Raw genomic sequence first — 135,316 nt, forward strand, 5'->3', positions numbered from 1 at the left:
CACATGCACGCAAAGTACATCAAAAGGTTCGAACTGTGGGGACTCAGGATGAAATCATTTCCAGACTTAATAGCAGAGGAGAGGTGGGGACTCCACTGCTGTTCGCAAAGAAGTCTCAGGCAGCATTTGCTGGGCAGGCCCTGAGCAGATTTCTCTGCTGGTCAGGAAACCATCACCTCCATCCTCCCACCTGAGGTCGCTGGATTTTCGGTAGGTGATATCTACCCTAGCGCCACCAACTTTTCCTCCCTCGAGAGCAGCTGTAGTGCAGGCACATGTTTGTAGTTGTTGTCCAGGACCAGACCGGCTGGTCCACCAGCTGAGGAATTAATCATTAATTGAAGAAAAATATACTGTTTACCCATTATTAAGCTTTACTTTTTCTCCAGTTCTGCCCTCCTTTTCCTTCTTAAAGGCCAAAGAGATGCAGATTGAGATAAAGTAAAAGACACTTAAAAATAGAATGCTTTTTCAGACTTCCTAGTTTATTGTATTCTAGAAAAATGATTTTCAAAACACACAACTAATTTACTGTAGTCTTCCCTTAAGTTAGAATTATGTGTGAATTCACTGAAAAGGATTTGAGTAAATAACTGCAAACCGTTTTTTATTTAGACCTCAGGAATGAGTTCTTAAAAGATTTCTAGAAAGAAAATTTTTTAAAAAGTTGAGGGCGGGGACACAACCTGAAGCTGCCTCCAGTACTAGTGCTGAGAAGATTCCCATCCTGGTACCTGATAGATTTTTTTTTAAACAGTGTGAAGATATTGACCATGGCTAGGGCCACCTACCTGTACAGAACTTTAAAAATACAGCAGGCGCTGAAATGTGACACCAGAAATCATGATGTGTACATAGCTAGTCACCTTCCTTTGCCACCGACACTGCAGAGCGGACCAGCAGCCTCTCAAGGGTAGTGTATGTAAATACAGCTTCAATATGCAAATACTCCTAATGATTTCCGATTAATAGCTTTATTATAATAGCCCTTCCCAGTGCTAGAGAAGGAACCCAGGAAGGGTCCCGCACGTCTCGGAGCTCCTTAGCGATCAGCACGGTTATCCAGTAAGTACTCATTTCACAGAGTTTACAATACTGCCTTCTACGTTGCTCCGGGTTGCACGATCCCACACTTAAACCTGTCGTTGAAATGCGCGCGCGTGGGTGTTTTGGGGTTTGTTTTTACAAAGCTTTTCCTGATCTTAAGAGGCCGATCTCAATCTACAAACATCAGTTGTCGATGGCAAACTTATTTGCGTTTTCCCTTTTTTCGGAAATGCTTTCTATAACGTCTTGATAACTTTCCGGGAGGCGCGGGGAACCGTGGTGGCTTTCCCCCTCTGCCGTGCAGATCCCGTCGCGGGTGCTGTGATCTTAGTGATGCTGAAAGCCTAGAGGTGTAGCAGCCTCCGTCGGGGGGCACCTTTAGGGGGAGGGTCCCGCCTAGTGATCGGGATTGGAATTGGGGTGCACGCTTACGTTCCCGGGGTGTCCCCGCCCCCACCGCGTCCGCGCCCCCCTGCTCCCGGTGTTCGGCCCTCTCCCGGCCCCTGCCCACCCCCAGGTCCCCCTGGGCCCGGCGCTCACTGTACTCTATTTACCACCTCAGCTGGGCTGGCGCCCGTTCCGCCCACCCCCACGGCGATTGGCTGCGAACGCGGAAGGACGGAGCTCTCCCCTCGCGCCCGCGCCTGCCAATGGGCGCGCCCGCCCGGCCTGATGGACGCACCGCCTTCCACCAATGAGGGCGCGGGGAAGCCGGGTCGTGTGGCCCCGGCGAGCGCGTATAAAAGCCGCCGGGCCGGGCTCCCCGCTTCATTCTGAGCCGAGCGCGGTGCCGAGCGTAGCGAGCTTCGCAGGAGGCGGCGGCAGCGACGGCGGCGGCCTGAGCTTCGGGGCAGCCCGCTTCCCTCCTCCCAATCGCTTCGCTTCCCTTCCCCGCGGTCAGCATGAAAGCCTTCAGTCCAGTGAGGTCCGTTAGGAAAAACAGCCTTTCGGACCACGGCCTGGGCATCTCCCGGAGCAAAACCCCGGTGGACGACCCGATGAGCCTGCTGTACAACATGAACGACTGCTACTCCAAGCTCAAGGAGCTGGTGCCCAGCATCCCGCAAAACAAGAAGGTGAGCAAGATGGAAATCCTGCAGCACGTCATCGACTACATCTTGGACTTGCAGATCGCGCTGGACTCGCACCCCACCATCGTTAGCCTGCACCACCAGCGACCCGGACAGAGCCAGGCGTCCAGGACGCCGCTCACCACCCTCAACACCGACATCAGCATCCTGTCCTTGCAGGTAAGACCCGCTCCCCCCAGCGATGCTCGGGTAGAGCCGTTGTCAGGCGGCGGGCCCTAGTCGCTCACTTACAGATAGGCTAATAACTTTATCATCACTATCCCTGTTACTGTCATTTAAAACAAAAACAAATCTGCTGTGCAAAGAGTCGTGTGCGTGAAATTGTTAAGTTATGACATATTAATGCCTCCGAGTCTGAATTCAGTATAAACGTGGGTTATTGGAACTTGCTGTTCAAAATAAAACTATTTTTTTTTTAAGGTTCTTTCTCCTTAAGGTTGTCTAACGTCTTGTGCCTTCCCCCCCCCTTTCTCTCGCAGGCTTCTGAATTCCCTTCTGAGTTAATGTCAAATGACAGCAAAGCTCTCTGTGGCTGAATAAATGGTGAGTGTCTGCTTGTGTCCCCCGTTGGTTAACTGGCGCTTGGAGAGTGTGTGTGCGCGCGTGGGTACTTGCGTATCTGTAAAATTTGGGGGTTTGGTAAATGAACGTGTACTGCGTTGGGTTGCACGTAGTACATTGTTTACGCGTCCTAGACATGAAGAGTCATCTAGCTCCTGTTACTCAAAATCCCAGAACGTTTTCCTTAAAAAAAAAAAAAAGAAAGAAAAAGAAAAAAATCAATGCCTGTAACTCACTCCCAAGGTGGTGAAGGAGAATACCTACTGGCTTCTCGTGCGCCTGTAACATGCCCCGGCTGTTTTCTGCTATTGCTCTGGTACTATGAGGTACTAACCTCCATATAATTAATCTTATCACCGCAAATTCCATAGGGATCCTCCTTCCCCAAAACTCCAGCCCCTTCGGATCGGCCAGCTGAGCATTGCTACCCTGTGTCTCAGACCCTGTGATGTGGGATTCCGACTTCCCTATCTGTTAACTAAAGGGCTGTTTTCAATCAAATAATTGTTACAAGAAGCAGACTGGCGCCTGTGAGCACTGCCGTTGGAGATCCAAATAGGAGATTGCGTTGGGAAGTTTTCCCCGGAGCCTCTGCTATTTTAATGTTTAATTTGCGCTGTCCAGGCCGAGTGTGTGCGCTGCATCTGGACGCCAGGGTTTGCCCAATGTTTGAGTGTTTGGTTAAATGTTCAAACTGCGGCTTCCTCCTGGCGCCAGTCTGCCTGACTCTGCCCTTAGGGTAAAACCTCCTAAACAGTCCTTTCTCTCTCGATCTCTTGCAGGTGTTCATGACTTTTTTTTTCCCTTTGCACAACAACAACAACAAATCCACAGGCTCTTTTAAGGCGCTGAACTTATTTTTCAACCATTTCACAAGGAGGACAACAAGTCAAATGGACCTTTTAAAAAAAAAAAATGGAAGGAAAACTTAAGAATGATCAACTTCCCCAGGGTGTTTTCTGACCTGGACTGTGATATTAGTTATTTATGAAAAAGACTTTTAAATGCCCTTTCTGCAGTTGGAAGGTTTTCTTTATATACTATTCCCACCATGGGGAGCGAAAACGTTAAAATCACAAGGAATTGCCCAATTTAAGCAGACTTTGCCTTTTTTCAAAGGTGGAGCGTGAATACCAGAAGGATCAGTATTCAGTTACTTAAATGAAGTCTTTTGGTCAGAAATTACCTTTTTTGACACAAGCCTACTGAATGCTGTGTATATATTTATATATAAATATATATATATATTGAGTGAAACCTTGTGAACTCTTTAATTAGAGTTTTCTTGTATAGTGGCAGAAATGTACATTTCTGCATACAAAGTGTAATGTACTTATTCATGCTAAACTTTTTATAAAAGTTTAGTTGTAAACTTAACCCTTTTATACAAAATAAATCAAGTGTGTTTATTGAATGGTGATTGCCTGCTTTATTTCAGAGGACCAGTGCTTTGATTTTTATTATGCTATGTTATAACTGAACCCAAATAAATACAAGTTCAAATTTATGTAGACTGTATAAGATTATAATAAAACATGTCTGAAGTCAATGCCTGAATTCTGAATGATTTTTAAGATTCTGTCTCTGTCTCGCCATTTTATTTAATCCCTCCTCCTTCATCACTTCTACCACCCCTAAGTCTTGGAATCTGCAGTTCAGAGAAGGCCCTTATCAGATAGATGTGTGGTCAGGGCTAGCACTCTGGGGCAAAGGGCTGCTGCTGCTTTTTAGGGAAGCTGACTGTGCTGGGGAGTCTATAGACCCAGAAGTTTCTCTTAGTCTGTCAAGAAAAAAGTAGTTCTGTGCCTTGGGGTGGGGTTTCCAACCCAAGAGTTACTGTGGTGAGGACTCCTAGCACTTTAGATGTGGAATCTGGATGACGACCTGTCGAGTGGATAAGACACTTCTGCAGCAAATGAAACTGCTGTTAATCAGGAAAGAACAGAATCCACAGAATTTCTGAACCTGATTTTAAGATTTAGAGGTGGGGCAAAAAAAAAAAAAAAAACAACCCTCCATGCTACTCCTAAGGCCACTTCGCCCTGGGGATGAAGCTGTAATATGGCCGCGAGCTTCCTCCTGCACCTGTAGCTCACCCAGCCTGGGGAGGAGGCTTGGGCCCTGCCCGGGCTCCGAGACAGGTTTCTGTTTAAATCTTTAAATCGCCCTTCACCCTGGACTGCGCAGGGAAGGAGAGAGAGGGAACCACAGGGAAGGATCCAAGTGCTGTGTCCACCGCATCCCTCACGTGGCAACGTTGGGACTTGGCTTTAAAATGCAGAGCTAGTGTAGGTACGTGTTTACAAATCATCTGTATCCCCGTATATTGATACTACCTTCTCACGTTGGAAGACACTTCCGCCAGGGCATGTGGCTTGAGGGTGGGGGTGGGATGCTCGTAAGGCCGATCCAGGGTGGACGGGACCTGGAGAAGGAGCGGGGAGGACGGGCCGGTGAGGATAGGGGGTGAGGTTGGGGGGGGGGGAGGGTCTCACCTGGGGCTACCGTCTCAGGCCCAGCCGAGCAGGTGTAAGGGTGGCGCCGGCGAGTCTGTCCCGGGTGGCTGCGGCGTTTCCGGGCCCGACACGGAATCCATCGCGCCCGAGCGCGGGGCGGGGGCGGGGGCGGGGGCACCGGTGGTCCCAGCCTAGCCGGGCTCCTGCACCCTTCCAGGGCGCGGGGCCGTGCAGCCGGCCAGGCCAGCTTTGCGCATCACCCGCGCGCTGCGCATCGTCCCCGCCCCCGGACCGCATCTTCGCCCACAGGTGGGCCTGTCCTTGGATCCAGGGGCCGTCGCCGTTGTCGGGGATCATCATACCCCCGGGGAGGCGGGCTCCGGCGGCGGCCCCCGTGCGGAGCCGGTCATTCCGACCGTGGCCGCCCTTCAGGACTGGCCTAGGCCGTCGGTCCACTCGTCCTCTGCCCCTCCAGCGCCCGGCACGACCGGCCACCCCGCGTGGGGCTGCACCCGGGAGCGGCGAGGGCGGGAAGCGCCAGGCCAGGTCTCTACCCACCTGCGGCCTTTCTCTCCGGGGGGAGGGGAGCACAGACCCCAGGCTCGGTGCCCCGCCCGCGGTCGGCTCGGACCGAGACAGTGTCTTGGACGGAGGGGACCTCGCGCGAGGGCTCCCTGGCTTTGCGAGGGAAGCGTGGGGCAAGCCGGGCCCACACCGTCGCTGGGAGCCGCGGGCCGTTCGCGCCTTTCGATCGAAGACCTAAGGGAGCAGCCGCGTCCGGGAAACGGGCGCCCTTCCGAGGGGACTTGGGACGTCGGAGCCCAGTGGGCCTTTCCGGGTCCTGCCGGTGGAGGCCGGGCGCCACCTGCTGGCCGCCTCGAGGAGGGCAGTTCGCGGGCGCGGGGGCTCTGAGGCTTAGAAGTGGAAGGGAGATGCAGCCTTTTGAAAACGAAGGATGATGTCCTGCAAGCTTACTTCTCTAGCACATGTACAGTGGTTTCCACATGCGACTCATTTCATCTTTACTACTTCATAACTTGGATAAGATCCCTTTTGCAAACTAGTATCTACCACCAACTCGACACCAGGTGGGGTCCTGGATTTTTTTAAAAAGTATCAGGTGTGATCCTTGGCCTCAAATAGATGATAAGGCGATTGTGGAGAAAAATGGATTGTCAAGTCCAACGAAAGCCTGAACGTTCTCCCTTCTCTTACCTTAAGCTTCTGTTTAACTGAATGTTACTTATTTATTTATTTTTCTGAATTATTTAAGCACTTTAGCCAGAATCTTCAATGCTGTGTTAAAGGAATAGGGGTGAGTGAGAGTGGGTATTCGTGTCCTATCCTGGCGCTTGGAGCACAGGTCACCCTCCATCCCTTATGGATGACCTGACTCTAGGATTTTGTTGTAATATATAGTCTTTATCCATTTGAGGAAGAACCCTTCCATTGTTAGGGATTTCTTGAGAATTCTAAATCATAATTTGGGGGGTGAATTTGGTAAAATACTTTTACCATATTTATTGAAATTATTTCTCTAGTATATGATACCGATTTTTCTGATGTGAACTACCCTTTCATTTCTGCAATTAATCCTACCTGATGGCAAAACCAATACAATATTGTAAAGTAAAATAAATAAATAAACAAAACTGAGATTAAAAAAAAAATCCTACCTGAACACGATGTATTGTTACTTTTTATAGACACTGTCGCGTTCTGTCAGCCAATATTTTGCTTGGAATTTTTGAGAATGAAATAGAGCTGTGGTATCTTGTGCAGACCTTATCTAATTTTGGAATCAAGGTCACACTAACCTCAAACAATAAATGTCAGTTTACATTTACTCTTAGTCCTCAAAGTCATGGATAAATCCTCTTAGGTAAGCAGACGTAAATCTTCCATCCTGTGGAAACTGGGTTCAGAGATGTGACTTGAGTGAGGAAAGATGCACAGCCGTTCACAGACAGAGCAACTCGGCCCAGTGTTCTACTGAAATGGAGAAGGGGCTTTTGAATTTAAAAGGAAATAGCATTCTTGTCCATAAAAAGAATGCTTGTACTGTGGAGCTTTTCTTAAAAAAAAAAAAAAATTTCAGTGTTAATTATTTATGGGGCTCGCTCTCCACAGTGTGGGCATGCGGCTCCAGGACCACGCGGAGAGTCAGTAGCCTGACTTGCCACCCACCCTCCCTTTTTGTGCTGATGGGAAGGCGCCTCCAGGCTCTGAGTGTCTTTGTTCTGGTTGATGACGCTGCCAAGACTTCGGATGTCTTTCTGGTTCATCATAAAGATCATCTGGGACAGGGGCCATGAGATGGGTTGAGAAGCTCAGCGCAGATACTGTGTTCAGTGCCAACCACGGACACAGGCACTCTGAGTGGCACCAGCCCAAGGTCACAAGAATGCCAGGGCAGGCTGCAGAGGACACGTGTAGACAGAGCTGAAGCAGAGTAGAGGGAGGAGGGGAGTGCCCAGCGCTGTGGCCGTCCTGGCTGGGGGCGCCAGGCTCGGCAATGTAGGGGCACTGGCCCAACGGGGATGGGGATCAAGGTTTGGAAACCATGTGGAAGCAGGACGCTGCGGCTGTGACCACCATGCAGAACCCTTGAAGGCCCCCTCAGCTGAAGTATAGACTAAAAAAATACATTGCTCACTAGATCCTGAGAAAGTCTATTTGTCAGCCTGAGCTCAGGCTGGGAAAGAAATAGCTCCCTTGAAAATTCATGTAGGTAGATCTGCCCTCAGGTTCAAATATATACTACCCAGTTAGTTTCAGAAATTCTACTGCCAGTGTGTGTGTGCTCAGACACTCAGTCGTGTCTTACTCTTGGCGACCCCGTGGACCGTAGCCCTCCAAGCTCCTCTGTCCATGGGGTTCTCCAAGTAAGACTACTGGAGCGAGTTGCCCTCCTCTGGAGGATCTTTCCAACCCAGGGATCAAACCTGTGTCTCTTGCACCTCCTGTGTTGGCAGGCAGTTTCTTTCCCACTGTGCTAATGCCAATAAATTAATATAAAGTGGGGTCCCATCTAGTGATGCTTCTAGGGTGTTTGGCAGTAGCAAGTGCAAAACTTCTCTGGATGGAAAAGCCCTCCATATAGACCGCATACAATTCTCATATTTAATGGCTCGCTGAAAGTTTAAAGTAAATTTTTTTTAAACCACTGGAAAACAATTTACTATGAGCAAAAGAGTCAATAGATACAATGAAGAGAAAGATTAGGAACCAAAGAACTATAAAGAATGAGAATGACTGAAATGATTAAAGAAATCAAAGAACTAATTGAAAACATAAGACAATCCCAAGATATTGAAATTGAAAACGATGCAAAAGTTAAAACCCAGATGAAAAACCACTGGAGCATTTCTACACACTAACAACAAACAATCTGAAAAGGAAATTAAGAAAACAATTCAATTTACAATAACATCAAAAAAGAATAAAATACTTAGGAATTAACCAAAGAGGCAAAAGGCACGCACAATTAAAAGTATAAAACATTGCTGAAAAAATTAAAGAAGACATTTAGAAATGGAAAGATTTCCCATACTCATGAATTAGAGAACGTAATATTGTTAAAATGACAATGCCATCTAAAGCAGTCTATTAGATTCGAGACCAATCCATGTCAAATCAAAATGATGTTTTTTGCAGAAATAGAAAAATCCATCCTAAAGTTCATATGGAATCTCAAGGGATCCTTAAGCTAAAACAGTCTAGAAAAAGAACAAAATTGGAGAGCTAATGTTTCCTGATTTCAAAACTTACTATAAAGCTCTAGTCATCCAAGCAGTGTGGTGTTGGCATGACCACAAACAGAGTGATCAATGGAGCAGACTAGAGAATCCAGAAACAGACCCTCACATATGTGGTCAAATGATCAACAAGAATACCAAGACCATTCAATAGGAAAGGCCAGGCTTTACAACAAAAGGTACTAGAAAAATTGGATAGTCACGTGCAAAAGAATGAAGTTGGACCCTTACCTAATACCATATACAAATATATTAACTCAAACTGCACTAAAGGCAACAACATATAAGACCTAAAACTATAAGACTCTTACATGGCACAAGCCTCACAACACAGGATGTAGCGATGGCTTCTCAGACATGACACCAAAGGCACAGGCAAAACAGATAAATAAAAACAGACAAATTGGACTTCATGAAAACTTAAAACTTTGTGCATCCATTTACGCATTATCAACAGAGTGAAAATGCAACCTATGGAATGGGAGAAAATATTTATTTGCAAGTCATATAACTGATATAGGATTAATATCCAAAATATGTAAAGGACTTTTAAAACTCAACAACCACCACCAAAAAAGTAAAAAACCAGCCCAATTCAAAAATGGGCAAAGGCAGATTTTCTTCAGACTTAGATAATGAACTTAGGGCCACGAGGGAAGGCAAAGGGGGAGAGTGGGCTAGATTGGAAATTTAGGATTGACATGTACACACTGCTGTGTTTAAAATTAGATGACCAACAAGGACCTCCTGTATAGTACTGGGAATAGTGCTTAATATTCTGTAATAACCTAAGTGGGAAAAGAGTTTGAAAAAGGATACCTGCCTGTATACGTAGAACTGAATCATTTTGCTCTACACCTGAAATTAACTCAACAGGATTAATCAGCTATATTCCAATATAAAATAAAACTAAATAAATAGCAAAACAACAAAATAGAATTTTACTGCTACACTGATCCGATATTGCTGGGTGAGTAAGCTTTCTAAAACCTAGCAGCTTGGACTTCCCTGGTGGTCCAGTGGTTAAGAATCCACCTGCCAATGCAGGGGACATGCATCCAGTCCCTGGTCAGGGAAGAGTCCTCATGTCAAGGGGCAACTAAGCCTGTGCCCCACAACTCCTGAGACTGGGCTCTACAGCCAGTGCTCTGCAACAAGAGAAGCCACCGAAGTGAGACCCCGCCCACCACACCCAGAGAAAGCCGAAATGAAGACCCAGTGCAGCCAAAAATTAATAAATAAAACTTAGCAGTTTGAAAACCATAGCTTTGACTAGATGGACCTTTGTTGGCAAAGTAATGCCTGTGTTTTTTAATATGCTGTCTAGGTTGGTCAGAGCTTTTCTTCCTAGGAGCAAGCATCTTTTAATTTCATGGCAGCAGTCACCATCTGCAGTGATGTGTATGGATGTGAGAGTTGGACTATAGAGAAAGCTGAGCACTAAAGAATTGGTGCTTTTGAACTGTGGTGTTGGAGAAGACTCTTGAGAGTCCTTTGGACAGCAAGGAGATCCAACCAGTCCATCCTACAGGAAATCAGTCCTGAATATTCATTTCAAGGACTGATGCTGAAGCTGAAGTTCCAATCCTTTGGCCACCGATGCAAAGAGCTGACTCATTGGAAAAGACCCTGATGCTGGGAAAGACTGACGGAGGGAGGAGAAGGGGATGACAGAGGATGAGATGGTTGGATGGCATCACCAACTCAATGGACATGAGTTTGAGCAAACTCCAGGAGTTGGTGGAGGACACAGAGGCCTGGCATGCTGCAGTCCATGGGGTTGGATACCACTGAGCGACTGAACTGAACTAGCAGCTTAAGGCAGTGAATGTTTCTCACTTTCTCAGTTTCTGAGGGTTGGGAAGCGAGAGTGGCTTTGTTGGGTCTCTGGATCAAGTGTCTGTTCTCTCACCTCGAGGCTGATGACTCTGGAGAATCAGCTTCCAGATTCCATCTTGTGGTCACCTCTGTTCATCCCCAGCTGTTGGCCAGAGACCCCGGGGCCTCTCTTATGGGCCAATCACAGCAGAGCAGGGCAGCTGGTGTCCCCCGGAGCAAGGCAGGGAGAGAACGTACAGAAGCTGCAACCTCGACTCACCAGATCTCGGGGATGACAGATCTCCACTATCGTTCATACAGACAACCTGGGCACAAGGTGGGGGGCACCCAGGCTGCAGGTGCACACAGCAGGCACAGGTCTCTGGGGCCATCTTGGAGGGTGGCTACACAGTGTTTTTATTAAGAACCTTGGCTGAGGGGGTGCAGTGGGATCAGGGCCTGCCTGGGGGTCTTGATGCCTTTGCTGCTGGTGACAGTGGAGGGACCCCACGGTCTGAGCAGGGAGCCAGGGGGCCCGCAAGGAGCAAAGGGCCAACTTTCTACCACAGGCACCATTTTAGAAGCTCCTTGGAAACATTTGGTGGAAATGGCAGCGATAATTTTGGCTGTGTGACTCCTCCAGGCGTGTCTTGCTGTATCACTAAACTCTCAGTTTAGGAGTTCTGCCGGCATTTCCTCCAGCTGATACGATGTCTAGATGTCTACGATGTCTAGATGTCACCGGTTTACATGTGTCTTTTTTTAGTCGTAGCCAGTGCATTTTAAACTTATTAATAAGACCACAATTAACTTAGCTTTTTGAACTCAAGAAAAAGTACCATACTAAGTAACCTCAGATCATAGAACATCATCACTCATTCAACCATTTTACCTTTACTTTTTACATTTTACTTTTCCCAAATATTACTTTCACCTAATTCAATACCTAATTCTGGCTCTACGCAGAACCTCAAACTGGAGTAAATAATATTGTCACTTCCACAATGGGAGGGGTAATTTTGGCATATCTCAAAGACTAGATAGATAGAAGATAGATAGATATGAAATCATACTATTAAATATTTTGGACTTGAAATGATCATTCTATTAAAGAATGAAATGGCAAGGTATAATAGCCAAGGATAAAATTCATTTCTTTTTCCTTACCCAGCTTTCATATGTATGCAGCTTGTCTGGGGGGAAATATTTTGATTACTGGAAACATACTATACAGCATTAATAATGTTCCTTAATCTCACCATTGAAAAAGACAACCTTCAAGTTCAAGTGATCCACTGAAGTAGATAAAAGGACCAAAGTTCTGGAAATGTTGGGCTATTTCTACACCTTTACTCACAAGAAAGGGATCGCTTTTGTGTAGCATCTGCTAATAGATAAAGACAAGGGACTTGAATTCTAAGTCTTATGTTGATATGCAATCTAAAAATAGTAAGTATCGATTTTTATACACTTCAACATTTTCTGTATCAGGACTTTGCATTCTTAGTTATAGGCGAGAGCCCAAGTTTTCTGAGATTCCATAGCCAAACCATCAGTGAAGTAGAAGAAGAAGGGAAAAAAAAAAAAAAAAAACTCTTACTGGAAGCCATATGCAAGAGAGAGAGTGACAGTGTCTGAAAAGAAAGCCATTTCTATTTTTTACATCTTTTTCACTACAGTAAGGGTGTAAATTTTAACTGACATTTCCCAACGAAGAAAATCATCCTGCAGGGGAAAAAAATGGAGGCAATCACATACCAGAAGTATGTGGAAGGCTTCAGCATTGAGGGAAAAGATCTGCTTGATTTCAAATATTTTCAGCCAAGACAGAGCTTATGTGCAGCCCCTGGAAGGAGGGAGGTCGCAAGCATTTGACCCTCGGGAGGTGTGGACAAGCACGTGCCCCAGCCAGCTCTCAGTCTCACGAGAAACTCAGCAAGAGATCCTTTGAGCTCCATCATGCTGTCTATAATTCTGCCCTGGAGATGAACAGCTCTCTGAAATCAGTCTGGGTGCATCTAGCATGTAGCAGAGCTATGTGTTCATCCATTTTTCTGCCATGATAGCATCCTAGCAGACTCTTTGTCTTCCTCATCCCTGTAGTCCCTAAAGGAAATCAACCCTGAATATTCATTGGAAGGACTGAGGCTGAAGCTGAAGCTCCAATATTTGGCCACCTGATGCAAAGAGCCGACTCAATGGAAAAGACCCTAATGCTGGGAAAGATTGAGGGCAGGAGGAGAAGGGGACGACAGAGGATGAGGTGGTTGGATGGCATCGCCGACTCAGTGAACACCAGCTTGAGCAAACTCCGGGAGGTGGTAAAGGACAGGGAAGCCTGGCGTGCTGCAGTCCATGGGGTCCCGAAGGGTCAGGCATAACTCAGTCACTGAACAACAGCAATCCCTGTAGTGATCTGTGACAGTTTGTATGTTCCAAAAATAACTGCAAAAATATTTCTACATGGTCAGCAACAAGAGCTGAAGCCTGTCTCCTGCCCTTGAAACAGGGTTGAACCTTGTGAATGTGACGGAGAGGGTGCTTTGTGAATTCCAGGGCTGGGTCATAAGAGGCGATTTAACTGCTGCCTGGTTCTCGCTCTCTCAATCTCAGGACATTCACCCTGGGAACGTAACTGCCATTTTGTGAGGAAGCCCAAGCTGCAGAGAGAGAACGTGTGTGGGGGTTGACACCTATAGCTGCCACCACGTCACACATCAGACATGTGAGTGAGAACGCCTCTGAGAGGCCTCCAGCCCTGCCACCATCTGACCGACCACTACGGCATGGAGACCCTAAGTGGGAACACCTGGCTGAGCTAGGTCAACCCTAGGACAGTTGGAATAATACTTACAACCCAGGACTATAAGATAAATATAAAAATATTTATAAAATATTTAATATAATATTTTAAAAATCTTTATAAATAACAGCTTATAAAATTGTTCTGCCAATCAGTTTTGGGGGACTCCTTACACAGTATTTGATACCCTGAACATCATCAGAAAAGCTAAGACGTCACATCGTTTAAGAGTTATATAACCTTTTACTTGGCTCATGCCATGTTATGATCATGTACCTTTGAAATAAGGGGAAATAGGATCTTTAAAATTAATGTCTAGCCAAAAGTTTAGTTAACAAAGAATTAAACTGTACTGTTGATTGGTTCTTTGTGTAAATACATCTTAATGTTTGGGTTGAGAGGGGCCTTATGAAGGACAGTTTGTTGTAGGAAAGCAATTCTGTACATGAGTTTAAGCATACTTGTTGCATTGTCTCTGCAGATTCTATTTTTGTTTACAATCTTAAAATGTCTGTTAGCAAAAATGGATGGATTTTCAAATAAAATGCAGCTTCCACAGAAAAAAAGAATTATAATCTCCAAATACTTTTTTGGTATAACTTCCTTAAAGGATTTTGAAAAACCATCTATCTACTCACATAGTTTTAAGTTGCCATCTAAAATTTTTGTTACAAGTTTAAGTGTCTGCAAAATACATTTGCACACAAACTCATTACATTATTCTCTTAAGTGTATCAGCACAATTTGATAGCAGTGATCACCCGTATTTAAAGTACAAGAGCCATTTCTTCTTTAGAAGTCAAGAATTTCATATGGTTTCTTTTTCTCCCTGAACTACTGTTACTATCCCACTTCACCCACAAAATTTTATTCTATATAATGTGTGTTTGCATTTGAAAATCATTTACTTAGTATCCTACTGTGCCTTTCTCCATCTCTGGCTGCAAAAATATAATCAATCTGATTTCGGTGTTGACCATCTGGTGATGTCCATGTGTAGATGGGAATACCAGACCACGTGACCTGCCTCTTGAGAAACCTGTATGCAGGTCAGGAAGCAACAGTTAGAACTGGACATGGAACAACAGACTGGTTCCAAATAGGAAAAGGAGTACGTCAAGGCTGTATATTGTCACCCTGCTTATTTAACTTACATGCAGAGTACATCATGAGAAACGCTGGGCTGGAAGAAGCACAAGCTGGAATCAAGATTGCTGGGAGAAATATCAATCACCTCAGATATGCAGATGACACCACCCTTATGGCAGAAAGCGAAGAAGAACTAAAAAGCCTCTTAATGAAAGTGTAAGAGGAGACTGAAAAAGTTGGCTTAAAGCTCAACATTCAGAAAACGAAGATCATGGCATCTGGTCCCATCACTTCATGGGAAATAGATGGGGAAACAGTGGAAACAGTGTCAGACTTTATTTTTCTGGGCTCCCAAATCACTGCAGATGGTGACTGCAGCCATGAAATTAAAAGATGCTTACTCCTTGGAAGGAAAGTTATGGCCAACCTAGATAGCATATTGAAAAGAAGAGACATTACTTTGCCAACAAAAGTCCATCTAGTCAAGGCTATGGTTTTTCCAGTGGTCATGTATGGATGTGAGAGTTGGACTGTGAAGAAAGCTGAGCGCCGAAGAATTGATGCTTTTGAACTGTGATGTTGGAGAAGACTCTTGAGCATCCCTTGGACTGCAAGGAGATCCAACCAGTCCATTCTAAAGGAGATCAGCCCTGGGATTTCTTTGGAAGGACTGATGCTGAAGCTGAAGCTCCAATACTTCGGCCACCTCATGCGAAGAGTTGACTCGTTGGAAAAAACTCTGATGCTGGGAGGGATTGGGGGCAGGAGGAGAAGGGGACGACAGAGGATGAGATGGCTGGATGGCATCACCGACTCGATGGATGTGAGTTTGAGTGAACTCTGGGAGTTGGTGATGGACAGGGAGGCCTGGCATGCTGCAATTCATGGGTCTCAAAGAGTCAGACATGACTGAGCAACTGAACTGAACTGAACTGAACTGATGCCTTTCTGCAAAATAACATATATATATATATGTATATGCACATATGTATATTGAAGTTATAAATATTTTTATTTCCAGTTATCACAAATCACTCAACATTTAAACATTTTTATAAACATTAAGATAATATTTTATAGGAAAAACATTTTTTAATGATATTGGTAAGACTGTTTTTCAGTTATTTTAAGAATCCAGGGATGAAGGTTACTTTTGTATAGAATGAGCCAGAGTTCAGCATGAATTTTAATACTGGTGTTTTTACTGGAATAGATTTAAGTGCCAAGAAACCTCATATTAAAGAAGTAGATGGAATTGGGTGCTCTTTTGATAGAACATAAACTTCTTCTAAGTTATATGCTAGAAATTATGTAGCAATTCACTCTCAAACCTTATTTTTAGTGTTCTATCCCATGACAACTTGATTACATCTAGCTTCCTTTTTATTGGTAGCGAAGAACTGGAACTCACCAACTACAAACAGTTCTAGGGAGCAAAAGGAGGAGGGGACTTTAAACCGCCCATTTAAGCTCGCCCTCTAGGGGGCGCCCCTATGCCCCCAGAGCCTTCGAGGGCCTTTGAGAGCCCTGCACAAGTCTCTTCTCTTTAGGGGCCTGTTGGTAGGTAGCCGGGATGTAGCTCACTCCTCTAAATCACTTCACACCTCCCCAGGCTTTCTAAATAACTGTCTCCTTTCCTGAGCTCTCTGACCTTGCAGGTTGATTCATCAGGACGGAGAAGAGAGATGCATGTATTCATTCTTTCTGCCCTGATGGGTATGAAGTCAGTAACTAGTTAACAGAAAGCCTGAGGACTTAGATTTGGCCACATGAGCGTCCTATACTCTGAGGACCAGCCTCAGATGGCTCTCCTCCTGGGATCATTTAAACAGGAACATCATTGCTTTTTGAGTGTGCTCAATGGCCGATTTGCTTTACTGATATTTCCAGAAGTCCTTTGGAGGAAAGGCTTTAATGAAGCAAGGCCCTACAGGCTGTTGCATGGAATAGTGTCCTACACATTGCTCAGGGGTACAAGAAGCCGGGTGGGATATATTCAGAAGGGTCTTCCCCGGTGGCTCAGCGGCAAAGAATCCGCCTGTCAACAAAGGAGACACAAGAGACGTGGGTTTGATCCCTGGATTGGAAAGATCCCCTGGAGGAGGAAATGGCAACTCACTCCAGTATTCTAGCCTGGAGAATCCCATGGACAGAAGAGCCTGGCAGGCTAGAGTCCGTGGGGTAGTGAAGAGTAAGACACGACTGAGCAACTAAACGACAACAGTATTTGGAAGCGACTGCACCTCATTTTCTCTTCTTGAAGTTTCAAAGCACACATTGAAAGGTCTAAGAAATTATGTAACAAAAACCTGTTTGACTGGACTTTCAAGACTAATGAGACCACAAATCCAGTTTTTCGTGTAACACCCGCTAAGGCCCTCACCTAAAGAGACTTCCACAGAACCTCCTCAGAAAGGCTGAACTGATAAATCTCGTAATAGCTTTTGGGGAGAAGCTGTTTCTCCGAAAGCCCCTTTCAACTGGTCCTGATGTGGTGAGGCCTCAGACTGTGCGGCTCTGCTGAGCATCCTGTGGGGCGTCAGCACGCGTGTGTGTGAGATGAGCTGAATGGACTCAACTGTGAAACTCTGAGCATCCTGTGGGCCATCAGCACGTGTGTGTGTGTGTGTGTGTGCGCGTGAGATAAGTTGGATGGACTCTTGACTGTGCAGTCAGCACATGTGCACGTGCGTGTGTGTGTGTGTGTGTGTGTGAGAAAGATGAGCTGGATGGACTCTTGACTGTGCAACTCTGAACATCCTGTGGGCCATCAGCACGTGTGTGTGTGTGAGAGAGATAAGCTGGATGGACTCTTGACTGTGCAACTCTGCTGAGCATCCTGCACGTGTGTGTGTGTGTGTGTGTGTGTGTGTGTGCTGAGCTGGATGGACTCGACTGTGCAATTCTGCTGAGCATCCTGTGGGCCATCAGCACATGTGTGTGTATGTGAGAGATAGAGATAAGCTGGATGGACTCTTGACTGTGCAACTCTGCTAAGCATCCTGCACGTGTGTGCATGTGTGTGTGTGTGCTGAGCTGGATGGACTCGACTGTGCATCTCTGCTGAGCATCCTATGGGCTGTCAGCATGTGTGCATGTGTGTGTGTGTGTGTGTGTGCTGAGCTGGATGGACTCAACTGTGCATCTCTGCTGAGCATCCTATGGGCTGTCAGCATGTGTGCATGTGTGTGTGTGTGTGTGTGATGAACTGGATGGACTCTTGACTGTGCAACTCTGCTGTGCATCTCGTGGGCCATCAGCACGTGTGTGTGTGTGTGTGTGTGTGTGTGTGTGTGTGTGTGTGTGTGAGCTGGATGGACTCGACTGTGCAATCTCTGCTGAGCATCCTGTGGGCTGTCAGCATGTGTGCATGTGTGTGTGTGTGTTTGTGTGTGCTGAGCTGGATGGACTCGACTGTGCATCTCTGCTGAGCATCCTATGGGCTGTCAGCATGTGTGCATGTGTGTGTGTGATGAACTGGATGGACTCTTGACTGTGCAACTCTGCTGTGCATCTCGTGGGCCATCAGCACGTGTGTGTGTGTGTGTGTGTGTGTGTGTGCATGTGTATGTGTGTGTGTGATGAGCTGGATGGACTCTTGACCTCCACGTCTGAACGTCCTGCAGATGGCAGACAGGCAAAGCAACAGGCCTGCTATTTGAGATTTTGACATGTGTACTTTTGGGGATGTTGGGAATGTTATAATTTTCCAGTGCAAACTTTGACGCTTTGTTTCTGGGTCACAGAGAAAACACCACCTTTCATCTCCAATTACTGTTTTCCTCAAATCCACGCTATTTTCGTCCAGTTTCCTTTGAAAGACCAGAACAAACGCTAAGCCTTTGATTTCTCCATTTGTCATTCAGAGTCATGGTACAGATTTTAAAGTCTTACCTTATGTTCAGTTTGTCCTTCAGGACACGAGACTTGCTCCCAATGTTACCTCTTTTCCCAGCCCTTGTCACAATGTTGGAGTCACAGCACTCACCTTTATCATGATCATGTAAATGACCAACACGCTGATCATCAATATCATCTGTATCTTGTTTAATTTTCAAGGCCACACGCTCACTTTTGATGTCACTTCATTCCAATCAAATCACTCTTTATATATTTCACATAAAAAATTGACTTCACATAACCTTTTCTATTCTTTGCTCCGAGTAATGATAATTCCTTTTAAGTCAATGCATAATAATACATTCTTCTATTTTTCAAGGCTGCTAGAACAAGATTAATTTAGACAATGTTGAGATTAATGCTGCTGCAAGTCAAAACAAGTTGCGACATGTTGGAAAACATTCGGAATCTCATTTTTAATTTACAAATTAAGGGCACTTGAATCTTTCAAGGTCTCTTTGGAGACCTTTATGCTCTGAATGTTGTTAAGTACCAGACTCTTGTGCTTCCATAAGTTATACAATAACCCTCTTAATCACTTATCACTCATTAAATTTTTCTAAAATATTTGAGAGCCAGTTATTTTTCAACTTATGGCAACTCTTACAGTCATAAATTCCATTAACTTGCTGCACACCAAGTTCAAGTTTGACCCTTGGCCCAGTACCTTGCATATGGCAGTGACAAATGGGCACTCCCTTGGGTTGTGATAAGCTTTAATGGATACCCCAGACAATTACATTTCAGGAGAAGATGTTGTGCCAAGAAGGAACAGCATGTGAGGAAGAAAAGAGCATGCACCTGGGCATGGGAGGAAATAAGAACAAACTCACAAAAATAAGGACCATCTGTGAATTTAGTTTCCTGAAGACATTTGTTAATATTCAGGAAAAACTAGGGAAATTAAAAACTTTAGCTTAGAAATCAATTTGCACAGGAATAAACTCCAAATGACTCAAATTGGGAACGTTGAGTGACAGGGGACTCATCACCACCAATGAGCAGGAAATGAACTCTGTGTTTTAGGAGGCTCCATCAGCATCGTGTGCAGTCTGGAATGAAGCGGGGAGAGGGAGAGGCAGGTGGGAGGTGGCTGGATTCAAGGTGGAGGGACCCTAGTGGGGTGGTCTGGAGAGACACTGCAGAGACCTGAGAGCCTGGTGATGGATGCAATGAGGGGGTGGCAGAGAGTGGAGGCAAAGACATCTCCAGTTCTGAGCCTGAGTAACAGAGATAATTATGGCACCCATGACAAGGAGGAAAACCCAGTGGGGAGAGTTGGTCTGACGGGATGGTCTTGAGCTTTGTTTTAGACAAGCGGCACGTGAAGTGACAGCTGACATCTGAGGGGATACATTCAGCTAGTGACAGAGGAACGGGAGGTTGGAATTCTAGGGCGTGCTGGGCACACGTACGTTCTCCCCATCACATCCACAGTGTCAGGGCCTCCATCATAGCTGTCTTCTTGCATCGTCTCAAAATACAAGGCCCCTTGTATTCATTATCAATCTCTTGTGTTCACTCACTCCCAGCCCCTGAGACCTCAGTAAAGACTTCATGATTGTCATAGCAATCCAATTAGACCTGTCCCTGGGGAGGTTTAGTGATTCAGTAAACCAAGAGAGTCTTTTCTTCCTGTGATTTTCTTGTGATCACAAAAGTACAAGTTTTAAAAAATAACTCAAATCCAGAAATTTGTCAGAAAAAGTCCCAACTCTTGCACAAGTTCAACAGGAGACATATAATGCATAGTCATACAAACTTTGCAATGAAAATTGGCAACAACCCAATATCCAATGAGGTAAACAGATAAGTTATATATATTCATATAATAGAATACTATTCTGCCGTGAAAAGTAATGACTTACAGCTGTGTACATCACCAGGGTCAGACCTCACATACTGTGTTTCCATCAGCTGTCAGTGTCTCATTGCTTTTAGGAAACACTGAAGGAAAAATACTTCCGTTGATGCTATGGGGTTTCAGTGACGGGCTTAATCAAGTTAGTTGTCTGGCAAGGTCACATTTAAATACACAGTTGCACAGGCATACTCTGACACACTCCCCACCCTGCCCCCCAGCACCAGTTCAGGAGCTCCAGTCAATGAGGACAGTGGAACCAGACAAGAGGGTTCATTTTGAGATACACAAGGATTTAAAGGCCCAGGTAGCCTATAAAGCTGGGCTCCTTTACTGCTGGCTTTGAGGCTACCAAGCTCAGGCAGAGAGGACCAAGAAAGGAGAAGAGCTTCCTGGGAAAACCAGGACTTGTCCTGCAGAGCGTGAAGACGGGCATGTTTAATACTCTCCACTAACATTTTCTACAGCAATGGAATATGGGAAACAGAAGCACTGCAGACCCATGAGGACAGAGTGATGGGTAACTGGCAGAAATGGAGTGGGCTGGAAGAATCATTAGATTTGGAGCCAAAAAACCAGGGCTGGGGTCTTGGTCCTGTTTACTAGCTGACTGACCTTGGGGGCAGGGGAATGGAGCGGTCTCAAACTGCCAAGGCTTTGGTTTTCTCACAGTTAAGATAACGATGTCAGGAGTTTAGGAAACAGCCATAAAAATCTAATGCATTGTTGTCATGTAGAAGTTATACATCTGTGTTTCAGACTCCTTATCTCTATGCTGGGGGCAATGACAGCATATACTTACTAGGACTTAATATGTTAATCCATGTGAAATGCCTATAACAGTATCTGGCTTGAATAAGCACTCAAATTATTAAGCAGGTAATTATATAAAACTAAATTGTCACCCACCACCACCTCAATCCACTGTCAACCCACTAATATTGATGTGTCTATTGGTTTCTTGCATTTAGTGACTAGCTGACATTAAGAAAGACAGAAAGTCTCATTTTGCCTATTTTCTTCTTAGGAGACAGTGACCAGAATCATTAAATTAAAAAAAAAAAAAAACTGCTGCAGTAATGATTTTTTAGATAGGCAATATATATATTACTTATCTATTAACATTTATTAAGTATTAGTACTTTTAATAATAGAATATAAAGAAAAATACATATAGTGGTATTTAAGATTGCAATCTAACACAGAATACTGACAATAGGCACATAGAAGGGCAACTATTTGAAAACCATATAACAAGACTGCAAATAAAATTAATATATCCAGCACTATGTACAACTTTAATGTGATGGTCTAATCCATGAATGATAATGGGGTAAAGAATGTTAAAAAAAAATAAAGATTTTTAAACTAAAAATTAAACATTTTCCAAAATAACTAGTAGGAATAAAGATGTTTGATGTTTAAAAAAAAAACACAGAATTTTCCCTATATATGTAATTCACACAGCTATAGATTTTTTAAAGACATTTTCTTAAACCCCAAACCCTTTTTAAAACAAGTAGACAATGGTAATGGTACAGCAAATTAAGCTATAGTTGAAGTGTATCTTGAAAGATGTGTAAAAATTGACTCATCCCCAATTAGCTAAAGAACAATGCAGATATGTGTAATATAAGAGTGGGCCTTCTGAAGTCCACTGCCTGGGCTTGAACTCTAGCTCTGCCACTTAGAAGCTGTATGACCTTGGGAAATTACTCAGTTTTTCATTTGTCAATTGAGGATAATAGTAATTAATTCATGAGGTTGTGAAGTAGTTACATATAGAAATTATAGAGCAATATGAGGCATATGTGTTCAATAAATGTGAACTTTTAAATTATAATAAATGTATAACATTATCCAAAATGAATACAGAATAACTGATATTCAACATCAAATGTTAAATGTGGGGGATCAGTTGACTATAAACCATCACTAGTCCATTACTATTGCTAAAGATACAACTCAATGTGACCACGGCATAAAATAATGTCTCATCAATCCAAACAAGACGACATCAACTGTGGGATGTGTCATTAGTTTAGGAAACATTGAAGGAAAAATGGGAATATCAATGTTCCTATTGATGTTATGGAAGATATTTCAGAAAAGTCAAGGTGTGAAAAACTGCACCTTGAAATTGATGAAATACCAATAGGAAAAAAAAAACTGCAAAGTAGTCAACAGAGTTAGATTGCAGATGAATTTGTTTAAAAACAAAATAGTAGACATAAAGTCTTATTTTTGCACTGCTTTCTAAGTGTGGGAGCTGCATTTCCCAGATGGGAGTGCCCACTAACAGGAATTTAGCTTCTGTTTAACTCCCAGTCCCTGTGCCGGGAGGAGGGGCCTCCCAGGACCACGTCCTGCCACGTCTTCCTGGTACAAGGAGAAGCAACCAGTTCCTGTTGCCACTCTTCTAGGAGGAAGCACGTTGAAAGGATAGATTCTTGCAACAGTCAGTCTTGCTCTATAATCAAATTTTAAGAATCAGGAAGATTATGGATGGTCTGAGTCTTTGGATAAAAAAGGATTCTAGAGAAATTGTGAAACATAATTCTTTTCGTTCTTAACCTTAATTTTCCCTGCAGCCTTCTTGATATTAGAAACTTGTGAAGTTCCTCAGATGTATGGAAATAACTAGTTGAAAATTACTTTCCCTTAAAATCCTAAAATCTTCCAGGTTCGGTGTTACGATTTTAATAGAAATCGTACCAGCATGAAAACTGCATACAAAGCAAAAATTAAGAGATGCCTTAAAAAAAAAAATACTGCGATTAAAGTTGAAAACAAGATGAGTCACAGTGTTGAATCTGGAACATTCATGTCAGGTATCTACGTGGGAAGATGCCCATGAGCTACCAAAACACTCACTCCTTCTCCAGGGCATACAGTTCACCTAATTCCGCAGCCACCCTTGCAGCTCAGCATGACCAGGGGCCTTAGGAAGGCCAGTGGAATGGGCAAATGCCACTTCCATACCTGGACGATATAAACTTCCCATGTGTGGGCCTCACCCCTCTCTCCTCCCCTTCTATCAACAGAATGCAGAAGATGAGACAAAGGACCCTGGATTCAGCTTTGGGAGCTGGTGGAACCAAAAAGTGAAGAAGCCTGGGCTCCTGAATCTTTGTCAACTTAGGCAACACTGAACTGTTACAGGAACAATCAACAAACCTCAAATGTATTAAGTCCATGAGATTTTGAGGTGGTTGGAACAGTGGTTAGCCTACCTTAATAAAGAAATTTTCAATCCACACATAATGGCCCACTCAAATATAAAACATTCAGCACAGAATCCCAGTATAATTTATGTATTCTAATTCAAATTTATCAGAGTGGTGAGCCTGAGATAAGGAATGAGAGACAGCAATGAGCAGTGGTCAATGAAAGTAACTGTCCCTACTGGGGGGAAAAAAGAACGTTGAAAATTGGAGCTGAAGAAAAGGTAAACCTACGTATCAGATTTGGGGGGATGGTCTTGACGTTATCTACCCCCACTGTAATGACGTGGGCAACTTGGGCTCAGGGAAAACATGCTCATTGTTGCCAAGTTATACGTAAAAATATCTTCAGTATCCTGAAGTAAAATGTCGAACTGAACCATTTTAAGTTGATTCTGTAATTAATTTATAAGACGGGCATCTCCACAAAGGACTAGACAAAAGGCTAAGGCACACGGGGACTGTAAAATACACCCACGTAGGGCAGACAGCCGGCACTTTACCGTGACAGCATTCATCAACATGGGCCATGGGTCTTCCTCCCTGAGAGTTTTTAGCAATGCGTGATATCATGTCCTGAAAGATTCCCAGAGTCATAAACAGAAACGTTTATATGGTCAGACAGGTAGCAGATGGGTATAAGGTGACAGGGAAGTGGGGGGGGGAACTTAATATTGTTAAAATGACAACACCATTCATTGTATTGAATGGAGGGGAGGGCAAGGTCTGTAAGAACTACAGCATAAACATACTGTCTGAAGGCATTCAAATTCAGTATTTTTAGGATTTGTGGGCAAACTCTCCTAGTTCAGGTATTCCTTATTCACTCCCTTATCAAGTGCTGACTGTGTGTCCCCTGGCCATCTGAAATCAGGCATTCTTGAGGTTCTTTCCCATTCTAATACTCTAAGGAGTGTTTTATGGTAAAATGGATGAACACATGACAACCAAAAAAAAAAAAAACTTAAGACACAAAAAGAGTGAACTCAGGTAAAACATGGAGGGGAAAAACTCAAAGAACTAAAAAAGAAAATAAATTCTTTGAAAATAAAGAGAGTTTAATTTGCATTAAGTATAACAATATACAGTCTATAAATTCTCTGAAACACAACTAAAAAGTGCAAGTTTGGTAATTTTGAAAATAACAATCTAACTTTTTACTAGACACTTGACCAAGAAGATGATATAAGAAATGTCAAGTTATATAGGAGTTTATTTACATGCATTTTGCTATACATTCAGGCTTTTACCTAAAATTTTCTAAAAGAAACACTTCATCAAATTCAAATTTTACAACTATGTGGAACAAAGAAAACTGGCAGAAGTAACAAATCTCTCTTCTTCAACCAACCGGAAGCAGGGTCACTGAGTAGTAGGTGGTCTCTTCTTTACCCCCTTGTATTTGGTGAGGAGCCAACAACTGTGAGAAGGTAACCGAATTGTCAGAAGGAATGGTCTATGAGCAGGGTACTAAGACTTAGAGCCCTGTCGCCTTGAAAGAAAATGAGGTAAATAAGTACAAAACACGTTAAAATTTAGAGAATGATGGTGGGTAATCGAGATCATCTTATTTCAAGCAACTCAATTTGAGTAACAGGGAGCATGGAGTTCAATGTTTTTTTAAAGTAAAATTTTATTCAAGTTCTAATAATCATTTGATAGATTGTGTTTTGTTAAATCCGGGCAAAACTAAAAAAGGCTCATATTATACATCACTGGTGTAAAGAACACTGTACGTGCTTAGCAGCTTCAGTCGTGTCCAACTCTTTGCAACCCCATGGACTGCAGCTGCCAGGCTCCTCTGTCCATGGGATTCTCCAAGCAAGAATACTGGAGTGGTTGCCATGCCCTTCTCCAGAGGATCTTTCCAGGGATCAAACCTGGATCTCTTACATCTCCCGCGTAGGCAGGCGGGATGTAACATTACACAAAGCATATTAACCTCAGGAAACTAAGGACCTAACTGTAGTCTCTATAAACGAGCTGATCACCCTGTATAGACATTGTCAGAACATTCTGTGGACCTCAAGACAGTCCCACTGCCTTTCTTGTAGAGTATTATTGTAATTCACAGTTCTGGCCAGTTTTGGTTGGTTCTCACTTCGGTGAGGTCAAACCATGTGCTGTTTTACTGACTTTGAGGAGTCATTCTACTAATAGTCTGGAAATCACTGTTTGCCTTTCTTGATGGATCCATTTATTCCTATTAATTCCTTATTTTTTAATGTGTCACTGTAACTGGAGATTCAGAGCTCACCACAGAGCCAGCCAGACCTGTTCAAAGAACTCTTGCCCTTTTAAGAAAGCTCTCATCCCCAGACCAGGGCACAGCAGCATGGCGTTAACCAAGGCCGTGCTTTACCATTCTACTTGAAAGGCTTTCACCATGTCGGTGACAGTGGTGGTTGATTTCTACCAACTGTTTTAGCCATTTCTTACTTTTAACCGTAATTCTTTTTAAAGTGGTGAGAATATTAATTCTCTTCTTGATAAGAACTGTTTCAGTGATGGCTTAAGACTAATGACTTTGGTAACTAATTTTTTACATACCTTAGCTTAAACTGGATCCCTCGGAAGATCTATCTATCTCAAAGGCAGCATTTTCTTCCTAGGCATGAAAGGGTTTGAGATATGTAAGATTTTAAATTTGCCTTCTAGTTAATCAGTCTCAACCAAGGATTCTCAACCTCTCTGAAGTGATGAGCCATTAAAAGACCATCCAAAGGGAGGCTCTCAGTTATAGATTAATTTATGTTTCCCAATTCATTTGCGAAATTATGGCCTATGCTTAGAATTCTGAGTTAGGGAAGGGTTAAGGGCACCAGAACCTGGAAATCAAAAATGCAATCATTTCAGGTAGCCCACCCAGGCTGGTCACCCCCCAACCCCTACCCCAAGCAAAAAAGTCCCATCGGCTGTTCCTTCCCTTCTGCCAAGTGTCAGCATAATTCCAGAAGGGCAAGCAGTGAGGGAGCCTAGATATATATATGTTCAGTCTCAAGTGTAAAGAAGTTAATTTCACGGCTCCTTTCTTTTACCAGCTTATTCCCTCAATATCACTCCATAAAGTTGAGGGGACAGTGCCCTCTGGTTCTCCTTTCCTGGTAGCTGTATTGATTTTACTCAAGAGTTAACCAGGAATTCAGGGATTTTTAACCTAGGATACTTCTAAACAGGCTGAGAATTCCTGGTATAGCCAAAACTTATATAATCTTAAAACCTTTTAAATTTAGTATTTTAGCCAGAAGGATAAGGGATTTAATTTCATTCACAAATATTCTCTAATACTTAGTATTTATAAGGAAAAAAGTCATGATTACAAATATATTTCACTCAGAACTATAGCATGCAGGTAATCTAAAGAGTTCTCAATTTAAGAATTTTAGCAAATAAGTTTCTTAAATTATTTGGCTAGGCAATTAAACTTATTCTGACTGCTGTGTAAAACTCACATAAATAAAATATAAGACAAAAACAAGTTTTCATGTTAATATTGAAAATGGTTGTTAGGAATTTTTAGTTTCCCCAAATTTGAGAGCTGATCCTTAAACACTTAGCATCATGAAAACTGTATCAACTGAGAGAGCATCAGTTCTTTTCCAGTCTCTTCTACAGAAAGGCCATTTTCACAGGTACCACCCCACACGTCTGTGGTCAATGAATCTGCCTTAACATTAGCTATGTGGACAGAATTATCTGTGGCTTAAAGTAAAGGTGAAACAGTTTACAAAACTCGGCAAGATGCTAACTGAGGCAGACTCTTAATGGACTGGCAAATTTAGAGCACTGATTCTTTTCTGTCATTTTTCACCCAGTTTACAGCAAAGTTTTGCATATGTGAGAGTCAGGCTGGGCTACAGGTTACAAATAGATACAGATACACACACACGGACACATAGACTCGAAGGGATGATAGTGCGACTCAATAACCCATTTGGTTTGTCAATTTCTAAAGCACTGTGAAAAAGCAAACTTCTCCAGGATGCTCATGCAACAAATTAAACTGACATCCTCCCAGGATCTGGAAAACCCACTTCTTGTGGTTACAGAAACGCACGGTACTGAGCTGCGCTTGGACACTATGCTTCACAAAAGCACCATTCAGACGCTGGACCTAATAGCCATGCACTCCAAAAGACCAGGGAGAGTCACTCAGGACACTCCTGCCAGCTGTGTGACTGCTACGTGAACCTGAACGTCTTCAACGAACTTTAGACCTCTGACAAAACAAACACACAAATTACTTTTTTATTTTTAATCAAAATGTGAATCATCACTGCAGTGAATAAAAATTCATGACTCAGAATAGCATGCAATTCTTTTATTGTGTTCTAAATCTATTCGTACACTTAATACTCTGGTATTAACTTCACAAACAGAATAAAGAATACACTACAATGATATTAAGCTGCATCTACTCACCTGAAAAGGAACAAAACATTGCCCCTGAAATAACTGCTGATTACACAATACTGCAAACTAATAAACACTATAAATACTAAAATGTTAACATTTCAACATATAACGTCAACATTCTGCCTTCTTTTTTAATTGATTAAAACATTTGTTAAGGTCATGCAAAATAAACGCTTCATGGAAATGTTAGATTACACTCAAACAGCAAGGCAATGAAACCCACAAGAGGCAACTTTTTAATGCGACTGGTCAAATAAACAAACTATTCAGCATGTCAGTAAAAATCCGGTTAAGTGGAAAATGTCAAAAATGTAACCCCGCATTTAGGTAACTGCTCATCTAGGATCTCAACATCTACAATCCTATTTGTGACTGAAGATTATTGTGCTACATGGATACGTTATGTTAAAAAGGCCAAAAAGATGTCAACACATGATGGCAGGGGGTATCTCCAGTCCACACCACATTTCAATGGGACCGTTCGCTTAACTCTGCTGTCAGTAAATGAAGTCACACAAGATTCATCTTTTACCCTTGCTTTGTTACATGTCTTTAAACTTTTCTTCTAGAAGTGTTTCATATGATCCTCCCCCAGAATTCACATGCTGATATAGGGACAGGTCTCTTGATTTAGAAAGAAGAGTGTCTAGGTCATAGGGAGGTGATGCCCCTCACCCCATGGGCCAACCTACTAGCCACTCACAAAGGCCCAGTTTCTGGGGCTCTACTCTGGACACTGTTGACTCACTCTTTTATCAACTTTTAAAGCCCTCTTTATATTTTCTACTTACAATTTTAAAACTCTTTGATAAGCAATCTGTTATATAGCACACAGTCTCAACTTACAGAGCATTAACCTTTAGTCTCTAAAGGCTATTCCATGACTTTTCACCCCTTAAGAGCAAAATGTGCTTCTGGTTCACTCAGCATCATGTCTTCCCTCAAATATTTAGTGAATGAATGTTCCTCAAAAGGAGTCTCTAGCTTGTTACTTTTGTTGGCAAATTCAGTTTATAGTTAATAAATTTTCTGACCTATCTGTATACTCAGATCTTGTCTTGCAGCTGTATGCCAATGAAAGGTGTCATAACAATAGTGGGATTTTATGCTTCTAAGTACAAAGACAATGGGGCTGATGGATGAGCCAGGCTTTCTCACACTTCCCTCTGCTGTACAGTATGTGTCTCTTTTACCCAAGATCTTCTCATCCGTGAAGGCTTTGTGAATGAAATGGACAAAGATAACATGCACAGATGGAGTCACTAAAAACTCAGGTCAGTCCTGTCACAGGGGCACAGTAATGCTATTCTACTTGTGCTTGTTCTTCTTAAAGAATGCTCTCCCTTTCTTCTCCAAAACCTGTACTATCGGAGGAGGCTACTGCGTGGAGCTCTGAGGAGTCCTTTGAGAGCCTCGTGTAGCTGGAACGCTGGCCTCGCTTGTGTGCCATGCTCTTCAGGTTCTCATTCTGCAGAGCGGTGGAGTGGGAACTGGAGCCTGACCTCAGGAGGACTTGAGGCGTCTCCCTCAGCCCCTCCGTCTCATCGGAATTCTGGTTGGCTCTGTTAGCCGGGGCACTGTTGTTGTTCAGGGTCACGGTGCTGGGGGTGCGATTCAGGTTGTAGGATTTGTGGCATGCTGGCCAGTTTTCCTCGGGGCTGCTGGCTATCAAGCTGCATTCGGAAGGGCTCTTCTTGTCCTCGGAGCAAATGGACATCCGGGCTACGAGGGGGTCTGGCAAGCCACTCAGGCTGTGCGGGACTCCCCGTCTTCCACTGTGGGGGTCATCTTCGAGCTCTATGAGGTTGGCCTTTTCAAGCTGGGAGTCATCTGCTGCCTCGTTGTGAAGGGAGTGGTTGGGCGAGCTCTCATTGGACCTCACTCCTGAGTCAGAGGAGTCCTTTTTGTCAAGGAGGGCATCTGACAAGTACTCTTTGGCCTTGATGAAGGTTCGAATGGGCTCTGCACTGTGCTCTGGAGACTTCAATGCTCTCTCTGCTTTCCCTTCAGCTTTCTTGTCTTTGTCGTCTTTGAGCAGTGGAGTGTTGTCTGACTCTTCTGTCCCAGACTCGTCTTCGTCACTCGGGAGTTTCTGATAACGCAGTCCACCTCCCTTCAGCTTCAGGTCTGTCTGGAAGAGACTTGACCTTTCTGAGGACTTCTTGCCTGGGAGAAGCTTACTGCCTGACTGATCAGATTTTTCATCTTCCTCGGTAATAGGATCCAGGGGTGAGGCATCATTGGTGGAAACTCCTGATGAGGAATAATCTATAACATCTCCCCTCTTCATCAGAAATGACTTCCGTGTATCATCTTGCTTTGGTTCACTATCCTTCCCTTTCTCGGGTTCTAGACTAGAGTGAATGGAGCCCCCGGATGAACTCTGACCCATATAATACGTGCTGTGTGGAGAAGACCTGCCACTCATGGTTGTGGAACCTGTGCCCCCTTCTAACTGAGACATCTGAGCAATGTACTCTCTATAAGCGTCTCGATACTCAGCCTGCACCTTATCAGTAAGCTTTGAAATTTCAATACTGGAGTCCTGGGAAGTGAGACTGGAAAGACTTGGGGTTCTGCGAGTTTGTGACTGTGAAGACAAAAAAAAAAAAGAAACAATAATAATTTAAGAATTCAAACAAACCAAAAAAAGGCAAAATAAACATGAGCTTAGGAAATATATATATATATATGGACAATAAGAATTGTTAAAGTTATTAAAAATACCAAATTCTTTTAAAAGAATTCTGTATAACACAGTTTAACAAAAGCTGTGAACTTATGAGTAATTTTAGTGTTATTAGAAAGCTTTATATAAATTTTAATAAAATTAGTTTACTGTTAATATTTAAAAGTATAATTTAAGGTTATATTAACAACCTTAGGACTTGCTTTTATAATTTCAAACTTTTAAATTTATTTAAGGCAAAAGTCACCTTCATTGATAAAATATAAAAGTGCCTCTTAGAAAAGAGAAAGAAAATGAGAGTTAAGATAGGATCTCAAGAACAAAATACTCACATCTTCAACGTATGTTAAAAAGAACCTTTTTCAACTTGCACAACATGAAGTTTCTGTCAAATTTCAATTCAGAGAGAGTAAATGTACTCAAAATGCAAAACAAAAACAAAAACAAAAAATTTTAGAGCAAAAGTATAGAGTGAAATGGAGAAGATGAATATTGGATCCAAATGAATAGAAATGGAAGCCACGAGGTCAACAGTCAGGTCCAAGTAAACAAAGAAATAAAATATTTTTAGACGTTTGATCTCCAATGCGAAGTTTTAAGATGAGAATTGCTTTAGATCCCAGAGAAGTAATACACAAGGAGTAAGAAGTAAAGATTAGGGGAAAAAAGGAAGGAAATGGAGAGAAAAGAATCAAGGAAGTTTGAGAAAGGAAAGAGCCAAGGTTGAAACAAAGCAGAAATAAGGTAGAGTCTTCCTTGTACAGGGAGGAAATAACCTAGCTCGCAAGAAGTTTCCCTTAGACCCAGTGAACACTGAAAGGACGATGACACTCCCTCACGCCAAGTGCAGTCTTTGTACCCCTCCCAAGGATCCATGAGGGCCAAACTGTTTTCCTAAGCATATGAAGATGACCTTTGCCTTTCCACTTGCATTCTCACAATAATGCACAGTGGAGTCCCCAGAGGTTCCCTCATGTGTGACCTCCTGAGACTGAATGCTGAAGCAGCTAAGGGAATCTAGCTGACTACTATTAAGCCAGGCATGAAAGATTGGTAACACAATTATCATTTTCAATAAATATGTTTTATTCTCAAAAATAGTCATTTTTCATAAAAGTGTCATCTATGTTGGTTTACACTGGTTTAAAAGATAATTGGTTTAAGTTTCTCAGTTTATTTCTAATATGGCAAATACTGAAAGATAAAACTTACAAAAACAAAAGTTCTTTACGGGTCCTTCAATAATTTTTAAGAGTGTAAAAGAGTTCTAAGATTTGAAATAAGTTTGAGAGTAGTGGTACTGGAGAGAGGCTGGGAGAGCTGCCAGGGCATGGTGGGAACACCAAGTATGGAGGATGAGGATTTCTCAGGAAATGTTCAAAGGAATTCCAGAGAAAATAAAGGGATCACTGTTGTTCAAACACAGAGATAAAAGGGTCAAGTGTGGACTTAATTTACTGAAAAATATAGAAATTTTTATCTTAGTTAATACACAATAATAAAATGCTTTCCCAACTTAAAGAAACAAGATTTATAGTAGGTAGAAAAAGTTACAACAACAAAAAAATATTTTTATTACCAAACCAAACACCACATCCTTACAAACGGCAGGCCTAACAGGCGCTGCTTTTTCTAAATACAGTTCCCTTTCCATAGAGCTCTTTGTAACTACTTCCTGTTTTTCCTCCCCGCTCGTCTTCTCCGTTCTGTGCCCTGCTCTGATCTCTTCCTCGCTTGTTTCCCTTTCTCCTTCTGATGTTCTCTCACTTTTGTTTTTAATCCTGATCCTCGCCTGTCCTTTCTCTTCTAAGAACATCCAAAGAGTGAGCCCCTCCACGTCTAACATCAGATAATAAAAAGGAAATGAATATCCGTAAAGATGTACCTTAAGCCAATGCTTACTCAACTGAACAAGAAAATAGCAAGTGAAGGATGAATTCAGCTAACTACCTAGAGAGCCCAGTTCCTATTTACCTTCAATGCTTTTGCTCTATTTTACTGTTTTCACAATTCTTATCAACTTCAGAAATAATGTCACTGTCTCTGTTTTACTGACTGTCCTCTCCAGAAGAACACAGCTCCTGGAGAACAGGGCCGCCTCCCTCCACCCTGTTCACTTGGGGACTCACTGAAGAGTTTCTAAATGACTACCTGAATGCACCAACAGAATCCTGGCTATTTCAACCCCGTCCTTCCTCTTCGGCTCATGTAAATAATGGCATTCCAGTAAATACCTGCCAACTCAGGTTGCTGTGGCGAGGAGCCCCTTCGTCCAGGCCGAGCGTGTTCAGCTCTTCAAAGCTGAAGTTCAGGGTGTAGGGAGCCTGACTGGAGAGCTCGGTGTGGGGCAGCTCGCTGTGTGCGGAGCGACGAGCAGGTTCACCGTGAGGAACAGAGCTGCTGTTTTCACTCAGTAAACGTGGGTCTTCAGGGACCACTTGGTTTTCTGCATTTCTCATTTCTAATATCTTAACAGTAAACAAAGTCATCAATATCCACATGGACAAATCACATTTTGGAAGCTTTAGAAATTATTTTAAAAATTAAACACGAAGTTATTATGACGGAAATGAGAAAGCAAACTTCCTGTAAGTGAATTTCAAATAAATTTCTCCTATATCTGCTTATCTTTCATATTAACAATACAACTGACCTTTGAATGACACAGGTGTGAACTGTGCAGGTCCACTTACTCACAGATGTTTTTCGATAGTGGAGATGGCAGTTTTTACTACGTGGTCCAGGGCTGCCTGAATCCACAGATGTGGAGAAGCCCTGGATATGAAGGGCTGACTCCAAGTTGTCAGTGGATTAACCTCCAAATTGTTCAAGGGTCATCTGTACTAAAAGTAGTACAGCTGGCCCTCGGAATCCAGTGGTTTTGCATTTGCAGAATCAACCAATCACAGATTGAAAATATTTGGGAAAAAAAGATTTCAGAAAGTTCCAAAAATCAACACTTGAATTTGCCATGCGCTGGCAACTACTTGCACAGCATTTACACTGTATGAGGTATTTTAAGTAATCTGTAGTTGATTTAAAGTATATAAGAGGATGTGTGTAGTGTACAAATACCTTGCCGTTTTACAGAAGACTTGTGTATACAAAGACTTTGGAATCATGGGGGTCTCAGAACTACTCCTCCACCAGATACTAAAGGATGACTGGAATGATGACAATCATCATACATACAGTACACTCTAATTTGGCCATTACTAGTGTAACGTAACATTAAGATGAAGCATGACTGGAGCGTGTCACTGAGCAGCAGAGCTGGACGGCAGCTACAGCAGTAGGAGCTACTGCAGTGGGGCAAGGAGAGCTCTGGACAGAACTGGGCTCAATTCCGAAAGCAGCACGGACACATGGGCATTTCCAGCCCAGGAGTGAGGGGGTCAGTGGATGGGAAGATGCGAATAGGAAGCCTCAGGAGTACCGGGATGGGGAGGGATGTTTTCTGGCCGAACCATCTTGACAGGACTTATGCTGGAGGCAGGCCAGGGGTCTAGCACATCACCAGGGGCGGCGGGGCGGGGAGGGAGGTGGGATGAGGAATTTGATCAGATATTGAAGGTGATCAGACATTAAGGGTAAGGTTCTTTCTAAACTGACTTTAACAGAATTCTTGCTACAACTTGGCAACACAAGCCCAACAAGAACAGAAACCAAGGTCAAGGCCTACAGGGTTACAGAAGCCTGACTGAATGAGGTCAAGGAGAGTGTCTTGGTCAATGAAAGCATGGAGAATTGGCAGGTGGTCTCTCTCCCATATTTCCAAGTGAAATGCCAAAAAGCAAATATTGCTAAGAGCTGCTGTATATACTCTACATAACAGGACATACAGGAGCCCTACACACAAGTATAAAATGTCATTCTTACATGTTTTTTAAAAATACAGGAAAATATCAGTTTAGACCAGTACTTACTGGCACTTCTTTTATAAAATGTTGTAAATCTACAAGTTGGGACCTGGTGCCATTCTGAATTTTAAGACATTCCTTTCTTTCATTAACAGACTGCTAGTGACTATATAACATCCAGCTGAAGACTAGTAGGCGGGTACTCTTTCTGCCCCCTTCTGATGCCTATGTCAGAAGCTTTCGCTATCTCCTTTATACTTCAATAAAACTTTATTACACACACACACACACACACAAAATATCTTACTGTGCTTCTAAAAAGATGCCAGTCTCCAAAATTCATATTCATTTCCTTCTTCAGTTCATCAATGTTACACTGAGCCAACACACGGCCATTTATGTTCGCCTGAATAAAAACAAACACAAGATAAACAAAATGTGAGAAATTATGAATTTCCAGTGATTAAAAAGCACATTTATACTAGAGACTAGAATACACTGACCTAAAGAAGGTTATCATCCCACGTAATAATCAGTAAACAAGCAGAGTCTGAACAACATAAGTCACTCCATACTTTCCCAAGCGTTTCAGGCACTCAAGTAAAATAAATCACAAGGATCAACCTCAGAGCTAAACCCAATTATTTCCGAAACTACCCACCCTGCCATGAGCAGTAACAAATCTGTTAACTTTTCTCCTCTAATCCTATAAAATCTGAGCACAAAGGCAAGCTGCTGGGAGGGGACACAGATGTCCGTCAGCATGCTGGTCACTCACTGACAAAGTTCTAAATGAAGTGAAAGTCGCTCAGTCGTGTCCGACTCTTTGCAACTCCACGGACTATACAGTCCATGGAATTCTCCAGGCCAGAATACTGGAGTGGGTAGCCTTTCTCTTCTCCAGGGGATCTTCCCAACCCAGGGATTGAGCCCAGGTCTCCTGCATTGCAGGCGGATTCTCTACCAGCTGAGCCACCAGGGAAGCCCAAGAATTCTGGAGTGGGTAGCCTCTCCCTTCTCCAGCGGATCTTCCCAACCCAGCAACTGAATTGAGGTCTCCTGCATTGCAGGTGGAATCTTTACCAGCTGACCTACCAGGGAAGCCCCGGTAAGCCTTCGTTTACTTCTAAATAAAGTAAGCACTGACAAACATGTTCATCAACTACATCAGATAACCTCAACCACCACAAATGTCCACCACAAGGTTCCCAGTCTATTAAATGCACAAAAAATGATCTTATCACCACTGGGTCTCTGATGAGGAATGATAGAATTTACTTGATTAATAAACAGGCAGTTTACTTATTTTACAAAAATACAAAACCTGACTTTATTAACTGTGGTAAAAGTATTAGATACCTGTGTTTAAAATCAATAGAATGCCCAGTTTCCAAATTAATTCTGAAGAAAAGACTGTACGGAGCAAGCCTATGGCAGGGGTCCTCTGTGGAAATGCAAGGAGGTTAGCAGTTCTTAAGAAACCAACTGCCATGATGGGCTTTAAACAGCAAGGGCCTGTTAGCAAAGAGCTGAGCAGGGAGAAAACCACTGTCCTGAGGGAAATAAAATCCCCACAAAGGATTCATGTGGAGGCCTCACTCTCTCTGACTCTAATCAAGCTGCCTAGAGGAGACAGTAAGGTCAGTAGCTTGGAAAGGCAGTGCTGGACACTTTTGCAAATGGGAATTAACTACATCTGTGAGAAAACCAGTGCTATCTGAGCATTTCTGACCAAATGTAGGTTATGGTTACTAAGATAGTTAGTATCAGTCAGTTCAATTGCTCAGTTGTCTCCGACTCTGTGGGACCCCATGGACTGCAGCACTCCAGGCTTCCCTGTCCATCACCAACTCCCAGAGCTTGCTCAAACTCATGTCCATCAAGTCGGTGATGCCATCTAACCATTCATCCTCTGTTGTCCCGTTCTCCTTCTGCCTTCAATCTTTCCCAGCATCAGGGTCTTTTCCAATGAGTGAGTCAGGTCTTTGCATCAGGTGGCCAAAGTATTGGAGGTTCAGTCAGCATCAGTCTTTCCAATGAATATTCAGGACTGATTTCCTTTACGATTGACTGGTTCCATCTCCTTGCTGTTCAAAGGACCCTCAAGAGTCTTCTCCAACACCACAGTTCAAAAGCATCAGTTCTTTGGCACTCAGCTTTCTTTCTCTCACATCCACACATGACTCTCACATCATACATGACTACTGGAAAAACCATAGCTTTGACTAGATGGACCTTTGTCCACAAAGTAATGTCTCTGCTTTTTAATATGCTGTCTAGGTTGGTCATAGCTTTTCTTCTAAGGAGCAAGCGTATTTTAATGTCATGGCTGCAGTCACCATCTGCAGTGATTTTGGAGCCCAACGAAAGAAAGTCTCTCGCTGTTTCCATTATTGCCCCATCTATTTGCCATGAAGAGGTGGGACCAGATGCCATAATTTTCATTTTTAAATGTTGAGTTTTAAGCCAGCTTTTTTACTCACCTCTTTCACTTTCATCAAAAGGCTCTTTAGTTCCTCTTCACTTTCTGCCACAAGGGTGGTGTCATCTGTGTATCTAAGGTTACTGATATTTCTCCCAGAAATCTTGATTCCAGCTTGTGCTTCATCCAGCCTGGCATTTCATATGATGTACTCTGCATGTAAGTTAAATAAGCAGAGTGACAATATACAGCCTTGACGCACTCCTTTCCCAATTTGGAACCAGTTTTTTGTTCCATGTCCGGTTCTAACTGTTGCTTCTTGACCTGTATACAGGTTTCGCAGGAGACAGGTAAGGTGGTCTGGCATTCCCATCTCTTGAAGAATTTTCCACAGTTTGTTCAGATCCACACAGTCACAGGCTTTGGCGTAGTCAATAAAGCAGATGTTTTTCTGGAACTCTCTTGCTTTTTTTGATGATCCAACAGATGCTGGCAACTTGATTTCTGGTTCCTCTGCCTTTTCTAAATCCAGCTTGAATATCTGGAAGTTCACGGTTCACGTAACTTGACTTGGAAAATTCTGAGCATTACTTTGCTAGCGTTGTGAGATGACGGCAATTGTGTGGTAGTTTGAGCATTCTTTGGCATTGTCTTTCTTTGGGGTTGGAATGAAAACTGACATTTTCCAATCCTGTGGCCACTGCTGAGTTTTGCAGATTTGCTGGCATATTGAGTGCAGCACTTTCACAGCATCATCTTTCAGGATTTGAAATAGCTCAGCTGGAATTCCATCACCTCCACTAGCTTTGTTCGTAGTGATGCTTCCTAAGGCCCACTTGACTTCGCACTCCAGGATGTCTGGCTCTAGGTGAGTGATCACACCATCGTGGTTATCTGGGTCATGAAGATCTTTTTTGTGTAGTTCTGCGTATTCTTGCCACCTCTTCTTAGTATCTTCTGCTTCTGTTAGGTCCCTACCATTTCTGTCCTTTATTGTGCCCATTATTTGTATGAAATGTCCCCTTGGTGTCTCTGATTTTCTTGAAGAGATCTCATCTTTCCAATTCTATTGTTTTCCTCTATTTCTTTGCATTGATCACTGAGGAAGGCTTTCTTATATCTCCTTGCTATTCTTTGGAATGCTGCTTTCAGATAGATATCTTTCCTTTTATCCTTTGCCTTTAGCTTCTCTTCTTTTGTCAGCTATTTGTAAGGCCTCCTCAGACAACCATTTTGGCTTTTTGCATTTGTTTTTGAGGATGGTCTTGATCACTGCCTCCTACATAATGTCAAGAACCTCCATCCATAGTTCTTCAGGCACTCTATCAGATCTAATCCCTTGAAACTATTTGTCACTTTCACTGTATAATCGTAAGGGATCTGATTAGGTCATACCTGAATGGTCTAGTGGTTTTCCCTACTTTATTCAACTTAATTAAGTCTGAATTTTATAATAAGGAGTTCATGATCTGAGCCACAGTCAGCTCCTGGTCTTGTTTTTGCTGACTGTATAGAGCCTCTCCATCTTTGGCTACAAAGAATATAATCAATCTGATTTTGGTGTTGACCATCTGGTGATGTCCATGTGTAGTCATCACTTAGAAGAAGGTGTTTGCTATGACCAGTGCATTTTCTTGGGGCAGTAAGATAGTATATATGTTTGTAATTAACTTTTTAGATGCCATCCTTTAAAGTATGTAAATACTAGATGCTGTTGTTAAAGTTCTACTTCACTGTATGTCTGATAGAAAAAGTATAACTTAGTAGAAATATCTATTAAAACTGGGACTCAGTTAGCCCTGTACATGGGAAGACATCCTCGAAATCTCAGGTTCATGGTAATTACTGGAACTGCAATAAAAGATCTAGGAAGAACAGAACCTCTTCAAATGTGTCAGCCTTGCAAACCCAAAACTCATAGGTATTATCAAACGGGACATGATCAGAGTCCTCTAAGACATGAAAGTGAGAATTAGAGGGACATGAAGAAGTGTGGTTTACTTGGATAATTGTTAAATTACAAATATTACAACTAAAGAAAGTGTAACAGAAAAGGCTTTCAAATGTTCTATGCTGCATACTGGAAATGTAAGTAGTTGTTAACCTTAATCTGAAATCCTTTAGAGCTTTCAATCAATATTTCTCATCAAGCACTTTTGACTTACATGAGATCATTGTGAAGTAGCATTGTAACACAGCGCTTTCTTTTATCCATCTCTAAACTAAGGCATAAAAGGGCAATTTTAGGATACAAATAGTAAGAAACCTATTTCCACCTGAGCTTTCCCATCTCAGCAGAGAACTCATCTTTGATAGCCTAAATACAAAATGCTCGCTGTCCACAGAGCCCATCTCCCATGCCCTTGAGTGAGCAGGTAAAAGTGCAGGTCACCTTTTTGATGGTTGCACAGTACTGAGGCAGCATGCTCTGGTCCAGCCCTTCAATTTGTTTCAGTTTCTCACAAACCGCATCCACGTTCATCGAATTCAGTGGTATTGTGCCTGAGGCTGGGCCTGATCCCTAGGTAAGTCGTGGGAAAACACATGTATAAACAGCATTTAATGTCAGATATATGCAGTCATGTGACAGAGAAACACTTATGAAGTTACACTATAAAGTACTTCAATTAAAGATACATTTTCAAACTTAAGTAAAAACAGTGAATGTGTGCAGCATGGGACATGCCATTAGAGAACAGATTTAGCTACTGTTTACCTTAAAGAGTATCTTTTATTAGAGCAGATATAGCCTGATCAAAACCACTTTTCTAAGAAGACATAAGTTCCATGAGCCAAACCAAGGCCAACTTCAAGAAAGCCTAACCTCAAACCTCAAGAGAGAAAGGTGTAGCCCTTAATAACAGAAAGACAGGGGCTTAAAAAAAGAAAAGGAATAGGGGGAATTACTGATGCCTATAACATACAAAAAAATATAAAAGGTAAACCTATGAGATAATTTTAAAAGTGCTAACACTCAGCAGCTTTAAATGTCTTCACAGATTACCTTAATAGTCTACAACAGCTCAAGTTTTCAGATCTTGATCATATTTTATATCCAAGAGATCTTGGATAAGAACCTATACAATAATCGTGTAAATGTAAACAACAGTATTACTTAACACATGTGGAAGTAAATATAATCCATCAAAATTCAGTCTCATTTAAAATAAAAATCAAAATAATAAACCTAGTGTTTACTGAAAAGAAAAATATTTTCTGAATACAGAGACATACTAAAGAGGTATTTGCCTGTGGCTAATTACATACGAATCTCCTCAATTACAGATGTGGTCACTGGGGTCCAAAGAGGTAAGTTTTGACTTCAAACTCACAGAATAAACAGCTAGTTAGTGGTAGATTCAGACTGGAACCCTAGCTTAACAGGTCTTACAACTTTCTATTTTCTTTGTTGCCATTGTCTATTTTTAAAGAGTTTATAGAAACTATAACCAAAATAAAGAGAAGACAAGCCAACTAGTATAGAGGGTAATGTTACAAATGATCTGTCTTGTTTACCAGTCAATTTAGTCTTAAAATGATAAATATCATTTATCCTATCCCCAAGGATGTGCCAATTTAAATTTTCTACTGCCTCTTTTGTTATCATCAAGAGAGAAGTAGACTATGACAGCCAAAACTGCCTGGGAGCTACTTGTTAAACATTATTTGTAACATGAAAGCATTAACATAATACTCTATTATGAATTGATAGATAAATATACACACACAGTATATAAATAAAATATACCTAGTTACATATAAATATAGCTAGCAGATGAGACCATACTGAACAGACAGTAAGGTAGTCATTTTATAAGAGGGAGCCTCAGGAAGTTTACAAATGTAAGATAGTCCCATAAAAATTTGTAAATTAATGATTTGGAATATTCTATTTCTGCTTTATTGACTATGCCAAAGCCTTTGACTGTGTGGATCACTATAAACTGTGGAAAATTCTGAAAGAGATGGGAATACCAGACCACCTGATTTGCCTCTTGAGAAATCTGTATGCAGGTCAGGAAGCAACAGTTAGAACTGGACATGCAACAACAGACTGGTTCCAAATAGGAAAAGGAGTTCGTCAAGGCTGTATATTGTCACCCTGTTTATTTAACTTATACGCAGAGTACATCATGAGAAACGCTGGACTGGAAGAAACACAAGCTGGAATCAAGATTGCCGGGAGAAATATCAATCACCTCAGATACGCAGATGACACCACCCTTATGGCAGAAAGTGAAGAGGAACTAAAAAGCCTCTTGATGAAAGTGAAAGTGGAGAGTGAAAAAGTTGGCTTAAAGCTCAACGAAGATCATGGCACCCGGTTCCATCACTTCATGGGAAATAGATGGGGAAACAGTGGAAACAGTGTCAAACTTTATTTTTCTGGGCTCCCAAATCACTGCAGATGGTGACCGCAGCCATGAAATTAAAAGACGCTTACTCCTTGGAAGGAAAGTTGTGACCAACCTAGATAGCATATTCAAAAGCAGAGACATTACTCTGCCAATAAAGGTTCATCTAGTCAAGGCTATGGTTTTTTCTGTGGTCATGTATGGATGTGAGAGTTGGACTGTGAAGAAGGCTGAGCGCCAAAGAATCGATGCTTTTGAACTGTGGTGTTGGAGAAGACTCTTGAGAGTCCCTTGGACTGCAAGGAGATCCAACCAGTGCATTCTGGTTGGAATGCAAGGAGATCAGCCCTGGGATTTCTTTGGAAGGAATGATGCTAAAGCTTGAAACTCCAGTACTTTGACCACCTCATGTGAAGAGTTGACTCATTGGAAAAGACTCTGATGCTGGGAGGGATTGGAGGCAAGAGGAGAAGGGGACGACAGAGGATGAGATGGCTGGATGGCATCACTGACTCGATGGACGTGAGTCTCAGTGAACTCCGGGAGTTGGTGATGGACAGGGAGGCCTGGCGTGCTGCGATTCATGGGGTCACAAAGAGTCGGACCACGACTGAGCGACTGATCTGATCTGATTTATAGCTTGTTTTTAATTAAATATAAATTTAAAATATGCCATATATTATACGGTCTGAAGTTCACTTACTTCAAAAATACTAAGTACAGCACAACACTAGTATTTCCACGATTTAGTTTTCATATTTCTATACATAGTTCTATTTTCTGCCTGGATGAGAACAGCCAATATTTAAGTGTTAATTACCCACTATGTGCTATGGAAACTTTAAATGCTTTCTATGAATTTTTAATAACCATATTTGTTTTTTCTTTCTTTTTAAATAGGTTTATGTGAAATATAATTCACTAACAATTCTCCAATTTAAAGTACACAATTCAGTGATGTTAAGTATCTCCTCACAGCTGTGACACCATCACTACACTCAACTTTAAGACATTATCAGAGCCCTAAAAAGCAATTCTACACTATTAGCAGTCAACCTTCATGCCTCCCAACACCCAGTCCCAACCCCTAGCAACCACTGACCTACTTTCTGTCTCTGCGGATTTGCCTATTTGGGATATCTAAACAGAACCACACAATCTGTGACCTTTCATAACTCACTTCTTCCACTTAGTATATTCTCAAGGTTCATCTATGCTATAGCATGCATTCATACTTCATTCTTTCTTATTGCTGAACAGTATTTATCTTTTAAATGATCTTTAATACTGTTTTTCAAATGTTTTCATTCCTCAACCTATTTCTTCTTTCTGGGTACATTTATACTTCTCTACATTTCCGTGATTAGATAAACCACAAATGCACAGTTTGATCATACTGGATTATAACTGGATTATAATGATCGTACTGGATTATAATTCACAGAATTAAATGCCATGAATCCACACTGATATAAATAAAAAGTTGAGTAAGTAAGTAAATGAGGAAGAAGAGACAACTTTTACTTATAGAATTCCAATTAATAAATGTAGAATGGAAAGGAAAATTACCACCTGGAAAACACAACAGAAGCGGTGGTACACAAGACACCACTAAAATTCATGAGAAAAGTATAAGGAGGAACAGGATTATCTGCAGAGTTTCAAAGTACCTCCCCCTAAATATTCATTCATTACAAGGGAAAGACACACCCTGACAGTGTTGAAACCTAGCAGATGCTGCCCTAACCACATGACTGAGGTCCATATGACCACTGGGAAGATGCAGGCCCTCGCAGACCCTCAAATGTGACACACAGAGGACACACATCACGTTTCTGTGGGTCTCTTGCAAAGATGTATAATCTCCTTCTAATCATTAGGAAATGGTGAACAAACCCAAACAGAAGGGCAGTCTACAAAATATCTGATCAGTATTCTTCAAAAGTTTTACGATCATAAGAGACAAGGAAAGACTGAGGAATTGTCACAGATTAGGAAACTGTAAGGAAATAACAAAATACAACTGGACTGGATCCTGGACCAGAAAAATGAAATTAGTGGAAAAACCGGTAAGATTAAAATAAAGCCTGTATTAAGAATATTGTACAAATTTTCATTTCTGTTCTGGGGAAATACACTACAATTAGGAAAGATGTTAATATTAGGGGAATACTGTTTTTGTATCTTTGAAGTCTAAAATTATTTTAAAGTAAAAAAAGTTTTTAATCACAAAAAGCTTTTTAATTGTGCTAAAAAGAACAAGTATAACAGACATGGAACTGATTAACTCTGTCTGTGTGGGGGCAGGGGAAATGTAAAATGTTAGAGAGTAACATTGGAGAAGGCAATGGCACCCCACTCCAGTACTCTTGCCTGGAAAATCCCATGGACGGAGGAGCCTGGTAGGCTGCAGTCCATGGGGTTGCTAAGAGTCAGACACGACTAAGTGACTTCACTTTCACTTTTCACTTTCAGACACTGGAGAAGGAAATGGCAACCCACTCCAGTATTCTTGCCTGGAGAATCCCAGGGACAGGGGAGCCTGGTGGGCTGCCATCTGTGGGGTCGCACAGAGTCGGACACGACTGAAGTGACTTAGCAGCAGAGAGTAACATTCCCTTTAAGAAGGGCCTCAGAAAATTCAGCAAGACAGACACGTTAATAAAGACACTACTCTTTCCTCTGAAACAGGAAACTCCACATTGTTTTACTTTCATGATCCTTCAAGACTTCTACATTTTATCACTTGAAAACATATTTTGTCCCTCATTGGGGATTATGTAGAAGATAGATATTATTTTTGAATGACTTTTAGGAGTTTTCTAAGAAAAAGACACACAGGTACCCTGTAATTCCATCAAAGCTATGGTTAGACTATTGATTATTTGTGAGTTGGATCTTATCAAGATAAGGAGTAGATTATTAATATATTAAAATACAATATGCTTCTTTGAATAAAAGAGAAATGGTAAATACTCGCCCAGTTTTTTCTAAAGTAATCATATACAATGAAATTATTTTGAAACCAAATAACCCTTAGTATCGAAACAACAATCTTTGGATGGAAACCTCGCAAAAGAAGAAAAAGTACAATAGTTGACAAGGAAAAGGTATATTCAATAATTCAATCTGTTAAGTTCTTAATAGAAAACATTACTTAATACATAGAATGGTAATACTTAAGAGTTTATCATGCATATTCTTACTTGAAATTTACCTGTTACAAGTCAAGGAAAGTTCATTTCAGTATATATCACAATCTACTAAAAAACTGTTTTTCTAACACAGAAAACTGAATGCAGAAGATGTTAGTTTGCTTAAGACTGTTAAATATTTACAAACTTCAAAATATAGACAAATCAGAATTCCTACAGGTCAAAGTAAAACAAAACATTTAAATTACTTTGATGTAATTATATTATTTTATATTGTAAGTAGATTAAAACTACACTCTGTAACATCATCATCTTCAGTAAATTATCAAACAAGCTTAGAATTGATTAGCCAGAAATGAGAGCCATGCAGAGGCTGAAAGCAGCTATTAAAAATAAACCCAAGGCACTGAAATGAGCACAGGTTTATAAACAGCCCAGCAGGAAGTTGCCAATGATTGCTTCTAACAGACTAAAATAAGAAAAATGAATAAGATTTCACTGAAAGTTTCTGTACCTGTCTCTGTTTGTTAAACCCAGAGTCACACGGCTTTAAGGAAGGAATAAAACAGAATGAAGGACACGAGCTTAAAGGAAAACATCAAATACACTTTTGTGATAAACACAGGCAGGACTTCTGTCACTCTGTTTTCCCACGACTCTGAACACACCATCTCTATAGCAACACAAAGGAACATCCGTGCACAGGCACACACACACCACACACACACACATAATTTAATTTCATTAACATGTGCTTGGTAATTTTAAAATTGTACTCTCAAATTTAATATTCTTCCTGTTAGAAGAATAAGCCATGGGCCATACATTCAACAAGAAAACCAGATAAATCAAATTTGCTATAAAAAGTCAATACTCCTACTATAAACAATTATTATAAAAATTAATTTTTAACATTCTGATTAAAAAACTACAACTATTAATTTCAGATTAATTGCAACCTTTAATAGTAAGGTTTAAATACTTGGAATTCACATGATCTCTTCATAAAACATTTTCTAGTCACACTAATAGTTAATGTTCAGAAATATACTTTTCAGATTTAGGTTTTGTTTCACTGGGCATGCACTGAAGTATCATTTGAAAAGAAAGGCCATAAGAGCCTAGCAGCTCAAGAAATCATAAGTGCAACAGTGAAAAAATATTGGCACATTATCAGTAGGGTAACTATTTTACTAATGCAGTTTTCTTTTTTTATTTTTTGTTTTGGCCACACTGCACGGCTTATGGGATCTTAGTTCCCCAACCAGGGATTGAACCTGGTCCCTGTCAGGGAAAGTCCAGAATCCTAAACAGTGGGCCAGTAGGAAATTCCCGATTGTAGCTCATTTAAATCCCTAATTCAAAGCTGACACACTGCTATCAATTATTGTTCTGCACAGATTAGGCTGGTGGTAAATATTCTCAAAATAGTTCAAATAATCTAGAAATAACTAACAATGTTGAGTCAATTTATAATGTTCTTTTAACATGTTCACTATCTGGAGCACTTCATGGGAACTCTGCTTTCTAGTTTACATATTAAACTTACTATAGGTACTTTTTTTAGAAAGTTACTATGAATATCTGTGGAAACTTGAAAAAATATCAAACAGGAGCACTGATGAGATTACAGTTTTCTAAAAGATAACAAAACACAAAAGAAGGCTATTGTTATCAAGTTGGAAAATATAACTTTCTCTTCAAACTACATGAGAAATAATACGTAGGTTAAAGCTGACAGATGAGGTTTGATACCACATGCAAAGGGCAATCTTTTTAAAAAACTCAAGTTCAAAATATGATTTTGTTATTTTTTTTTTTAACTTTTAACTGTACTCTAGGATTTCAATGGTATCAATATTACAATATCCTATTTCTTCAACAGTGTCTCAACCAATTTAGTTGTAGTTTAGTGTTTAGGAAAAATGTTTTCTTGAGCTGAAGTCTGGCACACAGACTTTGAAGCTGGAAGTGAATACAGTTTTTCACTATTTATGAAAAGAAAAAAATGTTAATAATTTTCCAAACTAAAGCAGTTAATAAAAATGCACTACTAAATTGCTTTAGACAGTGTGAGTGAATCTCCAGAGACAAGGTCCTGGGGGCTGGCAGAGAGCACCCAACCTAAGACTACAGGGAAACCTGAAACATGCCCTGCCTTACCCATGGCATCTTTAGCTTTCTCGTCCAAGTTTGCTCCTGAACAATGACAGGCATCCATGACAGACAGGCATGATTTGGACATCCATTTGTTTCAAAACAGGTTACTAGTTCTAAACCAGTGGTGGAAATAAAATGATCTACAGTGGAGTCCCATCTTTTTTTCACTTGGTTATTCTACCAACTGGATTCAGTTTAATGAAAACCAAGCCTTCATTTCTAGGACTTTTATTAATTCAGTAATTTTCATCCATCTCTAAAAGTAATGGCACATCAGAAGGCAGGATACTACTGCTCTTAATAATGCCTCTGAAGTTCTTTACCATCCAACGTTGTGCTAATCAGTTTTACGCCTTTTCAGTGAAGCAGCTGATCTAAAGCTACCAAGCAAACCCTGCAGCAGAGAAGGTCGAGAAAGAGTGACTTGGTAGCACTGATCATTCCCCTCCTCGGCAGCCCTCCAACTCATCAGCTCCAGGAAGCCAGAGTTTTCATCAGTTTTGTTCACTACCCATCCCACTGCAGTAGTCAAACAGTGGATGATCACACAGGCACGTGAAGGACTTGATGGTAAGTAATACAAGGAAGGGTACAAGGATAAAGAAATCCTCCATTACTCTTTCCTTTGAAAACATCCTCTTCAAGGAAACATTCCCTGCTTTGAAAAATGAGTAGTCACACCGTAAATAAAAATAGACCGAATGTGACTCTTTCAAAGGGCAACTCTCTGAGAGACCACAACAAAATGCCACTGAGGGGCTCATGAATGGCCCTCCTTGCTGGGTTCATCCCTTCATGGTGACTGGGTGATCTGAATGCTGCTACTTCCTAGAGGGGCCTAGACTGAAAGAAGGTAAAGGCAGCAAGTAAAATTCTCCCGGAAAGCTTTCAAAAGTGTAAAGTATTTGGAGCATTCAGACAACCTGGAAATCCTTCTCAATTCTAGGAAAACAAACTGATTCTAGGAAATCAAACCACCTTTGGGGGCCAGAAAAGCATCAACAGATAAAGGGCCAAGTTAATCTAAAATGACTGGCGTGTGGGTGCACCACTCCCACCACTGAGGAGAGGTTATTTAACACAGTTTTAGTTTCTGAGTCTTTAAAGTTTCATGGAATTTGGATGGTAGTAATAGTAATAATTATTAAGTAATTCAAGTATGCGAAGGCTGAGTAATCCTTAAATCAGACCTATGAGGTAAGGCCTGCTTTTTCCAGATGAGGGAGTATCAGAGAGCTTAAGTAATTTCTCCAAGGTGGAGAGCTAATCACCAGGGCCTATTCACCTTGAACACCAAGCTCCTGACCAAGTCAGGCTTAGTATTAATGGAGGCAAAGGGGGCAGCACAGTGGTGAGGAACGCTTCCAGGTACTGGCCATGCAGATTCCACTTCTGCACCGAGGGCTCCCTCCTGTGAGCCTCAGGTCAGGTACACCTACAGCATGGTGCTGGACTAGACCATGGGTACTGGTGTTCTCTGGGCTTCCCAGTGGCTCAATGGTAAAGAATGGTAAAGGAGACGTGGGTTCGATTCCTGGGGAGGGGAAGATCCCCTGGAGGAGAGCGTGGCAACCCACTCCAGTATTCTTCCCTGGAGGCTCCTATGGACAGAGGAGCCTGCTGGGCTACGGTCAGTGGGGTCGCACAGAGTCAGACACGGCTGAGCACAGAGCATGAGGCTCCCCCAGAGGCAACGCAAATCCGCCAAGGTGGAGGCCAGAGTTCTTGTTTTTACTGGTTTCATAAACTTAAATTCTGATTGAGATTTCATTTCTTAAAAAGTCTTTTCTGCTTTGAAAGTCTGAAAAACACGAGTCCTTTCTAGCTCTAATATCCTGGGGATCCTATCTCGGGCCCAATGTTAATGTATTCTTTGTCAGTTTTCTAAGATTTGGCACTTATTTTCTCTACTATACAATCACAGAGGAAGAAAGCCAGCACAGAGGCTTACATTTTGCATCTTCACCTTCATGAAACACCTGGACATATCTGTAATTTATCTGCTAAGTCTTGGCTGGCCTTCACAAGTCACAGTCATTACAGTGTTCCTGAATGTGAGAAAACCCAGTTGTTTTCATAAGGATCCACTTTATAAAGGTTGATGAGAAATTTCTTGAGGTTAAAAAAAAAAGATGAGACCATCTATATTGAAAAGATCACAGAGAGCTGGTTAACTCTCTGTGATCAGGTGTTTTTTTTTTTTAACTCATTATTCTGTGTCCTCATTGACAATTTGTCCAAAAATGTTTATGTAGCTCCTGCTTATCCATAAGCAGCTCTGGTCATCAAGTGCTGCCCATAGGGGGACAGTTGAGTGAACAGACGTGAACTCAGTCTGCAGTCTTATCTCAGGAATTACAGTCTTTTACTACAGGCCTGGCAAGTCATAGGAGCCATGAAGAGCTAAAAAAGTTTACATTAACTACTTCTGTGCTGGTTCAGTTATAAAGATCCCATAAAATGTTCCCCTGGATAGATACTTCTCCACATTTCCACCACTGTTTTTTTAACATGGCTTTGAACTAAGTCTCTACTTGGACTAGTCTACTGCAAAATAAATGCTACATGCTACTGTCGTTAATTTCTTATAGGCAAAGAAGGCTTGGGAAGCAACTATTATTCACTAAGCAGATTACAAAACTATCACTTAATATTAAAAGAACAGCAAATCCTACAGTTATTTTACTAAACAAAGGCACTAATATATTCAGAGCATGTTTACTCTTTGTTATTGGGCTTATACACACAACTTAAGAATTGCATTATTTCCCCTTCCCCAAAAACTCATTTTAAAACTTGCCTAATGCTCCTTCACTGGTCCCTGAAATTACAGACACCTTTTACTTACAAGTGTTGTCCTTAAGGATGGGAATAGCTATTTCAGCATGTCTCTGGCATTAAGACCATCAAATTCTTCACAGGACCTAACTTTCATCAAAAGTTTGCTGAGGAATTTCAGCTCAGACAATTGCATTGCATGCATGAATCTATGTATTAAAGACTCACTGACTAAACTAAAACTCATTCTTGCATATGGTGGCAATGATCCATGGACTAAAGATTCCTCTAACACCCAAATGAAATTACTATGGTTTATTGTGTCTATCATTCGTGGATAATGAAGTCTCTCAAACACTTCAGCTAAAATGTTAATGACTTAAAAAAGAATAATCAGCCCCTCAATGAAAACACCAAAATGGTTCTCTTTCTATTTCACTAATATTAACTCAAAGAAAATTAAAGTTACAAAACCACTGCCTATTCAAGCGCATGTCTTAAGTTAAAAATTATGCATAAATTCAGGATGCACTATTTCACTAAATTAATTCCAACTGCTATGCCACATTTCTTTATATTAGATTGATGTTCACATGGGCATAACATTCTGCAAATAAATCAACAGAACTGAAAAATACAAACTGGGTTCTTAAAATTCCTCATTGACTGAATGAAGATTCTAAGTCGCATCATATTAAATGTACTTATTAAGTACAAAGACTTAAATAATAAATATACAAAGTGACTTCCTACAAAGTTATTTTTTTTAAAGAAACCCATCCTAAAGTGTTGGGGGAAAGTTTTAAATAATCCCCTTTACATGCTGGACTAGCTTTGTTTATCTGGAAATTTTATTTTAATAAATACAGTTGACCCTTGAACAACACAGGTTTGAACTGTGCAGGTCCACTTACATGCAGATTTTTTTCAGTGGTAAATATAACAGTACTAACAGCAAAGAATCTGCCTGCAATGCAGCAGACCCAGGTTCTATCGATTCCTGGGTTGGGAAGATCCCCTGAAGAAGGGCATGGCAAACCACTCCAGTATTCTCACCTGGAGAATTCCATGGACAGAAGAGCCTGGTGGGCTACAGTCCATGGGGTTGCAAAGAGTCAGACATGACTGAGCGACTGACACCCAAACACACACAATCTGAGGTTGTCTGAATCCAGAGACACAGAACCACAGATCAGGACGAAAGATTTACACTGGAGGGCTGACTATAAGTTCTAGTTTCTAATTTAGACTCCTAGGATTTTAGGCTGGTAGGAGGGTCAGTGCCCCAATTCCTGCACTGTTTAAGGATCAACTGTATATAGATAAATAAAAGTAGCACTGTAGCAGCACTGAATTTACACTAAGTGTGGGCACTGAGATTAAGCATGAGTCACTGAGGATCCATTCCTGGTCTACATCAAACTAGTTCACAATGTCTTTTTTGTAGTCTCAAGGTCAATTATGAATATTTTCAAAAATATTCTACATGTGCAGTACCAACTTCAGGAAAAAAAACAGGCAAATGTGAAAATAAGGCCCAACATTAAGGAACAAATACCACCAAGTGAATGCTCCTGATGGTTGCTGGAAGAACCCCTTCCTTACTGGACGACCAAAAAAGAAAAAATACAAAACCCACCCCACGTCATTGAAAAAGGGGAAAAGCAGGAGGAAATGAAGGGTAAAGTTAAACATTAGCTTTTTAATTAATCCGTGAGCTATAATTATTAGTACTCAGCTACTCTACACTAACAGCCCATCACACCACAAATGCAGAGTTAGTGAACTGCTGTCATCACGATTAAGAGTCGTTACTGCTGCAAAAGCGGGAGAGGCTCGCGGTCCACACCACAAGACTACTCCATTACCCTCGAGGAGTCTGTGGGTGAAGAAAGGCCCTCAGCAGCATCTTCCTTGATAACTTCCTAGCAACACAAAACAAGAGTGTGGGTGAAAGGTGACGGGCTGAGCCAAACAAGGATGATGAATGAACAGGATGCTAAAATAATATGTGACAGTGACACCTGAATGTGATCAGACTCTTTTCAATGATATTATTTTTAAATTTAAATAACAGTTTAAGTTCTAAAGCTTTTACCTCCTAATTAAAAAAAAATTAGCAGGGAAATGTCTTTCTTTAAATTGGTAAACTAAGTTTATCATCAGTAACACCTAGAATTTTAGGCCCAAATGTATTTCGCTTTGGATTAGAGTTAATAGTACATCTGGATAATTTCCTTGCCCTATTTAATTCCTGCTATTCAATAAAAGTGTTCCTCCAATATATGCGCTACTTTTTATACATAGGGCTAGCATATATTTAGATAGATAAAGATACCATATATGAATGTGCTTTAAAAAGAAATCAGATATAAGCAGATGTAAAAGTTTAGTTGTAAAAGTTTGATAACAAACAATACATTTTAGGCCAGAAACTCTGGTTGTAAACAACTCGTCATTCATTCCCTGAGGCTGCTAGTCATTTTCCTTCCATAGATCCTGACCAAAATGAAAACAAAATACATTTTGTGTTAGTAATAGGTTATGTTTCTTGAAACTATTTATAAAATAAGTTGTGCTTTTACTACAGAAAGGAAATAAGCAAACTTCTATTTCTGACTGTAATACTTAATTACCCTTTTTTATACTTACTAGGCCATTGCTCTGATCTCTGGGCAAATTCGTTTTTACTGATGGACGTGAGATGAGATGGTGGGAGCCGCCAGGGCAGTACCTTGGCGTGTAAAGGTAGGGGGCAAAGAATGGCTATGGAGAAAACACGTGACAAAACAATTACCAAAATCAAAGTATAATGAGCTTTATCAAATGAAACTAACCAACAAAATACAACTCCAAATTTTTAAATGCAAGTGACAAAACAGAAGAAAAAAATGCCTCACTCATATTCTATAAGATATCAAACCCAAACTTAAGTCATATTATTTAAATTTTTATATTGTTGATTTAATACAATCTTTTTATAAAGCAACTAAAGTTTTGTACAAGTTGACACCAGAGTTTCTCTTTACATTTAACACTTTTATGGGCGGTTTACCATGTGTCAGGTTCTAAGTGATTTACAAATACAAATATTAACTCACAATCTCACCCAAAAAAAAGCAGAATAGAATCTCAATTGAGTATTATTCTTTACCAAAAAAAGATTAGCCTTAACTAAGACCAAAAAAACAGTCTGAATTATTTAAGAACCTCCTAGCATGGATTTCAGGAATATTATTACTCCAAGTTGCTAGATTTTACTTTATACCCTGGAGTTTATGCTATCTGCTAAATAAGCAAGGATATTATTTAAAAGGGAAATCTACTGTTTAGAGGAAATCTATAACTATAGGATTTATCTATAGCCAGCTTCATATAAACCGGAGCTATCAGATTATATGGGCTAAAAATAAAGATTAAAACATATTAAACTTCATTACACTGATGTAACACCTTCCCTTACTTTTTTCATTCCTGCCATTTTAAGAAAATTGTTCAGCTTTTAACTTTCAGACAAAAAATAACTAAATCTAAAAGCATAAGAATTTTTTAATGTTTTAAAAATAATAAAACACTACTAAAGCATCGTACATCATTGTTGTTCACATGAAATTAGTGAACACAAAGTCTCCACCTAGATGGTATGATAATTACAAAAAAAACTTCTTGGTCTCAAAACATCAAATGTCATCTGATTATTGGTTGAGACATTTATGTAAAATTACAGCAGATTTCAGGACTGCTAAATAAAAACCTGAATTTCACACTTCCTAGCACTCAGTTAAAGTTTACAGAGATGAAGTATGTTATCAAATGCTATCATTCCACCTTTTCCTCCTTATTTGAGTAAAAGGATGGAATAACATTCATAAGACCTCTAAAGATGGTATACCTAATTACTTACATGGCTACCATTTCTCAAAAACTGAAAAATTTAAACTCTAGAATTTCTTCTTTGCCACGTTTATTCAAATTTCTCTTTCTAGCTTACTGAAAGTTTATTTAGGCATGCATTGGCTTCTGTGAATGCTGCTGCTGGTGCTGCTGCTAAGTCGCTTCAGTTGTGTCCAACTCTGTGCGACCCCATAGACGGCAGCCCACCAGGCTCCCCCGTCCCTGGGATTCTCCAGGCAAGAATACTGGAGTGGATTGCCATTTCCTTCTCCATCTGTGAATGCTAGCCCCTATGTTTTCTCACTTCAGACTAAAGAGGGAGACAACAAAAATAAAGAAACAATGGATTTTAGAGTTCAGTTGCAGAAAATATTGGGTTGGTCAAAAAGTTCATTCAGGCCTTTCCATACCATCTTATGGCAAAGCTTGAACAAACTTTTTGACCAACCCAATATAATAGTAGGGCCGTTGTTCTGTTTTCCTACAGAAAATATTAGTGTTCAAGACCATTAAAATGAGGATAGCTTGGAGCTACTAAACTCGACAGGGTCTGAATACTGCTGATAATGAATTTGTGCTCTCATCATTTGAAGTAGAAAATTATATTTATAGTATGAAAATAATTATACATGACTGAAGGTAGTGTGAAATAAAGCTCTAGAAATAGACTACATGCTATCTGGCCAATAGCATCTGAGTCCTCCTTCAAGCACTAGGACCCACCATTATCTCACATTTAAAAGCTGTATCACATTGAATATAGGTTTACTGAACTAAAAATTATCATTGTTTTGAATGCCAATATAAGTTATTATACAAGATACAACAAATGGAACATCTGTTTAGAAACCAAGAGAATTTCAGATTGCTTTGAAGCTCAGAACAGTCACTGCTGACCCCACAGAGTTCACTTTCTTATCAGGACAATAAATCAAAGCAAAAAGCATCTCTACTATTCAGACTCAATTGAGATCTAGAACCTGTTAAGATTCAAAAATCTTCTGATTTTTAAAAAATATTACATTCAAACAACATTTTTTGTCTTTACAGCTAAAGTACAGTTTCAAAATGGTAACAGACTCCATTAGCAGAACACTTCTAGCCTTTTCCTGGAAGAAATTCTTCAATTTAAGATGCCGGGCACTTGCTTACCCTGTTGTAGAAGGGGTGCTGGGGTCCTGTCATGCCGCTGTAGTAGCTGCTATGAGGCTGCGGCGACACAACCCCTCCCCCGAATGGCCCATTGAAGGAGGTGGACGAAGAGCAGACAGACGCTGGCTGACTGTAGCCGGACGGCGGTCGAGGGGGAGGCTCGTGCAGAGGTAGCGGGGGATACGCAAGTCCTCCGATATTAATCTGGTCTCTTGCAGCACGAACATCTAAGAGATTAAATGATACCCCAGAAGGCAAAAGAAAATAGAACATTAGTAACCAAAGAAAATAGAACATTGGTAACTAGTCCAATTACCACTTCCTCCTTTAGTTACCGGACAGAAAACATGACTGATTATATCACTCTTGCCAAAGATTCCAACTGGCTTTACAGAACAGACAGGGAACTCTGAATACTCCACAGACATTCTTAGTAAGAGGCACTCAACTACTTCGCATAAAAGTTTTTTTCACCATGTGAAAAGTCACCAACATCTGTATTCTCTTCGGTTACCAGAATTCTGAATTTTTTTTCTGACTTTTCAAGGTATTTGTGCTATCCTAACAATTCTTCTGACACAGTTTTGCTAAATATTAGCAATTCATCCTTGTGTAGTAAGTACAATGTTAGCTAAGACTGTGGGTTTGCAAACCATATGACACGTCCACCTCTGAACAACCACCAACACTTCCACAGTCAGAAAATACACCTCAGACAACTTATAACAGGTATTTTAAAAAAGAACATATGAAAATACAGTCTCTCTCCCTCTCCATAATTCATGGAAAATGCAAAGGTGGGTCAGCAGTACTGTATCACACAAAAGAGTGTGTGTTTCAATGAAGGTTGAGTGTGTGTTTTCGTGAGCATACAGCAGTGCCTCAAGAGCAACTTTAACTTATCCAAAACCTTCATGTTATTATCATCAAGTTCTAGTCCACAGATTTAACCTTTGAAAGGAATATCAACTTTCTTACTGCTCTGGATACAGATCCCTATTAAAGACAGAAGACTGGTGACAGAAAAATCACAGTGGGTTGACAGCTTGAAGTGGTAACTGTGTAGTAAAAGGAATTTGATTCCAGTGATGCTTCAGGTGTGTAGGCTGGGAAACATAATAAGGTCAATTTAACAAACAGCATTTTCCCAGCGTTCCCAAAGGATGCTGAGACCCCCATCTTCAGTTTCATTAACTCTCCCTGGTGGTGCTTGGTTCAATATTTCCCATTTTTTTCTTGGAGCAGGAGAAACTTATACAGCCAAGTTAGAAACGGGAAAATTTTTTAGCACTTCCAGAGAGGGCAAATTAAATTTATTACTGATACCCACCTGCAATAATCTCCCGCAGTTTGGGGTCCAGATTTACAGTGCATGGCAAAAAGGTTTTCACATCTCGAGCCACAAGAACTGGGGTCCTTGAAGACAAAAACACTTCAAAATTTCTTATATCTCCATCTATTTCAAGCAGTGGCTCAACATCTTTAGTTGTTGGAATATTCTTTGATATTCTTCAAACAAAAAACAAATGAAGATGGTCATTATAATCATTATTAGGCAAATTCTGCATGGAACTTAAAAATGTGTTATTTATAAAAATAAATAACACATTACCCAGTTTGCTCTCATTAATTTTTTTAAAGAAAAAGGAACAAAATAAATGGTACATTTTCAAAATTACTAAGGCGACAAGTGTGAGGTCAGAATTATATTGCCTTAACCAAAGAAGAAGGGAATGGCAACCCACTCTAATGTTCTCGCCTGGAGAATTCCATGGACAGAGGAGCCTGGTGGGCTACGGTCCATGGGGTCACAAAGAGTCAGACACGACTGAGTGACTTTCATAACCAAAGGCAGAATTTGGGCAGGGAAAACAGAAAAAGGACAGTAACATGTTAATGATTACCTCACAGTGAAGACTGAGTTACCACTTTACACACATGAACAGTGGCCTCAGACAAACTCAACAGTCTGCCTAAGCCACGTGACATGAGAGAATCTAACTGACTCTAAAAATCATGTTTTATTATAAAATGTCATGGCTCTTTTTTAAAAAAATTTTTTACTGTTTGGCTGCACCACATAGCATGTGAGACTTCAGTTCCCTGACCAGGGGTCTCTTCCTGTCTCCTGTGGCAGAAACATGAAGTCTTAACCACTGGACCACCAGAGAAGTCCCTAAAATGCCATGATTCTTGCAAAAGAAAAGAAAAATAAAGAATAATTTCTAAATAAATTATGCAAACTAGAAAAATGCATAGATTTTTCCATTTTTAAAAAAGGTTTTATTTTCTATTAGAAAATATAAAGTAATCTATGCTTACTATGCTGCTGCTGCTAAGTCGCTTCAGTCATGTTCAACTCTGTGCGACCCCATAGACGGCAGCCCACCAGGCTCCCCCGTCCCTGGGATTCTCCAGGCAAGAACACTGGAGTGGGTTGCCATTTCCTTCTCCAGTGCATGAAAGTGAAAAGTGAAAGTGAAGTCGCTCAGTCGTTTCTGACTCTTCCCGACCCCATGGACTGCAGCCTACCAGGCTCCTCCGCCCATGAGATTTTCCAGGCAAGAGTACTGGAGTGGGGTGCCATCGCCTTCTCCGGTGCTTACTATATAAGCATACATATAAGACAAAGAAGTACAAAAGAACAGAAGGGGTTAAAAAAACCACATAATTTTACCAACCAGACACAATAACTACTAATATAGTATCAGTCTATGTTTCATTATGCATAACTTTTTACATAGCTAAATTTTTAAGTAAATCAGGCAGAGGTCTTAAACATAAAAAAAAGTGACATTCATTAAAAACTACTTTAAAAATTAAAAACACTTCTATGTTGAACTATACGAAACTGCGAATTTTGTAGGTCAAAATGGTAAACTACTGACAATTCCATAGGTTTCAACCCACTACATGCAAGGTCACGGGCTAATCTGAGGCAGTAAGAAAAAATACATCAGAGAAAGAGAAAAGAATGGAAAATGTGAAGGAACTTAAAAGACAAGGAGATGGATGGAAAAACCTGGATATAACCCAATGTCTGTTAACAATGAAGAGATAAATAATTTGTGGTATATCCATATAATGGAATACTACTTAGCAATAAAAAGGAATGGACTTATTTATATATCTACAACATTGATAAATCTCATAGTAAATTATGTTGCGTGAAAGAATATAGCAAATAAAGAACAGCTGTATTTTTTTCATTTATACAAAACTAGAAAATAAAAACTAATCTATAGTGACAGAAAGAGGATAAGGGTTTGCTGTGGAGTCAGGGATGAGGGGAGACAGGCAACAGGAGAGACTTCATAAGAATGGGAGGAGACTTTTGGAAGTCACGTGTCTTCTCTCCTGGTGGTGGTGGTGATTTGGTGGCTATAGATATATATCGAAACTTCAGGAACTGGACAATTTAAATATGGCCATTTCTTGTATGTTGATTACACCTCAAAAGCTATTTTAAAATCACTGTAAACTTGAAGATATCCTCAAAACACTCAATTCCCAATTAGCTAATAATATTAACTGTGAGATTATAGTAAGCCTAGTTTCAGAGAAACAGAAAGATTTTCCTGCCCTTCAAAAAAAGTAAAATGGGATCTGACTCTAATACTGGTTACAGCAACATGATTTCTCTGGGACCAGCATTTTATTCCTCAGGCTCACCGTTTGACTAGCAGCCATTTATTAAAAGCCATCTAAGGGGAAATCCAGAGACCATAATCAGCAAACAAGAACAGAACAGGGTGCTGGTGAGGAAACAGGGACAGCAATTGCATCTTAATGAATTTTAGGAAGTCCCTTTTATGGGGTCATGCACATGTGCACAAAACAGAACAGCCCTCTGAAACAGGATAGCGTGTGTGCGAAGCTGCTTCAGTCGTGTCCAACTCTTTGCTACCTCAGGGACTATAACCCGCCAGGCTCTGCTGTCCATGGGCTTACTCAGGCAAGAACACTGGAGTGGGTTGCCATTTTCTTCTCCAGGGGATCTTCCCGACCCAGAGATGGAACCTGAGTCTCTTACGCCTCCTGCATTGGCAGGCAGGTTCTTTACCAGTAGCACCACCCAGGAGGCCAATAAATTAAGCTGACTTTCAAACCAATTATTAAGTATATTTAAAATGAAATGGAAAACTTAAGAGAATGGTTTCATGGAATCCCCAGATTTCTGCAAATCACTTTGCAGAAACGGCCAAAGTATCAAGAGCTTAAACAGTTAAAAAGGTAGTTTGTCTATTTCAGGGGTTTAACATAAAATGCTAAGAAGAGAAGCTAGAAAGATTTAGATAAAAACACACAGCTGACAAGTCACATGAAACAAATTAACTGAATTTTAATGCCAGCTCTGCTTAAGCTTGAATGTGAACAGTGTTCTCAATATGATGAACAATACTGCTGTTCACAAGCCAACAGTCTACTGCTGGTTTCCAGATTGAAGTCTCTATTCTAACCTTTTGAGCTCAATACATTAAACTCTTTTACTGAAGGAGATATTTATGTAAATGATAATCTTTTGGCAGTAGGCCACCAAAATCATATGTGCTTTTATTTTTCAGATGTTTTTCCCAAAGGTTAGTATTTAAAGAATTTAAGTAACTTCACTTTTCAATTAACAGTGAATTTAAATTTCCAGTATTATGAATCATGTGAATTAAAGTTGCCAGCAGTTAAATGGCCCACAGAAAGCATTATAAAGCCTCAGGCATCAACGATCTCCCAGTAAGTTTAAATGCACTTTCTTTCTATGCTACCAATCTAGCAGAACTTGTTAATGCCAACGTCAATGTAAGTCAAAAGCATTTTGATTATAAATGACAGTGGTTTCTAGGAAGTCCGTATTAATTCCTTGGCAGAAAGTACATAAGCCATTCATATCACTTCCATTCAAAATAAGGTTTTAAATTACATGGAAAAAAATTCTATTTTAAATCAAAATATAAATAGGTTCTAAGATCATCATTATCAAGGTGTTATTTACCATATTTTGTCTAAAAGTACCTGCTTGATAATGTCATTATTTAATCATAAGAGGTTAAAAATTAAGATACATTTTCTTTAAAAATTTAAAAACGGAAAACTCTTCACTGCCTCAGAATTTTATTACTTTGATCAGTGAGTGCACATTTGCTAAATTCTCTCTGTGCACAGAGCGAGCACCATGGGCATCCTGGAACACAGATGAAACACACAGACAGAAAACCGCCACTCAGCACTGTAGCCAAAGGGTCAGAAACAAAAAATAAAATGATAAAATTAAGCCCGTTACTATCTGGAGACAATCAAAACCCCTAGAACACGTCAGGAGCTGGCCACGCTCTCCCCTTCCTGGTCTTAACCAGGTTAATTCCTACTCATCCTCTGTCCCTCCACTCAGCTCCCCCTCTTCAGGGAGTCCTCCGTGAAACTACACTGTATTCCTCTACTACAAAGCTCAAACCACATATGCTTCCTTGCATATACATATCACAATCAGAATGTTGTTATTCAAGAGTGAAATAATTTTATTGATGCCTATCTATCCTGCTAGAAGATAAACTCCATTAAAGCTAAAGACAAGTTTGGTTGTATATTTCGAATGCTTAGCACATAGAGCCATCATATCACTTTTGCTTAATAAATAATCTGCAGAGTGAAAAAACTACACACAAAAAAGTATTGCTCCCAAAGAACTCTATTCTTTTAAAATAATTTTCACTTTAATTATCCTTTCTGATTGGAAAAAACCTTGGGCTTGGGAAAAAGTACATTGACCCATTCCTGTTAATTTTTGCACATGGTGTGAAATAAGGGTCCAACTTCATTCTTTCACATGTGGAAATCTAGCTGTTCCAATATCATTTCTTGTAGACTATTCTTCCCCTCAATGAATGGACTTGGCAACCTTTCTACAGCTTAACTGGCTGTAGATGTGAGAACTTATTTTACGTCTGGACTCTCAATTCTATTCCATTATGTCTCTCCTTATGTCAGTGCCACAGTGTTCTGATGACTACAGCTTTGTAGTAAGTTTTTTTGTTTTTTTTTTTTTTTTGGCTGTACCCTACAGAATTTGGGACCTTAGCCCCCCGACCAGGGATCAAACCCATTCCCCACGCACTGGAAGGCAGAATCTTAAACACTGGGCCACTAAGGAAGTCCCTGTGCTGCTGCGTCACTTCAGTCATGTCCAACTCTGTGCGACCCCATAGACGGCAGCCCACCAGGCTTCCCCGTCCCTGGGATTCACCAGGCAAGAACACTGGAGTGGGTTGCCATTTCCTTCTCCATTGCATGAAAGTGAAAAGTGAAAGTGAAGTTGCTCAGTCGTGTCCAACTCCAGCGACCCCATGGACTGCAGCCCACCAGGCTCCCCCGTCCATGGGATTTTCTAGGCAAAATTACTGGAGTGGGGTGCCACTGCCTTCTCCAAAGGAAGTCCCTGTAGTAAGTTTTAAAATCAAGAAAGAGTTCTCCAACTTTATTCCTTTTCAAGATTGTTTTAGCTATTTGGGATCCCTTCCAATTTCATATAGGTCATTCCTGATAGCTCAACTGCTAAAGAATCCACCTGCAATGTGGGAGACCTGGGTTCGATCCCTGGGTTGGGAAGATCCCCTGGAGAAGAGAAAGGCTACCCACTCCAGTATTATGAATCTAAGGATCAGGTTTCAGCTTAAAAAAAAAAAAAAAAAGGTTACTGGAATTTTGAAAGGGATTACACTGAATCTGTAAATCACTTTGGGTAATATGGACAATAGTCTTCCTATCCACGAACATGGCATATCTTTTCATTTCTTCAGAACTACTTTAATTAACCAATGTTTTGTAGTTTTCAGTGTACAAGTCTTTACCTCAATGGGCAAAATTTTTCCTGGATATTTTATTCTTCCAGCCACTATAGTAAATACAATTGTTTTCTTAATTTCCTTTCAGATTGTTCATTTCAGGTGTATAAAAACTCTCAGCTAATTTTTGTGCTGATCTGTATCCTGAAACACAGCCAAATTTATCAGCTCTATTAGCTTTCTTGTGAAATTCTTTGGGATTTTCTACATACAGCACTACGTCATTTGTGACCAGAGGTATTTTCACTTCCTTATTTCCAAATGGATCCATTTATTTCTGTTTCTTGTCTAACTGTGCTAGCCAGAACTTCCAGGATAATGCCGATCAGCAGTGGTGAGAGCAGGTGATTTAAGTCAACTGAGATTTCTCTAACAGGATCTCACAGACTGGGGCTTGAACAGTATTTATTCCTCATGTGGTTTGAGAGTATGATCAGGTTCTGATGAGAACCCTCTCTCTGATTTGCAGCTAGCTCTCTGATTTTTTTTATAATGACATCAATTCCATCATAAGGACTTGCCCCTCATGACCTCACTAAACCTCCCAAATGTTTCACCTCCAAGTACCATCACACTGGGGAGTAAGGTCTCAACACATGAATTTTGCGGGGTACATTCTGCCCATAGCAGGAGGCACCCTTGTCCTATTCCTGTCTTTAGGGGGAAGCTTGTCATTTTGTCATCACTGAGACTGTTGGCAGTGGGCTTTTCCCCACGTGCCCTTTACCATGCTGAGTAAATTCCCTTCTACTCCTAGTTTTCTGTTTTGATCCCAAAAGGGTGTTGTATTTCATCATATGTCTTTTGTGCCTCCCTTGAGTATTCTGCAATCCTTTTTATTTCTGTAGAATGAGTGGTAACATCCACAATTTCTGATTTTAGTTAATTCTGTCTTCTCTTTTATTTTTTCCTGTCAATCTAGTGAAAGACTTGTAAATTTTGTTGATCTCTGCAAAGAGTTTTTGTTTTCACCAATTCTCACTGATGCTACTTTATTCTCTATTTTATTTCCACTCTAATCATTATTATTTCCTTTCTTTGGCTAACTTTGAAATTTTTAAAATTTGCTCCTTGTTTTCTAGTTTCTCAATGTGTAAAGTTGGGCTATTCATATAAGATTTTTCTCCTTTTTAAATATAAGCATTTATAGCTATAAATTTTCCTGAGTGCTGCCTTTGCTGCATCCCATAAATTTAATCACCCCTAAAATTCTCATAAAGAGTATCTTGAGGGACTTCCCTGGTGGTCCAGTGGTTAAGATGCTGTGCTTTTACTGCTGAGGGTACAGCTTCAATCCTTGGTCAGAGGAGCTAAGATCCCACAAGTCACTCCATGGCACCAAAAATCCTGATAAGGCACTGACTTCATGCATGGGCATTATGTAAAATGTTCTGAGTAAGGTATCCCTTTCTTATATAAAATCTAACAGAAAAGATATTTAAATGCTATAAAGGGAATTTTTAAAAACTAGTATTTTATATAATTCCTATCTCCCAACATCCCACGAAGTATTATTTCAGTTTTTAAAATGAGGAACTTGAGGCTCAGAGAGGTTAAGCAACTGGCCTGACATGGCCTGGCTGTAAGGGGAAGAGCTGGTGGGTGTGTCTGCCGATTCACAAGCCTGTACCCTGCTCCTTGCACTGGCTCATGATTCTTAAATTAATGATTTACATGTTTTTAACTCCTTAAAAATATAAAGTAGAATGCTGTTACATATTATAACACACTGAAGAAGACCAACACATAAGCCTATGTTGGCAGGTTATACTGGCTTTTTGTTTCAGTTTTTTGCAGACTTTTGAAATAAAGTTTCTCCTCCATATTTGTGGATGTATTTAAATTCCTTCACTGTTTTAAAATACAGGCTAGCACTTTTCTGCTAACAAAATTATGCAGACAAGACACTACTACTACTCCACCCCACATGCCTGAGCATGGAATGCAAAAGCCAGTTAAAAAATAGCAATAATAAAGACATGCTTCAAGTGATAGGACCTCGTCAGAGAAGCAGCACCCAACACTTCATCTATTATTAAAAAAAATGTGAGCAACTGTTAGATTATATTAATGAGTCACTTAAGAAGTAAAATTCCCAATTAAACTTTCACATTTCTGAATTACATTAATTGAAAATACCCCACCGTTGCAAAGCAAGTTTAAAAATTGGTTACCATCTGCATCTACTCATGATTTAGAATTTTCTTGATATTACATTGCCAAAACTGAGCACAGAAACAAATACATGTGTAAACCAATGCAGAACTGCAACCATCGTCCATACACTTCAATTTTAATAATCTTCAAAACAGCTCATTTTCCCAAATGAACTTATCAGGAAATGTTATAATTTCAATTAATTTCTATTCATTCTGCTTTATTTATTGGGATTCAGCATAAGACAGAATCTGCAGAAAGGTTTCCACTAGCAGGGGGAAAGCCTGAATCATATAAGTGATCAGATGACAACAAAATGGTGATTTCAAGCTAGGGTAAAGAGAAAACTTCAGTTGAGAGGTTAAGAGAGAGGCAACATATTTCACAACAGGCTCAATGAAAACAGTTATCACTTATAAAAAAGCAAAGCTCATTGTTTTAGATCAAAAGTTTATACGATATTTTAAAACATTCCAACAAAAGTAAATAAGATCCAATTTCTTGCACTGTGAGGTGCTAGAAAGCAATAAGAAAATGTTCATGTTATTGTCGCCTTTAAGAAATCTTAAAAAGCGACTAATCACACAGTGATTTACTAAAAAAATCTGCAATAAAACTTTCAATAACAAGCAGAGAATGAAGGCTCTGCACTCAAAGTCTGCCTATAAATATGTCTAAGGTTAAACCAAAACTTCTATTATATAAGTTATCTTAAAAGTTTAATGTTTAATTAGCATGGAACCCAAGAGCTACATTAGTATTTTAATATAGAAACACAAATTTGTAAGAAGATTAATTTAAAACATTCTTCATTTTCATATCTACCCTTTTCTCAATCAACTTAATGAAAACTATACCATTCAAATACTCATTCATTTGTTTATGATCATAATTCTCAGTGCTTACAAGTGTCCTTTCTTTAAATAAGCCATTTAAAGAATGGCTTTCTTTAAAGAAGCAATTCTTTAAATAATAGGAATTAAAGCTGAACTTCAGAGACTAAAATATTCATTAAACTCAGTGTCTTTCTTGCTTTTCTGCTATGAAAAAGGGAAAGCAAAATGCATTAGCTCTTATTTCTCCGTCAACCACGTTAACCATATTTCTGGTGAAATACCGCCCCCTTGTGGACTTTCCGGACATTGCAAACAAAGGCCACATGCTTCAAGGTTTTACATCAGCATCTCACCATTATCTTAGTATTTCCACTAGGGAGCATCTTCTAACATTAGAAGATCCCCTGGAGGAGGGTACGGCAAAGCATTCCAGTATTCTTGCCTGGAGAATGCCATGGACAGAGGAGCCTGGCAGGCCACAGTCCATAGCGTCACAAAGAGTCGGACATGACTTGAAGCGGCTTAGCATAGCACAGCATTTTTATTACACGTTACTTTTGTCTATTGTTACATTTTGAAGAGTCTTAAAAGTATTGTACATTGAAATGCCAAAATTACAAACCTCTACTGAATAAATAATTTCAGGAAAAAATTGATCTCTACCTGATCTCTAATGGTATATTTAATCTTTTTGACAAATCTGAATCCTTCAATAGGTTTTTTAATATAAATGTGCATAATATGCTTACTGTACTATAAAATAAACTATAAGCCTGCAGAGGTAATGATATTTTTATTTTACATATTAAAACATTTTAGAAAAACTGATTTTTAAATACTGTTTTCAAATATTTAAATATTTTCAAATATCAAAGCCTTAATTACCATATTTTAGTTTTTCATGTTAAAGTTAGAAACACACAACTTTGAAACATTTAAAATTCTTTCTCTGTTCTACATTCATATAAAATACTGAAAACAGCATTATGAGTTTAAATGAGAAAATATTTTAAAAATCAATTTTATCCTATTGAAAGCAAAAGAAAAGTTATTAAAAAAGCTACCAAGGAAAAAATTACAGCCACTTAGTGTACATAAAAATGGTCTAAAGGCTTAAATACACAGATGTACCAGCTGTTTAAGTGCCAAATACCACAACAGATTTTTCTTAAGCTTTCCATACAAAACCTACTGCAGTTAGCAGACACAATCAAAACTGAATAAAGCATTGATTTGGGGTTTTACATAAGTTGGTTAGAAGTCTGCCTTTTTTAAATGGAATTAAGATAAATTCCATTCTCTCAAAAAATGTCTGCTATAACATTCCCATTGATACCCAATAAATGATTCTAAATATTCATTTGAAAATGAATAAATTATATCTGGAAATAAAAATAAAATTAGTTCACTTCTGTCTTTCTAATATTTCAGACCAGTTGTCTAGCTCTGTAGTCACAGACAGCCTGCTGGCTTCCAGAAATAGGAAGCTGTAGCTCCAGTAGCTACAGCTGTGTGGTCTTAGGTAACTCCCACTCCCTGCCTCCCAGAGTTACGGGTATTAAACGAAATAATCTAGGTAAATCCATATATTGAGGGCTCAAGTAATAGCACTAGCTAGTGCTTTTATTAGCATGTGCCCAGCATGTAATAAACTCTATAAATATTTAATGAATGAACACAATCAAAATGTTCAGCATAACAAAAACAGAGTCCAGCTAAGTCAAAAGGCCTTTCTGAACAATACTGACAACAGCCAGTAAACAGAAACAGAAGTGAGAGGAACTTGTCTAAAAGTGTGCTGATACAAAGCAACTACAAACTGTGGCATTTATGAAACGATCATGAGTGTAAGAAACCTTGGAAATGCAGCTGAACTCACCTACAGGGAAACGCCTATGAAAACACTGCTTTGCTTTCACTATCACCTGACAAAAGGCAGAATCTACTAGGTGTTAGCTGAAATACGTCATCATTCAATCTTTGTGTTCTGAAAACTTTCTCTGTGCCTTACCCAGGGATCCACTGTTGTAATAACAAAGGAAAATGTTCACCTACATTTAGAACCAAAGGACTAGTCTGTATGGATAGTATTCAAGATAAAATGTGACTTCTCACTTACCACCTTCCCCCACGCCATGCTTTCCCCAAAGCAAATGTCATCATCATATTTCTTTATTCTTTCAGAAATACCTACCACCGCCTACTCTATGTCAAGAATGTCTAGAAACAAGGAATTTAGCAAGGTTTAACGAAGTTACACTTCATGGAGTTATCAGTCTAGTTCAGGAAACAAATATTAAAAGAAACTGCAATGAAAGTATCTATTAAAGACACTGAATGCTACTATGAGCCTGGTAGCAATGATAAAACAAAGAAGTTGCAAAATATATAAATAGGTAAACTCAAAAAACAGTCAAATATGTCTCATTCTGTTTCATTTTTTTTCCTCCAAACAAAAGTAGAGATATTTTTCAGGCCTATCAAAATAAACTAAAAAATTCTGCCCTTCACCTTTATTTATCTTTAGGAACCTGAGTTTTCCAAGTAATTTCCACATAGACAATGAGTAAAAATAAACAACACACAACAAGAAATGCATGTTTAACTGTCAACACTACATCTATTTACAGGCATCTTTGTTCACGGTTCTTTGAAGGCTCAATCTTCACATGAAACCTTGCAAATATACTGTTATTTATTTTATCCTGTTAAAATGTGATTTCTATTTTAGATTGTAATCTTTTTTTTCAACACAAACCTGCTTAGCTTCCTTTTCTATATGGAGAATTATTTCACGAGCTTGCAAAGAATTTGATGAGGGTTTTTTTTTTTTTAAAGATAAAAAAGAAAGTAGAAAAGAAATAGTGAAGTTGCTCAGTCATGTCCAACTCTTTGCGACCCCATAGACTGTATCCTACCAGGCTCCTCAGTCCATGGAATTTTCCAGGCAAGAGTACCGGAGTTGCCATTTCCTTCTCCAGGGGATCTTCCTAACCCAGGGATCAAACCCCGGTCTCCCACATTGCAGGCAGATGCTTTACCATCTGAGCCAATAAAGATATTGATAAAGTACTGAACTCCTGAAAAAAGTGTTTACATTATATATACATTAAGGGCAAGAATATTCTGGGAATAAAAATTGAAATTACAATTATACACAAGATAGTAAATTATTAACTGTGGAATGATGACAACACCAACACATATCAAGAATACAGAATTTCATTAGGATTCTCAACTACTTACAAAAAACAATAAAAGGGCATGCATGAAACAGTATTGGGAATAAATATTTACAGTATTTCAAACCTAAATTAAGGAAAAAATCATCAGTACAAGAATGAACTTCATACCACAAGTAAGACAATTTCCTTACAAATCTAAACTATCAGCGTCCAATTCTTTACGTTATTCAGATTCATAACTTCCGTCCACATGCAAAGGAAACAAGCCTGTGCATCATCTGGGCCACGTGATGGCGGGGGAAGGGTTATCAGTAATGACCCAGAACTTGAAGGAAAGAGGAAGGTAGTTAGTGAGAGCGAAGAGAGGCGTGAAGTAGCTAGAAGTGATAAAATTAAGCTTATGAAAAGTTTGGCTGAGTATCATCCAACATGATGTTTTATTATGAAAAATGTTGTAAGTACAGAAACACTACTCTTTGAACAGTTTAAATATACTGAACTTTAGATGAATTTTATAAATTAGACGTCTATAGTGTCTACTCAGCAAATAGCTATTTTAGGGAAATGGAAATGGCTACCATTCTGAAGCTCTCTCAAAACTCAATTGCTCTAAAAAAAATCAAGTACCAAAACAAAGTACAACATTATCCTACCACAAGCCTAATTCTGACCACATCATTCTAAGTAAAAACTGGCTGAGCAGTGTCAAAACAGACATTTGAAGCAGTACCTTCATGGAAGCTACTTAAATTGATCTTTCAAAAACCTCTACCATTGCTTAAAATGCTTAATACTAAAAAATACCAGAAATAAAGTTTTATATTAAAATAATGGGGTCTAAAACTCTGCAATAAAAGTAACAGAAAATCTTTATCTACAGTTTTTATTTTGCTCCTTTTCTTCTTACTAAATGTATGTTAACAAAAAAAAACCCCTCAAATGATCTAGACAAAAGCTTTTAGCTCAACACATAATTGCAAGAAAATTACAATAATTGTACCAATTAAAATAATCTTGAATGAACAGTATGTCATCTTAATGTTCCAATGGTTTATAGAGGGATCTACTTAATTAGCTGAAATTGCTTTCCAGTGTTAGTATCAAATGTCATTTGTTAAAAGTTGAACAATTTAGAAAATAATTTAACAAAGCAATTTTACCAAACACCAAGAACCAACATTTTCTTTTTCAGCTGAATAAAGCAAGCAGATGTGTCATCAAATTGCTATAAAAATAAATGAGGCTTTTTATGGATTAAAAAAATTTTACTACTAGTGTTAAAAATACTATTTTCTGATTGTTTTTACCAAATCGGATTTCTTTAATAAAATAAATGAATATCAATTATATACTGCTGCTTTCTGTCTGCCATAAATAAAACATTTTATTATTCAAATGACAAGCAATAGCATCAAAGAACTCAACCATGGTTAACTAGAACAGTCATCTGAGTTAATCTAACATATTCCAATATGGTTTTTTGATATACTGATCAAACTGTCTCCCTATAGTTTTTCATTTGAGATCATCTTAAGTCAATTCCTTAATGAACTCTCAAAGATTCTTACTAAATTGTCTTTTTCTTTCCCTTAGAGTAGCTACAAAGGCATATAGGACACAGTCATTTCTTTAAAAAAAAAAAAAAAAAAAGGACACACACCTCAAAGTCACCCTGCATTCTACCCATTCACGGATGGCAGGCCCACCAAGAGATGAAGTCTAATAGATTAACTTAATTGCAAAGCAAAGTTCTCATTACCTCATTATACCTCCAATATACAATAGTCTAGATTTACAGGCATAGCATATTCTCACTACAAAAATTCACTCCACACTATTTTTATGATTAAAAATACACTTTCGCCCAAAACTTTTCTTTGACAAATGTTCTATTTAATAAACAGGGTCAAATTTTACCATTATCTTTGAACTACAGGTGATAATATATTTTCTTTTGTCTGTATGATATATTTTAACTAATTAAAATGTAAATTTCTGAGAACTTCCTCGAACATTAGGAAGGCAAGTAAGCTAAGGCTCAAGTGCTGGAAATTAGTGTGAAAGTTTTAAAAGGGCAAGTAATTATACCTTTTAAAAGGTCTATTAGCAAAGAACGTTAGTTTTAGCCTGAAAAGCTTTCTATCATCCAGAAAGCACTGTTTCAGCCCATTATTGATAAAACTTGTTAATTGGCTAATTGTTTGAGCCATCACATTTTTACTTTATTCCAGTCATTTCAAATGTGTACATTTTACTTTCAATCAGAATATATATTCCTCATATACTTGAGTGATGAGGGACAAAAGATATGTTGCATATAATTTACCCTCTAATGGTTTAGGAAAAAAACGTGTGTGTGTGTGGTGTGTGGTAATGGTGTCTTTGGGAATGCTGAAGTATTTAGGTGTGAAATACACTTTCAGATGGTTTGGCAGAAGAAAAGGGTATGTATGTGTGTAGATACGTGCCTGTAAGTTCCTCAAGGGCATTAGATGCTTTGCATGTTTGTCCCTCTACCCTACCTCCTCAGGCAGCCCCTGGAACACATAAAAGCACAAAGGACACAATGTGAGCCCTAACCCACAGTAAAGACCCGCACTAAACACACGTCACATGAAGAAAATGTACTAGAATGGGCACACTAATGAAAACTGCACCTTTCGTACCCGCTTGCTCCGTACCTTTAGAGGTACTGGCTGATTCTGACATTAGAATCAACCAGTGAATAAAGTGTGGTTTGTGATTCATTCTGCCACCACAGAACAAAATAGTAGGTTTTTTTCTTAGAGCTTTCAAAAGAGCCATGTATAGATACAAAATGATTTTCAATTTGCCATGTGTGAAAAGGTTACTAAAATCACAGGAGTGCACTAAGGAGAACAGCTCTTAGATTCATTTAATTCAAATTATGTCCCTAAGTAAAAATGTTAACAAAGCAACATTTACTGAACAGTCACTGTGGAGAACAAAAGGCATGGGAATAGGAAAATTTTTTAATAAGAACCAGGTACTACATCTACACACACATACATATTTTCTTTTGCCAAACCATCTGAAAGTGTATTTCACACCTAAATATTTCACCATGAATGTCCCCCAAACACCCTTAGCATACCGAAGGATATTAACATTAACTCAAAGACTCAAATTCCCCAACTGCCCACAAAATGCCCTTCAGTGCTCTACTCTTATGATAGATTCCAATCACAGCTCACACACTGCATTTGGGCTGTGGGATCTCTTCAGTCTCCCTCAGTGGCCAATATGGAACCTAAGCCAGTTGCCTTGTAGCGTGTTCCACATCTCAGATTCACCTGGCCGTTTCCTCATAATTAGGATCACAGTAAAACACGGCTGGCAACAAGAGCACATAGGTGATGTGGTACCTTCTACCGCATTTTATCTAGAGTCATATGAGCCTGATGCTGGGAAAGATGGAAGGCAAGACGAGAAGAGGGTGGCAGAGAATGGGATGGTTAGATAGCATCACTGACTCAATGAACATGAATCTGCGCAAACTCCAGGAGATGGTGAAGGACAGGGAAGCCTGGCGTGCTGCAGTCCATGGGGTTGCGAAGAGTCAAACACAACTTAGCGACTAAACAACACAATGCTATGCCTCCCATTAGATGTCAGACTTGACTATTTGATTAAAACTGGTGACAAGTCTCTCCCAGCAAGGTCATTTCTTCTGTGGTTGCACATAACCTGGGGAGTGACACTTTGAGATCACGTGTGCCTCGTGTTCCCCAACAACTTCCCCCCAGTAGTTTTTGCAACCACTGATGATCCTTGCTTGAATCAATGATTATATTGGGGATTAAAAAATAATAATTTTTAAATTTCACTCATTCCTTCTACATTTATTAGCTGGCATTCTAAAACAAAGAATTATTCCTTGTTTGCTCTCTTCTAAGTATTACTATGGACTCATGGATTTTTTTTTGTTGATATGTTATAACCCATTACTATCATTTTCCTTTGTGAAAATGGGCCCAAGTTTGAAAGGTGCTCCTTCAGACTACATCCTGTGGCTATCTGTGCAAACCGGGCTGTCCTCGAACACATCCTTCCTTGGTTTCTGGCACAAAAATGCAGACTCCCCTTGAGCTTTCCCTGCTTCTGACCTGGAATTAGCCATTTCTCCAAGGAGTCCAGCTCCAGGTGGGCTCACAGTTTGGGGATATTTTTGCTCCTTTTCGCTGGGCAAAGCAAGGGAAAATCTCGTTTTAAATTATGAGCTAATAATTTAACATTTCCAAATCCAATCTGCTTTCCAGATGGCTCAGCAGGTAAAGAATCTGCCTGCAGTGCAGGAGACACAGGCAACCTGGGTTCAATCCCTGGGTCAGGAAGATCCCCTGGAGGAAGGAAATGACAACCCATTCCAATATTCCTGCCTGGGAAATCTCATGAACAGTGAGGCTGGAGAAGAGTCTTCAAGTCCCCTTGAACTGCAAGGAGATCAAACCAGTCAATCCTAAAGGAAATCAACCCTGAATATTCAATGGAAAGACTGATGCTGAAGCTGAAGCTCCAATACTCTGGCCACCTCATGTGAAGAGCCGACCCATTGGAAAAGACCTTGATGCTGGGAAAGATTGAAGGCAAAAAGAAAAGGGGGCGACAGAGGGTGAGATGGTTGGATAGCATCACCAACTCAATGGACATGAATCTGAGCAAACTACAGGACATAATGGACAGGGAAGCCTGGTGCACTGCAGTCCATGAGGTCACAGAGTCAGACACGACCTAGTGACCTAACAACAACAAAATCCAATCTAATATCACAGTGCTCTTCCTGATTTTTTCCATTCAATATTGGTATTCCCTTCTCCCAAAGAGAAAACACTGGCTTCCAAGAATAGCAATTTATTCATTCATTTACTCTATCTTACAATACATGCAAAAGGACTTCAGGAGTACAATAATATGATTAGCAACAATAAACCTACTAAGTTCAAGATTTCGTTGTAGCTAATTCTGTCCTCAGTATATTCTACTAAGAATAAAGAGTCAAGAGAAAACTGAGTTCCAAGGTGTTTGTATTAATATTTTTCTGTGTGGTTATACTATCAATTTCATATACCATTAGCATCAATTCTTCCTGTTTATATTCAATATTAGGGTTTGCTTTTTTCTATCCTTTTTGAATTAGTTTTTTTAATATATGAAAGGCAAACCATATAAAAATACACATTCAGAGTACATCTCATTCCCCATCTAAGCATCCTCTTCGGGTAAACGTTTTTATTAGTTTGTTTTTTCCTTCCTGTAGGTTGTTTTATTTTTTCACAAAAAATAATACATATTTACATATTTATATGTAGATATCCTTACTCTCCCTTCTTTCTTACACAAATAGAGCATGTTATACACTCTCACATTTTGCAGTTTTCACTTACTAATGTATCCTTAAAATTTCTCCATATCAAATCATAGTTTTTTTCTCATTTTCTACCGTTACAAAACACTCTATTATGGTAGATGTGCCATTATTTATTCAACTAGTGTTTCTAAAAACATGCAGTTAAGTTATGGTGCTACAGATAAGGTCACAATAAATAAATAAGGTCACAATAATGTATAAGTATTTTATCACTGTGGAGGTGTGTGTTTAGAGTAAATTTCCACAGTGGGATTGCTGGGTGAAAAAGTAAATACATACTTACTTGTTCACCATTGTATTTCCAGTATTGGCAGCAGGGCCCAGCAGACACTTAATAAGCTTTTTTTGATTAAACTGAATCATGAATTTTTCTGAGAGTTTTAAAAACCTTTTGATATTTTTACATCTCTCCTGCTTCTATTTCCTGAGGACACAGACTTTCTCACCAAGTCTCACCCTCTTCACAGACCACACATGGGGCCAAGGGCTGAACTCTAAGCACACAGCCCTTAGAACGTGAAACACTGTCAATGCTTTTGTACTCCTGAGACACAGGAAACTTCTAGGCATCACGTTCAATTATATGAAGGTGAAGGGATTGACTTGAGTCCTGTTCTGCACCAAAACCTAAAACTGTGCTCATCCAGCAAATATTCATTATGCAGCACCTGTTACGATGCAAATGTTTATTCATGAAACAAAACAACAGTCTACTACACAACCAAGGAAAAAACCAATCATGTATCTCATAATAAAAAGAGGAGTTCTAAGATATCAAAGAGCAGATGCATCCAGTAACACTGCTCTGCAGGCCCCTGGCAGCTGTGGACCACTGCCATCTACTGGAACACCTACTTCACACAGCCTACACAGTTTACAATGATTAATGTTGCATAAATTGAACATATAACCTCAAGAGCTCAAGTGTGTAGACAAATACTACAACCATCCTCTATATTCTAAAATCAGTTATTTACCTAAAAATATTAGATAAAATATGTACATGAAAAATGGGGATTGGAAAATAATGAAAACCATATGCTGATAATACTCAAGGATAAACTATTTACAATCTTAAAAGTTAAATATAGAAACTCTACACTGAATGGTTGGTCAGGTTTACTATTTCATTTACATGTTCAAAATAATGCTTCAATTACACTAAGTTTTATACAATTGCATAGTTCCCTTGAATTGCATTTTTTCCTAAGAGATATTTTTATTTAGAGTTGTAATTGAAAGCTATGAAGGTATTAAGTATTCTGGTAAACAAAGAGGATTATAATTTTGTTTGTGAATTTGACAAGAAAGTGGTACTCTTAAAACCTGACATACTTGACACTACACTGAGCCTTGACTGTGTTTTCCCAGAAAAAACTGAATCAATTTCTTTATCAGAAGTAGATTTTAAAAGTACTTCAAATGACTATAAAAGAACAATAAATTCCTTTACTGTTTAGTGCAAAGCACGTTTACCAGCCCGTATTCACAGTTCCCTGGGTCTTCCAGATACAAAGCTGTGAAAACACTTGCACTAATGATTTGGAAAATGTGACCTCCTCAATATTCTATCAAGACACTTAGAATAAAAAATAAAAGACACTTAGAATAAAAAATAAAATGGACGATAAACAATGTTTTAAGGTTTGCCTTTTGTATATTTAAATACATAAATTTAATAGGACTATTAAACATCTTTTATCATATAGGTTACACAAGAAAGAATCTATCCAAATAAAGCTATAAATTTTACATGATGGGATATATACCTGTGCTAACACAACTCTGAAATTATAATGGAAGAATTACTAACGAAAATGATTAACCTCAGAACTCTACATTTTATACGTATTATTTTGCATTCATTTTGCTTTGTATGCATTTTTTCTTAAGAGTCAACTCAATTTAAAACAAATTTAAATATAAAAAGGTCAGATAAAGTACCTTTCATAGATGGTTTTTAACGTCATTTGATCTGGGATACCTTCGGTCTCTTCCAAATACAATATGAGCCCTTAATTAAATGTTAATTAAGGATATAAAGAGTAATAGAATGAGGATAGCTCAGTGAGGAAATTCAGTGGAGAAAAGAGGCTGAAGAATTCAGCCAGAAGGTAAGAGAAAGAACGACATGGTGAGACCAAGTTTCGTGAACAAGGCCCGCACTTTATTTTTCAAAGTAGTTTTTATACCTTAAGTTATGCATAGAGGATAATGGGGAAGGGGTAGAGTCTTGCAGCAAACCAGGCTTTTTCCTCCTGCAAACTTATCATATGCAAACGCTTGATTTGCATCATCTTCTGCCCGGAGGCCTGTTAACATTTTAAGACCTTTCTTCAGAAAACTTAGGACATCTGCCGGGTAATCGTGCGCTGCATCTGCCTTCTTCGGTAAGTGTCCTGAAACGGGGTAGCATCAGTGAGCGTGAGCCCTCACTTCAACCCTGAGAGCCTGAGGCTCTTTTGAGAAGTTAATACATGTCTATGTCAACAACAAAAACAATCCAAAATTTCAGTCAAAGAGGAAGATAAAATAGTACAAAAAGTATTATTACTACTCCCTGAAGTAGAATATATACTGATCTCTAAAGTAAGTATTTCTAGCAAATGCATCAGAGACTATAGTTTAGCTTTGGGTGTACCTGATTTATAGTTGTACAATCAGAGAAAGCTCAATGCCTTGAAAAATATAAATAAGCTGAACTGTATAAAGAAAATTCAATTCAAACTCTTATGGGAGCTCGGTATCTATAGGAACTCTGATAATAAAGCAAATAACCCCTTGCACAGATTTAAGGATTCAGCATTTTGATTTTTAGGTTATTTTCAAACGTGACAGTTACCGAAAGGGCACAGCTGCTGTATCCTCATGTCTAGTAAGAATGAAAGGCTCTCTACTGGGTGGGGATCCCATCCAATCAGGAGAAGCAGGCACAACGAGGGTGGTTCTCATCTAAGGTCACAAGACAGGGGAACCCAAGGGTCTAGGCTCCCAGGACAGAAATTCTAAATGGCAACTCATACCCCACTCTTAATTTAGAGTTGTCAATTATCCTTCATAATATTATTTCTGCATCCATACTTGTACATGGTAAAGACATAAAATCAAAATACCTGAAGACAGTTTTTAAAATGTAAAATGTCCCAATTAAAGATTTGCAAACTGGGGGGGCAGGGCGGGTAGTGGAAAATATCACCAATGCTAGCCCAAGCTCGCCATCCATAAGCAGCATTGTTACCATCACTTACCTGCAAAGGTATATCTCCTGTCTTATAATAGCCCCAGTTCTTTACAAAAGGCTCCTAGGATAGGGCAGGGCAGGGAAACTAGTGTCTCCCAGGAGACAACCAACAGACTGGGAAAGGCACACAAGGTCACTACGTGGGGATAGAAAAAAAGAGCGCACACCTCACAAATATTAGGGCAGGAGGTCAGCCAACAGGACAACACAGCAAAGACTGGTTCCCACACCACAAGCCTCTCCCCCTTACAGCTGTGCTGACAATGGCCCCTGGGACAAGCACAACCTGACCTGGGATGAACCTAACGGTTCTCTGCCCCCAGTGACATCACCTGGGCAGCTTTCAAATCTCACTCTCAGAGGTTCTGATTTAACTGGTCTGGAGTGGGACCTGGATTGAGAGCAGGCTGGGAGAGACCGGGCACTCCTATATAATTTACAGTTATTATGGCTCTAGGTTCAGACATTCCCTGAAAAACCACCAATGATAAAATATACTTTATGAGCTCAATGCAGTATTTATAAAATAAATAAGTGGCCTTACCTTGGTTTTACTTAAACAACAGCAATACAAACAAATGGCTCAAAACATACACTATCTTACCCGTCTATTGAGGGCCGTCTTGCTACCAAGTTTTGTCATCTCTCCAAGGCTGTTTTGTGAAACTCTTCTGTCAGCATCTTCCTGCATCCCTAAAAGAGTTTATCAAGAAAGCACCATTTGTCCTGAAACTCTGCTGTAAATGATACTTAAAGAGTTGTGAAATTTGAACAATACTTTCCAAGGTAAGAGGAGATGCAAAATGAAAAACTATGGAACCACTTCAAACCCAAAGTATCCGAGGAACTTGATCTTTACCTGTATTATCCGAGCATGGAACATCTCCATTAGTTGTTGAAGTTACAAGAAATTTTCTTGCACTGCTTAGTCCCCGGCTGTTGAGGAAAACGGGCAGATGAACTATATTGCGCATATAGTCATGTCCATTGATGTTTGAGTCACGAAGCACACTATTGAGGTTCTGATTAATTGCCTTTATGATAATATGTGGATCACTTGCAAAAATGGCAATGAATGGGCCTTTTGAAAACAGAACTCGGACCTGTGGTAGAAGAAATGTAAAATCACAATAAAAAAATTATCCAAAGTAATAAAACCTCTCTTCAAAATCTGTGTTAGCCTTTGTGACTACATTTTAAAATAGCATTTCCTTTTCATTCAAACGTTATTCTATGTGAAAACAAATTTTATTGAAGTTTCAATCTGTTTTTTCACCACCTGACAATTTAACATTTGACAGTGATAGAATCTCTGAAGGAAACAACTTGTCCTGTCCTACTTTGAGACACTCAGATCTACGTAAGAAGTAAGATCCACAAACATGAGAAATACTCATGAGCACACATGATGCACTGTAACAGCAACACACATGAGAAACACTCATGAAGTACTCGTGAGCAGACACGGTGCACTGCACACACTGGTCTAGTAAGATCCACACACATGAGAAATACAAGCAGACACAGTGAACTGCACACACTAGTCTCTGACCACAGGCACACACCGCTGCTTATACCAGACCTTACAGAAAGCCACAAACCTTTCTTACTTTTTAACAAAAACTCCACAAATTCTGTGGTTTCCCCACCCCTATCTATATTCTGACCATAACCATCTGTAGAGAAACGCTGGAGTCACACCCTGGACTTTAGAGACCCCCCTACTCACATTTCCCCTCACACTGCCATTAACCTAAAATTGGTTAAATCTGCTTGGAATGAAACTTCTGCTGTTTCTGCATAAAACACACAGTTGTTTCTATAAAAGAAAAAACGGTATTCAAATTCCACTTGAAATATTCATGAAGCTGTTCCTCTCAGCTGCCACATATGTGACAGTTAAAAGTTTCAAGACGGTTAAGACGTACAGTGTCCAGCATCTGGAGTACTTTGTCCTGCTCACAGGCATCTAACCCATCGATGATAACCACCAGCCTTGTCTGATTCTGAGTGAAGCTGTCAATGGTTTTTGCCATCCTGGCCATCAATTCCACTTCACACTTAAGAACCTGTGCAAAAGAAAGGATACACTGCGCTAAAGATTCGAGAAACTTAAGTACCTCTCTTAAAGAGCCTGAAAGTCGCCTACTAGGAGAAAAGAAACCCCAAGTGCTTGCTGCCAGCTGTGGTTCCACTTAGTGGAACTGTAGTGAATGTGTCACCATTTACAAAGTGCCTTCATCTAAATTAAAGCATTTCTTACAAAGAGGTAGACAATGTCATATCCATTTTAAAAGGACAAACTTGGCTGAAGTGACTTACATGCCAAGATCACATGCTCTGAAGGTCAGAAGACAGATTAGAATGCAAATCCAAATGGTCTACATGCCACACCACAACTGGCTTCCTGATGACATGTGACCTTGATCAAAGGAAAGGGCTGTGGATAATTGTATAAAGTCCTTTTTTACTCTAAAAGTACATTCCTATCTTCTACGTTTTGGTGGTTCCATTTGTCTACTCTACCAGGCTGCAGAGCAACCTAAACATTAGGTAATAACTACCACCTGAGGGATAATCTGCTAATTCTTTGCTGTTGCTATTTAGCTGCTAAGTTGCGTCCGACTCTTTGCGACCCCACGGACTGCAGCACACCAGGCTCCTCTGTCTTCCACTATCTCCTCAAGTTTGCTCAAATTCATATCCATTGAGTCAGTGACGCTATCTAACCATCTCATCCTCTGCCGTCTCCTTCTCCTTTGTCTTCAATCTTTCCCAGCACCAGGCTGTTTTCCAATGAACTGGCTCTTCACATCTGGGGGCCAAAGTACTGAAGCTATAGTTAACTCTACGAGGATCTTATAAAAGTCGATTTTATAAAAAGACATTACTGTTAAAACTTTTTCCACACTACACATGCATTTTTCATAGGAAAAATCTGGATTAAAACTAAAAACAAGTGCAATTCTCTAACAGTTAGAAAACAGACTCCCTAAAAGCCCCAGTGATGATGATCATGAGAGCATATTCACATTAGGACTATTTTCTTTTTTTTTTTTTTTTTTTTGGTTGCACCACACAGCTTGTGGGATCTTAGTTCCCTGACCAGGGATCAAACCTGGGCCCTTGGTAGTGAAAGCAGAGTCCTAACCACTGGACCGCCAGAGAATCCCCAGAATTATTTTCTAACAAGCAAAGTGTGCTTACTTTCATGAATCCTTCACTTTTCAGTTTGTGCAGTTTGGAGGCAGCATTATGGAGGCGTTTCCTTTGAGAATTCAGAAGTGAGTCCAGCACCTGCCACCATGTTCGACAGTTCAGCACAAACGCCAACCCCACTATGGACGCAATTGATATGAGGACAGCATTCACTGTCATATGCTTCGGGTCAACTCTGAATATAGCCAGAAGAGTAATTGCAGCAATAATGCAGCCAAAGATGAAAAGGAAGATGACAAAAGATGGGAGACAACACGTTTTTTTCCATTTCTTTTTACCTGTAAAACACGACAAATGGTTTTAACATCTCAAGCATCCAGAAAACCCCAATCATTACAGTGACAGCATATGACGAACCTGCTGTTCATGTTTCCAAGCATTTTGTCCATCCCATCCTCAACCACTCCATATACAGTAAGAAGAGAAGAAGGTCCTACCCTGCGTATCTTCAGTCTTGAACACTCGGAAAAGCCTGGTTGCCAAAAAGCCAAACTCTCTTTCACAAGCATCCGAGAGGGTGGCGATCATTTCAGCCATTGAAGTTTCCCCACCTACGCTGGACAGTCTATTATAATCTGTAAACAAAAACCTTGGGGAAAGGGGAAAGAAAATGTTATGCCGCTACCTAAAGAAACAGTTTCAACATACATTATGTCTATCACGTAGCTCCTGTTTCCTTCCTGTCTCTGTCAAAACATTGTTTTTAAAATTCTATTTGTAATTGGGTATCTTCCATTTCTAACAGCTTATATTCTTTTCTTAGGAAAAGACAGTAACAAAAGTTAAATTAGTAGAGTTATATGAAGCAATTCTGACTAAAAGCAGAAAAGGGAAAAGGTCATGACAGAACCTAGACAAAGGAGCCAGACATCTCCCCAGACCTCATGACACAACAATTCAACAGTGGCGCCCCACATCAGTCAGAAAAAGCCGCACAAAGGACATTCTGCAAACGCCAACTGAAGAGATTAGAACCTTGAGAAAATAGTAATTAAGAACTTAATGTCATTTAAAAACTCAAGCTTCAGAACGTCCTATTTATAGCTTACTCATCTACCAGGGGTTGAGAAAGAAATTATATTCTTTTCCTAGTTGTTCTGTGAAATAACGGAATTATTTGCATTTTGAGCCTCTGAATGGGTATTACTTCTGCATTAGTTCCTTTATTCCTTTCTACTGCTAAACTCCCATCTTAAACCTATAAACAGGCATTGCTTTCAAAATACAATCCAGGATCACAGTGTACTCTCTGTATGCCTGGTCTTAATTAAATCAATGCTATTTTAGTTGTTCTAACTTTTTAAAAGATAATGATCTCATTAATTTTAAATGCTTTTAATTTATGTAAAAATATCTTCCCCAACTTTTTTTATTCTACTCTGTATGTTTTCTTTTTATGTTTTTCATTTTAACTTCTCATTTTAAATCCTTTTCTTAACATTTAATCCTATATACCATTTATTTACCTGTTTTATTTTTATCTTCCTCTCATAGTTTTGATGTCTTACCAGGTTTGGTCCATTCACTTTCAGCTTAACTTACACATATTTTATCTTACAATAATTTCTAAGTTCTTAATCTTTGCATATTTAATTATTTTACTAATTTCTGTTGAATTCCTTTTGCTTTCAGTTCTTTAACCTTTTTTTCCATTTTACTTTCCTCTGGGGCCCTCCGGATTGCCTTTACTCTTTGACTTACAAGTTTCTCATCTTTTCTGAACTGTTTGCTTACCTTCCCATTATCATCATACCTGGTAACGATATCATTATCATTTGATATGATGATAACTTTAGAGGAATGGATAAATACATATCCACAGGTGAGGAAAGAACAGCTCAGAGCACATGCTGAGTTGCCAAGGCCACACCCTGATGTCAAGAAGTTCCAGGACTCCATCCTAGACCCAGTACTCTTTACTGATTTGTCCAAAGGATGGTAACAAGTATCATAAGGGGGGAATGTGGAGCTTCACTCAAATAAAATCTGGCAAATCAAAGTTAAATATAATTTTTTATGAAAAGGTGTCTGTGATCTGTAATATACAAGAGGGAGATGTAATATGAAGAGTTTTCCAAGTGTATTTGACCAGGGCATTTTTGTTTTATTTCTCAAGTTAAAAAAGTTTAAAGGACCAATGTTTTTTTTTTTTTGGTCTCTTAAAAAAACATGAGAAAAGATGCATTATCAACTTTCATTTGCTTCATTTTATTAAAAATTACTTCTGTCAAAGGGACCAACTCACCTCACAGGTAGAGCTTTAGTGGTTTGCTCTGGCAGCTCAGGTGGGTTCACAAACATCAATTTGAGGAGGAGCTCCAAATAGCCGATATGTCTTGCCAATCTAGTACTGAGGACCCAGGCCCAATTCCAACTCTCTCCTTCCCTCCGTCCACCAAAGTAAATGACAACTAAAAGTCAAGGTTTAAAAAAAAATTATCCAGAACAATCATTAGTCAAGCAGCCTCTTTTCTGCAAACAGTCAAGTATGAAGTAGTGACAGGTAAGCTTACATAATTTTCACGGTCCCTTGTTATTTCCTAACTAGTCCTCAAAGAATTCCTCAACTAATTAACCTCCCCCAACATACATCTGGAGCTTCCCAGAATCCACCTGCCAATGCAGGAGACGTAAAAGATCTGCGTTTAATCCCTGGGTCAGGAAGATCCCCTGGAGTAGGAAATGGCAACCCACTCCAGTATTCTTGCTGGGAGAATCCCATGGACCGAGCCTGGTGGGCTACAATCTATGTGGTCACAAAGAGTTGGACACGACTGGGCATCTGAGCAACAGCAATAGCAAAAACATATTATCAGGTATGTGAAAAACAGAAAGTAAGCTGACTAAAATATGACATAATAAACACAATCAGAAGGATAATGCCTTAAACCGAAGCATATCCTGTAGTTTAGATTCAAATGTAAGTATGACTGGTTTTATCTCTACTTGTGACTGCTGAAGTTACCAACAGTAAACCTATTTCCTTTCCTGCAACTGAAGACACTCCTAAAAACAGGGATTATATATATTTATTACTTTGCTTTTAGATAAAATAAAAATTACAGTCATGATCCAAATGATCAAGAGCATGCCATTATGTCTATGAAGACTTATTTTCAAAAAAGATTCAAATATAAATCATTAACATAAAAAAGGGAAAGTAATTTAAAGTTCTGCTTCAATATTAACAAGTAGTGCACTAGCTTTTAAAGTTTTGCTAGGCAGGCTGGGGACAATGCTCCTCTGAGCCAACTTACAAACTAGCAAAAAATCAATATTCTCACCTAAATAGGAAAACCACCTAGAGACTTTAGAAGACAGACACAGATACAATTTTAAATAGAACAATGAGTTCTGACATTCTCTACATTTTTGAAAAGGATAAAAGGCAAAGACTTACTAAAAAATATATACAAGACAGCCAAGAAGCTCAATGACACTGCAATTCCAAGATTTAGGTCTACTGTAAAAGCAAACAATAAACCAAGCCCTCCACAAAGGAGCAGGGTCAGAAACACCACAAGCCATGAAAACTGAAACAGAGGTTCAATCTGTTGTCCTGCAAAAGTTTTCATTTCATCTGAAAGAGAAATTAATAAGAAAACATTATTTAAGAAATAAAACATTTGAAAATTTCACATTTTCACTATAAACATTTACCTAGCTAGAATGTTGCTACTTAACCATGCTAACCAATGTTCACTTTGCTAAGTATCTCATTCCTTAGGGGCACATTTACCCTTGACCCTTGCCCTACCCACTCTCTTGCTTCCTACTGAAAAGGCATAAAATCCTCTCTCATATATTCCCACCTGTCAAGGTTTTGTTGATATTTTGAGATTTGTATTATGCAACCAACAAAGTATTGTTTCCATATATAAAACTAAAAATTATTACTTTGCTATGTGTCTTCAGAAAACACAGCATCTCCACTTCTCTGCGCCTCCTCACCGCTTCTACCCCCAGTGCCATTTGAGGATCACTGCTCTTAAAGGTGAGCCCAAATGAGCCTGGGACAAGTCATTCATTCCTATTGCAAAACTTAGTTAAAAAAAAAATTTACAGGCAATATTGAAACCTGTCCTTGAAGAAACGAGTAAGATTTTGCCAAGCAAAAGGAGTGGGGTCTCAGGTCAGAGGTGGGGGGAGATGTCTAGGAAGCTCCTACAGAGGAGCCACTCAGTGTCTGGTCTGCACCTACCAGAGCAGCCATCTGTAACTACAGCGCTGAGCATGCACAAGAGGTAGTGCTGGCAGGTGGGAGCACACGAGCTGACATGTCTGCAAAGGGCCCTGGTTTAAGATACCTATAGGTTTAAGATATCTATAAACAGTGCAGGCAGGAAATCTGCTACAGAGGGGTTCTAATGCAGTGGGATGTTTGTTTTAGAAAGAGAACTCAAATGATTGGATGGAGGATCAACCACATACCCGTACATAAAACTCTACTTTTACTTAAGAAACACACAAGAGAAAACCTTGTTATATACACAGACACTTTATAAACAAGCCCTTTACCTTCTAGTTTCTTGAGTAAGAAGGATTTACCACTTCCCCACTGTGCATACAGGCCCACACAAATGGGCGGCTGCATGGTAGGCTCACTGAGAATATCTGCCAGGGCACTGCTGTACAGATCGTAACCAAGCATGTCACCATCTGTCTCGGTAGGAGACAAGTGTCCTATAATTATAAACACATGATACCCTAACATTAAAAAGAGACATTATTATTATAAAGGAGCATCAATTCTCAAGTATTAATTGTTTACTCAATTAAAGGAAAAAATAGGTTGAAAGTGTTAGTTGCTCAGTCGTGTCTGATTTTCTGCAACCCTATGGACTGTAGCCCATCAGGCTCCTCTGTCCATGGGATTCTCCAAGCAAGAATATGGAGTGGGTTGCCATTCCCTTCTCCAGGGGATCTTCCTGATCCAGGGATTGAACCCCAGTCTCCTGAATTGCAGGCAGATTCTTTAACATCTAAGCCACCAGGGTTAGACCTGTGTAAAAATAGGTTCAAAGGTTAATAAGTTAATACCATATTTCACAGAACTTAAGATACCTACTAATTACAAGAGGCATCATTATTATGTTCAACTGAGAGAAGAAGAAATGTTGCCAAATTATGACACAATGCTTTCTCACCTACCAATTATAAGACAAAGTCCAACTTCAAGGATACTAAAATGTGGAGTAAAGTATATTATAAAATCAATAAAAAGATTAAAACAGAAACTAGTCCATAGGAATCAATTTAATATGTACAGTAAAAATAAAAATAAGGCTATAACATGTTAGTTAAAAACACAAGAGATAAGCAGAAAAAAAATATTCTATGGTTCCAAGCAGAAAGGGTCAATGACTAAAAAAATAGCAATTCTCCCCAAATTAATCTATCACTTTAAGGCAATCTCAATAAAAATCAATGAGAATATTCTAAAAAATTAAAAAGCAAGAATAGTTATGAAAAAAATTTAAAGGCTACCAACAATTAGCTCTCTTTCGAGAAGAATAAAAATACATTCTAAAACTACAATAATTACAATACCATAGGACTCACACAGGATATTAATGTAAGTGGCATGTCTAATCAGTGGGGAAAGGATGAATTAGTAGGTGGCGTTGGGAGAAGTAAGCCATTCTTTTTTTTTTCCTTCTTTTTAATGAAATTAAAACTCTACATCGCATACTTCAACAAAAATAAGTTTCTGAAACAAAAAATTAAACGTAAAGAGTAAAACTATAAAAGTACAAGAAAATATAAGAGAAAAACCTTTAAAAATCTTTGTGTGGAAAAGAGCTTTCCTTCTCAATATAATATTAAAGCCAGAGCTGCAAGAAAAGGTCAACAAACTACAGATTTATATACCTTTCGAATGGGGAATAAAAACACTCCCATCACCATAAACAAAGAATAATCTGGGGAGAGAGATACAATATTTAGCTGGATTCAGGATCAATATCCTTAAAAACACAAAAGTCAATTTTATTAAATACTTAAAAAAAAAAAAGATGACAAAGGGTACAAAGAGGAAAATAGCAAAAATGCAAATAGGCTATAAATGTTATTCAAAGATCTCAATCTCACTAATAATTTTACAATGGAAATTAAAATGAAAATTTTTTATTATCAATCTGATTAGCAAAGGTCAATAAGAAAGCTGGAAATATCCAGTTAGCAAGGTTGTAGGGAATTGCACAAACGTGGCCTAAGGAAGAAGAGATTGTTACAACCATTTTGGAAAGTCTATCAAAACTGAATACCCAATGACTTGCCAGTTCTACTTCTGGAAGTTTATTCCAAGAAAATAATCCTAAAAATAAAGAGTTAATGGATATTTGTACAAATATGTTCACTGAAGCACTAGCTTTCAACTGCAAAACAAACCAAATATTTATCAATAAAGAACTGAACATACTATTAAAACTCTGAAACATTATGCAACAATCATTTAAAACTTTTATAATACGGTATCTCAAGTTTTTTTTAAGGCTATATACATAGTATAAAACATTTTTAGAAATGTAAAGAATTTACAATTTGCCCAAACAATGACAAATTAGGAGATAAGGGACAATGGGAAGACTGCACTTTTTTTCTACTATATTTGTGTTTTCATCCTTAAAATTTAATGTATGCATTATTATCATCAGAAAAAATATTTTAAAATTAAAAACTCAATACAATAGAATCATACTTAAAAACAAGATGTAAGTAAACAGCAAAACTGGAAGGTGGCAGGATTCTACTCTCTCCTGTTGGTTTCTAGGACTACCATGTCTCTTCTTAATTTGAGTAGAAAATTGCCCCATATTTCAAAAGACCACATGTGAATGATTAGATTCTCATGTGCATCCTCTACAAGCAAAAACTACTTTAGTACAATATTCAAAGCATTATGCTAGGTGTTACGGAGGATACAAGATAGGAAGAAAGAATACCTGCCCTGAATAACTTGGAATCTGGGAGAAAATGCTAAAAGAAACAAAATAAAGGCCATATGTAATAGGTATTTAAAAAGGATTAGTAACACAGTGCTAAGTACTCCAATGAGGCAAAACCTTTATCTGGTTAGGCAGATCAGTCAAAACGTCACTGAGAAAGAGACGGTTGACCCAAGCCTTGGAGAAAGAGGATTTTAACAAGAACATTCTTGGGAATGGAGCGGGCACAACAAAAGCAGAGGTAGAGAGCCACTCACTGAAAACAGAGCATGTTTGATAAAAGAACAAAGTTTACCTGAGAGAATAACAGGGGGAAGATATTTTTAGAAAAGTAGGCTAGATTTTTTAAGGTTTTAAAAGCTACTGTTGACTCTGAATGTACTTAATTTAGAATGCTCCAATATAATGCAAAGGAACTCTAGACAGGAAGAAGTTACTTTTCTACAGCAAATAACATTTTCAACTTTTATAATCTCTGGTTAAGTGATAAACACAAAACTGCTGTCATTCTCTTAATTTTTTCATAGACGTTCATTTCTTAAAACCTCAGGCAGATACAAAACCCAGTACTTACTGGCTCCAAATATTTGAGTTAAAATACTTTTCTGATGGCTACAGTCAATATTGTAGGGAGTCTCGCCTGCTTTGTTGGGTCTATACAGTAACCGTCCATCTTTGGGGTTTCTTAAAAGGAGTTCTGCCAGTTTCCGACTCCTCCCACGAATAGCAATGTGCAGAGGGGTGTCTCCTTTCTGTAAACAGTGAAGGGACACTTGAACTTCCCCATTTCTCATGGATATATACAGAATAACATTTTTCATATTTCTACAAAATAACAGAATACCCAAACTCTCCGTATTTTTCATATGAGTTTTTATTTCTATCTTCCTTGCAATTTTCTTTCTCTAGTTCCTTCCCTAGCTTTCCTTGGGTATTCTTTCTCCCAGAGCCTCCAGAATGAAAGAGCACAAGGAACAGGTTTCCCCTGCAGCTTCCCACAGGCCCTGGATCCACTTCCATCATAGGTTAATGGTACTTCCATCTACCATTCAGCTACTAACTGTCCACCATGTCAACCGTCTTCCTCAACTAATTTATAATTTATATTCTATTTCACAGTGCTCTCGTCATCAGTCTACACAGCATCTCAGTCCATGGTGGTATTTCACTACCACAAGTGAACTTGTCTTTCCCCATGCCCTTGGTCACCATCATCGTCTTTCTCTACATTCTCTCCCTTGGAGTCCTCTCTGTTGTATCCATGTTCTCTGCCTACTTACCACCTCTTCATTCCCTCAGCTTTCACCTCTCTCAAACATCAACCTGCCTTCTTCCCTTATTAGAATCCCCATCACTTTACTCTTCATATCCAGCACTAATGAAAACTATCATGTAAAAAAGAAATTTAGTCTGCAAAGTATTCTCCACCTTTTACTTTACAAACATCTTTTAAAGACAATGATCCAAAAGCTAACAAATGGAATTCTCAGTTTCTGCCCACTCTGGTCACTCTAGAACATTAAATGATGTGCCACGTTCTTCCTGTGGCTTATCTTGATTCTTTCCTCTTGTTTCTCTGCAACAAGATCCACCCTGATGACATCATCCTTGCATGGTGCTCAATGCAGCTTAGCTCCCCATAACTGATCTGAGCCACAGAGGGAACACAGGAAGCAACTTCTTTAACTGAGCCTGCCCACTCCTCAGCACCTCTCAGAACAGCCAAGATCTCACAGGATCCAAATCCCACTCAGATATACCCAGTCAGTAGTCTCTCCTTCCACAAAATAACATGAGACTCCCCTAAGTCCACCAGGTATACAGGTTGGTCTTACCAACTGCCCTATGCTCTCTGCACGAATATTTTATTACTACCTTATCGACAGCAGACACTTTGGCTCCTTTATCCAGCAGCAGCTCTACCACTTCTATGTTTCTCATCTTGGTAGCCTTTATAAGGGGTGTTTCGCCATCCTGTCGGTACAGATAAAAAGGTTTGCCAGATTAATACCTTTAGTCTTTAAAGTCATATAAACACATGTCAAGAAGTCAAATATTCACCCAGTCTATACTGAAAATGTTCTCAAGAAAACACAGTTGCAAAAACTAACAAGAAAGTGCTTTTCCTTCCATAACCAACCACTTGTATCAAAATACTTGTATGTTACTCAGCCAAGCAAGGGATGTACCCACTACTTGCTTATTAAAGAATGATCTAATTGCATTCAAAACCAAATTAAGAGAAAGAAGAAGAGACCACAGTTTAGCACTGAATTAGGAAAAAGCAAAATGTGGTCAGAAGCCATATGTGGTCAGAGCAGCTGACACACAGTTCCAAAAGAAAAAAGATTCCAAGGAGCCACAGCCTGCAAACCAGAAGGTATCCCAGGGCACTGCAGCCACCATCACTGGTTCAGATAACACTGCTCCAAATCTCTGGTAGATGAACCAGGGCTGTATTATGGGTGCTTCCATAAGTCTGTTTTATTCAGGAAGAACTCCTGCCATTTCATTTCAGAATTTCAAATATACTTTCCTCAAGAACAACTACTACACAGAAGGCCAAATATAATCACTGAGGTCTTACACAGTTTCATACTTTTCACATGGAGTAAAACAGACTAAAGTGGTTGGTTTGAGGAACCAATAACCACACAAACTGATCTTTTAAAAAGAAACATGTTCGGCATTCCAAACAACAGGAGCATAAAATAATTCTGGGGAAATGATCTGGCCACAGTTTATGAACAGCTGATACTGTGCTTTCTGAAAGTATCTAATTAAAATAACAAATTACACAGTGTATTCTGCTGTGAATACACAACTCCTAAAAGGATATAAAGCTATTCCTCAACTTAATACAGAACACTACCAGTAAAACCCCTGTCATTCTAATATCAAACAGTTGTAAAAACTTAAAAAAAAAAAAAAAAAGCACTACAAACATTCAGCATTAGGTATTGCTAAAAGGATGGAAATGTCGTTTATACCTTTGTGCATATTTCAGTGTCAGGATTGCACTGTAAGATGTCTCTCACCATTGTTGCATTTCCTTTCTCAACAGCCCAATACAAAGCAGTTTTATTGTCCTGTATTAATTTAAAAAATCAACGAGCACTTCATATAAGACAGAATATTAAAAATTCATCAGTATTAACATTTCTGTCAGAAAGCATTAATATATTTTACCAAGCAGCAGCATAATAGAACCAATACAATATTGTAAAGTTAAAAATAAAATAAATAAATAAATAAAAAGAAAAACAGTACAGTGGCCAAATCATCTACTTTTCAAAATTCTAAGAACCTATGTAATTGAACATGCAGATGTAAAAAAAAAAGAAAAAGAATAATATTAATCCTTATTGTACCTTGCATTTACTTGTGGGAAATTCTTTACAAAAGAAGTGTAGGAAAACTTAACACTTCTTGATTAGGAAGCAGCAACCCCACACAGCTGATAGGGTCAACTACGCTTCTGGAATGCAATTAGGTTTCAGGACCCACCCCACACTGAGTTGGAGGTCTTCAGGACTTGAGCTGTGTCCTTTGAGAAGTCACGTAAATATTCTGACCTTGGCTTGTGGCTTTTCATCTGCCCAATCTTTTCAAAAGATAATGCATGAGAATGTACTACACAAACATAAGCTGAATTGTTTCTGTCATTCTCAGCTTTCTTAATCTCCACTCATACCCATAAACTGATTTTCATCAGATCCTTTAAAATCCTCTCTAGTTCAAACACCAAAAAAGATTCAAATGGATTTTGAAAGCAGAGCTAAAGAAGAAAAACAAAAACTGATTAAAATATTGGAAAACAGAATTGACAGACACAAAGGAGTTAGATAAAAGTCAAAATAGGTGATCAAGGCACCTACTTTCAGTGAAAATATGATTTTTTTCCCTCAATGAATGACTTTTGGCCACTATCACACTGTTTGCTACACCAAGATTTTCTCAACACAGTTCCCTTCTCAAAACCGCACACTAGCTTCTGAACCTTCCGAGTTTGACACTCTAACCTCTCTGGTCCTACATCCCTTTGCACTTTACTATCTCCCATCCCACCCTCCTTAACAACCTAATTTATTCACTAGCTAAGGACTACAGTCTTTCACATTCCCACTTTCCTGAACTTTCTCTTCCCATTATTCTACTATTCTTGCCTGAATTACTCAGCCTTTCTTTATCCAAACTCGACCGATTTTTCAAACTAGTTCAAATTCTACCTTCCCTCAAAAGTTCTCCTTAATGCCCTCTTTCACCACCTCCAGACTCTTATATTTGAATCTTCACTAGGCAATCAACCATACACTGCTGCTGCTGCCATTGCCTTCTCCACAACCATACACTATCTGATATCAAAAGTGGGCATCACTTTTTATGTTCAGATAAAAACGTAAGTTTAAGTATAAACTAAATGAACTAAAACCTTCCGAATTAAAATACATGTTTCGTACAGGCAAGAGATCCATGTTAAAAGACTCTCATGGCATTTGGCATAATGTTTATTAGTTTGATTCAAAAATGGATTTGTATACAAGGAAAAAACTGAGCAGAAATACAGACTGTCCAACAGCAAAATGGGTTGTAAAGAACAGATTTTTCTTTTTTAATCTAAAGCTTCTGACATACTGAATAAATTTACAACTTCAGGAGTGCTTTTACCTAAAATGAATAACCTTTATAGCTCTGTGAGCTGTGACTGCCTTAAACAAAGTCCATAGGCACTACCAAGTGGTCCTGAGAAAGGCAAGCAAATGGGGGAAAGGAGATGAAAGACTAAAAAAAAACACAGGAATAGAAGAACAATACACGGATGAAGAAGACAAACAGAGGGAGAACACTAAAGAAAACAAGTCACACACACTCAAAGTGCTGCCATTTCTCAGTATTATAAACTACTAATTTCAGGATTGAATATATTTAGACATTAATAAGGGAGGTGTACTTGAAAAACATGAGCTTCTTTATGGTTCAATTCTATCTAACTTGACATTAATACAGAAATTTCAAAATAATGGCAGTGAAACTTAGTAATACAGGCATCCATTAAATATATTAGTGTTTATAAGTTTAACTTCATAGGAAAACTCAAAGAATGACATTATGATCAACCAACATATACGACCAATTACAGTCATAGATAACAGTCTGTAATCACACACACCTGTCCTCTAATGTCGATATCAGCATATTTTTGGAGAAGTGCTCGAACAATTTCCACATGACCACCTCTGACAGCACCAATTAAGACAGTATCTCCACTCTAAAAAGACAAAAAAAAAAACCAACCATAGATAATTGATGAGGAAAACAAAATATACTGTTTTTAAGTTAAGATTAATCATATATTAATACAATAAAATTTTTTTGGAAATGTCTTGGGAAAAAAAGTATCTCAGATACTTTCTGTAAACAACAAAGTTTTTAGGTAACTAGTATTAATACCTGATATTAATAGCCTGTAGAATAAGGGAGAGAAGACTATACATCAAAATGAGGACATTTATATCTGAAATTCCAGGACAAAACTTTAGAAAGGTAAGTCACCCACAACAATAAGCCATTCTATTTTGAAGGCACCCTCTCATTACAAATGTAAATTAAATAAAATGACGCCATGACTGTCAATGAACCAGATGAATCTTTGGAAATTACATAACACAAATCCCTTGGAATCATGCTATCTGACAAAAGCCACTGACTCTAAAGGAAGCTGCAAAGCTAGAGCCATCTGTGGGTTTATAACCACATTTAATTAAGGGAGAAGGTTGGTTCCCAGAACAGAATCTATATTCTACTTGGCATTACAGGCCAAGAGTGCCCAGGACTGACTCATTCCTCAATATAAGGTTTAGATGAAGTTCATTACCTCATAAGGATAGCTCTGCCCTGAAATTATATTCACCAAGAAATAATCATTATTAATTATATCTTTCCCTACTTCAAATACTGTAAATGGCCTTTTTTTTTAACTGCTAAATTACAAATCAGTTATACAGGTTTGAGTTGGATCATTCCATGAGCTATGGTTCATCTCAATCCTAAGTGGGCCCCAGTGGGCTACAATTCAAGATGCAGGCCCTTGAAAACTGAGCCACGATGTAACATCTTAACTACTACATTAAAAGTATAAACCCATGGCAGAAACACTTTGAGAATATTAGCATTAATGTGGGTTCAAACTAGGATATTAACACAAGGTTCTATATATTCCATTGCTTACTGTGCACCATGCACTATTCTAGGCTCTAGGAAATAAATTAGACAAGGTCCCAGCTCTGGGAGAATATATAGTCTAGAGGAGACTCACAGACAACATACAATAAACAAAAATAAAAAACAAGACAAATGTAATGCAAATAAAAGAGAGTGATGCAACAGAAAGTGACTGGGGAGTGACTTTGGTCACTGGGAATTCAAGACAGTGTACAGTGTCATGTGTACAGTATGGGTCTTTAACACAGGGTAGATGGTGGAACCATCTGAGATGGAGAAGTCTGAGGGGAAAGCAGGTTTGGGATCAAACAAACAAAATATCTGTTTTGCTGAAAATTAAGAGGACCATTAGACACTCACGTGGAGAGTTTAAGTGGAAATGGACATGCAAGTGTATACTTCTGAGAAGAGGTCAGAGCAAGAGATATAAACTTGAAAACTCTATTAAGTTTAAGGGTGGGACCTGAAGTCTTAGAACAATGAACACCAACTATGAACAAGACCTACAGTAAGGATGATTTTAAGATCACATTATCAATAACAATATTATTTTTTAAAAACTGAAAAGAAAAAAAAACTGAAAAGAACACCCTTCACAAAGATTAAATATGTTTTAACTTATTAGTTTTAAAGGTAGAAATAAAACATCTTAAATATGTTATGCAGAAAGAATCTTGAAAGGTGTTGAGAAGTTAAGGTACCTTCCATCAACATCACCACTGGAAGACAAGTTCTAAATAGACAACCTACCCTATCAGGTATGTTCACATATGTCCCAGCGTCAAGGAGATCCTGTACAATTTCTGTATGTCCCTCCTTCGATGCAATCATCAAGGCTGTATTTCCATCCTTATCTGTTAAATTTACATTTGGATTTCGCTTCAAAATTTCTTTCACTGACTGTGTGTAGCCTCCTTTTACTGCCACAATAAGTGCGGTCATTGAATTCTAAAGAACAAACAAAAAAGTCCAATAAATTAGTCATTTCAGACAACTTAATTTATGCCCTAGTCAAAAACTGATGTTTTCAAATAGGTGACCTGTAATTAATAATTATTTCTGATAATAAAATGCCAACGTAAATAATCAGAAGTGATCATACCAAAAGTGGTCAGGAAGCATATTTTCCATTCTTGAAGATGTGTTAGTCCTCTTCAGTCGGGAGGACTGACATTAAAATCTTTAAATGATAACCTAAATTTGGACTCATTTACAATGAACAAATCCTCTCACAAAAGTATTGAATGGTAAAATAGCTGACAGGATGATTCAAAATTAAACACATTCTAAATGAAGTAATCCAAAGTCAGGTTAACAGACTTCAAACAAGTAACAATCTATAATAAAATCTATACGAAAAACGTAAGTGAAACAATGAATTTAAAAGTACAGAATATTTCAATAACAGTATAATATATTCTTCTTTCTTATAGTGACCCAGAAACCACATTTTCAAAACTGTCTTATTTTTAGTTGTTCTTTTAAAAACTTCACATTTAATTTATTAACAATAAATCACCTAATACAACAATCTGACTCACTGCAAAACAAATATTAAAATTTATTCTTGAGACTTTTATCTAGTTTGAGATAGCATGCAATTTCCTTATAGAAATATTTTGGTTGTTATATCAGCCCCTGGAACTAAGCCATAACTCTCAATATTAAATAACATAGCCTTTTCAGACTCTTCAGCAGTCAACATAGAGACAGGCCACTTATCCACTTGATAAACTGGCCAGAAAAGAGGCAGGTGAACAGTATGGCTTCCAGGGTCGGGTAAGAATCATGCTCTGTCTCCACACAGCACTAACATATTCCACACCCCTTGAGGGTCGGCAATTAGCAGCTTTGCCACCATGGAAAATAGGAGGAGCTGGTTGGTATTATGCCAAGAAGTCAAGTATGACTTAGAGCCCACTCTTGTTACACTGCAGCCACAGGTTTGCTACCAACTCTTCTCAGAATCCCTTATGATCCACCTCACATAATCTAATAATTATGTTAATAGAAGACTGTATTGTTTCTTGTGCATAAACATCATCTCCTTTAACTATACTCATAGAAGTTCAAGAGAAAAGTGATGTGATAGTCTCCTCTAGTACCCCCAGCACATTTGGCAGAGGCCAGGTACAAGCAGGGACTCAATAATGAATCCATAACTCCTAGTCGCTAAGATATACTGAACCAATTCTTAAGCTGTCTAGGTTTTGACCACTGATTTCTGATATTTTAAAATCTATCAGAGAAGGAAAACAAGTTACAGCTTAAAATATCAAAAATGTTTGTTTTTCTAAGTATTATTTAGATACTGTAGGGAAAATTTTCTAGACATATGCTAAGGAAAAAAATATTCTCTCTCTCAAAACTAAAAATATCTCTCTACTATCAGCAGTTAAGTAGAAAAGATACTTACAGCTCCTTCTTGATCAACATCAGCTCCCATGGCCAATAAATGTTTTACACATTCCAAATGACCTTTTCGTGCAGCCCAAACCAAAGGGGTGGTTCCATACTATTAAAAGAAATAACAAATTTAAAATTATTATTGAAGATATATTAAAAGAAACTAAGCTCTCAACATGAATTTTGATAAAAATCACACTGAGTATTTTAGATTACAGTTTACACCAATCATAATTTTAAGCCTAGGTGAATCATATTTTTCTTATTTTATTTCTCCCAAATAGATGGTTAACCACTGCATGAAATGTGTTTTACCCAACTTAAAGTTTTATAATAATTGACAATTTTTCATCATAAAGTCATACAGCCTTTAATTTCCAACACACTTTCTTTGCTTCCCATATCTTGTGACATATGAAGTCAAACAATTTGACTATAGTCAAAAATAGTAACAGCTAAGTGCCAAATATGGTTCTAACTAGTTGACATAGGTTAACTCGTGTAATCCTCATCACAAGAGTAAGTACAAATCACAATATCACATTTTAAACAGATGAGCAAACAAGACCCCGAGAAGCTAATTACAGGCTCGATGTCACAAAGCTACTAAGAGGTGGAGCAAAATCCATGAACCCAACAAGCCTGGCTTCAGCCTGTGCTCTTCACCACCACCCTAGATTTACCTCTATGTCTGATAAAATAAACGTCAGCTGAGAAACGGCACTCAAAAGCACGTTCTGCTGCAACATGACTCAAAAGCCATCAGAGAATGTAAATCATGCATAAAAGCAATGCTTTACCTTTGGGGGGATTCATGTGGCAATGAAGAGACATAGGAACACTTGCAGTGACATTTGACTACACTGGAGACTTAGACTGACATGAATGCTTAATGAATGCCTACTTTTTATAACAGCCTTGACTAAGAGAACTTCTGTGTGCTACTGGAGGTATGGACAGTGAATACTGACAGTACAGAAGAAGAGGCATCCACGTTGACTGGGTAAGTTAAGGAGACTTAACAGAGAAGATAACATTCCAACTGAGCCTTGAGAAAATAAACAGGAGTTCATCAGGCAGAGGAGGTAGTAACATTCTTAACAGAGGGAAAAGAATAAACAAAGACACACACTTCACAGAAATTCATAAAAGTTCACAGAATGGTAGACCATCTTCTGCATCCAAAAGTACAGTGTATTTGGAAAGCGATGGCAAGAAGTGAGCCTGGGAAGAGACTGGGGTCAAATTGAAAAATCTGGGCTTTGAAACCAAAGATGCTAGAAAAGCTCCCCAAAAGCAAGAAAGAATTAAATTAAATTACAATTAAACATTTCTCAAATACGTGGGCTGTGCTCAGTCATGTTCAACTTCTGCCGACTCCATGTACTGTAGCCCACCAGGCCCTTCTGTCCATAGAATTTTCCAGACAAGAATACTAAAGCAGGTTGCAATCTCCTCCTCCAGGAGATCTCCCCAACCTAGGGATCAAATCTGCATCTCTTGTTTCCTATACAAGCACGCAGATTCTTTACCACTATTGCCATGTGAGAAGCCCCATTTGGGGTATTAAGGATATTTTAAAAAGTGAATAGGACAAAATCCTGGGGAGCTTTCTGGAACTGATGGCACATGAGCTGAGAGTGAAGGATGAATAGAAGTTGAAGAAGAGGAGAGGCCACTCCACACTGTGAAAAACTCAGGAACCTGCATCATCGACAGCCAAGCAAAGGTAGTCTGTGGTAGAGACCACAGGAGAAAGGGAGGCAAAGACTATCTTTATGCATCATAACAGGGACTGACATCCTTAGGATTTTAAGTATGAGAGAGAAAGAACAAAACTTAAATTTTAAAGATCATCTGGGGTTTCCTTGATGACTTAGTGGTGAAGAATCCACCTGCCAGTGCAGGAGACATGGGTTCGATCCCTGGTCCAGGAAGATACCACATGCTGTGGAGCACCTACACCTGTGCACCACAGCTACTGAGCCTGTGCTCTAGAGTCCGTGCTCTGCAACAAGAGAAGCCAACACAATGAAAAGTCTACGCATCGCAACATAGAGTAGCCCCCGCTCGCCACAACTAGAGAAAGCTCACGAGCATCAGTAAAGACCCAGCACAGCTCTTTTCCATGGTGCCACGGAGGCTGTCAGCTGCTTCAGAATGAAGCTGAACATCTCTTTCCCAGCCACTGGCTGCCAGAAGCTCATTGAAGTGGACAATGAACAAAAACTTTGTACCTTCTACGAGAAGCGTATGACCACAGAAGTTGCTGCTGATGCTCTGGGTGAAGAATGGAAGGGTTATGTGGTCCGAATCAGTGGCGGGAATGATAAGCAGGGTTTCCCCATGAAGCAGGGTGTCTTGACCCATGGCCGAGTTCGCCTGCTACTGAGTAAGGGGCATTCCTGTTACAGACCAAGGAGGACTGGAGAGAGAAAGCGCAAATCTGTACGGGGTTGCACTGTGGATGCCAATCTGAGTGTTCTCAATTTGGTCATCGTGAAAAAAGGGGAGAAGGATATTCCTGGACTCACTGATACTATAGTGCCTCGTGGCCTGGGTCCCAAAAGAGCTAGCAGAATCTGCAAACTTTTAAATCTCTCTAAAGAAGATGATGTCCGCCAATATGTTGTGCGAAAGGCCCTAAACAAAGACGGTAAGAAACCTAGGACTAAAGCACCCAAGATTCAGTGTCTCGTGACTCCACGAGTTCTGCAGCACAAATGCTGGCGTATTGCTCTGAAGAAACAGTGTACTAAGAAAGATAAAGAAGAGGCTGTAGAATATGCTAAACTTTTGCCCAAGAGAATGAAGGAGGCCAAAGAAAAATGGCAGGAACAGATTGCCAAGAGATGGAGGCTGTCCCCTCTGAGAGCTTTTACTTCTAAGTCTGAGTCCAGTCAAAAATGAGATGTTCTAAGAGTAACAAATAAATAAGATCAAACATCAAAAAAAAAAAAGACCCAATACAGTCATAAATTAATTAAATAAATTTTTAAAAAGATAATCTGGCAACAATACAGAGAAGGTAGATAGGACCCAAGATAGAAAGAAGAGCTACAACAGAAAATTTCAAATAATGAAGCTAGGAAATCAACTCTACTTTCCTGAGAATGATGACTGTAATATAAAAGACAACGGAAAGATACTGAGTACCAATTTAGGCTTCCCTGGTGGCTCAGACAGTAAAGAATCTGCCTGCAATGCAGGAGACCCAGGTTCGATCCCTGGGTCAGGAAGACCCCTGGAGAAGGAAATGACAACCCACTCCAGTATTCTTGTCTGGAGAATCTCATGAACAGAGGAGCCTGGCAGGCTACAGTCCATGGAGTCACAAAGAATCAGACACAACTGAGTGACTAACACTTTCAATACCTATAGGGAACCCATCTATGAGATGTATGACCTTATAAAATATATTAATAAATATAAACATAAGATACATCAGTGCAGCCTCATGAGATCATATAAAAATCCTGGTAAGTCAGACACACAGAGTAGACACAACATGAACTGAACCTGGAAGATCCTGTTGACCTACCTTGTCAGAGCAGTTGACCTTGGCACCATTTTGCAGTAAAAGTTGCACTATATCAGCATGGCCTCTGCCTGCTGCCCAAATGATTGGGTAGACACTGTACTGCTGGGAGACAGTCAGACGGGCGGGGAGGTAGACAGGGAGGGAGGGAAAGAAAAAGTCTTTTAGGTTGATATCTATAGCACACAGTTGCTAAGAAGAGTAAATAATACAGGGAGCAATACAAGGTAGTATTTTTTTTAAAAGTCAAGTCACAGACCATTAAAAACACACATAAATCTCATAATATGTAACTGAGAACTGAGATGTACTCAACCTTAAATAAATATATATTATGAACATATTTATTTTTATAAATTCAACACACTTAATGTAATTATCTAGCCAACAGGTAAGACTAAGAAGAAGAATGTGAAACCTTTCTTTATAATCCTTCTATCAACCTGAATAAAACTGATTTTTTCCCAGCTGTATTAAGGCATAATTGACAAATAAAACTGTAAGGTATTTGAAGTGTACATGATGATTTGACATACATTTGCACTGTGAAAGGAGTCCCCCCATCAATAAAATGATTACTTAATCTGCAGTCAGAGCAAGCTTCATGCAAAGCAGTAATGCATGTATTATGACCAGTAAGAATGTACAGAAAACTGGCATGAGTATTTGGTAAATGTCTCTCTTCATTAAAAGAGCTTAGGTTAAGAATGCATACCCATAGAACACAGGAAAGATGACATAAGGATTTCAAAATCTCCTTTTGAAATGTTATATAGCTGTAACTAACATTTAAGTTGCTTTTTTGTTGATAAAAATTGAAAAAAAAGTTTGGCTTCATAAAAAAATTCCCTTGTGTTTTGAAATCGCATTCCGAATTATTATTTTTAGTAAGATCTATATCATTTTATCCAATATGAAGTCCAAAGTACAACCAATATTAAGTATTTCCTAAAAGAACTTACCACATCTATTACAGACGAACTTTTTGTTAATGCTTACCAGACCAGTAACACTTGGATTGGCACCATGAGAAAGCAGCAGCTCGACCACTTCAGTACGGCCTTTATAACACGCCCACATAAGAGCCGTCCATCCTCCCTTCAGGGAAAAAAAAAAGGGGGGAGAGGAGGGAAATAAAACACTGGACTGTCTCCAAGGACAAAAATGTCATTAATGAAGCTTCTTTTGTGAGCATTCTCTATAAAACCACTGTTTTATGAAATCACTACTATGTAGTTCTAATACCCAACCTCCCCATGGAAATACACAATCATATCTGGACAAAGTCCAATCTCTTAAGTCCAGTAATTACTTCAAAGTTTGTATTATATTTTTGGAAATTGATACAGGGAACATTCATATTGGACTCTTCTGAATTTCCAAGATTTATTTTGGCTGTTTAAATATTTTCCTTCAGCAAACATTCTATGCCCCTAGATACTCTCCTCCTGGTGTGAGTCTAGCTTTTTTCCAGAGACGGATTCCAGCCATCCCATTCAACTCCTGCATCTAAACTCATCCTATAAATTCCAGATCGGTATCATACCTCTTGCTAAAAAAGAGAAGATACAAATATAGATCATGATTTCCAGGGGTGAGCAAAGTCATTAAGTATGAATTAACAGCATGGTAACTTCCTATTTTCCAAGCTACAAAGCAACATTCTTAGTTTTAGCAGTGTTCTCTTTAGCTATCATGCAATTCAAGAAAAGAGACCAATGTAATCCAATTATACTAAGAAGTGAATGTTTTGTTTGCTTAAAAAAGAAAAGTATTTGGACCAATCCAAATTTGGATGCAAGAATATAAACCACTTAATCCTCTTGATTCTGTTTCATCATCACTAAAAGAGGTAAAATAAAATAAGTTGCTCTAATCTGAAAAAGGCAAAACTATGGAAAGGGAAAACAGACAGTGGTAGCCACGGACTGTGGAGTGGGTGGAGGGAATGGTTATAAAGAAGTGGCATAAGGGTACAGTTGATGCAATAAAACTGCTCTGCACAGAGCTATGGTGGATGAATGACATCACAAACGTGTCAAAACCCACAGAACTGAACGCCAGAGAGTGAATTTTACTGTATGTAAATCTTTAAAAAATCAACTAGAATGTAGGAAAGACAGACAGAATACAGACCAGGATGAATTAATTATATTACAAGTATATCACACAATTACTTAGAAACTGATCCAGGTAATGTCAGAAAGCAGTATTTTGACTGAATTCTGTAATGCTACAGACAAAAAGAACTGTATACAAACACTGTATTTAGTAGCAAATCTGTTTCTCTCAGGGTATGGGTTAGAAATTCTGAAACTATTTATTTACTAGAGTTGAACAAATAAATAAATATTCTGTGTAGATAGTGAGAGCCAGATTTCTCACAGTCAGAAGAGTGTTACAAATTAAGAAAATGGGGAAGGCTTACTGTAGACTGGGTTCACAGTTATCAACTAAGTCTTTTCATTAAAAAAAATACACCCACACACATCAACTAAGTCTCTTTATTAATATATACACACACACAAAAATATACAGAATAGACGTATGTGACGTGTATGCAAGAGTTATGTATTTTCTACATCTATCCACTGAGGAGGACAAGCAGCAGAGACATCCCAGTAGCGATAAGTATACCTGACAATTAGATTATTGGTTTCTAAATATCACTTTTGAATATCAAGAACTAGGGCCCCTTGGGAAACTGATTGATTCCAAGAGGGAGAATCACGGAAATAAGGCAGGGAAAATATATGATGAATCTGAACCTGAAGCATTTTGTAATGCAAGAAAGTGAAAGTGAAAGTCGCTCAGTCGTGTCTGATTCTTTGCAACACCACAGACATTACAGTCCATGGAATTCTCCAGGCCAGAATACTGGAGTGAGTAGCCTTTCCCTTCTCCAGGGGATCTTCCCAACCCAGGGATCGAACCCAGGTCTCCCACATTGCAGACAGATTCTTTATCACTGAGCCACAAGGGAAGCCCAAGAATACTGGAGTGGGTAACATATCCCTTCTCCAGCAGATCTTCCCAACCCAGGACTCGAACCGGGGTCTCCTGTATTGCAGGCAGATTCTTTACCAACTGAGCCATCAGGGAAAGGAAATGCTAAAATATTTATCTACATATAGATATTTATTTAGAGACACAGAGAGAACTCTTCTTTAATTTCAATAACTAAATGTAATGGAATTATGAAAATATAAAAATATATTAATTCACCTGATAAACTGGTATGGTGCTTTTAATAAAATATTGGGAACTAGGTAATTCCATGAATTTCTCTTCTACTTTACATGCCAATAAGATAAGAACACTACATTTTCCTCCTGCCTATCAGGTATCCATCCTTTGCCTAGGTTACTGACATCATCACCTTCTCTCCCTAAACTTTTATAGTGATGTACTTCCATTTCTTTTCAGCAAAAGGAAGGATACAAATAGTTCTGTATCTTTCTATAAAAATAAGTATACCAATACCTTCACTGAGTTTTGAGAATAAGTCTAATACTGTAGAAGCAAGAACACTGTGTAAATTATATTAATACTGTAGAAGCAAGAACACTGTGTAAATTATATTGTACAGTATAATATTAAATGAAAGGTGGTGGAATGCTGAAGTTTCTTAAAAATTCAGGTCACCTGGACTTCATAAAGCATCAGCAGCACAGTAATATATGTTTTATCAAGGCAGTTCAATTTCAACATTTTGTAGAGTAAGAAGCCTTCATGATCCTTTTCTTCACCTCTATGCTTTAGGTACATGCCAAGATCAAACAAGAACTAAGATGATTAAGAATCAGATCTTGAGAAACTTGTAATGTGTACAGATGGCATATCTGAACAGTTACATTTTTAAAATAAACTTATATTATTCTGAATACCATAACTTTAAGCAGTAAAAATATTTTCAAAACTATGTCTCTCTTAAAGTTCTTAAAACAATTCTCTCATTGATACATTATAAAGAGTAATGTGTTGTCTTAACAATATTTCAGAAGTTTAAACTCTGAAATAAACAGAAAATGTGATTAAGAGTATTCTAAGGAGGTACATTATATCACCTGGGTTTTGAGGGGAGAAATATCAACAACCTCAGATATGCAGATGACACCACCCTTATGGCAGAAAATGAAGAGGAACTAAAAAGCCTCTTGATGAAAGTGAAAGAGGAGAGTGAAAAGTTGGCTTAAAGCTCAACATTCAGAAAACTAAGATCATGGCATCCAATCCCACCACTTCATGGGCAATAGATGGGAAAACAGTGTCAGACTTTATTTTTGGGGGCTCTAAAATCATTTCAGACGGTGACTGCAGCCATGAAATTAAAAGACGCTTACTCCTTGGAAGGAAAGTTATGACCAAGCTAGACAGCATATTGAAAAGCAGATGCCAACAAAAGATCCGTCTAGTCAAGGCTATGGTTTTTCCAGTGGTCATGTATGGATGTGAGAGTTGTACTACAAAGAAAGCTGAGTGCTGAAGAATTGATGTTTTTGAACTGTGGTGTTGGAGAAGACTTTTGAGAGTCCCTTGGACCGCAAGGAGATCCAACCAGTCCATCCTAAAGGAGATCAGTCCTGGGTGTTCACTGAAAGGACTGATGTTGAAGCTGAAACTCCAATACTTCGGCCACCTGATGTGAAGAGCTGACTCACTAGAAAAGACCCTGATGCTGGGAAAGATTGAGGGCAGGAGGAGAAGGGGACGACAGAGGATGAGATGGCTGGATGGCATCACCGACTCGATGGAAGTGAGTCTGAGTGAACTCCAGGAGTTGGTGATGGACAGGGAGGCTTGGCGTGTTGCAATTCATGGGGTCACAAAGAGTCGGACACGACTGAGCGACTGAACTGAACTGAGGGTCATTTCAATGCCTGACCCTAAAAACAACGTCACCTGACACACAAAAATACAAGACTTCACAAATATCTATTACTGTTACTGAGACTGCAGCTGACTGACAACTGTAAAGCACATCCATACCATATCCCGGTGTTCCAAGCTGGCCCCGCACTTGAGCAGCTCGTCCACAACGTGCAGGTGCCCTTCTTTTGAGGCTGATATAAGCGCTGTCCAGTTATCCTTAAACATACAGACACAAATGTTATCATTTCAAAACAAACAATAACATTCCAAAGTCAGTTAAATTTGAATTTACATACCAGATGATCATACCAAATTGACATGATCTGACACACTCTAAGCTACTCTGAAATAACACTGAACCATAAGCTCAGTTAAGAATTTATCTAAAAAAAAAAAAGAATTTCTCTCTCTCTCTACCTATTGACTATAATGATGTAGAAATGGCTTCACAACTCTTGTGCAGTCTTTTCACTGGACTTTTAATCACTGTGTTTTTTAAAAAGGAGAAAAAATGAGTATCAAAACCTCAAAGTTAATCTGTGTGGCTACAACCACTATTATAAATTGAAATTCAAGAGCCTGTAATTAAATAAAAAAGCATATTTACAAACTATTAAACTAAAACCATCCCATGTGATGTGTTCAGAAACTATGTGATAAAGCCTTTATTTTTTAAAGGCTGCAATTATCCTATCCTTTTATTCACGTGTACTGTCATTTAATTCAAATGATCATTGAATTACAATCGTCAGTTTAGAATCATCAATTTGAATTATAAAGACAAACAGAAAAACAAATATGGCTATGTGACCCTGAAAAATAATTCCTCAGAAACAGAGAATTAAGCCTCTCGAATAGTGATTTATCCTTCACAAATGGTATCAGAAGGGACCACATCTTTCTGGCTTATCCTAGGTAATGATGTTTATAATAAGAAGATACCATTATGGGGAGTTACTTAGCAGTATGACTCTTTACATGGATATCTTCTAGGCAGGCATTTAATTTTGAGTGTGTGTATATGTGTGCGTGCCTAATCACTCAGTCATGTCCGACTCCTTGCAACCCTATGGACTAACAGCCCACCTTGCTCCTCTGTCCGTGGGATTTTTCAGGCAAGAATACTGGAGTGGCTACATGTGCTCCTTATTCAGTGAGTGCTATCTGTACATAAAAAAATACACAAAGAGCTGAGACTGCTCAATGAAGGTAAAAATTTCTCTCCTATACTATCGTTTTTAAAAAATCGAGTTAGCATATTACTGAGTAATGTTGATACACAGCAGAAGTACAATCTGTAATCTATTACTTCTGAATCACTTCGTAAAACCAAGCAACAAAGTTAAAGAAAAGAAAAAGGCAAATGAGTAAATCAATATATACCAAATCTTCCAGATTACAATTAGCGCCATTCTTAATTAATTCTTTCACTATTTCCAGATTGCCTTGTTCAGCAGCTATCATCAACGGAGTCTGGCCACACTAGAGACAGAAGAGACACAGAGATCATTCAGGATGCTGCATGTTAATTAAAACACCAGTTAAATATACCACCCATACATTTCCATAATGTTAAGCTCTATTTACAGCACTGAATTTACAAACACCTCTGAATTCAACTTTTCCATTTACTAATAATATGAAAGTCGAAGAGAAAATGCTTTTTTTTCCTTACAATAGCATTCATAATCTGTTTTGGGCACTGCAATTTTATTCAAAATAAGCAGCATGTATAATACTAGGCACTGAAAAGCAATTTCCACAATAATCTCAGAATATCTATGGCAACCAAATCCTCTAACAATACAGCTAGAATATGATACACAATGTGGTTTTGCTGTGTGTATAAGACGTTTTTGTCAGGACCAGAGGGAGAAAAGTAAAACAGTAAAAACAATACAGGTGCTGCAATATTGTGGAGTTTTTTGGAGCCTTCCCTTATAAACCTTAACTCGTTACACTAAAGTTCCTACTAGCTACAGCAGCGCTGTCCAGCCTGTCCCCAGAATGAGTCACGGCAGTTAAGACACGGGCTCCCGCAGCCCTTAGACTGCGGGGCAGGGCCTGGACAGCTGGATCCTGGGACAGGTTCCCTCCAGCTGTCAGCTTCGTCTATCCCAAGTCCAGGATGCACACGATCATTTTCTGTACATGCCGTGACATCAAACAGACCAGACGCTCTGGGCTAATAGTGATAGTACTAAAGGTGCCAAAACATACCAAGGTATAAGGAAAAAAATTACAACAAAACCTAAGTTCCATTTGATAGATTAAGCACCTACTTACTGAATGTACATCAATGTGCAGGAAAACATCAGTAATTTTTTTTAAATGCTAATTTGACAATATCCCACTGCTTAAAATCCTTAATGGTTTCCTAGGCTCTTCTGGGTAAGAATCGAAGTCCTTACACGGCCTGCGGTCCATGAAAATCTACCTTGAAACCTATGCCAGGCCGTTTCCTCCTCACGTCTGCCCTCAAACTGTATGCAAGCTCTTTCGCACCTCTAGATCCCTCTACCACACCCAATTAACTATTTCCCATCTGGCATCTCTTGGGTCAAACACCAACCCAGCAGGGGAGCCTTGCTAACCCACTCTAATGTCGTGTACCATGCTAATCCTTGTTTGTACTTACACGTTTATTTGCATGATGAACAACTATTATTGTGTTTCCTCTAAAGGCCCTAAACTCCCCAAGGGTGGGAAGCATGTCTGTTTTGTTGAATACTGAAACTCCCCCATAAGGTGCAGTGACTGCCACACAGGTGTTCACATACTTGTGAATGAGTAAATGAGTGAGCAAAATACAGAAGAATTTACAAATCTACTAATGGCAACAGACGAACAAGCAAATAATCCTAGTAACAACACATGCTACTGTAAGAATACAAGTATAGAGAAACACAAAGACTGAGTTAAGGTACACAAGTAAATCAAGTTACATACAGACACTCATATAATGATGGATGCTAAATTACATGTGGTAGTCACATGTCATTCAACCAGAGTCACTACAGAATGAGATATTATGCATAAGTAGATTTTCCAAGTGAAAAATTTATCCTTTAAATTTATATTTTATTATAACTTTATAACCGTTTTTTTTAAAGTAACATGCACATTGCTACTTGTTAAACAGATTAACTTAAACATTATGTTTATGATTCTGAGTCATAACTACAGACATCAATCATTATACCAGCCTTGCCTCTGTCAGCGCTAATGTCTCTGACTTCCTTTCTACAGCATGTTTCTGCCTTCTAATTAACTAGGATAAAAAAAAATCCATTGGTATAATATATAAATTAAAGCCAACTAGGTGAATCTATGGCCCTAAGGATACAGAATGATCTCTGCTCGTTTCCAAGGCAAACCATTCAATATCACGGTAAATCAAGTCTATGCCCCGACCCCTAACACTGAAGAAGCTGAAGTTGAACAGTTCTATGAAGACCCACAAGACCTTTTAGAACTAACAGCCAAAAAAGATATCCTTTTCATTAGAGGGGACTGGAATGTAAAAGTAGAAAGTCAAGAAACACCTGAAGTAACAGGTGTTTCTTGGCCTTGGAGTACAGAATGAAGCAGCGGAAAGGCTAGTAGAGTTTTGCCAACAGAATGCACTAGACATAGCAAATACCCTCTACACATGGACATCACCAGATGGTCAACACCGAAATCAGATTGATTATATTCTTTGAAGCCAAAGATGGAGAAGCTCTATACAATCAACAAAAACAAGACTGGGAGCTGACTGTGGCTCAGACCATGAACTCCTTATTGCAAAATTCAGACTTAAATTGAAGAAAGTAGGGAAAACCACTAGACCATTCAGGTATGACCTAAATCAAATCCCTTATGATTATACAGTAGAAGTGAGAAATAGATTTAAGGGACTAGATCTGATAGAGTGCCTGAGAACTACAGATGGAGGTTCATGACACTGTACAGGAGACAGGGATCAAGACCATCCCGAAGAAAAAGAAATGCAAAAAGGCAAAATGGCTGTCTGAGGAGACCATCATGAGAAATGCTGGGCTGGAAGAAGCACAAGCTGGAATCAAGACTGCCGGGAGAAATATCAATAACCTCAGATATCCAGATGACACCACCCTTATGGCAGAAAGTGAAGAGGAACTAAAAAGCCTCTTGAAGAAAGTGAAAGAGAAGAGTGAAAAAGTTGGCTTAAAGCTCAACATTCAGAAAACGAAGATCATGGCATCCAGTCCCACCACTTCATGGGAAATAGATTGGGAAACAGTGGAAACAGTGTCAGACTTTATTTTTCTGGGCTCCAAAATCACTGCAGATGGTGACTGCAGCCATGAAATTAAAAGACGCTTACTCCTTGGAAGGAAAGTTATGACCAACCTAGATAGCATATTGAAAAGTAGAGACATTACTTTGCCAACAAAAGTCCATCTAGTCAAGGCTATGGTTTTTCCAGTGGTCATGTATGGATGTGAGAGTTGGACTATGAAGAAAGCTGAGCACCAAAGAATTGATGCTTTTGAATTGTGGTGTCAGAGAAGACTCTTGAGAGCCTCTTGGACTGCAAGGAGATCCAACCAGTCCATCCTAAAGGAGATCAATCCTGGGTGTTCATTGGAAGGACTGATGTTGAAGATGAAACTCCAATACTTTGGCCACCTGATGCAAAAAGCTGACTCTTTTGAAAAGACCCTGATGCTGGGAAAGACTGAGGGCAGGCGGAGAAGGGGACAACAGAGGATGATGGTTGAATGGCATCACCAACTCCATGGACATGAGTTTAGGTAAATCCAGGAGTTAGTGATAGATAGGGAGGCCTGGTGTGCTGCAGTTCATGGGGTCGCAAAGAGTTGGACACAACTGAGCGACAGAACTGAACTGAAGGATATAGGACTTGCACATCAGTTTTCAAAACTGCAATTCCAAAGACTTGAGCACTTTCTGTTCACCTTCTGTGGTCACAGGCACATTTCCGATAGTTCGCAAAGACAGATGCTTTTAGAGTATGAGGGAAAAAATAAATTAGATGTGTCTTAAAAAACCATAATATAAAAAGAAAGTTGGTATAAACGTGATTAACTAGAAACAAGCTAAATGAGACGTGAACAGTCATAAATTTCTCTTGCGGAAACTACCATTTGTCTACCCAGTATCTAGAGTGACAGGATTTTGTTGGGGGTGGCAGTTTGCTCAGTGAAAAAAAACCTACATTGTTCAGCTTTACTTGCAGTTGGAAACCATCCATGCTACCACTCTAGTGAGATCTTCCAGGAAAGCTTGGTAATTAGACCAACTCAGCTGGCCTGTGCCCTTTTCCTTCTTGCCTGATATGTGGACACAATGCTGCAGTTGTATCAAAACAGCTGATGGGAATAACTGGCATGCAATGGAGTGACCAGAAGGGCAGAAGGAGCCTGGGAAGATACCCTGAGACCTCAGAATGGCTCCTCCAGCTTGTCATTACATGAGAAAAGTAAGACCTTAATTTGATTAAGCCACTATTTGGGGAGCTGTTATATGCGCTCAAAAGCAATCTTTAACCTTTTGTAGCTTCATTATCCAAATAAATAAGTGATTCTCAGGAAAGGCTGCCATAAATTAATCCGAAAAGACAGAATGATATTTACCTTGTAAGTTGTGCCTTATCACAAAACATATTTATTCTATTAGTTCTGGCTTAATCCATCTAGTAACTACAGTTGTAGAGATAGTGACTTAGAAACAGTCATGACAACGTGATTCTTTTACTTCAATGTGAATCACTAAAGGCCCCTTCCCTACCTAACCTGCCACACACATCTCAGCAAATCTCAAGTCCATTTCTTTCCCAAAAAATGCAGGATCACATAACTCATAGAACCCCTACCCTACTGGTAAGAACCTCAAACCAAAACACACCAAAACAGAACACTGCCATGCCAACTGAAGTTCCCCACAGCACATACCATGCTTTATCTCAGCTTCCCAGAAGCTACAATGCAAAAACATTTCCTATTCATCACCTTTTTGGCCTTCCCAGTTCCTAGGTAGCCCCACTTGTGTGGGGCTGTGCTGTGTTGTGCTCATTCGCTCAGTCATGTCCGACTCTCTGTGAGGATAGCTACTTCTTCCAATAATTATAGTGAAAGTAAAACATTTTTAAATTCTTCTTTGAACTTTCCTTCAGGGTCTCTACTTGTAAGCACGTGACAAAATTCATCTCTTGAACTTAAGAGTCCCATTTCACTTTCTTCAACAAGAGAATAATGTTCAACCTCAACACTATACCCTATCAAGAAGAGCTGAGAATGACTTTTTGCTCTTTTCAAAAATAAAGTTAAATTAAAGCCCTTTACTACTCTACAAAAGGCAAAGACCTGCCATCATAGAGAATATTCATAGAAAGGGCAAAGACTTGCCATCATTGACAATATTCAGAGGCCAAGAATTTTATCTAGTTTACAAATAAAGTAGAAAGGAAAGAAGGGAGAAAACTGGTATTTACTAATTGCAACTGATTATATGTTAAGGATGACAACAGGCAATTTCCCCCACATTATTTTCTTTTATTGATAACATTTAAGAAACCTTTAGAAAACTGATAACCAAACACATTAAATGAGGTAATTAAGTACTTCACTTTTTAAAGATGAGAAAGAAGGAAAGTCTAAGCAACTCTTTAGAATTCTATATTAAATTTTATCAGAAGCTGTAGAAGCAAAATGCTAAAAAACAAAAGGCCTTGAAAAAGTTACTTTCTCTATAACCTTCACATTGAGCCATAATTTAACAATGCCAGGTTGCTTCAAAGTAGTATTTTAAAACTCCAATTTTAACTGACATAATACTAAACTAGAGGTAAATATCATTAAAACTCCTTAAATGCTACTATATGCCTGATAACATGTTAAGTTTTTTATCAAATAGACTTCATTCTTTGTGTGAATAAGATCAATACAACTTTGTGCTTATTGTGTATTATTTTTCTCCTTCCAAGTGAAGCTATTTCTCAATATTCCCAAAGAAAGTATCTATGAAGTAAAGCTTAATCTTTTTAACTATCATTATTCCAAATATATTAATTAATGCCAATAGAATGACTATTTCCATAAGCAGCTCTTTTAAAACAATGAACAATCTCCAATTACAAATTTTAATCTTATTTATGTGTAACAACTGTTAACTATTCATAATCACAGAAGGGAATAATGATGTAAACTAACCAAAATACAGTTTGTGCAATATATAAACATTGAAAATACAGGCATCATCATTAAATGAACTTATTCTTAAGACTCAAAGGAAGACAAAAGGGCATAAACAAATCATAGCCTGTTTGATGTTAGAACAGCGTTTAATGTGGATTTCACCAGGAAGTATCTTCAGGCGGAATCTGAGAGATTAAGTTATTTATTTGTAAGTTGAGATAAATAAGTATAATTCTTTACAGAACTGCTATGCAAATTAAATGAGCTAAGTATACAGAACTATTACCATATTTACATAAATACTGAATAAAACATGAGTTATCATAATTGTATTACTCAAAATTTTTATACCATGATTTTTCAATGACAGCTAGTATTTAATAAAATTAGGTACTCTGTCAATCATAATAATAATGTAATAACTGTTGATTCAGTAGCTTTGAAAACATTTATAATATTTGCATACTCATGTTCATGCAGCACTATCCACAACAGCCAAGAAAAGCAAACAACCTGAATGTCTATCATTGGATATATGTATAAATACAACATGGTACCTGCATATGAAAGTCAAAGTCGCTCAGTCGTGTCCAACTCTTTGCAACCCCATAGCCTAAACAGTTCATGGACTTCTCTAGACCAGACTATAGGAGTGGGTAGCCCTTCCCTTCTCCAGAGGATATTCCCAACCCAGGGATTAAACCCAGGTCTTCCTCATTGCAGGCAGATTCTTTACAAACTGAGCTATCAGGGAAGCCCTTCTACATATAATGGAATAGTATTCAGCTTTAATATGGAAGGAAATCATGTCACACACTCCAACATGGATGAATCAACATGTCATTTAGGATGTTATACTAAATGAAATAAGTTAAAGTCACTCAGTCATGTCCAATTCTTTTGCGACCCCACGGACTATACAGTCCATGGACTTCTCAGGCCAGAATACTGGAGTGGATAGCCTTTCCCTTCTCCAGGGGATCTTACCATCCCAGGGATCGAACCTAGGTCTCCCACTTTGCAGACGGATTCTTTACCAGCTGAGCCACAAGAGAAGCCCAAGAATACTAAAGTGTGTAGCCTATCTCTTCTCCAGCAGATCTTCCCAACCCAGGAATTGAACCAGGGTCTCCTGCACTGCAAGCGGATTCTTTACCAACTGAGCTATGAGGGAAGCTCAATCACAAAAAGATAAACACTGCACAGTTCCACTTATATGCAGTGCCTAGAGTAGTCAAATTCACAGAGATAGAAAGTATAACAGTAGTTACCAGGGCTGGGGTGAGGGGAACAGGCAACTGTATAATGGCTATAGAGTTTCAGATTTGAAAAAATTCTGGAGATATTTCACAACAATGTGAATTACTTAATACTACTGAACACTACTGAACAGTACACTATGGTTAAGACAGTAAATTTTACTTTTTCCCCACTGTAAAAAAAAAATCATAAAGAAAATCCTGCAGGTCTACACACACGTAAGTGCACACATATACATACATATACATTTTTATAAAAATAAAATCAGTCCTTATTCATCTTATTCACAGGCAAAAAAAAATTACACTGTCTTGAAACTATAGTTCTAATAAAAAGAATTATTTTCCTTAAGTTTTATAAAATGTACATACTTTGCCACTTAAAAAATTCATACAAAAAGTTTATTAGTCCCTAAAATGTTGTAGCTCAGCTGTTCATGGTAAAATTACCATTTTATCTGCTAGGATTGTTGAACACAAATATCTAATACAAGTTAATGAAAACAGTAAATATTTACTCCCCAATCTTAGTAAACAGAACACACAACCTATTTAGCCGTCTCTTAAAGATGCAGGTCTTTAAAACCCCAAGGTGTGTATGATAAACAACTAAGGAAGACAGCTGAGGCTCCAATAAAGAAAATATTTCAAAAAGCCCTAATAGTGTCTGGTTAATCTATTTTTTCTGGTTCATCTTTCATAAAAAGATTGCGATTAGAAGCCCTTCTAAAGTTTTCTAGACATACTTTTGATTTTGGTAATAATTCTTGAATCATTTCTGAATAGTGATTATTCTATCTGGAAAAAAAAGTCAACCACAATTCTCAATCATAAATCTAAATCATTAATTCAATGTTCAGTCATTTATAGAAGTTCAGGTGTATTTCAAAGGTACAGAATTCAAAGTACTTTTAACTGTGAGAAGTTATGTCAATGTTACTGAGGGTGAGAACTATGTATTTCTTACTTACCTTTATCCTTTTAGCACAGTGCCTTGCACTTACTTAGTAGGTAGTCCACAAACATTTGTAAGAAGAACTAAACTTTAGAATCTTGGTCTTACCTCATTTCTCTCATCAACATCTTTGCATTTTTCAAGAAGAGCTTTCAAAGCAGGAATGTTTTCTTCTTCTACATAATTTATTACACTCTGTGATATTAGAACTGACATTTTCACAGAAAGCTATAGTTTTCTTTATTCCAATACCTGTTAAAGCAGATTAGACAAAATACATGTAATTTGGGATTGAGGAAAAAAAGATACTACTAACTATTTCTTTCCTAACTTTAGGCTTGTACAAATACACCTCCACTGGCAGGAGTGAAAACAAGGCCCCAAAGCTCAGCTGTCAAAATGTGCAACCCCCTCTTCCCAAGACTCAAACTCATCTCACTCTTAACTCATTATTGTTGTTCAGTCACTAAGCTGTGTCCAACTCTGAAACCCCATGAACTGCAGCACACCAGGCTTCCCTGCCTTAACTCATCCACACCCCCAAACTCCAGATCCAACCCCAAACTCACCCCTCATCACCCACAAACAAGAGAAAGCACTACACTGTTCCCCCTGTTATATAATCCCAATCAGTAAATAGCCACTCCAGTTCCATCCTTCTAAGGCCAAAACCTTGGAATTATGAATGACTCATCACCTCCTCTTACACTCTACATTCAATCTACCAGCAAACCTTTTGGTTCTACTTATAAAATATATTTCACATCTGATTCCTACTCACCACCTCCATCACAACCACCCTGGCCCAGTCACTGTGACCTCTCACCTAGATCCCAACTGCTCTCCCTACCTCTTTTTTTGCCTTCCTGATGGTCTGTCCTCCACAAGGCAACCATAGATATCTTTTGAAAATGTAGGCTGGGCCAGAGCTTCTTAAATTATCATATTCATGAGAATCACCTGGAGAGCTTGTGAACAGATGCCTAGGCCCTTCCCTTGGAGATTCTGACAGGTAAGTGCGGATGCAGCCCCAGCACCTTTAACAAGCTTCCAGGTGATGCTACCACTGTGGTTGCTGACTAAAGAACCACACCTTAAGCAGTCCTGAGTCAGATTCCATCCTTCCTTGCTCAAAGTCCTCCAGTGGCTTCCTAGAGCCCTCAAGGTAAAAATCGAATGTTTGACCTTGGCATAGATGACTGTAAGTGACAGGGTGTTAACATTGCTGACCTCATCTCCTACCCCTCTCCCTCACCTCGTCACTGCTTGAACACGCCAAGCACTGTGCCACGTCCAGGCCTCTGGCTAGCTTTTCTGTCTAAATTCCTCCTCCACCAGACCTGCACACGTGGGTCTCTCCCACATGAAATTAATATGAATATAATTAGAGACCATGTGCACCCTAACTTTTAATTTTACACCTGGTGAATCTGGTTAAGGCATAGAAGAGAGTTCTTTGTACTATTCTTACAAGTTGACTGTAAGTTTACAATTACTTTGTAAACACACACACTGACATATGTCTGACAAAGTCCTTATTTGGATCAAATATTTTTCTCAACATAAAATCCCACAAGACTAGAATAAGTAAAGAAAAGTAACAGACACTGAACCATTATTTAAAAAACTGAAAATCTTAGATTTTCAAATCTTGTTACCTCTCTCCCCAATCCATTATGTGGACTGTATGTATATCACTTTAAGACACATAAAACTTAACAGTCATCAATCATTGATAGTGACTAAGATTAAGACTTCAGACACAGATTCCTTGAGACTAAGATTAAGCAGAAAATGGTAATAAAATTTTTTATAAAACCAACTTAGAAATTGAAGCTGCACGCCTTAAGCTACCAGAAAGATACTCTTTAAACAAATCTAGTAAGGAAAGATGATCTTTGTTATATAACTGAGAAAATGCATGCAATTCTACACTGCTGTAATTGAGTAACAGTCCGATCTAACAGTAGTCTACTGAAAGGCTATAATCTGCAATGCATTATGCTTCAGGTTATCACTGGTAAGTTGAACAATACACTATTCCTGCCCTACAGTGTCTCGGCGCACTTTAAATTACTGGAGGAGAAAAGGGGTACTGGGGGAACGAACAGCCAAAATAAAATTGGTAAAATATTGATAACTGTTGGCTGGACTTGGGGGATGGGTACGTGAGGGTTCATTAGGTCAGGGGTCCCTCACCCCCATACTGGGGCCTGTTGGGAACCAGGCCACACAGCAGGAGGTGAGCGAAGGAAGCTTCATCTGTACTTGAGGCCACTCCCCAGCACTGGTATTACCACTTGAGCTCCACCTCCGTCAGATCAGGAGGGGCATCAGATTCTCACAGAAGCATGAACCCTACTATGAACCGTGCTCACGAGGGATCTAGGTTGTGGGCTCCCTATGAGAATCATCCTGAAACCGTCCCCCACCCCCGGATCCGTGGAAAATCTGTCTTCCGTGAAACTGGTCCCTGGTGCCAAAAAGGTTGGGGAGCGCTGCATTAGATGCTGCTCTGCTTTGTGTATGGGCGGGGGGGGGGGCGGATACTAGGGCAGACCTTACTGATCGTTGAACATTACATGCCTGAAATCTGGTAATCTCTGCATTCATCCACCTGTCGCTTCTTTACTGTTAAATTTCTTAATAGGAGCAACTTCACAAGTTTCACCTTCACAAATTCAGAAGTACCTAAAACAGTTTCTTATGCATATGAAAGTGAAAGTGAAGTTGCTTAGTCGTGTCGGACTCTTTGCGACCCCATGGACTGTAGCCTACCAGGCTCCTCTGTCCATGGGATTTTCCAGGCAATAGTACTGGAGTGGATTGCCATTTCCTTCTCCAGGGGATCTTCCCAACCCAGGGATTGAACCCGGGTCTCCCGCATTGTAGACAGATGCTTTACCGTCTGAGCCACCAGGGAAGGCCACGTGCATATGAAAAGAACTGATAAATGTTGTCTGAACTGAATTTGATCAAGTCACATCACATTTTATTAACTGAACAGGACAAAACCATCTGCCACAGCTGACAGTTATAAATGACTCCCATCAGCCAGACTTCTAACAAATCAAGAGTTTGATCGCAAGTGTGCCCATAAATCAGATGATGTTTTTGGAAGGGCCCCATCCCTCCCTCAGAGGTTTCTTTCATCTCTGCTTTCCTTCTTAAATGAATCCTTTAAACAGGTTCTATTCTCACCTATCTCAAATACACACTATTCTCACCTATCTCAAAACAGACACACACACCCCCATTCTCCACATGAGAACACGCACGCACGCGCGCGCACACACACACACACACACACCCATTCTCCATATGAGAGCATCCTCTGCTCTTGTCACTCAGAAATTACCTGTAAGCTTCAAACGATTCTCCCCTTCACCTTTAGAAGACCAGGATCTTCCCCTCCTCCGGACAAATTCATTTGCCCAACTCATCCCACCACCCCCACTCCCACCGCCTCTGCCCAGAGACAGCCTAGAGGTCTCAATTTCAAAGTCCCTTCCCCCAGGGAGGTTTCCCTGACCACCCACCCTCCTCCCAGACCAGTTTAGGGCCTGCTCTCTCCCGTTCTCTACTACCATCAGCCATATCCAGGTATGAGCATATGAGGACATGTGACTGTTCAAAAAGATAAGCTTAGCCAATCAGATTCCTCTCTCTAAACCTGGAAATTAGAAACCAGATACCCAGTCATTACAGGCCAAGAACAAAATGTCACAGTTTTGAGGCAGCCAGGCAGCAGAGAGAGGACTCAACAGATATGAACCGAGAAAATGACTTCTCCAGAGAAAACAAATGAGGCCGCTGAGAGAGCTACAGAAGGTGGGAGCTGCTTTAGATCCCAATTTCTGGCTGATTCTCAGTCAGTCCTATAAATTACCTTTTCCCTGACGTAAAGGAGTAAATCTCTGTTCCCTGCCTTCTAAACAGCCCTGACTAACACAGTAACAGAGAAACTGACAAAGAACTTGAGCAAAAGCAGGGAAGAAGGGGATGGACACTCACATGATCCCAGGTAAAGCTTCCCCCAGTAGCATGTGCTGCCTGGAATCAGAACCCTAGAGACAGACAGTCAGGGAACCACCAAAACAGCCTAAGGGAGAGGGGACAGGCGCTAGGGATGGAGAAGAAATGAGAGACAGGAACTTGAACAGGATAAAATCCCCCATACTGGACCCTTCGACCATATCTAGAACAAAGATTCTGGATGTAGAAATTTTAAAAATTATGTGATTGGAAATGAAAGACCAGGTCAAAGATGACTAGATACCAAACACCAGTGATGGGAAGATGGTGGTCCCATTAACAAAAAGCAAAGTCAGGAGAAAGTTTCAGGACTTTGCTCTGCTTGGTTACTGCCCCCTCCTTCCTCACCACCCTTGCTAGGTGAACAAGACCAGGCTGAATGTGAGGTGCTCCAAAAAACCTCAGTTGGAGAATCCACCTAGGATTCAGTTCAGTTCAGTCACTCAGTCGTGTCCGACTCTTTGCGACCCCATGAACTGCAGCACGCCAGGCCTCCCTGTCCATCACCAACTCCCAGAGTTCACTCAAACTAGCGTCCATCGAGTCGGTGATGCCATCTAGCCATCTCATCCTCTGTCGTCCCCTTCTCCTCCTGCCCCCAATCCCTCCCAGCATCAGAGTCTTTTCCAATGAGTCAACTCTTCCCATGAGGTGACCAAAGTATTGGAGTTTCAGCTTTAGCATCAGTCCTTCCAAAGAACACCCAGGACTGATCTCCTTTAGAATGGACTGGTTGGATCTCCTTGCAGTCGGATTAGGAAAAACAAATCTGGAAATCACTCAGAGTGTAAAACAAAGGTTCTCAAACTTGTATGCAAAGTTGCTGGGGAAGCCTGCCAAAATACAGATTCCTTGGGCTTTTCCCCCAGTAGATCAGTAGATCTGGGGCCCAGAACTGACATTTTAACAGGCACCGCAAAATGATTCTGATGAAGGTTTCCATGCTGGTAAAGCTAGAGAACAAAGAACACAACCTTGCCTCCGCATTTCTCAACCTTGGCTCTGCATCAGCTCTCCTCGGGCGCTTAAAAAAAAATTCAGACGTCTCACCCTCAGTGTCTTCCAAGTTGAGGCACTGTCAAAAGGCATTAGAATTACCCGTCGGAAGGTGGAGATGGGGGGTAGGAATCCTGAGCCACACCCCAGGTCTGCTGAATGGGAATTCTGAGGGTAAGGCTAAGAAAGCCACATTTTTAACCGGTGTCCCTAGCGGCTACCAAAGACGGCTCCATAGTTATTAATAAAAGAGGTTTAAACAATAATAGGTTTAAACCTTTCTATATGTCAAAACAATCTGAAAGAAAACTAACCGAACGTCAATGGCGGACAAAGAAGTCGCTTCGTTATAAAGAAATCATGGAAGCATCGTAATCAATGGCTCGCTGATACTTAGCTGAAATAACGGCCTGCAGTGGACAATGGAATAATGGAGCCCGGTGAGAAAACAAAAAACGAGAAAACCCAACCACCACGCCCTTGGAAAGCCCAGGGAAAGGAACCTGGGAAACCTGCCTTAGCGCGACCGCCCAAGGTGGCAGGTTCTCGAGGTGGTGGTGGGTGTGCCTCCGGCTGCCCCGTGAAAAACAAACGAACCAAAAAAAAAAAAAAACCCACCTGTGTCACACACATCCTCCATCGCAGCCCCAGGAGAGGCTGACCACCTGGGACAGCAAGTCCGAGGCCGTCCCAGCGCCCCCGGCAGGCGCGGATCCGCCCCAAGAACCAGGCCCCGCGCCCCCGCCCGCCCCCTACCTTCCCCGACCCAGCCTCGCGCCCTGCGTCGCCCCCTCCTCACCCGCCCACGCTCCCTTCCCCACACGCGGCCTCACCCTTTCTCAGCTGGCCTTCGCTCCCGCCCCGCCCGACCGCCGCCGTCTCTCCCCGCTCGGCGACTTCCCCCTACAAACCAGGGCTTCTTTCCTACCGGCCTCGCCCCCCTCACCATACACACACAGACACACACACACCGCCCCTCCCCGCGGACCACCACACTGACCGTCTCACAACCTGGCCCCAGAACGGCGCCCACCCCTGAGGTGGAAAGGAGCCGCTTTGCCGCAGGTGCTGTCAGAAGACTACAAAGGGGGTGACGGCGGCTTTCGACGCCTTCCCCTCACCACACCCGGCGGCCATTTTCAAGCTATCGCCCAGAACTGACAGATCACGTGACGCTAGGCTGCGGGGCGGGGAGACGGCTGGCCACGCCCCCTGCCGGCTGACCAGGGTGCCTGAAGGAGGCGGGGCTGCGGGCGCCGGAGAGGCAAACCGCCCTCTGCACATTCTCTCCAACCTCCAAATAGATGTATTTTGGCAAGCGCCCCAGACAGTATATAACTCATCGTCACTGTCACTCTTCATATTCTGGAGAGTTTATTATCCCTGCTCACCATTATCATCAAAGCTTATGCAGGGAAATAAACCGCAATCTTTAACTTCAAAACACATTGCCGGTGGAGGCCGGCTGAAATCCCTCCCGAACCCAGAGCCCCTGCGGGGTCTGTAATCCTGGCGCCCAGAGCCACCGCCTGCCCGCTTTCTTATTTCCACACCCTCCGCGCCCCCAGCAATACCGCAGCCCAGCCTCACCCCGGCCTCCGCACAAGGGACCTCTGACCTGCCTGCGGCCAAACGTGATTGACAGCTTTTCCACTCAGTTTCCTTGACCACTGCCTCCTAGAATATTCCCTTCCCTGGGCTTCTGTGAATCTGATTCTCCTAATTTTTCTCGCATTTCGCCTCCCTCAAATTGGTTGATTGTTTCCAGGGTTTAAAGCTCAGCGCTGGAATCCTCAGCCTCCGACCTGGTGTGATTCTCTGATGTGATCACACCTGATGTGACCCTGGTGTACTGACGCTGGCAGGGGACCTGCCTCCTGTCTCCCTCCACGAAGACAGGAATTAGGAAGATACACACCCCCTCCTCTGCCCCTCCCTGATGTCACCCAGTCAGCCCACTGCCTGACGATAGCCACTTTCATCACCCCTAATCTGCTTAAAGGCTTCAAAATCTCCCCAGCAGGACTATATCAAAAGCCCCCAATTACCCTCCCCTGCCTCTGCTGGCGCCCCACTGTTTCCCCAGGAGATTGGGAATCATGTCACTTGGATTAAACTTCTCAGCAGCCTTCCGTTTCCATAGAACAAATTCCCGAATAGAACTTAACACACGACCTGGCCCCTGCCAAACATCTTGCCATCCTACTGTGCACCACTCTCCCCTGCCCCCATCCCAGGCTGGCAAGTTCAGTTCCTGGAACATCGGGCCATACTCGGTCTCATCTCCACTTTGTTTCCAGAGTGCTGTTCTCTCTCCCTCTGGATATTCTCTCCACCTCTTGTCCAGCTGAGTCCGACAGATGAATTCTTTTTGTCTTTTAGGAGGCGGTCTAAGAGGTCCTGTCTTGTGTAGCTTTCTGTGTGACCTCAAGAAGAGTTCATGATTCATCTTCTGTTAACTTCTATTAACTCTATTAACTTCTTAGTCTACAGTCCTGGGGCACAGGAGGTACTAGAAAGTACTTGTTAAAGCATGTTTAGCCTGTCTCTCCCCTACTGTAAGTTCACTCCATCATTATTCCACACCAGTTTCCCTCACCTGGTTTAGAGTAGTGAGTGGTCTTGGCAAGCCTTCAAGGAAGAAAAAGCACAATTTAAGACTCTATCACACACTTTGGGTGCCCTCTCATGGTCCCAGGCATCCACACCTGATGTGGGACTGGATGTTGGCTTTTTCCATAAGTTGTCAGATTGATTCATTAGGAGATGCTTTTCAATAATGCCCAAACTTGGTACATCAGAATCATCATCCTTAGTTCATTAAAAAAAATCAAAACTGGACTCTTGCTGGAGATTTTAAAAATATCTCCGTAGCTGATGCCAATGAAACACCATTCTCAATCTTCGGTTTTGTCCCAGTGTGTCCAGATAAGTGATTTCAAATGTTAATGTCCTTTTTCAGTGTCAAACAATCTTTTGAGGACCTGCACAGGAGAGCAGGTGGCCTTTTAGTAGGACTGTTTGTGAGAGCAACAGGGGAACTGGAATCTGTGGTTTCATAGGGATCTATGGCCCCAGTATGGGAGCCAGGGCTTTCATCATAATGAACCATCTGAAAAATCAGCAAGGATTTGACAGGCTTTCTTTTGTTGTTATTGTTGTTGTGATGTTCTTTTACTTATATTTTAATGAGTGCATTTTAATATTATGGTGTCTTTTGTTGTTGTTGTTCAGTCACTCAGTTGTGTCTGACTCTTTTGCAACCCCATGGACTATAGCACGCCGGGCTTCCCTGTCCTTCACCATCTCCCAGAGCTTACTCAAACGCATGTCCATCCAATCGGTGATGCCATCCAACCATCTCATCCTCTGTCGTCCCCTTCTCTGCCTTCAGTCTTTCCCAGCATCAGGGTCTTTTATAATGAGTCGGGTCTTGGCATCAGGTGGCCAAAGTATTGGAGCTTCTGCTTCAGCATCAGTCCTTCTGATGAATATTCAGGGTTGATTTCCTTCAGGATTGACTGGTTTGATCTCCTTGCAGTCCAAGGGTCTCGCAAGAGTCTTCTCCAACACCACAGTTCAAAAGCATCAATTCTTTGGCTCTCAGCTTTCTTTATAGTCCAACTCTCACATCCATACATAACTACTGGAAAAACCACAGCTTTGACTATATGTACATTTGTTGGCAAAGTATTTGGTGTCTTTTGTAATCATATTTATTTTATCAATCTAAACATATTGTGAGAAAAGAATCGTAGGTCTTACCTGTCTGCCAAAAAGGACTGTAACGCAAAACATGGTTAAGAATCCCTGAGCAACAATATTAAAAATGAGATGAGACTCACTAGACTTCCTGACACCTTCTAAGATACCATGCACGAAAAACTGCACTCTCATCTCTCAATGGTTAAATTTGTTTCCAGCGTTCCCAGTACTGGGAAAATCCAGGTTGCTGTGGTTCTAAGAACATTGTCTATACGTTAAGCCTCGCCTTTGAGTTTTTTGACATTCTGAGCTACTCCTGAGCACAGATTGGCTCTTCCCTAGAGATTTTGACAGGCTTTCTGGATGAGTTTATGGAACCAAAGGGAAAATGTAGATTATGTATCAGCAGGTGGACACTGACAGGTCTCCATGAGGTGTGTGGGCTGGGAAATGATGCCTCAGGGACACGGGGATCTCAAGTCCCTGAGCACTCCCCCTATGGAACATCTCTTTGAGAAGAACTGCCCCCATGACCTCACCTTCCAGCCTCCCTCAACACTGCCACCCCCAGCTCACCCCGTAACCTCTCACTCCAGCAGCACCCTCTGGTTGGTGAACCAGCTGCTCCATAACAAGCCCAGGGGACTGGTTTTAGGCCGGCTCCTGCCCTCTAGGTATGAACCACGGGAAGGGGCACTGAACAAGTGCAACCAGGGCGCCAGCCTTGGGGCAGCTGGACTCCAATGGTAGGTGAGAGGGCGGGGTGGGGCAGGATGTGGTGGCTCTACAGCTTAGGTTGTCCCAAGCACCACACCACCACAGTTCGGGGGTTGTCAGACAAGAGCTTTGCAAACCCCAGTCTAGAAGTGAGACATTCCTTCTCAGACACTGACAAAACAACTGCCCACGCTGCCCAAACCCCCTCCCTGCCTCTTCCTGCCAGGTAAAAATCCTGAAGGTATTCAATGTACAAATCGTCCTTTTAGAAACGTTTTCAAAGCAGTCCACATGACAGCCTGGAAAGAAGCTGTTAGAAACAGGCTTTCCTTTAGTGAACATTTGAGTGTAGGAGAAGGGTGGGGTTCAAGGATGGCAGGAAAGTGGAGGAATCCTGGAGGGGGAGTGGGTTTATGGACTAGGGTCCCCCTTCCATGGGCTTCACAGGTGGTGCTAGTGGTAAAAAAAAAAAAAAAAAACCACCTGCCAATGCAGGAGACATAGAGACATGGGTTCGATCCCTGGGTCTGGAAGATCCCATGAAGGAGGACGTGGCAACCTGTTGCCCTAAAGGTCCAGGAGCAAACAAAGAGAATGAAAACAGAACACAAAATCTACTGCAATGGGTCAGGGGACCAGCAGCCTCTATTCAATTGAGATGCAGAGTCCACTCTGAGTCCAGCTTTTATTCCTAATTGCAGACTACAAAACTTTCTTTGATCTATCATTCCCAAGACACTGCTGCTGCTACTAAGTCGCTTCAGTCGTTTCCGACTCTGTGCGACCCCATAAACAGCAGCCCACCAGGCTTCCCCGTCCCTGGGATTCTCCAGGCAAGAACACTGGAGTGGGTTGCCATTTCCTTCTCCAATGCATGAAAGTGAAAAGTGAAAGTGAAGTCGCTCAGTCGTGTCTGACTCTTAGCGACCCCACGGACTGCAGCCCACCAGGCTCCTCCGTCCATGGGATTTTCCAGGCAAGGGTACTGGAGTGGGGTGCCATTGCCTTCTCCTTCCCAAGACACTACATTGACATAATCCAGCTCTCCTTGTTTTTTGCCCTAGGCCGTTTCCTTCTGAGATAGTCTCAGGAACAATCAGCAAGTGCGTAGGCAGTGTTCATACCTAATGCCAAGCCAACCCGGTGTTCCAAGGTCCATGCTTTCATGATCCCAGTCATGCTTCCTTCTGGGTCTGGCCTTAGGGTTGTAACAAGGCTATTATTCTAAGAAAAACATGAAAAATAATCATCAGCACAGTTTCTTGATATATGCTGTTTTTCCAGGTGAGGAGATACCCCTCGTCCAAGGTAAGAGAAACCCAAGTAAGATGGTAGGTGTTACAAGAGGGCATCAGAAAGCAAACACACTGAAACCATACTCACAGAAAACTAGTCAATCTAATCACACTAGGACCACAGCCTTGTCGAACTCTATGAAACTAAGCCATGCCCGTGGGGCAACCCAAGACGGGAGGGTCATGGGGGAGAGATTTGACAGAATGTGGCCCACTGGAGAAGGGAATGGCAAACCACTTCAGTATTCTTGGCTTGAGAACCCCATGAACATTATGAAAAGGCAAAATGATAGGATACTGAAAGAGGAACTCCCCAGCTCAGTAGGTGCCCAGTATGCTACTGGAGATCAGTGGAGAAATAACTCCAGAAAGAATGAAAGGATGGAGCCAAAGCAAAAACAATACCCGGTTGTGGATGTGACTGGTGATAGAAGCAAGGTCTGATGCTGTAAAGAGCAATATTGCATAGGAACCTGGAATGTCAGGTCCATGAATCAAGGCAAATTGGAAGTGGTCAAACAAGAGATGGCAAGAGTGAATGTCGACATTCTAGGAATCAGCGAACTGAAATGGACTGGAATGGGTGAATTTAACTCAGACGACCATTATATCTACTACTGTGGGCAGGAATCCCTCAGAAGAAATGGAGGGCCATCATGGTCAACAAAAAGAGTCCGAAATGCAGTACTTGGATGCAATCTCAAAAACGACAGAATGATCTCTGTTCGTTTCCAAGGCAAACCATTCAATATCACAGTAATCCAAGTCTATGCCCCAACCAGTAATGCTGAAGAAGCTGAAGTTGAATGGTTCTATGAAGACCTACAAGACCTTTTAGAACTAACACCCAAAAAAGATGTCCTTTTCATTACAGGGGACTAGAATGCAAAAGTAGGAAGTCAAGAAACACCTGGAGTAACAGGCAAATTTGGCCTTGGAATACGGAATGAAGCAGGGCAAAGACTAATAGAGTTTTACCAAGAAAATGCACTGGTCATAACAAACACCCTCTTCCAACAACACAAGAGAAGACTCTATACATGGACATCACCAGATGGTCAACACCGAAATCAGATTGATTATATTCTTTGCAGCCAAAGACGGAAAAGCTCTATACAGTCAGCAAAAACAAGACCAGGAGCTGACTGTGGCTCAGACCATGAACTCCTTATTGCCAAATTCAGACTTAAATTGAAGAAAGTAGGGAAAACCACTAGACCATTCAGGTATGATCTAAATCAAATCCCTTATGATTATACAGTGGAAGTGAGAAATAGATTTAAGGGCCTAGATCTGATAGATGGAGTGCCTGATGAACTATGGACTGAGGTTCGTGACATTGTACAGGAGACAGGGATCAAGACCATCCCCATGGAAAAGAAATGCAAAAAAGCAAAATGTCTGTCTGGGGAGGCCTTACAAATAGCTGTGAAAAGAAGAGAAGCAAAAAGGAAAGGAGAAAAGGAAAGATATAAGCATCTGAATGCAGAGTTCCAAAGAATAGCAAGAACAGATACGAAAGCCTTCTTCAGCGATCAATGCAAAGAAATAGAGGAAAACAACAGAATGGAAAAGACTAGGGATCTCTTCAAGAAAATCAGAGATACCCAAGGAACATTTCATGCAAAGATCGGCTCGATAAAGGACAGAAATGGTATGGACCTAACAGAAGCAGAAGATATTAAGAAGAGATGGCAAGAATACACAGAAGAACCGTACAAAAAAGATCTTCAGGACCCAGATAATCACGATGGTGTGATCACTGACCTAGAGCCAGACATTCTGGAATGTGAAGTCAAGTGGGCTTTAGAAAGCATCACTACGAACAAAGCTAGTGGAGGTGATGGAATTCCAGTTAAGCTATTCCAAATCCTGAAAGATGATGCTGTGAAAGTGCTGCACTCAATATGCCAGCAAATTTGGAAAACTCAGCAGTGGCCACAGGACTGGAAAAGGTCCGTTTTCATTCCAATCCCAAAGAAAGGCAATGCCAAAGAATGCTCAAACCACGGCACAATTGCACTCATCTCACACGCTACTAAAGTAATGCTCAAAATTCTCCAAGCCAGGCTTCAGCAATATGTGAACCATGAATTTCCTGATGTTCAAGCTGGTTTTAGAAAAGGCAGAGGAACCAGAGATCAAATTGCCAACATCTGCTGGATCATGGAAAAAGCAAGAGAGTTCCAGAAAAACATCTATTTCTGCTTTATTGACTATGCCAAAGCCTTTGACTGTGTGGATCACAATAAACTGTGGAAAATTCTGAAAGAGATGGGAATTCCAGACCACCTGAACTGCCTCTTGAGAAACCTATATGCAGGTCAGGAAGCAACAGTTAGAACTGGACATGGAACAACAGACTGGTTCCAAATAGGAAAAGGAGTTCGTTAAGGCTGTATATTGTCACCCTGTTTATTAACTTATATGCAGAGTACATCATGAGAAATGCTGGACTGGAAGAAACACAAGCTGGAATCAAGATTGCCGGGAAAAATATCAATCACCTCAGATATGCAGATGACACCACCCTTATGGCAGAAAGTGAAGAGGAACTCAAAAGCCTCTTGATGAAAGTGAAAGTGGAAAGTGAAAAAGTTGGCTTAAAGCTCAACATTCAGAAAACGAAGATCATGGCATCCCGTCCCATCACTTCATGGGAAATAGATGGGGAAACAGTGGAAACAGTGTCAGACTTTATTTTTGGGGGCTCCAAAATCACTGCAGATGGTGACTGCAGCCATGAAATTAAAAGACGCTTACTCCTTGGAAGGAAAGTTATGACCAACCTAGATAGCATATTCAAAAGCAGAGACATTACTTTGCCAACAAAGGTCCATCTAGTCAAGGCTATGGTTTTTCCTGTGGTCATGTATGGATGTGAGAGTTGGACTGTGAAGAAGGCTGAATGCCGAAGAATTGATGCTTTTGAACTGTGGTGTTGGAGAAGACTTGAGAGTCCCTTGGACTGCAAGGAGATCCAACCAATGCATTCTGAAGGAGATCAGCCCTGGAATTTCTTTGGAAGGAATGATGCTAAAGCTGAAACTCCAGTACTTTGGCCACCTCATGTGAAGAGTTGACTCATTGGAAAAGACTCTGATGCTGGGAGGGATTGGGGGCAGGAGGAGAAGGGGATGACAGAGGATGAGATGGGTGGATGGCATCACTGACTCGATATGGATGTGAGTCTGAGTGAACTCCGGGAGTTGGTGATGGACAGGGAGGCCTGGCGTGCTGCAATTCATGGGGTCGCAAAGAGTCTGACAGGACTGAGCGACAGATCTGATCTGATTTCTATGAAATTTCTCAAGGCTGTGAAAGTACATGATTAGAAATTCCCACTACATCAACCCACTCCAGTATTCTTGCCTAGAGAATCCCATGGACAGAGGAGCCTGGTGGGCTATAGTCCATAGTGTTGCTTCAAAGAGTTGAACATGACTGAAGAGATTTAGCATGCACACACGCCTCTCTTCTATGGCAAGTCTAAACTGGGGAAGGGAGAAACCTTATATTCAGGTGTTTTATTAACAGTCCAGATTTGGCATTTCATTACTAAAATAAGGATTTTTAATGACCAAACGTGATTAGGTGATATTCAATGATCCAAGACTGAGGAGAAAAGATTGTGAAAATTATAAGGCCAATCAGAAATGTTGTCCAGCAAACAAGAAGTAGACAGGGAGCGTTTACAGGAGCTATCCTCAGGAAAAATAAAGTGGTTTTAAAAAAAAAAAAATTTAATTCCCTTTTTTTATTGCAACATAGTTGATTTACAATGTCGTGTTAATTTGTGCTCTACAGCAAAGCGATCCAGTTATACAACCCCATGGACTGCAGCCTACCAGGCTCCTCCATCCATGGGATTTTCCAGGCAAGAGTACTGGAGTGGGGTGCCATCGCCTTCTCCATACATATATATACATTCTTTTAAATATTCTTTTCCATTATTATACTGGTAAAGTTCTCTATGCTCTACAGTAGGACCTTGTTTAAAGTTGCTTCTTAACTCCACTGTAGCCCATTCTTCTCCATTTACATAGTGGTTACATTTAGTAAATTTTATCTATTGTGATAATAAATATTTTCTCACTTCTGCCAAATGCCGTTGACTCCTTTCATATTTGTGGACTCAAACCCTCATCTTGTGATGATATGACAGTTGTAAAAATAGAACTGAAATGCTTTCTCCTCAATTTTGTTTCAAATGGATCACTCTATCCATTGGTCTTTTGGGGGTTTAGGCAGCTTGCCTAAATCTTTCTGGCAAAGGCATCCTAAGGGTTTCTTGCTTCAGAATCACTCAAATCACTTCAAGACTCTGGCTTTCCTACTTGTCATGTGATGTTACGGAGAGGGAAGAACATGAGTTAGCTTTCAGGTTCTCACCACTCTTCCCATCAAGACTATAATTTTAATCACACTTTCATCTGCTTCAACAGGATCAGCATATTGAGATAATGACTTCAGCAGTCCAATCTTTTCACATGGTTTCAATTTCATTGTACATCAGATTTTCCATGGAAATCTTAAGATGTTTCACACACCACCTTTTAAAAAAATGTTTTTCTTTGACTAAAAAAGGAATATGTGTTCATTATAAAGTACTTGAAAAATACAGAAACATTTGAAGAAGCTATCTCCCTTAACTTACCACTCAGAGTTCCCTGACTTCTAAAAAAGAGATCTGAAACAAAAAGGCCAAGAAAATCTGAATAAAGTGTGGACTTTATTTAACATTGGTTTATTATTGTGGCTAATGTGAGATGTTAACCATTGGGAAACATGTAGAGTACATGGAAATGCCATACTATCTTTACCACACTTTCTGTAAATCTAAGACTATTCTAAAAAGCTTAGCATATATATATAAATTATTTGGTATGTGCTTAGTCACTCAATCATGTCCAATTCTTTGCAACCCTATGGACTATAACCGGCCAGGCTCCTCTGTCCATGGGATTCTCCAGGCAAGAATACTGGCGTGGGTTGCTGTGCCCTTCTCCAGGGGATGTTCCTCACCCAGGGATCAAACCTGGGTCTCCTGAATTGCAGGCAGATTCTTTACCAACAGAGCCATCAGGGAAGTCCCAAAGTATTTGGTATACACATATATAAAATAAACTTTTTATTTGAGAACATATTTTTGCAATGTTCAGCACTTCATTTTTCTTCTTTGCTGGATCACGCAACATAGAATTCATCAGAATCTCTGTGCTTTTAGGACAGAAGCCTGTAGCAGTCAACAGGGCTCAAGCCGTAGTAGTAAGCATTGCTACAAACTAATTACAGAGCAGAGAGTCTATGCAGGTTAGAATACTGGAGTGGGTTGCCATTTCCTCCTCCAGAAGATCTTCCCTACCCAAGAATTAAACCTGTGTCTCTTACATCTCCTGCATTTCAGGTGGATTCTTTACCACGAGCGCCACCTGGAGGAGTAAGGACGTGAGTTAAGATCACTGGATCTTGGTGTCGCGCTTTCCCCTGAATTAAAAAAAAAAAAAACAAAGTTGATGGGGTCTGTCTACTAAAGGGTGTGAGACAGAGAGTGGGAGGTGGTTGGGAGTGAAAGGCAGGAAATGGAGACTGTTGACGATAACAAGATCTAACGCACATCTACAGGGGATCTGAGTAGAATGGGGGCTGGATCGTGGGAGGACAGCTGGGCAGGCAACTGGGAGGCCAGAGTGTTAGCAGGCTCTTCTCCAAGGATATTGAGATCATCAAGGGTCTTGCGTTGGAGAACGACAATAATCAGGCTTTAATCTTTTCTAGTGGGGAGTGATCAGGGAAGTCTGTTGGTGGCAGCAAGGTAGGATGACATGAGCTTCTCAATTCTGGCATTTTAGGAAGAAAGCAGGGGTGATTGTTTACATATGCCAATGAGGAGGGAAGGTACCCACCCTCCCTCCAGGCCCAGTGATGAGCAAGGAAAACCAGCTACCATTTGTGAAGTCTTCAAGGGAAGTCACGGCCTGGGTTTTCATTAGCACAAAAGGTGTAGGAAATTTGAGGAAATAGAGGCTATTTTACCAAAAATGTGCCATGAATCCCAGGGTAGTGGCAGGCTGGGGAGAGAGTCGGTGGTGGACTGTACAGAGCTGTAGGGGGATAGCTAGGTTTTCCATTTTGAATACTGATGAAAATAGAGATAACCGGGCAAACATAAACGTATTCAAATGCTATGACTCGATGTAAAAGACACTTTCATGCACTCACCATGGCAGCATGAAGCTCAAATTGTTTAGCCATCCACAGAGGAAGTTGCACCAAAAAGCGCCACCATGATATACTAAAAATATTTACTAAGTTGTGGCTTACGGGTGCAAATTCCTGGTGGAATAAAATGTCAGGGGCACATGATTATTGGCATAAAATTCCATAGTTCTTCACTGTTAGTCAGTTTCTCCCTTAGCAAACTGATTCAGAGAGTCAGATGACAGTCATCTGGGTGGTTTCCTTATGTTGGATCTGTCTTGAATCATTCCATTGTCTATTTATCTGTTCTTGATGAAAGTTGATACAAGTTTTAATACATTTTATCTATATATGGCCTGATGTGTCCTTGAAATAAAATCACTTTCAGGGAAATACTGTGCACCCAGTATAAAGCCAGAGAAGCAGATGTGACCTACTCTCCTACTGCTTCACATACATTTATAAATGAACCTGACAACAGATTTTCTGGTTTTTACAGGGTGCAGTAGAGTTCAGTGAGCATGTGGCTTATTTAAGGGCTTTCCCGGTGGCTCAGTGGTAAAAATATCTGACTGCAATGCAGGAGAGGCAGGAGATGTGGGTTCAAACCCTGAGTCAGGAAGAGCCCCTGGAGGAGGGCATGGCAACCCACTCCAGTATTCTTGCCTGGAGAATCCTATGGACAGAGGAGCCTGGCGATCTACAGTCCAGAGGGTCACAAAGAGTCAGACACGACTAAAGTGACACTCATGTGGCTTATTTAATCTGCAGCCTTCATTTTTCTTTTCTTGATATTGTCCTTCTAAGTAAACTTATTAGGTGAAATAGGGAAAGAGAGATACAAAATATCAGTGAAAAAAGCTTACAAAATTATTTTGTAAAATATATCTCTTTATCTAGCAGTAGGAAAAAAAAGACTAGAAATAACCCCAAAATATCAAAATTGGTTGTCAATGACAGAACGGTGGGTGTTTGTTTGACTCCTTTGAATGCATTTTACTAGCTGTGTGGTGCCTAATGTAAAAGGTGGGGACATCAGTTAGTGTGGGTATGAAGGAACCGATGAGTAATTCTTAAACTGAAGGCTTGGATAGAAAACACTTAACCTTGTCTACAAAATGCCTTCAGTCTGTTTTGCATTGATGCATAATTGATTTACAATGCTAATTTCTCTGTCCAGAAAAGTGATTCAGTTATGTATATATAGGGCTTCCCAGGTGGTGCTAGTGGTAAAGAATCCGTCTGCTGATGCGGGAGATGCAAGAGATGCAGTTTTGATCCCCGGGTCAGGAAGATCCCCTGGAGGAGGAAATGGCAACTCACTCCACTATTCTTGTCTGGAAAACCCAATGGACAGAGTAGCCTGGTGAGTACGGGCCACGGGGCCACAAAGAGTCAGACAAAACTGAACAACTGAACACAACACACACATACACACATATATTATACATACATACATACATATATATACACATTATTTTGTATATTCTTTCCTATAATGGTTTATCATGGGATATTGAATATAGTTCCCTGTGTTTTACATTAGGACGTTATAGTTTATCCGAAACACCTTCAGTCTTACTGTTATGGTTTTTGGCATACTGTAGATTTTCTAAAATTTATCAAATTCCACAAAACGCCCTTGCTTTGTGTAAAAGGTAATTTATTTGTATCAAGAACTATAGATTGCTTCAGTTTAGCACATATATAGAATGATTGCCTTTCTAAATGATTCTGTTTATACCCACACCTGAGATGTATGTGGTCCTCGTGCCCTAAATGTGGCCTTTAGTACGTAAGCATCTTGACATGTTTGTGTCTCTCCTGTGCAGTGTGGGGACTCTGAGACTCTATCCCTATGTCAACCACAAGTTGCAGCCAGTAATGAGGGTCCCTGGGAATGGAGGTCCCATAGCTAAAAGACTTAGTTTATTAGTCTGGAGTAAATACAGATAATTCATGAATTTGCATGTTGTTCAGTATTCATCACCCAACCTCCTCCTTGGGCTGCACAACTCTGAACAAATATATATTATGTATTAACAATGACAGCACTGAGTGATGAGGGTAAGGTACATATGAGAATAGAGAACCTGTGATGGCAAGGTTCAGGAAGAGCTGCCTAAGGAAAAGCACCTCATGTTTGATGCTTAGCATTCATCTTAGTGAGCTTCCCAGCTGGCGCTAGTGGTAAAGAATCCTCCTGCCAATGAAGGAGACTTAAGAGACCTGAGTTCGATCCCTGGATTGGGAAGATCCCCTGGAGTAAAAAATGGCAACCCATTCCAGTATTCTTGCCTGGAAAATTCCATGGATAAGAGGAGCCTGGCGGGCAGAAGAGATGGCCAGGCTACAGTCCACGGGGCTGCAAAGAGTCGGACACGATGGAACGACTGAACACACTCACGTTCATCTTAGTGCCTGGCACACAGGGCAAGCTCACTGAACCTTCCTGACTAGTGACAGAGAGGCTGCCCCTAGATGACGAAGCAGGAGTTAGTGGCAAGGGAAGGGTGGGGAGGATGTGGTGTAGATGGGATTTCTGGGTAAAAGGGGCAGCAGGTAAGGGGCAAGGGAGAGAGACTGAAGGAATGATAATGAGGAAGGATAATGACCCAACCTGACTCGAGGAGAAGGTGCCTTAGCCTGTTCAGACAGCTGTGACAAGGCACCAGAGACTGGGTGGCTTATACACAACAGAAACTTCTTCATCACAGTTCTGGAGGTTTGAAGTTCAAGGCCAGGATGCCAGCACAGTCAGATTCTGATGGGAGCCCTCCTCCAGGGTGCAAATGGCCAACTTTTTTGCTCTATCTTCACATGGTGGAAGGGGCAAGGGAGCTCTCAGGGGTCTTTTTAAAATTCAATTTTATTTTTTTATTGAAGTATAGTTGACTTACAATGTTGTGTTAGTTCTGGGCATACAGCAAAGTGATTCATTCATTCATATGTATATGAATATTTTATATGTATATAATATATATATATATATATATATATTCTTCTTCAGATTCTTTTAGAGTGTTTTGTAGGGGCAATAAACTCTACTCATGAAGGCCTGCCCTCATGACCTAATCACTCACCCCAAACTTCACTCCAAAGACCATAACCTTGGAGTTAGGATTTCAACATGAACTTTGGGGGCCAGATTCAATCTATGACACTATGTCTGAACTGGGACGGGTAAATCAGCAGAGAGAAGCACGCTGAGGACTAAGCAGGGGTTATTATATCATGGAAAGTTTTGAGTTTATCACAAAGGCTTTAGTTAACAGTTTCATTTTTGAAGCAGGAAAATAAAAACCCGATCCATTGACTTTGGCAAGATGACTCAAGACCGCATTTTAGAGACTGACAGCTGGAGGATGGAGGACCAGTTGGAAGGTCGTTGCTATGAGCTAGGTGAGGAATGGGGAGCCAGGGCTGGTGGAAATGGAGCCACTAGACCGGGAGAGAGGACACACGGGGGCTGGCGACACATGATGGTGGGCAAGGCAGAAAGGGTGAGGGGATGGACAGGCTTCCAACTTGGGAAATGAAGGAAACAGTCACGACATTTAATGACCAGAGCAGGGCAAGAGGAATCACACGTTTTGGGGGTGATGGAACAGGATGACAGGTTTGGATGTTCTGAATCTGCTTGTGATTTCCGGGTGGAGAAATTTAGCTGGAGTTGGGAGTGAGGGGTAGTTAGACAAGGGATCTCAGCTGACTTAAGAGCGATTCTCCAGAGGCAGGAGGAGAAGCCAGGGACAGTTTCACAGATGCTGAGAAAAGAACCTCAAGAGAGTGGTCAACATAACCAAATGTGGCGGAGATTGAAAGACACAAAAAGAGAATTAACCACCCCATTCAGTAAGAGGCAAGAAACGACCCTTACAGAAGTGGCTCAGTGAGTGTTGGGGACAATTAAGAAGCAGGGGTGCCATGCTGACTCTTCCTCTAAGATTTATTGTAGAGGCTCAGGATTGTAGGATGGATTTCCAGTACTTGCTATTTTATCTTTCTATAGCCTCTTCTTGAGGCTGATGACTCATGCATTAAAAAAGCAAGGAGAGAAAACAGGAACTCAACTTTCCAGGGGACTGGCAGCCCGTCTGGCCAACTGGAAGGGCCTCATCTTCTCATGGTCTTCGGTCTCAGGATGCTGGGCAGCTGACTTCCCCACTGATGGTTATCAACAGCAGGCAGCTAAGCTCAGATCCTAGGCCTGCTTTTCTAAAGCTGTCATGCTCATCCTGCAAACAAGCGATGGCAATGGGTGAATGGCACCTCTCTCCTGGGCACAGAGCATCCAGCTGTACCCTGGCTAGTGGATCGAGACCTACCCTTCTGCTGGGAGGAGTATCAGTCTGGGCTAAAGGACACCATGGATGTCACTTGGGATGAAGCAATTAAAAAGAAGACTCAAGCACAAAACAAAGCAGACTCAAAAAATAAAAAGACCCATCATAATAGACAGGGTCTTACCAGTAAAGAGAAATGCCATCTTTTAATGACATTAAAAATCTGACCTGACATGCGGCTCTAGCAACAAGCAGGTTGAGCCAACATAACCCATCTTGCTATAAACACCGAGAAAACTAAAGTGAGCACCAAATTATTTTTAAGTCACATGTCTAAGCTTTTAAGAATGAAAGTGATAAAATGAAAAGCCTACCCCAAAGGCTCACATTGATGTGACTTTTGAGGAGGGAGGGGGAGGGGGAGGGGGAAAAGGCAGGGCAGGGGAGCTGGTCCTGTGTGCAATCTTCTTTCTATGAAAAAAAAGAAAAACTTTAAACCTAATGTGGCAAAGCAAAAACACCTATTCTGAGTGGTGGGCACATAAGAATCTGTCTTAATGTTCTGTACTGAACTATATGCTTGAAATAGCTTGTAAAGTCTTATTTTTAAGCATTGGCTAAACAATGTTTTCCTATTACTCCCTTTTCTAACTGAGGGGAATGAAGTTATTGTTAAATAGAAAGTCAGCACATAGTAGAACAAAACTTGTGTAACTCTCCTTTTTATTCTATTTGTGTAAACACTATAAATCTCTTGACATATGCTTTTCTCATTGGAAAAGACCCTGATGCTGGGAGACTGCAGGCAAAAGAAGGGGCTAGCAGAGGATAAGATGATCAGATGGCATTACCAACTCAGTGGATATGAACTTGAGCAAACTCCAGGAGATAGTGGAGGGCAGGAACCTGCATGCTGCAACCCATGGGGTCGCAAAGAGTTGGACACGACTTAGCGATTGAATAGTAACCACAAACTGTTTTTCTAATTAGTTCCCCTTGCACCTCTTTCTCAGCCCAATAAAACGCTTCCTTGCAAACCCAAGTGCCAACTCCTCTGTGCCTCTTCCTGCCCCCCGACCCCGCCAATAGTTCTTGCCTCTAATAAAGCATTTACTATATTATATGGTGACTATTTATTAGCTCTTCAATGGCAAGGACCTGATTTAGTCTTTCATTACCTAATACATTGGGCTGGAACTCATTAAATAATTGTGGAATGAAGAATTGATAGAAAAAAATACAAAACCTCTTACAATGTTCATCTATAAACAAGGGGAGTCCTGTTATTACCTGGCCTCCCAGCCTCTCCTACTGTGAAGTGAATCAAGTTACCTTCACTGCTGAGCCTGTCA

General features: G+C 40.1%; 2 protein-coding genes, 1 long non-coding RNA gene and 1 pseudogene across 4 annotated transcripts in view; 2 read left to right on the plus strand and 2 right to left on the minus strand.

The window, feature by feature from the left end:
• Positions 1–860, minus strand: part of LOC138989863 (uncharacterized) — a 10,634-nt gene extending 9,774 nt beyond the window's left edge. For both annotated transcript variants that reach the window (XR_011465987.1, XR_011465986.1), the window contains exon 1: positions 1–860. This exon is cut by the window's left edge and continues 418 nt beyond it. This is a non-coding gene — a long non-coding RNA (uncharacterized lncRNA).
• Positions 861–1,002: 142 nt separating this feature from the next.
• ID2 (inhibitor of DNA binding 2) lies at positions 1,003–4,248 on the plus strand. Its single transcript, XM_005905515.3, has 4 exons — positions 1,003–1,065; positions 1,610–2,297; positions 2,618–2,681; positions 3,482–4,248. The coding sequence occupies exons 2-3, from the start codon at positions 1,950–1,952 to the stop codon at positions 2,672–2,674; spliced, it is 405 nt and encodes a 134-aa protein (XP_005905577.1). The 5' UTR covers positions 1,003–1,065; positions 1,610–1,949; the 3' UTR covers positions 2,675–2,681; positions 3,482–4,248.
• Positions 4,249–26,224: 21,976 nt separating this feature from the next.
• On the minus strand, positions 26,225–118,922 carry KIDINS220 (kinase D interacting substrate 220). The gene is made up of 31 exons (XM_070380189.1): positions 118,761–118,922; positions 112,838–112,981; positions 104,718–104,816; positions 103,452–103,550; positions 99,462–99,560; positions 98,466–98,567; positions 94,935–95,033; positions 93,269–93,466; positions 91,467–91,565; positions 89,287–89,385; positions 88,172–88,270; positions 86,871–87,048; positions 83,868–84,032; positions 82,750–82,929; positions 81,595–81,760; positions 79,787–79,938; positions 79,338–79,627; positions 78,059–78,199; positions 76,990–77,233; positions 76,735–76,823; positions 75,238–75,288; positions 74,834–74,904; positions 55,820–55,998; positions 54,490–54,716; positions 52,096–52,209; positions 51,312–51,368; positions 45,020–45,052; positions 39,388–39,516; positions 34,881–34,979; positions 32,948–33,181; positions 26,225–30,614 (listed from the first exon to the last, which is right to left on the minus strand). Exons 2-31 carry the CDS (start codon positions 112,943–112,945, stop codon positions 29,352–29,354), a joined length of 5,163 nt encoding a protein of 1,720 aa, XP_070236290.1. The 5' UTR covers positions 112,946–112,981; positions 118,761–118,922; the 3' UTR covers positions 26,225–29,351.
• On the plus strand, positions 97,065–97,834 carry LOC102280433 (small ribosomal subunit protein eS6 pseudogene; annotated as a pseudogene).
• Positions 118,923–135,316: the final 16,394 nt, after the last annotated feature.

This window comes from Bos mutus, chromosome 11 (genome assembly GCF_027580195.1).
Source record: "Bos mutus isolate GX-2022 chromosome 11, NWIPB_WYAK_1.1, whole genome shotgun sequence".
Taxonomy (NCBI): Eukaryota; Metazoa; Chordata; class Mammalia; order Artiodactyla; family Bovidae; genus Bos; species Bos mutus.

Excerpts from the sequence above, each read along its gene's own strand:
- KIDINS220 (XM_070380189.1), bottom strand. The coding sequence starts at position 112,945 with ATGTCAGTTCTAATATCACAGAGTGTAATAAATTATGTAGAAGAAGAA. Across the intron at positions 93,467-94,934 it reads ATGTTGATCAAGAAGGAGCT|AATTCAATGACCGCACTTAT; the intron begins GTAAGTATCTTT and ends TTTGTTCTTTAG. Across the intron at positions 88,271-89,286 it reads ACACTGAAATATGCACAAAG|GATGGCGAAACACCCCTTAT; the intron begins GTATAAACGACA and ends CTGTACCGACAG.
- ID2 (XM_005905515.3), top strand. The coding sequence starts at position 1,950 with ATGAAAGCCTTCAGTCCAGTGAGGTCCGTTAGGAAAAACAGCCTTTCG. Across the intron at positions 2,298-2,617 it reads TCAGCATCCTGTCCTTGCAG|GCTTCTGAATTCCCTTCTGA; the intron begins GTAAGACCCGCT and ends TTTCTCTCGCAG.